The sequence below is a fragment of the Lissotriton helveticus genome, chromosome 8 (genome assembly GCF_964261635.1).
Source record: "Lissotriton helveticus chromosome 8, aLisHel1.1, whole genome shotgun sequence".
Taxonomy (NCBI): domain Eukaryota; kingdom Metazoa; phylum Chordata; class Amphibia; order Caudata; family Salamandridae; genus Lissotriton; species Lissotriton helveticus.
In genome coordinates this window covers 833,144,796-833,288,974 of record NC_136069.1, presented here as the reverse complement: position 1 = coordinate 833,288,974, position 144,179 = coordinate 833,144,796, and positions in this window count along the sequence as shown.

Sequence of the window (144,179 nt, the reverse complement as noted above, 5' to 3'; positions counted from 1 at the left end):
GGTTCCAATCCTCTGTCCACAGTTCTGTGTGAGAACAGAAACCCTGCGACAGGGGCACCCCTGAGCCTTGCTGGAGCTTCATCACACTTGCGATACAACTCCAGCAATGCGCCACCTTTACGGCACAGATACGTCACGCATCTGTGCTGTTTTTGCCCCATGATGCGCCGCATTGTAAATGCAGCACACCATAGGTGACGGAACAGCGGCACAGAATGACTAACACATCCCTGGTGATGCGCCAGTCATCATAAATCTATCCCTATGCTTCTTATCTTGTTAGAGATGAACCGCCATATGTATCATCAAAGTTTTTTGCATTTCCTAAATAGCGAACTTTAAGGAATAAATAGCGATTCTTTACCATTCCTAGTTTGCGATGAGCTATTTGCTAATTACAAATTACCCATTCATTTCCATGCAGCAGGAGGCCCATAGGAATGAAGGTGCAATTTGCGATTAGCAATTACCTCATCGCAAATTACGAATTTTTCCGAGGGTGCAGGGGTGTCTCAAGAACACCCTGCTGCACCCCTGAAAAAGAAATTTGGGGGCATATGGCGCACATAAATTTTGAAAACATTCCTTTACCTCAAAAACGATTTTCAACTCATAATTTGAAAACACTGCACATGGGGAAATGACTTAAAATGTCCTTAAGACACATAAAAGCGTTTTTTGATTGCCTTTGCAGCATGTTTCAGTCACCTTTAACATGCCTATGTAACGCAAACATTCAAAATCTAAATTTTCCATGCACAGGTGGGAGCATATTTACAAGCAATTTGCTCCACAGACAAACTTCTTACATTGAAATGGGAAAAATAACATCAGAGACTCTCAATTACCTTATAAAGAAGCAGACACCATTATGTCCTTGTCATCAATATTAAAACCATTGCTTTTTCTCAAAAACGATTTACAAGTCATAATTTGAAAACACTCCACAGCTCCTATGCACATAAAAACCCTGTCAGTACTAATACTTCACATTTTCTCCAATTACAATTTCTCAAAGAAACAAAATCTATTTGTAAAACACTTGAGACAAAGCAACATTTGAAAAACACAACTTTCTTCATAATTTTCTCCTTAAAGCACACTATTTTCTATCTAAATTAAAGAAATCTTTTCTCACCTTAGCAAATACTTTGAGTTTCAAAACAGTCTCAGAAACACACCAATTTGTCTTCAGCAGAGCAAAAGGTATGCACTCCAGAGTCTGCAGCTATCAAAAGCACAGAAATGCTGTAATTCTTCACACATATCTCTCATGTCACCCAATCAAAACTCTTCCCTCACTTTTTTTCAAATCAAAACCCTTCCCCCCTCTGCCCCCTCTCTGCTTTTTCTGCATAGCAACCACCTCTTGCAAGACCTCTGGTGTTTCCAAGTTCACACAACAATGTTGCAATTGAACTCTGAACTCTCAGTGCACCTGCATATCCAGTGCAATCTTTCATTTAATGATTTTTTCTTCGCCACTCAAAATGCATCTTTCAACGAACTCATCCATGCACCCTAACTTTCTGTTTTCAGCAATCAAAATCCACCAATCACTCTTACTGCTTCATTAACACAGAAACTCCTCAGTTTTTTTCATTTTACACTCTCATTTTTTCAACTGCCATTTCATTGCCACACTTCATCTGACTGCAGGAGAACCTTCTCTCGCCATGTTTTCTGTCTGGATTGTTGGACATAGTTACATCTATTGGGCTCAGAGGTACGCTGAAAACAGGAATTTACCTAACCTCAATTTACAAGATGTGGAAATTAAGTGGTTTGGCCACAGAGGATTAAAATGTCACCAATTGATACCATTGGTGAAAACCTTTATGCATTTGCCAAAACCTGACCTGTTAATTGTGCACTGTGGAGGTAATGATTTGGGCACTTTGACTGGGGTAGGTCTGGAAATGCTTTTAAAGGACACCTTTGAGCAATTGATGGCACTTTTTCCTCAGACTGCCTTGGTATATTCAAATATATGCCAAAGACAAAAATGGAGGTGGTCGAACCAATTTTGTCCACAAATTGAGAAATCGAGGAAGCATGTAAACAAATCTGTTTCAGCTTACATGAGAGACCATGGAATGGGCTCCCTGTACAACAATAACTTGCGTTACTACATGCAAGATATCTACAGAGGAGATGGAGTTCACTTCTCAGATGAGGGCAACAGAATTTTCACTCTGAATTTAAGACTGTGCATTGGTACCTACTTATAAGTACCTAAATGTACCATAAACCCAAAAGCTCTTCTCAGAGCTACCCTACATCTGATCACTCACAATTATTATTTTACTCTAACTTTTTTCACTAATTTTCAAGAAAGTACGCTCCCCAGAACGCTTCCCGGTTCGCGAACCAGGCGCACTCCATGCAAAAAAACTAAAAAAACGATATATTTTTTTTTTGCCCTGCGAGACCCTTTTAAAGCCTCCACATCAAACCTAGGGGGTCAGGGAGGATCTACTATGCCCCCTTATGGTCATTTGCCCCTTCGCTTTGGCCTCCTCTTGTCTCTCGATCCTACCGAGAGACAAGATGGCGGCCGCTACGGACTGTTTGGAATGTTTACAGACGCAGAAGAACCAATCAGCTTCGCAAAGCTCCGTAACGCGAAAAGTACGCGAAGCGGAGCGCTGTTACAGATATATATCTTTTTTTGAACGTTAATTTCTCAAAATCCACTGGAGCACATATATTGAGACCTAGCAAAGGCACATCGGGCTACCAGTCCCTACAATTTTGCCAAGTTTCGTGCAAATCCATTCAGCCGTTCGATTATTATTATTTTTTTTTTTTTGCCCCGCGGGGCCCTTTTAAAACCTCCACATCAAACCTAGGGGGTCAGCGAGAATCTACTATGCCCCCTTATGGTCATTTGCCCCTTCGCTTTGGCATCCTCTTGTCTCTCGATCCTACCGAGAGACAAGATGGCGGCCGCTACGGACTGTTTGGAATGTTTACAGACGCCGGAGAACCAATCAGCTTCGCTTCACAAAGCTCCGTTGCGCGAAAAGTACGCGAACTGGAGCGCTGCCCGGTCCGCTGTTACAGATATATATCTTTTTTTAAACGTTAATTTCTCAAAATCCACTGGAGCACATATATTGAGACCTACAAAAGGCACATCGGGCTACCAGTCCCTACAATTTTGCCAAGTTTCGTGCAAATCCATTCAGCCGTTCGGGCTAAAAGTGAGGCCAACCGCCCTATGGAAAACTCAATGTTAAAAACACGTTTTGGGACCCCCCTTTTTTCTCGACCCCCCCTGGACGAACCCCCCCCAATTTTCAGGGGCTGCTCAGAAACAAAATGTGCCATTTTCCTGAAAATTTCAGCCAATTCCGTCCACAAACGCCAAAGTTATTAGACATAGAATTTTCAAAAATCCCATAGAGAAAAAATCCTAACTATATATACCTACTGGCGACCGCCAGTAGGTAATATATATATATATATATATATATATGCGTGTGTGTGATTTGAGAAGCTGAGTGTTGTGACTAGGTGTATGCGTGTGTGTGCACATGTGTGTAAATGCATGAGGGTTAGTGAATGTGTATGTGTATGTCTGTGGCCCACCTCCATGCTAAAATACCGTCCTCCACTGGGTTCTGTTTTGGCTGATTGGGTATCATTCTATTGTTTCATAATTCTTCTTAACACTCCGGAGCAAGTAGAACTTGGATAGAAAACAACTTTATATAAATTTATGTGCTGAAGTACTGGTGAAGCTTTAAGCCAATATATTCCCGAAGTTGTCCAATTGTTTCCAGATACAAAATGAATGGAAATAGGGAAAGAGTAGTGCCCTTGAGGGACACTCACAGCAAGCAACCTGTGTCAATTGTTTTGTGAATTTCCCCAGTTGTAATAGTTGCGATCAGCCCTTAATGAAGGGTCTGAACCAGTTTAAAACCAAGCCTCTGAGGCCTAGTCATAATTCTAATACTTTCATGAGTAAATCATGATCAGCTGAAGATTGCCGACAAGTCCATAAGAACCAGAAGGCAGACCTTGCAAAATGTTAAAAAGTGTTCTTCTGAAAAGGAGGGAAATTAATTGACTGCCTGAGCTGGTAGGACACACAAGGCCAGATTTGCGAAAGTGTCACGTAATGCAGAGCAGCAGCCAAAAAGGCTGCGCTGTGTGACAGGGAGAGAGCAGGAGAGCACCGTATCTACAGAGATACAGCACTCCTCCCCTTTCCTTGGAGCTGGTGCCGAATTTTGCTGCCGAGATGCATGCACACACCTTTGACCCATAGTGCTAAGGTGTTTGCATAGGTCAAGCATAGGTTTTGTGCTGGGAGGGTTACCTTTCAGTACAAAATAGAAATGCCTAGACCAGTTTTTAAAAATGTCCTACCATGTATGTGTGCTGTACAGTGCAGCACACATGCAAAGTCGGAAAAGAAAGGAGAATATAAAATATTTCTCCTTTTAACGCCTCCCTTCACATAGAGTTAATTTTTGGCACACAACATAGGGCCAGATGTAGGTAATTCTATTTTGCCACTTCTTAAATACCGAATCATACCGATTCGGTATTTAAGAAGTGGTAAAATAGAGGGGGGGGTGGGGATGTAGGTAATACAGACTTGGTAAATACCGAATCGTTAAGATTCGGTATTTACCGATTCTGTAAATACCGATTCGGTAATGCCCATTGATTCCTATGGGCATTGAAGTCCATAGGAATCAATGGGCATTAACGATTCGGTATTTACACAATTGGTAAATACCGATTTCAGCAAGGGTGCAGGGGGTGTCACTTTGACACCCTCTAGCACCCCAAATACAGGCATGTGTGCCATGTGGCACACAGACATACCCTAAGGGCATGTCTGTCTGTCACATGGCATAGGTGTGTATGCACACATGTGCATGCACACCTGGATTCGGTATTTTACCACCCAATTGGATTGGGTGGTAAAATACCGATTCTGGAAGGCCTTTGGGACTCAGAAGAGTCCCACCTACATCTGGAAATCACCGAATCGGTAAAAATATCGATTCGGTATTTTACAGATCCGGTAAATTTACCGATTCGGTAAATTTACTGAATCTGTAAAATGATGCCCCTACATCTCAATCACCAAATACCTGTCGGTAACGGCCGAATTCGGCCGTTACCGACCGGTATTTGGGCTCCCACATCTGGCCCTTGTAGGGGTCCTCAATTAGCCGCGATGCGCCCCCAGTCGCAGCGCGGTAATAATGACCTCCAGGACACGCTCTTGGTCTCCGCGTGGTCCGGACTAGTTCCGTGACCACGCCTTTCTTTATTTATAGAATACGCGACAGTGATACGTCACGATCGCGCTAGCGCACGGCTACGTGCGCAAACACTAGACCGCGTACATGCGGTCTTCAAACATTACACTCCTTTCAACCTTTATTAAATGAAAGAAAAATCAAAAGAAGAGGGAGGGGGAAAAACAACCAACAGTACTCTGTCTCAAAGTCACTCGGTTAATCACGGACAAGTGATATATCAAATGGCCGGCAGGCCTGTTACCAGTCTGATGAGCAGGTGCCACAGTCCTAGCCCACGGCAAAGTCCGCTAGCTGCGAAGATGGCGCGGGATTTCTTCTTAACCCATAGCCAGCGGCCTCTCCTCGGAACAGGACCCTTCGAGGGGTGTCTTGTCGGGCTGGGGTTGACGACAGTCCGTCACCGGAGGGGTGAGGGCTATCTGCACTTGACATTCCGGAATCCTGAGAGTTCGCCACAGCTCTTCCATCGGGGCTTTGTTGCTCTTTACCTGGGGAGTCGATGCCGGACGCCATGGGGCTTGAGGATGTTCTGTCGTGGTCTTGATCTTGTTGTCCTCCTGACGGGGTGGCTGCTCGCTTGAAGAATGATACGTTGCGTGTGACGCTTTTGCCGTCGCGCTGGGCCGTTCCCATCATGCCCGCCCGGCGCGTGACTGTCCATGGACGGGGCTCAAACAGGAGCCTGAATTTGCTCCCGGGGAACCGATCCTTCACGTAGACCCAGTCTCTTTCTGCAATGGGTGATGGTCTGGCCCGGCGTCTAAAACTGGCATACTCATTCGATCGTTTTCTGTTCCGCAGTGTCTGCTGGGGGTCCGCCTCATGAGGGGTCCAAGTGCGGTGATGAGGAATGGTGTCTCTGACGATCCTGCCCATTGCGGATGGTCCCGGGGCAGCAGTAGTTGTGCGGTGAGGTGTTAGCCTGTATTCTCTCAGGAATGTGTACAGAGCCCTCTCGACTGGTGTTTCTTCTGCCTGAGCGATTCTAATGACTTTGTTGAGGGTCCTCATGAATCGCTCCACTTCACCATTGGCTTGGGGCCATCTGGGGGTGATCTTCCTGTGTTGAATCCCCCATTCCTGGAGGTAGTCGGCGAGTTCTTGGCTTTGGAACGGTGGCCCGTTGTCCGTCTTCATTTGTTCAAAGATGCCATGAGTGGCGATTATCTTCTCCAGTTTGGCTGTCACTTCCTTGGCGGTCAACGATGTTATTATCTCTACTTCGGGATATTTTGTCAAATCGTCGATGACGACGAGCATGTGACGGCCGTCGGGAAGGTGTCCGAAATCGGCGCTTACTCGTTCCCATGGTCTCGTAGGATCATCCTCAGTGATTACGGGGTTTGGAGGCTCAGGTGGACCTGCCGCTTGACACCAGTGGCATTCTTTTACCAGCTGTTCGACTTTATCATCCATCTCTGGGAACCAGACCTTCGCTCTGAGCCTGCTCTTCGTTTTCACGATCCCTTGGTGGCCGCGATGCGCCAGCTCGACGGCCTGTTGTGTTAGACTAGCCGGCATCACAATGCGGGGTCCTCGGAGAAGGCAGCCTTGCGCGTCCACCGATAGTTCATCCTTCACTCTGAGGATCGCCTCTAGAGCCCTTTTTGCCTTGGGGGTTCTCTGACCCAGTGAATTCTGGAGTGACTTCCAGTCGCTGTGTCGTGAGGCGTCTATTGCCAGCTGGAGGACATCGTCACTGCGGGTCGCTTCCACGATCAGGTCGATGCCCATGGGCAGGGGTCGTGAGCGCTCCAGGATGATCTTTACGTACTCCTCCGTTTCTTCCGCATCTTCCCGTTCCTGCGTGGTTGCCGCGCGGGGATGCCGGGAGAGCTAGTCGCCCGGATTACTTGCTCCAGGCTTGAATTCCAGTTTGTAGTCATATTCTTGGAGCTGCAAGATCCACTTTTCGATTCTGGGGGGGGTTTGGAGACTGACCCCCGGAATAGAGGAAGCAGGGGCTTATGATCGGTGGATACGGTGAAGGGATGTCCATAGACGTACTTATGGACGTGTCTGCATGCCCAGTGGATTGCGATGGCCTCCCTTTCAATTTGAGAATAGCGTTGTTCAGTCTCTGTTAGGGAGCGGCTCGCGTAGGCTATTGGCACCCAGTCTTCTCCATTTTGGCTTTGTGTCAGTACTGCCCCGAGTCCATACGGGCTGGCGTCAACCGCGATGTTGGTAGCTTTGGTGGGGTCGAAGTATGACAAGGTGGTGTTAGCAGACAGGGCGGCTTTAGTGTTCTGAAATGCCAGCTCTTGCCAGCTCTTGCTCTTTTTCCCAATGCCATGGGGTGGTAGATTTTGTGAGTTCCCTTAGTGGTCCCTTAGTGGTCTCGTGAGATTGGAGAGATCTGGGATGAACCGCCCGCAGGAGTTCACCATCCCGAGGAAGCTTCGCACTTCTGACGTGTTGGTCGGGGCGGGTGCTGCTTGCACGTCTCTCACATTTTCAGGGTCCGGCGCTACTCCCTTGTCGGAGAAAGTGTATCCGAAGAAGCTGATCGTGTTCTGTAGGAATTGGCACTTTTCTCTGTGTAGCGTAAGGCCTGAGTCTTTAATCCTCTTCAGCACGCTCCTGAGCCTCCGGTGATGTTCTTCCACGGAGTCGGCGTGTATCAGCAGGTCGTCGCTGACATTGAGGACTCCAGTGATTCCACTCAGCACCTCTCGAATGGTATTTTGGAATACTTCTGCTGCGCTTGATATCCCAAAGTTGAGCCTCCGATAGCGCCGGAGTCCGACATGAGTGGAGAAGGTGGTGATGTACCTGGAATCCGGGTGCAGGGGCAGTTGGTGATATCCTGACCTCAGATCCATTTTGGAGAACCACTTCGCTCCATTTAATTCTCCCAGGATGTCGTCTATCGTGGGCGTCAGATGTCTTTCTCTTTTGACTGCGGCGTTGGGCAGGCGCATGTCGACGCAGATGCGTACTTGCCCTGGTTGCTTTGGTTTTCGCGCCACCACAATTGGCGATACCCAGGGGGTGGGCCCGCTGACTTTCTCGATGATTCCTTGGTTCTCGAGGTTCTCCAGTTCTTGTTCCACTTTTTTTCTCAGGTGGAATGCTATCCGTCGATGACGCAGAGCCACCGGCTGAATGGACCGATCGATGTGTAAGGATACTTCTTTCCCTCGGAGGCATCCAATGCCCTTAAACACATCTTCGAACTCCTCAATGATCGTCTCGAGTTCTTCCTCCAGTACTGCCATTGCGAAGGATATTAAATGAAGTTCTTCGGCTGTTTGGCCACTGAGTAGCATCCCACTGCCTTCTTTGGTGACGTAGATGGTGGATGGTGCTCTCTTGTCCTGGTGTTGTACATCCGCTTGGAAGCACCCAATTAGCGGTATGGGCGTCTTCTGGACGTATGCAAAAACTCTGATTTTGGCAGGCTTCAGACTCGGCTTGTCTCGCAGTTGGGCTTAAACGTTTGCCGCCATAAGTTCGATGGATGCACCTGTGTCAATGGTTGCTCTCACTTCTTGGTTAAGTATCCTTATCCTGCACTTCGGAAGTCGTCGCTTCTTTTTTCAGCGGCTGGTCTATGGCGAACACATAGTGTACCGGGTAGCTGTGTGCGTCGTCATCCATGTCTTCGCTCTCGGGGTCTTCCCGTATGGTGTGAGCGGCTTCGGGTTTGGGCTTGGACGACCTGCACAAAATGATTCATTCGCCCGCATGACCCGCACTTCCTTCCTCGAGCTGGGCAGTCCTGCGCTCTGTGTGGCGCGCCACCGCAGTATCCACAGTCTTTGCGGCGTTCTAACGGCCTACCTCTCCCCGCCGGGCGTTGTTTGGGCCGCACCACGTTGACGTGTTCCGCCACGTGCACCTGTTCAGTTTTGATTTGTCTGTGGAGTGCTGCTTCCATATGAGACGCCCTTGCCTGGGACAGTTCTCTTGAGCGGCCCAGCTTTAGGATCTCCACTAGTGGTTTGCCATCTTCTTGGAGGATCTTCACCCTCAGGTCTGAGGAGTAACAGGCCTGGATGAGTTGTCCGCGAATTTCTTCTTGCTCGTCGCGGAATTCGCACGTGCTCGCTAGGTCTTTCAGGCGGCCGTGGAAGGCGTCGAGGAATTCATCCGCTTCCTGTCGCGCTTGCTGGAAAATGAACCGCTCGTAGTCCTTACTTTGCATCGGCTCAAAATGGGCGTTGAGCGCGTTGAGGAGCGTGACATACGTGTGAGGAGTAGCTTCCGTCAGGGTTTTGTAGATTCGATAAATGTCCTTCCCACCAAGATGTAGGAGGAGCGCCCTGCGTCTCTCTCTGGCTGTGCCTGCGCCTTCGAAATAGAATTGTAATCTTTCCACCCAGTCCTTCCATCTTGGGGCGAGGGCAGCAGGCGCGCCGTCGACGGAGAAGGGTTCAATTGGCGGTATGGACGCCATGTTGAGGGGAGGTGATGTCACTCACTGTCTCAGGCACACAGGGCAGGTGGCCCCTCCCAACACAGGATTTCATATTTTGGAGAACTTGATCACCAAAGAAAAATCCAGCCTCCTAGGTGGTGCAGAGAGCACGTGGCACCGTAGTGCAATATTCTCTTTCATGGCCCAGGAGCTGCGAGGCTGTGAATAAAGCTAATCTCCCCTCTGACCTTTCCAGCAGCTGGGAATGCAAGCGTGCGCCGGTAGCCCCCTTGCTCTGGGCACTTCACTCCACGTGGTGTTGCTAGCGTGGCCCAGCCAGGCACGGGACTTCGCCGGTCATTGGAGGGGCGGGGCAGGCAGTGCTTCAGGGCACGCTGTGGGCTCTTCAGGCCTCGTCGCCATTGTAGGGGTCCTCAATTAGCCGCGATGCGCCCCCAGTCGCAGCGCGGTAATAATGACCTCCAGGACACACTCTTGGTCTCCGACTAGTTCCGTGACCACGCCTTTCTTTATTTATAGAGTACGCGACCGTGATACGTCACGATCGCGCTAGCGCACGGCTACGTGCGCAAACACTAGACCGCGTACATGCGGTCTTCAAACATTACAGCCCTATGTCTGCTATTGTTAATAGACAGAGGGTTTTCCATCAAAAGCATAGGTGGCTTCATGGGAATGCAAATGTACCACCAGTGAAATGCCTCCTTTACACTAAGTAATGCAAAGCCATGCTCTGCTGCTTTGTGTTACTTTTCAGCTACTTTCCAGCGCAAAGCAAGTTTTGAGCTGGAAAGTAAAAAGGAAAAAAAAATTGTACTGGTTTTGCGTCCCAGTGCAAAATATTTGTAAATCTTCTACACTGTACTTCAATCATTAAAGTAATAGATAAAGAGAACATTAGCGCCCTGAACGGAAAGATTGCACTTCAATGTTGCAAGGCAAAAGTAATGAACCTAGTCTCAGAAAATTACTATTACCAACTGAGCAGGTTTTCACAATTAAAGTAATTAATGTAAATAAAGAAACCTGTGAAATAAATGAACTGTGATGCATTAAATTACAACCGCCTTAAAGCAGTGTGTGAAGAGACTGGAGCAACATGTGAGAGTGTGAACAGCACCTGTGAATTGAGAATGAGGAGCCTTACAGAACAAGAAAGAGGTTAATCAGTTATTTTCACTAGTAGGATACACCAACCTTCTTTTGTCTTTTCACAAGAGAAATATTTAAACAGCATGTTCGTATGTACACATATAAGGAATACCCTTTGTGATGTACTGCAAAAACAATGAAACTTGTCCTGCGATTTCTTGAACCACATACAATGTTTGTGCAATTTCACAAAATTCAAGTATTTTGCATTGCATAAAGGTTTAATTTTTCCCCATTTTATTGGTGCAGAATCTCACATAATTTTCTCCGACCAGACACCGATTTGCAGAATTGCTGGAACAGTTAGCCTGCTTCTGAGTACATTTTCTTCTCGAACTAGTCTCTTGCCAATATCTAGGATGCCTTTAAAATGTGAGGCATTCCTTACCAATTAATGTTCACACATTATCCCAACATTTTGGGAGATAAATGTGATTTCACCAAATTTCCGTGCAAATTACATGTGCTCTGGAAGAAAATTGCAATTTCATCCGCCCCTAAAGATATTCAATACTGGCTGGGCAATTACTTCAAAGTCTCAATGCTTGAAATTTGTTTCAATTTAACTGTAAAATGACTGAACCGTGAGTAGATGGTGAACTGTACCTACCACCTGCATTGTCGGAAGACGGGTGCAACCTGTGAGTCTGCAAAGCACACCTGTGAAATATTAATAAGGGCTGCTTCTGTGCAGAAGAGAAGTCAATTGTTCGTCAGGTTGTTAAGTTTCTTTTATAATTTCACCCCAGTAATATATAGGCAGCATGCATGCACACTCAAATGGAAGTATTTCACGTCTCATAAATGGTTAAAAAAAATTAAACACATATCTGTAGTTTTTCAAAAGTAACCTTGCAAGTATTTGGCTACTGAAATGACTGCGGTGTGAGTAAGTCGATCAGCAATGTAACTATGAATTCAGCTCCCATAATGCATTGCAGGAGGATAGGTGCAACGTGTGAGAGTGAAAGCCAAACCCATGGAATGTGCAAATGCTTAGATTCTTCCTGATCTCTGCTTTTCAGAAATGTGAGAAAGATGCGGCTCAAGTAGCAAAGTTATAGCCGCCAGAGCTGCCGCTACCCTGCCATATTTTCTCCATCAGATGCAACATTTCTTGATTGAGTGAGTGGAGTATCAAGTGTGTCAAGTGTTTTGTGACATTAATCATGCACTGCAACAGCCCTTACTGGCAGTAGCATAATTCCTTCCTCTACACCGCCCACTTGGAGAGAAGTGATGATAGGAAGCTACTGGTACTACTACCACTGATTTGCCTGCCCACCTTACCAGGACATGTTAGTCAAGTCTTTAGCATGATATAGACAGTGTTGAGAACGTGACCTCCATGCCCTTAGCACTTGCAGGGGTTCACTCCAGTAAAGTTATGGTATCAGTTCTTGCATATCTGAAAGTTATGTTTTGTGCCTTGGGCCTTATGGATTTGGCAGGCTGTACCCAGGCACGGCCCGTGCAGGGCGTTATACCGGGGTGGTGACAAATTTCGTTACCAGCGCTGCATCGCCAAATGTGATGCAGCGCGGGCAACAAAATTCGTTTTTTTTTCCGGTACTTACCTGTAATGGTCCATATCCCGCATTTTACAACCCCCCACCCTGACCCTCCCCCGCCTGACGTCACTGCCCCGGTATAATGCCCTGCACGGGCCGTGCCTGGCTGTACCTATGAGCACTTAGGGCCTGATTATGAGTTTGGCGTACAAGAGCGGGACCGCCACATCCATGCCCCTGCAAGTCTGGCAGGCCTCAGACCGCCAGACTCGTAATCAGGCTGTGAGTGCTTACCTGCAGCCAATCTGTCACCAAACCTCTGCTATAGGGGTCACTCTCAGTTTTTGCTTGCCTATAACATTTATTTTTACTGGTGAAGCAAGGTATAATTAAAATTAGCAACAAATCCTGAGGATGTGGAGTCTGAAGCTAAAATTTAAGATTGTGCTTCTTTCTTGCACACTCAGAAGCTTGTTGGTATCAGCACGCCACTGCCATTTCGCCTCTTGTTTTGGAGGAGTAAATGCAGATGCACAATGTGGAGCGCACCTGGCAAGCTCAGTCATATGGGGTCAGAAACTCACTTGAGTAAAGGACAGCCATCTACTGTGAAATTATCACCTATTAACTGTGACAAAGAGGGTGTTATGCATCATTTTCATTGTCTTTTTAACTCCAAATCTTCTTCACAATCTGAATATTCCTCCATAGAACCACTTTTAGGTATCTATCTGGTTAATAACTTCGATGACGTAGTAAGAGGGGAAACAAGGGGGCATATTATCAAGGGGGTTTATCTCCACTTTTTTGGCTTTAAAAGCCAAGAAAGCGGAGATAAAATTATCTCCCTATTACCAAGCTGTCGCTAACACCAGTTAGCGACAGCTAATAGGAGATAGCGACCATCTTGGGCCCCGCTTTGCATGTCAGTGATATTTATCACTAATGACATGCAAAGTGGGCGTGCCAAGATGTTAGCGACTGGAAACAGTCGCTAACATCGCTATCTCCTATTACCAACTTTTGGAGATATTCGCGCTAAGCGCGAATATCTCCAAAAGCTAACACCTGCCCTGAGCAGTTCTTAGCCATGTTAACCAATGGGAGGTGGATAACATGGCTAAGAGCATTTGCTCAATAATGCATGAATATCGCTGGCTTTTCAGCGATATTCATGCATTGCGGCCGTTTTTTATCGCATTTGCGATAAACCTTGCTAATAGCAAGGTTTATCTGCGATAAAAATCGCCGATGTGCGGCGATAATTTTTGTCTCTAAACAAGTTAGAGACAAAAATTATCTCTATTGGTTGGTAATATGCCCCAATGTTTTTCCCGGTGCTCCTACATTCTAGAGGAATTCCAGACTGCTTTGACGGGACTCTCTAAGACACTGTCAGTGCAGCACTGACTCTACTAGTTTGGGAGGATGGTGGGGAGCGGGTGTCCAATTTGGGACTGGGAGGAGAGATCATGCATTTTGTGGCTCCCCATCACTTACCCGCACCTGCATATCAGTTATAAAGAGGGGAAAATGACTTGCCGAGCCATACATAGCAAAGTTGTAGGTGGATAACCTTGAATAACAGGTATGTTTTTCACCTCAGGTTCTGAGGGTCATCCTTATCATCTCTCTTGTTGTCTATTTCATGTCACTCAGAACTCCTCAGTGAAAAACAACACCACTGTTCAGTTCTAACCATCTACAATTCTTCTGCTAGCCATTGTCAGTGAAATGAGATGTGTGCCATTCTTGCTTCACCACTGCCTCCTCTTAAGTTGTGATAAGTTCTGGTGTGGGCTAATCGGAATAGTGTATTTAAACACACCGTGCAATGTAATGTATATTTGGTAAAATCATTAGCATGTGACACCACTCACACCACGCCTCATAGTTCAATTATTCATTATTTTTGGGATTTTGTCTTGTATGCCATATAGTGTGGTGCTCTTATTGGACTGATCTTCTGACCTTTCTTCCAGAGCAATAATTATTATGTTTGAGCAGTTTGCCTATGCTATGTGCAAGAGACATCTGAATGCCAGCAAATAAAGCTGTAAATATTTCTCAGCGTCCAATTATTTCAATTGTTTTCTTATCATCTACATTATGAAGCACTTTTCTCTGTGTAAATATTTTCTGTGTGAGTTGTGGCCACGAATTGCACTTTATATACTGGATAAAATACCCCCTGTTGTATATTGCAAGGAAGTTACAAGTCATCGCGAAGGCCCGTGACCACATAGAGGAACGAGGCTGAAATGACTTACAACATCTACTTTACCTTATTGCAGCAGGTATTATATTTTATTCTATGTGATATGAAGGACATAGTATGATAAACACGTCGGAGAGCTGCTCCTAATGTATTGACAAAAGAGATTAGCTTCAGTTTAACCCCTTGGTCATGGCAGTAATTCCGCCGTGGTGCTGGGGGGGAGGGGCCGCGCGGCGCCGCCATGCTCATGACGGAACCCCTCCGTCACGAGCCACGGGCGCGCTGTGCTTATGACGGAGTGGTTCCGTCATGGCCCCGCCCGCTCAATAGAATGCGCCGCGCAGGCGTGAAATTGATGCCGCGCAGGCGTGGCTGACGGGCCGTGACGGAACCACTCCGTCCCCAGCACAGCGCGTCCGTGACTGGTGAACGGAGTGGTTCTGTCACCAGCACGCAAGGTGTTAATGGAAGTCAGAGTAAAAAATGCTGTAGCTCAGATGTATAGAAACATGAAGAGAGGTTTTATATCTTTCCTTTAATGATCTGTAGTTTATACATACCAATCATGTTGGCATCAATATCTAATTCCTGTTGATTACAATTCAGTTTAGAAAAACAGATCAAAAGTATCAGAAAAACAGTTGTCCTTGTTTAAACAGAAGCTGTCATTCTTCTCTGTGACCGGTTTTTCACCTTGGATGCTGCCTCTGGCAGGACACATTATGACCTCAAAACGAAGCTGTAATAAGTTATTACAGTTGAGCAGCTATGTCATTTCATTTTTACAGGTGACTAGAGACAAGGCAACTGTAGTAAAGTAGGGATGGCCTTTAATAACGGGATTGCAGGCTCCTATGTATTATTTATGAATATGTGCCTAGAGAAATCTCTCAGGGACCACCCTCCACTAAAGCACCATATGTGACTGTACTCCTGAACACTACGGCTTCCTTCAAAGGCATAAAACAGCAATACAAAAAACAGACACACTACTCCGCTAAGGAGATACGTGTTCGCAATTAGATAAAACATACTTTGAATAAATGTTTAGTAACTATTACTGAAACCCTCTTCAATGGGGAATTAAAAATAATTAAACAAATGGAAAACATTAAAAAATAATATTAAACGAAGAGGGCTACACTTTATTGATAAAGCATCTAAAATAATGAGAACAAAACAGGAAGCGATTACAAATGGTAAAACATATGCTAAACCTAGAAATGCTTGTGAGGCTACGCTTTCCTTATATATACCACACACATACACACAGAAGCACACACACACTGGCGCTTAAGGAGTGTGAATTTCCAAGTTACGTGAAAAATATAATCTAGGTAATTTGTTGGGTTCAAACATTGTTTTTGCAAGGCATACAAACGAGCAACCAAGTCACACATCAAATTCACTTCGCGTTCCTATAAAAAGTTCATTAGAGCTATTAACAGCTCTGACAGCACATAAGACTGGATAGAGTTATGGCTTTATCAATGGCATCCCGTCCTTGAAATGACACATTGCTATTTTTAATTTAGGAAGACTGTCCTGTGTATAATTTGAAATGAATCATCGCTAGGTACTTTGGTGCACGTGCATGCTTCTCTTGCTAAAAAAAATATTAACATATCCATTAACTCCTTAGAAAAAAGAGAGGCTTCATAGCAGAAATGCAGTGTGCGTGCCAAAGCAAAGCTAAAGAATACATTTCAACCTAAGTCACAAAAGAAACAAATACAAAAACTACAGTACATTGTTTCGTGTGCAAAATACTGTAATAAATACGTATTTCATAGTGTAGACGGGGGCAAACGAAACACAACCAAACGGCTTCCCTCAAAAAAGTCTCAGAGACGTGTTTCAATAGTAAGAAGCCATCCTCTTCCCTTCATAAACTCAGGGCCTTATTTATGAGGCCGTGCGTCACTTTTACGCCGCCGGTGGTTCACTTTTTGTGCTGCACTAGCGGCATAAAAAATGTGCCTTGTTGCACCATATTTACAAAGTGACCAATCTAGTTAGATGCGTCATTTTGCAAACCCCTGCGCCACATTATACCTGCGCCAGGTATAATGTATGCAGGGGCGTTCTGATGCAAGAAAGGGACATAGAAGTGACGCAGTGAAATCTATAAGATTTCACTGCGCCACTTCTAGGACGCAAATGCGTCAATATCTTACGCCTGCCTCACAGCAGACGTAAGATTGATGCAGGCCCTTTCCCATGGGGCTTGCCCCATGTGAAAGGCCACATTGCTAGAGTTGCGTCACTTTTGTGACACACTCCAGCAATGTGTCAATTTTGCGCCATACAGATACATCAGAAATACTGACGTATCTGTAACTCCTGGCAACATCATGCGTCATACAGTAAATATGACGCATCAATCATGTTGTTTTAACAAAGGAAAGGGACAAGTAGGGCTATTTTTGGAAGGGTCCAGCGTACGTGCCCGGGAACGTAATAACAAAGAAGGGTACGCAGTTCCCTGGGGAAGGGGATATGTACTCCAAGACAACAAACTAAACTAATGGGACACAGGTAACAACCTAAGAAGGAACCAGTGAAAAGGGGGATGGGGATCCTCCCTTTCGGGACTTAAAACCCTCCCACACCCAGCAAGCTAGGTGTCATGCTTCATCATATGGGTTTTTGCTCCTCGTCAAGCTGGCGGTGCAATGCCTGACGAGCACCCAGATGGGGCTCTTTGTCGGAGATCTTTTGTCCCTGCCAGTTGGTGCATGCGTGGGTGAGGGCCTAGTGTGAGAGGGTGTAGATGTGTGTGCGTGATAGTGGTGTAGATTTAAAACCAAAGGTTAGGTAATCCACAATGATTTTTAATGGCGTGGCTATCTACCTTATTAAAAGCAATAAAACAGGAGTTCCAGTTTGGATTTAGTAAAACAATAAAAGTGAGGCACAACAAGGGTTGCAACAGAATGAATAGGTTTCACAAACTAAATATTTCTACCAATGAGCGAGGAACAATGATGGTAATGATCCTCACCCTAATGTAAATTGAGTGTAGCTTCAACAGTCTCCTCCAGTCATGGATTCTGTGGTATAACGGTAGTAGCCTGGTAGGAGAAGTAATAAAGGTAACCAGGTGGGGTTGCAATACCATAACCCAAGGGAGTTTACCTCTCCTTATTGCTTTTAATAAGGTAGATAACCACGCCATTAAAAATCATTGTGGATTATCTAACCTTTGGTTTTAAATCTACACCACTATCACGCACACACATCTACACCCTCTCACACTAGGCCCTCACACACGCATGCACCGACTGGCAGGGACAAAAGATCTCTGACAAACAGCCTCATCTGGGTGCCCGTCAGGCATTGCACCGCCAGCTTGACGAGGAGCAAAAACCCATATGATGAAGCATGACACCTAGCTTGCTGGGTGTGTGAGGGTTTTAAGTCCCGAAAGGGAGGATCCCCATCCCCCTTTTCACCGGTTCCTTCCTGGGTTGTTACCTGTGTCCCATTAGTTTAGTCTGTTGTCTTGGAGTACATATCCCCTTCCCCAGGGAACTGCAAACCCTTCTTTGTTAATGCATCAATCATGTCGCAAGGAGGGCGCACTGAGAAGTGACGCATCGCTGCTTCACACAGCGATGCGTCACTTCTCATAAATGAGGCCCTCAATGTCAGCTCCAATGTGGCTAGATTCGTGATTGCTGGAAGCCACACCTCGGCCTTCACTTTCCGTTTAATTTTTATCATTCAGTTTAATGCGAATTCCAAATAAGACTATTTTTTTTTCACCCGGAGCAAAATGTTTACTAAAGGCCTGGTTATTCAGAAGTACATTGAGTAAGATCATAGTTATTTCTTGAAATACCTTCCCATAATAAGATTGTTTCCACTGCTTCATCCCATCCATTTCTCATTTAATAGAATCTTCTCTACCTATGACAACACTTTTAACAGGGGGCGTAGCTAAGCAAGTGAGATTCGGGGAGGGGATTTGGGGGTTTGGGAGGAAATCTCAAATGTCCTCACAAAAAAGCAGACGGCTTCAGGGTGGAGGAGTGAGAAGACCAAGGTTTGGGGTGAACTGTTTCCATGAGAAGCATTAGGTGGGCCTCTGTCCAGAGTGGCACAGTAGGTGAAAAATGATGCGTTAGAATGCTACCCGAGCGACTCCCAGTGAGTAGACTATTTGCAAACATTTACTCCATCACCTTTTGGGTGTTTTATTGCAAGTATTATGCCTATAAACCTAAGACCGGTGCAGATTTCCATGTCAGTAGTACATTTCTACACTTTCAAGGAGTACTTCTATGGGTGCAGATTTACTACTTGTAAGAAACTGGACTATTAGAAAAATGGGTTCAGTAAAGAAGGCATGCAATCTGGTCTGAGCCTGCAAAAAGTGAAACTGTCAAACACTACTTTTTTGGTAAAACGATCACCATGTATATTTACCATGCCTATCCAGAAAGCGACGAGAACAGCCATCATAGAGATAGCAGACCCGACTCTCAGCCACCAGACCCAACTACTAAACCAAAAATGCATTTGAAGAGTGTCAACCCCTCCTCGGACAAAACCCCAATAAACCTATTCTTTGCCAGTCTCACCATTATCTGATAGATCTCCCTGGGAACACATGACTACCGTCACGTATAACACAAGGGCGTGGTGTCCCTGCCCTGGGATCAGTCAGTTCAAATGAATCTTCACTGCAAGCATCCTGATTTGTCTTTACTACAAGACGACTTGATGGTAGAGTTGTCAAATCAGTGAATGTGGGCAGGGCTCCATGTTTCTATTCTTCACCTTTTATAAATAATTTTATTAAGTGACTTATGCCCCCATCTTCTAAGCCTGAGTCACAAATAGAGAAGGGCAACAAGGTAAATTAATATTGGCGAGCTGATCCAGAGACAAGCCATGGGTCCGGTTTGGCTCTAAGAGTCTGTGCACAAGGAGAACCATGAAAACATTTGGCATTTATATTGTGCAACAAACATAATGTAAAAATATGATACCATTTCTTCTAATTTCAAAAAAGTGTATTTCTTTAACATGCAGAAACATTTTACCTTAGTACATCAGATTATATCGCCGCATAGAAAGACATTTATTAAAAAGGATGGTTTTGAGAAACATTCATAACCCGACCCCCAATGGCAATGGCATTAGTGAACTAAGAGGCAAATAAGAAGTCATGTAAACCTTAAACAGGGCCTAGATTCCTATTATGAATGAACAAACATTATAGCATATTAAATCAAGCATAAGAGGCACTTTTACAGCTCATATCCTAAATGAAAAACGTTAAAGGTGCACTCATCTGTAATAATAAACAAAAACAGTTCTGTCAAATATATTTTTTCCAAGGATCACATAATTTGGACAAGCAGAGAAGCAAGTATTGATTCCGGGTTATCTGGTTCCACATTTTGAAATTTAGCCACCAGATTGTTATCTCTGCCTCTCCCTCTCTTATTTACATTAAGGGTTATTCTTTCATTCTTGGCTCTCGACAAGAAATCCCGACACAGAGATAGCAGACCAGTCTCAGGGCCCTCATAGCCAAATACCAAGCCAAGAATTCATTTTTGGTAGGGTGACAAACTCTGAACACCCCCTGAAGCTACGGCCCTGATTAGGGCTGACTGGCTGTAGCAGACACTGGTCGTATCCCGGCGGGCTGCCAGGGAGGGGGCTGGTTTAAGACTCCTGGGGTGCCGTTTTTGGTTTTGTTAGCCGGGGCAGGGTTGCAGCACAGCTGCAAAATCGGCTCCTAGCAACAAAAGCGGCACAAAGCTTTCCGCTAGCAAACCATCCAGCCAAGCTGTTTACCAGGGCCAGTTTCAGTCCCTGTCCCTGATTTTTAATGACTTAGCATGCTGTATCTATGCTGTAGTTTGTAGAGCAGGTATGATGGTATTGTCCATAGTCAGTATCCTCCAGCCAATGACATACATGGGTCAAGTACTTACTTTGTAAAACATGTAAGTACTGATATTCTAAGATTTTCTTAGGAGCAACAACAAAGTGCTGCCGAATGCTAGGGTTGTTGATTGGCAAGGCTGCCTACTCTTGGTTTTTCGTCATGCCTCTTTTTTCATTCAACCTTCCTATTTATCTCACTCTTGCAGATTCTTTTTTATATGGCACTCTTATCCTAGCTGTCTCTTCTCATTCTTGCTCTCTTCACTGAAACATGGAAATCTGAAAACAGGCTAGCTATGTCCAAACTCGGAGAGGTAACAGAGCACAGGAGTCTTTGGAGGTGTGTGCAGTAATTTTTAAATCATTGCCCAGAGCGAGTTACTCTGAGCGACACTGTTGAAAGGACCATAGAAAATAACTATTCTGCCTCTGCAATGGAGATTGAAGTGAGGGAGAACATCCAATTATTGAAAATGCTAGCATCCACCTCCAATGAACCCTGTGGCTCAGTTTTGAGGGAGGTATCCCCAAAATAAACACAGGCATGTTGATAGTAGTATGGGCACAATACCTAATATAAAGGAGGGTGGTTCAGAGGCAAGAACATGTGAGTAATCCCAAAAGACCTTAGCATACCCCCTGAGCTACCAGTTTCTTTTACTAATGAACCTTTCCTTCCTGTAAGACAATGAAAACCCTCTCAAACGAATACTAATGTTTAGCACAACCCATAATTTAGTAACCCTTGGGAATATTGAAATTTGGATGATGGTTGGGTGTTTTAAATCAACATTCATCCATCCACCCAAATGTACACTATTCATGCTAATATAAACAAAACAACTGTCTCACTAGTGTGCAGCTTCCTCCCTGTAATGAACTCCCAACCTAGACTGAAAATGAATTGAATTGAATAACTTTACTTGGCTGAAAATACAACCATAATTGCATACATACATACACATAAAATATGTACAAATGATCAGTGGTAAGATACGTCCACAGTTGACAATCATTAAAAGGTTGAAACACACAATCAAATCCAGATTAATCACAATCATCACAATTTAAACAAAATGCATAGTATCCCATGATCGTGCAGCAGCGCAGAGAAATTGGCTTACATTGATACAAGTCTCTTTGTCTGAGAGTTGCTGAAGAAAATGATAGGCTGGATTGCAATGTCTTAAATTCCTTAGTTTTATAAATGGAACCAGAAAACATTTAGCATATAGTTCATAAAAGGTGCAAAAAAAGAGAGAATGAACCATTGATTGTTTATCACCATTATTGCATGGCATTGCTCTCATATCTAAACTTGTCTGGTACCCTATGGGAAAACAGAGTAGATACTTTAACGTATCAGCTCTAAACCAAAATAAAAGAGAGCGCTCCCATTTCCTTCTTGGTTTCCACAGATAACTGTCTGGATTAGCCCTGTGTTTATAATCAAATAATTTGCAATGGTTGTTTTCTGGGAATCATCCCAAACCCTCTTTTCATACACTTAGTCTAGCAGCAGTACAGACACCTGTTGTTTATCAATAGCAATACATGAAGCCGTGTCAGAAAATGTGCAAGAAAGTTCAATCCGATCAAACAAATCTTTAACATACACCAACCAAGGAAATGACAAGCCCTTATCACATGACAGAGAGTCAGTAATTATAGCCCTTGTTAAAAATGCTTCCTCAGTACGCCAAATAGAAAGCCACAATAAATGGGGTCTAGTCTGAATAAAATCATTCAAGTAAATCAACCCCAAATAACTGTGACAGATAAAATGTGAGGAGGATATTGGAACAGACAAAATTCTCCTACAAAAGGTTTTTTACTCCCTCTGTATGGCCAAGCAGTCGGCGATTTTTTCAAACATCTGCCCCCTAGGAAGCTGTCGTCGAACATTGTGCAGCATAAATTTGTAGCAGCGGGGCCAACAACCACCCACTAGAGGGAGGCTGAAGACTAACAAGCACACCCATTGACCTAGACAAATTTGCCCTGCTTTGTGAAATATGCGATACACAAGAACCCGTCGAGCTAAAAGTGACACCTAAATAAGAAAAGGCTTTTGTACTAAAATGTTTGAGCCAACTACAATTCTGGGAACCTGGGATTTCTTTGGTACATACGTCATTATAAATTACTTGGCCATATAACTCACAAAAGGGTGAACTAACATATTTAGGGCCTTTGGTGTATGGTCCATCAGATACGTGTCTCTCGCATACAACACTGAATTTATATCAGTAATAAAACCCAAAACTGTAAATAAAAGTCCTATGACAATTATATTTGATTTTGCATTACCAATGATTCATTTTATTTCTAAAAATTACCCTGACACCTAAATTCAAGGGTGTTTTTTTCACTTTCAAAGGCATGTTGGTGAAAAATGTAAAAAAAAAAAACATCCTTAGGTGAGAATTACAAATCAAGCAATAAACTACAGTATGAGCTTAAGAAACTAAAAGCTATGTGTTTTGTACCACCTGAGTGTGTGGATGAACTCTACACAACAATTACAGGTTCTGAATACTTTATATTAAACAATGAAAACATTGGCTCCACTACTACATTATTTTGAGGACACTTGGATTGGCCATCTAAGCAGGCTGGGTCACAGGAGGAAGCCAAGGTTTCCCATTGACTGATGGAACTGTTTCTCAATCTGCTTAGAGGGAGGGCAAAAATAAACAATGCCATAGAAGGATGACACAATTCATTTCACAAATCTATGGTAAAATCTCACTGTAAACGTTATCAATTCCGGGAAAATTTTTAAAAAGAGCAAAGTTTCCAGGAAATGAGAATGGTGCATTCATTGTCAGGTAGTCTGAATCCTCGTAATTCTAAAAAAGTAAAGAAATCTCTGAGAGACTATTAGCAAAAATCCATCAATTTTCATTGATGGCGCTTCAGACTACCTAGAGGATACTGCACCCATCTTACACTTCTAACATTTACTAATAACTTCTAAAATAACTCGCCTATTTTACCAACATTTATTAATTCAATCAGCATTTAAAAAATGTTTTTTAACAAATGAAAATACTTCTTTTCTTACCTGTAGTTGTCTTCTTTCTTTGACTTTTGGTGATATTTCATGAAACCTGTCTCCAACAACCTTGAGTAATCTAGTAATCCAAGGAGTGAAACCCAAATCCAGGGAAAAGTCCTACACTCAAATCTTTTTAATTAAAAAAATATATATCACCTATCTTCCATTAATTAGTAAGCCACAACCTTTTGCATTGATAAAATCCCAAAAAGAAATTCCTGCAAAAAAACAGTGATTAAAAAATTGCAAAAAAAAACATCTGATGACCAAATTGAGATTCCCCAAAAATCCTCTAGCTGTAATCAATCAACGACTCCCAATTTTCTCCATCCACGACATGGTGTTTGTCTTCAAGAGTTAGTAGACAATCAAAACCACTAAAGAAAAAAGATTAAAATGCACCTTTTTTCTATATAGATTTTAAAAGAGTTACAACTACCTTTTTCCCAACATTTTTGGAAACCTAATATGAAAAAAAATCAATCATTCTAATCTCTGATGTGTGTATACCAAAACAATCTGCTCAGGCACTGCTGTAGAAATTACAATGTCCTTTTCAGATAGTCTTTCAATGGTGGTCCGACTGCCTTTGAAAGGCTGTCAGAAACGGAGTTTAGGGGCCCCTAGAAGAGACCCCCATCCCTCTACGGCTTCCACTATAATACCTCCCAAGCATCCATACTTCGCGTGCCAGGCATAACATTGTGACGGGCACCCGGTGTATGGATGTTTGTAAACATCCATTATTCCAATGCCGCATGTGCTGCGGCCCTTTTCCGGCAGCAGCACAGGTCGCAATAGAAAAATTGATGTTTCCAACCGCCTCATGGGCGGTCACATCCTAATTTGTTGGCTGGAACCGCTGACTACTAGTTGGGCGGTTTCTATTCTGATACGATGTCAGGTGGACGCTCATCCATCCGACATCGTAATGAGTGGCTTTGTGTAATAAAGAAGTTAATAAATGTATAGTATAATTATGTTTAAACATTAATACTCTTATATCCCTTGCATCCCATCCCTAAAGATTTGTGTAGTAGTTTAAAAAACATTTTGAAAAAATAATTCAACTATTAAATATGCTATAAATTAATGTTTAAACATTAATACTTAGGCATTAAAATGAATGACTGAGTATTAATACAATTCTCCACCCAATACCCATTTATCCCTTACAACCCATCCCTAAAATTATGAGTAATTTAAAAAAACATTAAAAAATATAACTATAGTAATAAATATTTAAACATTAATCCGCAGGTGTGAAAATTTATACTTGAGTGTTAATAAAGTACTCCATCCAATACTGTAGATCCCTTGCATCACGTCACTTAAAGGTTTGAGTAGTAATTTAAAAAATATTTTGAAAAAATAATTATAACACTAAATATCCTGGGAATTTATGTTTAAACATTAAAACTCAGGTATTAAAAATAATACCTGCATATTAATACACTTCCCCACCCAATGCCCACCTATCCCTTGCATCCTGTCCTTAACGGTTTGTGTAGCAGTTTGAAAAATAATGAAAATACTACATTTCCTATGAGTTAATGCCTAAATATGAACACTCTGGTATTAAAATTAATACATGGGTACTAATACTCTTACCCACCCAATACCCCTATATCTCTTGCATCCTGTTACTAAAACAGTATTTTGTAAATTTAAAAAAATGAAAATACTTTATTATACTTTTCATGATTGAAAAATTATATAAAAACAGTATGGTAAAATATACCACTTTACATATACTTACCTATATACTTACCCAATAATACATACACCAATAATGCATGGTAAAGACATTCATAGGAAACACCTATTCTTGTAATGCAGGGTAAAGGAATGCATGGTATTGCCATGTGTAGTAGAGGTATATGAATGGTTATGCCATGTGTGGTAATGATATTTGCATGCTAATGACTTTGTGGTAAATGTATTGCATGGTAAGGACTGTGTAGTAATGGATGGTTCCCTCCTGAGAGAGTCTCTGCTTAGGGCCCGATTCTGATCTCATTCGGAAAGCATTCCTACTGAATCGGTCCAGGAATGCTTTTTGGACTACTCCAATCGGGGGAGTCCGACTGAGTGATTTGGATGCATCTGGATGCTTTCGGATAAGATTTGTTCGGACTCCCATTGACTTCAATGGGAGCATGTGTTGGGAACGAGAACACTGGCTCCAATTTAGGAAAGGGGTGGCTGAGGAAAATCATGCACCCTGTGGCGGGCACCCCATGGTGCCAGCCACATTGTGCATGGTTGGAAAGGGGGGGTCCCTCGGGTGCCACCACAGGCCTGATTTGGAGGGCCCCGGGTGAAAGAAGACAAGCTACAGGCCCTCAAAGACAAATTTCAGCAGCGGATTTGTTCCGGAGAAACCAAATCGGTATGGCTGCGCGAATCGGTCATCACACCCACTCCTTTGGAAAGCGAGTCCATTGAGCTGTAAGATTCGGTTCCGAAAGACACGACCTGGCCGAATGCCTTTCTGAACTGATTCGGACAGCCCTACCAATTTCCAGGCATCGTACTCATTAGTTGGGAAGTGTGTACGATTCGGTCAGAAACAAGGGCTCCGGATCAGAATCGGCAAACACTGATCTGATTCGAAGCCTTTACGAACGACATCGGAATCGACCCCTTGGTGTCTGTTATCTATGAGTTAAGTAGTACTCTAACGATTTTATAGTAAAGAAGAAAGCACACCCACATTGACAACAACGTGGAACAATGTGCATAGCTGACACTGCAGAACAGAGGATACAACTGGCTCCGCACAGCACAGAACCATGCCCAGGTGCGCGCAAATAGCAGTCACTCACCCATGTTGGCTGTACGTACGACGGTCCTGGCCACTCCCCTTACGAATTGAGTGGGTGACAACAAAGCTACATGTCAAAGCTCCAACCTGCTGTAGGCAGTGACATGTCTGCATCCGATGTACACAGCACAATGTAATTTCGTAGGGCCCAGGACCCTCATGCATACTACGAGACCACAGGGACAAACGCAGAAATCATGTTGAACTGGCTACGGGCAAATGTGCCCGGCCCCTTTATTGGCAGGGCCACATGTACAGTGACGCCTGTGCTGGATGTGTGTGGGGTGAGTGTAAGCCATTCCGCACGGAATATCTGGTGCTGGCAACCCCTTTAACATTGGACACCAGTGCAACGGAAACAGAAAACACATGCAATACAGAGTCAATTGCTGAGCAGTATGGAGTGAGCCAGAGAAAGTCCAGTAGTGTCCGTGAGTTGCAGTGCACTGGGATTCAGACACTGGAGATGAGCGTGCTCATGTGAAGAAAAAGTCTCAGATTACGTCCCTTCGATAAATTACTGATGCAGTTGCAGTGGTGTGTGTGAGACCTGCATCATCTTGCCCGTAAACATCTCAGGGCCCCCACACTGTTTGAGGTGACATACCTGCGCAACCGTTCCACAGCACAAAACACAATCAGCAACAGACAATGGCCTGCAGTGCACTGAGTCACAGGCACCTGGAGTGCTGAGCAGGGTATCAGGCCAATGATGGCATCCATGACAGATCTGAGCAACTCCGTAAGTCTGTCAGGACCACCGTTTTGACTCTGGCAGATTGCACTTGGAGGTGATCCTTGTGGTGGTGGCGTGCTCCTGCGGTGATGTGACGTCCTGGCTGGCCTGGAGTATCTTTGATGTGTAAGCCCTGGTGGGACGCATTTTGGCCCAGAGGCTGCTTACAGCGCAAAACCAAAGGGAAATGGTGTTGATTACCCCAAGGCATACGCCTCAGGTGCCATCCAATGTTCCCAGAGAAGGGGTCCCGGACCAGACCAGTATGGAGTTAGTGGCCCCATATGCACAGCGGCTGGCACAGGCACCCAGCCACGGGACGGTGACTTGTGGTGCAGTCAGATGGGCCATGCGACCTGAGCGGGTCACCCTCAAAATCCGAGGTGTATGTTTTGGAGCGTTTCGGGGGACAGTGGAAGGTGTCCTCCAGGCCAAGACGCTGAAAGGTTTGAGTTTATCAGGAAGCAGCAAATGGAGGAGTGGAATGCAACAGCCTCATGACCACCACCAATTCGGTATCAGCTACAAGAGGATGAAAACTGCCCCCTAGTCCATAGGCTTAGACATCACCGCAGTTCGACCAGAGAGTGTCCATGAATGTCGGGGAACAGACTTAGTGGCACCTGAGCTGAGTGGGGATGCGATGATGCCGGTACACTGATATGAACTCCGCTATTGCTGAATCATGACTCTGTGACCTACTGGACCATAGTGTAGGCCGGAGGCAGCGGTCAGCAGTGACCCAAAGCCACGTGATGTTGACTCGCGATGCAAAGAGTTAGTGACACCAGGGCAGTTGTCGGTAGTGTACGAACACCTCCATAATGATGATCCTCCTCTCTCCGCCAAGATGCAAGGCATCATCCACTTACGCCTCTCCTTGTGTCCATTGGAGTATTATCTGCCTTTGCATGCTCGAAGTTCAGTTCATAATCTGTGGCCTATTCGAGGGCAGACTATGCCTTGAGCAGTGTAGGCCAGAGGGAGTGGTCATCACGGGCCATTCACCGAGTGTCGCCGGCATAGGTTGGTGACCCATCGGCCTGTGTAGTTCAGGTTCAGTGGCACCACGTGTTCGGTCACCTCCATGACCATGACCCTGCTTTAGTCCGAACTGAGCCGAATTTTCCTCTCACTCCTCTCCGTGTGACCACTGGTGTGGACTCTGCCATTATTGAATCGCGACTAGGTGCTGGATGTGAGACCTACTGGTACGCAGGGTAGTCCTGGTCCCTCATCCACGTGTTGCTGGCTGAAGTTGAACAGGGTTTGTGGCAGCACGTGTCACCGGCTGGCGTTGAACAGGATTTTCTGGCAGCACGTGTCGCATGATGCGCATATGGAACTATGGCTCACTGATCGAAGGGGGTCTGGTGCTGTGGCCGCTGGCCCAGATATGGGGTCACTGCCATTCATTTGCTAGGACAAGATTTCACATATGGAACCCACTGGGCCGCAGAGGATGCCGGTAGAATATGTAAGCGAAAAGGGAGTAATGTGGGCCAATGTCGGGGGGACAGCGGTGGTCTGAAAGGCTGTCCGGGTCTCGGGTCGCGGGCCGTGGGCCTCGGGGTTGGAGGTTACACTGGCACATGGTGGGCCCTCTTTGACACATGCCGGTGTCTGCTGCTGATCAGTGTGGCCTGGCTGCGCAGGGTCAACCTGACGGGTTTGTGCTCCAGCTGGCCGGGGTACGACAGGCGCACAGGATCTCAGGGTACTCCGCTAATGAGGACAGCATTGGCCTCATGGTGGGGTGGGAGGCGCCGCCCTGGCAGGGATTTTGTGCTTTCTGGAAGAGGACCACGCCCAGGGCTACGTGCTTTTTATTCACACCCCTCCGCTGGCCTGGCGTACACCGGACGATCCCTCTCTGCTCACGCTTACGGGGTGCGTAACAGGCAACATTTCCGCAAGGACACCCACTGGCTGGGGTGACATGGTTGCGTCCACTGTCCACTGCACTCTTTACACCAGAGGTGTAGTTACCGTGGGTAGGTGTGTGTTCTGCATACTGCGGTCTCTCAAGCACTTCGCCGCAACTCTTGGCATTGTGTACTTACCCAATCATGGTTCTACTGCATCCTTCACACATCCCTGCTTGCCTCCTCTCCCCACATTCGTCTATTGTGTGGCTGAGTTGCCATGACGTTGATTGGTCATGTTCATGGCTTGCCCAGGTTACCATTGTAAGTTGTTCAATCCTGTCTGGTGGGTGGGCATGTTGTTGTGCATGTTGGTTGTGAACTTGTGACGTGTCCATTGCCAGATTTGTGGATTGCATGGTTGTGGAGTAGAGGTGAGTGGGGTGTTAATTGGGATCTTGCCAAGGAGCTTTGCATTTCCCTGGGTGCCATCCGGGCACGCTGTTTGCTGATGGACTGTCGGAAGGCAAAGGGATGATGCACACTGGATATGTATTTGGATGCGACATTGATGAAGTTCCCATGGTGTTCTGATGTTGCCAGCACATAGATGTGTGACGTGTGATTCCTGTTGTGCTGATTGTGTGCTGTGTCACCAGGAGGCACTGGCGGGACATGTGTGCAGTCGATTGCCCCCAACACATGCGTGCATCCGGCTATGGCGTATGTTCCTTGCTTGGTCTCCAGTGGTTCATGCGCATTGTATTTTCCGTATGGTGCCAGGGTGATGGTGATGTCCATGACAGGTGTGAGGGACTTGGATGTGGCTGACTGTGAGACTCCACCGACTCTGGCGGGTGTTGGTTGGAGTGTGCCAGGGGCCAACAGGTGCAGCATGGCCTGCAGCTTGGTGTGGGGTGGGATGTTGGTTGTCCGCTGTGTTGGAGCCGTTGGCCTGTTGGGCGATGATGGCCAGGATGCGAAGGATGGTTGTCCCTTTCAGTCTATGGTGGACAGTGACATTGTCAGGAGTTGTGCCTGTGAGGCAGGTGCGTTTCCTGGGGGGCCTCTATCTTTGTCTGCGCTGCCTCTGTTGTGGTCCAGGGGGTGTGTGCCGGGTGGGTGTTGTGGCCCTCTTGGGTGTCCGAGTTGCATGATCAGTAGCCCCATGGCTTTTCTATGTCTTCAGGCGTGGCTCTAGGCTTGGCTCCCTCTTGTGGTGCAGGCTGTGATCCGACTTTACACCAGGTCAGAGCAGGTATTAATCTCCTGCTGCTAACGTGCCTTATTGTGTGTTTTGTGTTCTTATTGCCGATCTCACTGGTCGTTGTGAATGTTGAGGTGTGGTGATAGAGCGTGGGCTAACCTGCTCATTTTACCTTTACTCACCTGGGCCTAAATAAAACATACACACTTTGAACGGGTAAACCTACGCTAATCAGAATTTAATTAACCATTTAGGACCTATATCATTGGCTTACCAATCCTAGTCACTGGTACCTAGAATCCTAAGGGATCAAGGGTGTTAGCATAATAGGTAGTAAATAAACATTTGCACTCATAAAATAACCACAAACTCAGGAAAGATTTAAACGCTTTATCTATGTAAATTCTTAAATGTCAGAGTCCATACCAATTCAATAAATGCTTGTTCAATTAGGAAGAATATAATCAAAGCAGGATGATGTAAAAATATTATGAGACCTTCTTTAAGCATTGGAACATAGGAAGGGTAAGAAAGGGAAACAGCACAATGACATACCCACATTAATTTATAGTTACCGAGAAAGGTGTGAAGAGCATCCCTGGCCACGGGCTGGGATAAAGGACAGGACTCCCGATAGTTCAAGTGCCAACAGAACAGGACAGGTGTAGATCAGAATCAGGATAAGTACGGACCAAATTGGATCAGGACTGGACCACCGCAGGTCAGGACCGGCACCCACAGCTAAAGTGCAACGCCAGCGTCGCAGCCCGCTAAGCAGCTAACAGTCGGACCCTGATTGGGTTATCGAATCTTCTCCCACAGAAGCCCGATTGGGTTATCGAATCTTCTTACAGAGTGCTCCACCAGCACCTCTGCTCTCGATCGCCTATTGAGTGCGTTGGGTCTGTGACAGGTCAGCTATTCGGACAAGTCGGACAATCTAACTAACTAAGCCTACCTTAGATATACAATTTTCTAGGGCAGTGTACCACCCCCCCCAATGTTGCAAGTTCATGTATTCCCTCAATTTGATTGGTCAAAAGATGAGGAGAGGTCATCACACCATACCAGTTATGAGGTCACTTGATTCAATAATGCAAATTATCTTTCCTGCCCATAACTTTATTTTCCAATGCATTTTATTCCACCCAACAATGGTTGTTTCAATAACAACTACATTGTATTTAAAATGTTTACTTTTGCTTCCTCTCGAGAGGTCGAAGGGTGACTTTCCCAGGCGCATCTTCAGGCCAGACAGTCACTGGCACAAGTTCAATGCCATGGCTTGAGGACTCGGGGGAAATCAGTACATGCGCGTTGAGAGGCTCAAGATGGAGTTCAGCAATGACACATAAGGCTCAAATACGAGCTGGTAGCAAAGTCAAAAAGAAACCGTTTTAGAACAAAGAATAAATGAATGCACTTTATACCACTTATCTCTACTCTATTCCCATTACTTTATTTTAACAACAGCGTTAGGAATTAAGCAGAACAAACTATTTAGTAAAAGCAGCAATGCAAGCGTTAGTACATGAAAACATAGAGCAGCCATCTATAGTTCTAGTGCGCAGAAGCAAAGATTTCCCACCAAAGCAGAGAATACGTCATGTCATGTGAGTGTGACAGACGCATGTGCAGAAAAGTTCCCGCATTGCTGCGGCCATTTTAATGAATTCGAGTTACTGTTAGTAAAAGCACATATGTAAGCCTCCCCTAGATACTAGAAATGTCGTGTGGTGCATTGTTAGTAAGACAAAACATGTTGATTAAAGTATTATATATTATTTCGAGAGGGTTGAATCCAAGCAAGTCTCTTTACGAGTGAAACCTTGCTCCATCGGTGGTGTTGTCGCGGCTTTGGTCATGGGAACGCCTACTCTTACTATGAATCTCATTAGCGATTGTTGCTATGGTCCTCTGTGGCGATGTTTTTTGCGGCTGCTATCGTTGGAAAACTGGTGCTGTGGGCTGTTAGCACCTGCTTGTGAATGGTGGGGTAAATTTATCACAACTTTGGCTGTGATAAAGTGCCCTTAATTCGGCTATAGCTCTTTGTCAATATGCCCCAAAGTTTTTAGCTTTGGACTTAGGGCCTGATTATGACTTCGCGGTCTGAGCACCTCACTACCATTGCGGCGGTCGGGAGCATGCCGCTACGCCAGCAGCATCCCAACTGTCAACTTTACAATCTCAGAGCACAAGAAGGGACAAGGAAACTAAGCCTGAGAGCATAGAAAATAACAAAGTGCAGTGGGACTGGAAAACACGGGTGAAGAATGAATCAGCAGCCAGAATCCTCAAAAGTGCATGGGCTGCCAGGCAATGCAGAATTTCTGGGCCTTACTTATTATTCCCTGAAAGTGGTCATTTGTGTTCTACACTTTCACTCTATAGAAGCTCTGCCCCTGAGCGCTTCGGCTGCCACTGACACAGATGCTACCTACGCCATGATCTCCTCGTATACAATTACTGAGTTTCCCAATGTCTGTGCTGCTGACTCTGGCTCAACGCAGGTAGATTCCCATCTTCTCAGGGAAGTGTGATAGGCAGACGGCCGAACTCCAAACTCAAAGCAGCCCTGGAAATGTTGTCAGACCAGCCTCCCGGGTTTGCAAGTGTGAAGCACTGCTGCTTTTGTTACTGGAGGCCTATATTGCAGCACCATTGTAAAACTGGCCCCCAGTAACAAAACCTGCCCCCTCGTCTGCAAAACGGCCCTCCACCCTTCCAACATCACAGGGAAACGCCCGATTCCTTCTAAGGCCAGTCCGGCCTTGTAGGCAGACTGTCACCTCAGGGATCTCCAACAGGGAGGATTTCTGTCTTTGCATCATTCAGACACAGCCGTCATTCCTTCGTCCAGTGTTTTACGTGTTTCCGGCAAGTAGTACCCATTTTAGAGAGCCTGGCGAACGTAGAGCTGTCTTTCACTACCTGATAAACTTTGTGGGGCATATTATCAAGGGGGTTTATCTCCGCTTTTTTGGCTTTAAAAGCCAAGAAAGCGGAGATAAAATTATCTCCCTATTACCTAGCTGTCGCTAACACCAGTTAGCGATAGCTAGTAAGAGATAACGACCTTCTTGGGCCCCACTTTGCATGTCAGTGATATTTATCACTAATGACATTCAAAGTGGGCATGCCAAGATGTTAGCGACTGGAAACAGTCGCTAACATCGCTATCTCCTATTACCAAGCTAAGCGAGAATATCTCCAAAAGCTAACACCTGCCCTGAGCAGTTCTTAGCCATGTTATCCAAAGGGAGGTGGATAACATGGCTAAAAGCATTAGCTCGGTAATGCATGAATATCGCTGACTTTTCAGCGATATTCATGCATTGCGGCCGTTTTTTATCGCATTTGCGATAAACCTTGGTAACCTGCGTTAAAAATCGCCGCAACTCAGCGGTAACATTTTGTCTCTAACCAAACTATAGCGATAATTATCGCTATTGCTTGGTAATATGCACCCGTGTTTTATGTTGTGTTTACCGCGGATGTTTAGTTACAGTAACAGTAAAAAGATATCCCCATTACGAGATTGTATTTTAATGCTTGGACCATAAAATGAATTAATTTAGTGCATTTTCACCAGCACAGATTCAAACAACGAATAGCAGCTTCAAATCAGTTTTTCGCTCAATAATTCTCTAACACGATGCTGCGCGCAAGACAAGCACAAATGTTTGATAGAATGTGATGCGATACCCATAAATTCACAATCCCAGAAAAAAAAGCGAACTGACCCTTTAGACTTCATTTCATGCTGTTGTTATAATTAGAAACTGCACAGCCCATCATGGGGTGGTTTACGCCGAGTGCATTGCAAGGGCATTCGGTTGTTGAGACATTGTCATTGACGGGTGCCCTTATTTTTCATTAACACTTACAAAGAGAGGGAAGCAATTAAAAAAAAACATGAGCGCCGTGGTTTCATATTCATAAGGTATAATTTTTCTACACCGCTGCTTTACTTAATTGCAGTTATGCTTGCATTTTTAATGTAATTCACAGTAACGTATTTTAAATTCAGATCGTGGTCTATTTTCAACCGAGAGAAAAAAACACTGTTTCCACATGTTCACCGATGTACTTTCTGGAATGCCTTTTTATGATTTTCACGATGAAAATCTCATTACGTATTTCGAGTAAGTGGGTTTAGAATTCCTTTATGTGGTGATGAGTGCGATTTAAATAAATCAATGAATGGATTCTCTATGTTTCTATTCATTCATCTGTCCATCCATTCGTTCATTCATTCGTTCATTCATCCATTCATCCATTCATTCATTCATTCATTCACCAATGTAATTAATACAAAACCCTTATTTCTTTACATTAAATATACGAAAATGAAACACTCTATAATGGCAACCCATTCCCCATATCCTTTTTAAATCAATACAATTTTTTGTGACTGTATAGATGAATGAACTACTTTGGCTGCCGCACACCCTACAGATGGAATTCCCTCAACATGCTTCCAATCTTTTTGTCTTTACAGGATCGGAAGCAAAGTGAGATGAAGACATTTGGGAGGTTCACACAACGTTGTCAAATGAGAGAAATTGCAAGAGAAACAACCTTCTAAAGGAGAAGTAGACGCCGGCGCAGCAACCAAATACATATTAATCTCACATTTTCCAATAATTTGTGATTAATAACTAAATCCACCCTCGACCAAGAAGTGACACCACTTTTACTGTAACTGTGATTGAGAGGCATGAAGAGTTTGGCTTTTAGAACACTTCTGGATCGGAGGAAACTCTGCTAAGAAAAAGATCTGAAGAGCTGTAAGGAGGAGTACTGCTCCTTTGCTGTGTGTTGCTTTGTTGGGCTGGCCTGCAGTTGCTGCTTTTGCTTTGGAGAGGAAAAGGACCGGACTTTGCTGTATATCCTGCTTGTAAAGATTCTCCAGGGGCTTGTGTGTGCTTGGGGGCTTGTGTGTGCTTGCCTCCTGGTAAGAAGTATCAGGGCCATCAAAAACTTCGCCTGCAGCACCCCTGAACTCCACTGCTGGGAGTATTGATCTGCCAAGTGGTGCCAATTTGCAGTCTGGGCCCTTGGAGGTGGTTCCTGCTGCAAAAAGCTACAAAAGACTTGAAAATCTGTGCTTTACCCTTCCAGTGCCTGTTTTTCTGATGCAGCACTGCTGTGCAAGAAACGTTTCCACACCCCAATGCTGTGGGGCCGAAGAAATTGACGAAGCATCTGCCTGAGTCTGAAGAAACTGCCGCAGCCTGAGTTCATCACACTGTGTCTCCGAAGTCCCAGCACTGACTCTGACGTAGCCCATGCTATGTGGCTGAAAGAATCAACACATCGTGGGACTAAGGATGAAGAAATCGATACAGCGCCTGTTTGCCGCTGCCGCATCGACCTCAAGCGTGTCCGGAGTTTCATGCATCACACCTGTGTGCAAATTTTCCACCTCATCACCACAGACCAGAACTGTCTTGGATTTCGATGCATCACTTCCCCTTACAGTCTGGATTTGACACAACACATCTTCTACATGCAACAGAGCTGACTCATCACCTCCTCAGGGACTCAGGAATCGACGCATCACTGTTTTTTCTGACACTTCCCTCCTCTGCGACTGTTTTTCCTTGTAGATTTTTTATGCATCTAAGGTACTTTGTGTAAAATCACTGGATCCGTAGAGTCCTAAAACAGAATTGCTTCAAACCTTTAAAAAGTCACATTTTAAGATCTGTCTGTTGTATTGTTGTCGTTTTGGTCGTTTGGCTTAGATAAAGATATTTTATTTTTCTAAGCTAGTGTGGTGGCTGCTTTCCCTGTGTTATTGTTTGTGTTATGTACAAATACTTCAACAATGCCTTTGAGATAGGCCTGACTTGTTGTGCCACCTGCCAAGGGGTGAGCAGGGGTTATCTTTGGTGTGTAACTCCCTTATCCTGACTGGAACGAAGGGTCCCTACTTGGACAGTGGGACGACGGAAACAAATAAAAATAAAAAAAGAACTTACCTGCCGTCCTTCAGGTTCGCTCTTTTCTGCCCCTTTCTTCTCCACTCCAGACAAGCAAAGGCTTCCAGACTGCCCTGCGGCCAATCCTGAAGCTGCTCTCATGTATGAGAGCAGCTTTAAGATTGGCCTTAGCGCCAATGATTTGTGCTCCCAGACAGACTGGGAGCCTGTGCCTGCTCTCTCCAACCCAGCAATGCAGCTGGGGTTGGAGAGAGTTTCACTGCACCGCACAGGTGGACTTACTGGTTGGGGGTGCACTGCCTTAACCACTCATTGAAGAGAACATAAAATGTGGCTGCTTCCAGTTGTGGTGATCATTTGGGCCCTGTAACTGTCACATTCTTGGGAATGAATAAGCAGGCGGGCCCCCATGGCAACACCATGGAGCATCACATGACCTTGCAGTGCTGTACGCATACCATGGCTGGTGGGAGGTGAGGGCACTGAACAGATGGTGGGGAAACCCACAAGGGCTGAATTACTGGAGACTATTCAGGGTTCTCATCTGGGCCTAGAAAACAAGACCGAAGCTGTGACCCTCAAGGTTAATCTCCAATGTACTCACCTCTGCCAGGTTTATGATAAAGTCCGGCTTGCGGAGGGTTCCATTAAGGAGTTCCAGTCGGAGGTGATCAACTTGAAGAAGCAGATCACTGCAGTCACGTCCCGCTCCAGGTCCCTAGAGGCGAGAGTGGAGGATGTGGAGAGATGCTCCAGAAACAACAATATGTGTTTTTTGGATTTCAGAAGCAGGCAGAGGGTGCCCACCTTGAGCAGTTTGTGGAGGCGTGGATCAGGGTCACTTTGAAGCCTGGTGGACTACCCCTTATGTTTACCATCAAGAGGGTGCATCATGCCCTGGTGGCTCCATCACGAGCTGGAGCTCCCTCAAGAGCCATCATTGTTCAATTCTTGAATTCTAAGGACCAGGACAGCATTCTTAGGGCAGCCAGAAGCATTGACACAGCCAAATATAAAAAATCTCAGGATCTCCATTTATGCAGACTATACTGACAAGGTTCAAGGTGCCCGCAAGACATTCCTGGAAGTCACAACTAAATTCCACTTAATCGGCCTTCGCTGTATGTTACTGTACCCGGCTCAATTGAGAGTGCTGTCAGTGGGAAAATCACACTTTTTTTTGATACACCTGAAGATGTCTTGAACTGGCTGGAGGTGTGGTACAAGGCACCTCGGGGCAGCAATGGCTCCTGGAGAGCAGAAATACATAGGGGTACATCACAGAGGAGTTCGCATCAGAGAGCAGAAAGGGGATCACAAACTGATTCTCATCAATCCCCCTAGAGGACTGATCCTGCCAAGGTGGAAATACAAGAGGATGGCACTCCTTTCCGGAGTGGCGGCCTGGGATGGGAAAGGATTCCTTACAGCAAGAGGAGGACACGCTGCACACTTCCTCTGGCTACGGAAGCGTAATGTCTTGAGGATTGGGACCCTCACATGTAGATTGCTTAATATATTGGTTGTTCATTTACGGGAGGTGTCCTCCACTTAATTGGCTATATGCTGCTGTTGTAGTAAGTGAGGAGGATGGTGAATTGATGAGGGTTATTGAATTATCCCTGCAGATGCTGTGGATGTGTAGCTTGTTGAGCATTCTGTGGCGGATGCCATTATTATAAGCTCAACTCATTTTTCAGGGATTGAATTGCTGGGTGGCCTTTCCACATTTATGGTAGGTGATAGTTGGGAGAATGGGGTTAGACTGTAGGTCCTGAAAACAAGAGTACATTTGGATTTGCAGTGTAAAGTGATGTTGTTGCACTGTGTGTCTGGGGTGGGGGAGGTTAAGTAGATCCCTCGGTTAGGGGGCAACAGTTTATTGTTGCTACCATGTGTGTTTTACGACAGTGCAAATGGCGACTAGCGTGGCAGCCCTGGAGCTGGGTATCATGGAGGGCAAGAGGTCCACAGGACTCTTTTGGAGTAGGGCCGGCACATTTCCTTTATTACACCAAGCTAGAGAGTGTGGCAAAGGATCTGTGGACATCCTTCCCAGTGGCTCCTCACCCATCGGGAGTCCTTGAGGGTCTCATTTTTGGGGGGGAGGGGCGACATTTAATTACCCATTTCTACAGAGCCCTTAGAAGTGATATGCAACCACAACAGTACTCTGCGCAGAGAGCCTTGGAGAAAGATCTGGGCACACACATCTGTGATCTGGACTGGGAATCTGCGTTGCATCTTGTTTGCACTGTGTCCTGTAATAATGGGTTTAACTTCTGCATTTCTATTTTTTGCATCGTACCCACGTTACTCCATATGGCCTTAAAAAATAGATCCTGTGAGGGGCGCTGATTGTGTGCTTTGTGGGGTGGTCTTGGCCACTGTCTAACACTTAGCCTAGGAGTGTGCCCAAGTTCGAATGTACTGGGCACATGTTGTGCCCCTCATAGGAATGGCCACAGGAATTAATGTTCCGCTGACACCGGTGGCCTGTCTCCTGGGCGCAAGATCCCCTACCAGCTAGCCCAGCTGGTCTTGTTGCTGGCAAAAAGACGGGTAGCCATTGGCTGGATGAGGGCCCCATTGCTGACACATTGGTTGAGGGAGTTGCTGGAGTAGGGTTGTCGCAGAAGAACAGCACATAATGATGAGGGGGCATCTAAGGCTATAATGGAATAGACCCAACTGCCGGGTATGTTCCACGATGATGATCATCATTCCACTGAGGTTGGGTCTGAGATGGAGGATTATAAAAAAGCTGAGTAACTTTATTTATTATTTCCTCGACAACCAAGTGGGCATTGATGTTTTACTGTATGATATTCTGCTCAATGTTTTAGTTTATGTATTACTGTCTTAAAACGACCTGAGACCAAGGGACAATTCCATATAGGCATTTTATGTCTTATTAAATCATATATTCCCTTAGTGTATATCACATGATGGATCCTGTCTAATATTGTCATAACGTACTATGGGGCACATGCATCAAAGAAAATAAATTGCAATGCCTTAATAGCGATTATTAAGGAATCGCTATTAATGACTCGCAATTCCTTATGCATGTAATGGCAAATAAAATTGCAATGCCTACACGTTCCCTAATAGTGAATTGCAAATTGCAATTTGCTTTTAGGGAATACCTTTCCATTAATTACTATGGACCTAGAGGTCTATAGGGATGAATGGGATTGCATGCGCAGTTTGTGAATACCAAATAGGTAATCGCAAAAGGCCACCCTGATGCACCCCCAAAACTGGCATGTGTGTACATGTGGCACACACACATGCCCCATGCCCCATGGGCATGTGTGTGGCCACATGGCGCTTTGGAAAATGCCCTTTTGTGCATTTTTCATTTAGGAAAAGCTTGTTGCATCCCAAATAGGGAATCGCAATTTGAGATTCCCTAAAGGCATTCGCAATTTCGGTAATCGCAATTAATTGCAATGAACTATTTTGCAAATGCTATGCCTTTGATGCATCTGAAAAGGCATTTTACCGGTTGCAAATGGGCCCATTCATTTGCGACCGGTAAAATGCTTGATGCATGTGGCCCTATATGTTTTGTTGGTTTTTTTCAAAATCAATAAAATGCAGTTAAAAAAAGTACAAGTGTATATATATCTGAGACATCATCACAAAGTATACCCAACATCAATACAGGTGTTTGTATCATGAACACACAGGCTCAGAGGAAAGGTTCAGGCAAAAAAGGGCACACATTTGTTGAACCACAAACGAGCTCAAACCAGAACAATGAAGCCATGCATTACAGCAAATAAGGTCCAGGCAGTCTAATGAGTGCATGCAGCAATGCAAATGAGATTACACATGGATGCACCTGACGTACTACCCGCCAGCTACACTAAAAGTATTAGATTACTTTGTGGAAAGAACAGAGTAAACATCAGTTCCACAAAGCCTAGCAAAATGATATTTTCAAAGGGAACAACATCACCGCAGAAACAAATGGTACATAAGGGTCACTTCACTTGAAGCAGTTAAATGGTACCAATAGTTGTACGTTTTCTTCTCCTCTTTTCTGCGGTGGAAACCCAATGAAGGAAAGTCACCTGTATCCGTGGCATAAACAATGTGCTAACGTAACCCAAGCAAATTGGCCTCTAAAGCCCCAGATGTGTTACATAAAGAATCATAATATGGTTGCATTGTGAGCCCTGGGCCACTTCACCTGCTGCCCCATCGACAACTAAACTGAGGAACCGAGGAGCGTACATAAATTTTTAGGGAAAAAATGTTAAAACAAAATTTTCCAGACTTAAGTCTAACATACGATGGGAAAAAATCCCATGGGCCTCATTTATGAGGCCGTGCGTGTGTTTTGCGCTTCCGATGCGTCACTTTTTGTGACGCATCGGCGGCGTAAAACATGCGTCGTCTTGCGCACTATTTACAAAGTGACGCATCTAAGCAGATGCGTCACTTTGTAAACCCCTGCGCTACATTTTACCTGCGTCAGGTATAATGTATGCAAAGGGGGCGTTCACACGCAAAAAGCCTCGTAATAGTGACGCAGTGAAATCTATGTGATTTCACTGCGTCACTTTTAGGACGCGGTTGTGTCAAAATCTTGCGCCTGCCTCACAGCAGGCGCAAGACTGACGCAAGCCCTTTCACATGGGGCTTTCCCCATGTGAAAGGACGCATTGCTGGAGTAGCGTCACTTTTGTGACACACCCCAGCAATGCGTGACTTTTGCGCTTACAGATACGTCAGAAATACTGACGTATCTGTAACTCCTTGCGACATGATGCGTCATATTATAAATATGACGCATAAATCATGTTGCAGGGAGAGCGCAGTGAAAAGTGACGCATCGCTGTTTACACGCAGCGATGCGTCACTTTTCATAAATAAGGCCCCATGAGTCTCTTGTTCAACTGTGAGTGGTTTCTCACAGCGGCTCTGACTAGATATAATCGCAAAGAGACAAACTATGAAAAGTATGCCTAACAGTCCAGGCCACCCTGTCAGTGATAGGTATTAAGTTGTAGATAGGACTATTAAATATTGCTCTCAAAAGATGTACTTATAGCATCAGGAATTGGTCACTGTTAGCGCATTGTGCAAAGGTTATCTCTTACATGCAGAACTGTGAGCTTATGTGCCCTATTCCTTCAGTTCAGGTTTATCCTATCACAGACGTCAACAATTGAATGATGTAACAGGTCACTTAATTGTTTTGGAGGTCACATACTAAATGCAAGAAGTAGTGAAGTACTCAGCGTTCCTTCAGCACTGTATGGGAATCAAGAGAGTGTGACCGTTCTGCCAAATTGTAAAACAGAAAGAAATATGGATTTAAAGTAAGGGACCGAAAACAGAAGTTCATCAGACCTATTTCTGCAAAATCGCCGTTTTCAATACAAAATGGGTACTTTTGCAGAGCACAAAAATAAAGTTTTACGCGGCAGAGTAAATAAGACTTTGGGCAACTTTTCATGAACCTCTTGATTAATCTGTCCCTCTATGTTTCTTTCTCCCTTCCTTCCATTTATAGGAGTGCATCCCTTGAAATGAAGCAAACCGTGGAGGCTCCTCTGCTAAGGTGGAAGAGCGTTCCCCACTGCTTTTTGCAGTGAAACAAAGGGCAAATAAAATCATTGATTTTCTCCTACGTATGCAGCTTTGCTGTGAGGGGGCGGGGCAGGGAAAGAATGGTAGGCAGCACCCTCCTAAGTGCGTGATGACTGCTTGGCCAGCCCTCTCAGGCCGCAGGGCTCGAGTCGGGGTACCACGCAGGTGGACGGCGTCCACTCACTTATTTTACTGGGTGGACGCCGTCCCCCCTGCCCCAAAGCTGGACTTTCAGTGATGGCATTACTTACCGGCACGGCCGCTCTTATGTTGTCCGTGCGTTTCTTTCACTCAGCGCCGGCTGAACACCCATACCTGCAGCAGCGCTGTAACTGCTGCTGGAGGTGAATGCACAGCATAGAGTTAACGTTTTACTAGCAGCAATAGGAAGGCACATTGCACTTACTTATGACTTGCAGTATCTTCGCTTTCTGAGAATAAACAACTATCCGGATTTTATACTTTTTTTCTATCGTGCGTGATCTGATTTACTTTAAAAACGAGGACTCCGACGTGATTTGTGGTCGACCTTTCGTGACGTCACTTTCTGTTGTGACGTCACTTCCTGTCTTTGAGCGTCCCCCCACTTCTTTTTGTAGGACTTGTGCCCTGTCAGGCCGCCAAAAGTCTTGCGCACTTTGCATGTTCTACATGCAGACTGCATCACAGCCTACAGTGGAGACCATGCCCAGACCTCCAGTCAGCGTCTGAGCGCTGAAACACGGCGCTCAGACCACTCACAACGCTGCTAAGGCAGCATTGTGATTGGCTGACTGGGAGCCTTGGTGTGCTTCCTGTGGCCGAGCAAGGGAGGACTATGGAGGAGAGAAGCAGCGAGGAAGCAGCGGGAAAGTAAGATTGTTTTGTGTTTTGTATATCCTCTTCCCCCGCGTACTCCTCTGCTGCCCCCAGCCCCCTACCTCTGATCCATGTTCGATTACCTGGGGCACCTGAAAGTGTCGACTGGATGTAGTGTGACGCAGCGAACAGCTAGCTAATCACCCTCCATCTTGAAGATGGTAGTAGATCATTATCCATAAAGGCGCAGTAGGCCATTATATGATATGACATTTTATTGTGCTGTCATGCTACAGTGAGATGTTAATATGAATCTGTTTCCTCTTTTGTGAGAACGCTGACATATGGCCGGTAGGTCAAATAAATACATCTACAACGTGCGTTTCAGCAATATGTTACATGTCACACCAAGAAAAATACCAACTATCATAGTGGCCAAAATTCGTAGGGCCTTATTTATGAAGGCCTTGCGCCACCGGTGCGTCACTTTTTCCCATGTTAAAAGTGACGCACCGGCAGCGCAAGTCCTTCATAAATAAGGCCCCTAATGTCGATGTCAACTACATAGATTGAACAATGTATTTTACGCAGTGGGAGTAGTGCACGTCTGGGTATCTACTGTGCTGCGATATAGTCCAATAGAAATGTTATGTTTATTGCTTATTTATATTGCTTAAAAATATATTAGAAGTTTATATTTTATGGATGTACAACATAAATTTACAATGTTAATTTGTTCTAATTTGTGACACTATGTATTTTTCATGTATAAAAAGTAAATTGCACTAACATGAATAGTACCATAATAAAATCACTTTTCTCAATAACTTTTTTATTTTTTCCTCCTAAGGGTTCAATGTGCATCACCAATTTCATGGATAGCGTTGAAGAGCCTTTTCTTGCACCCTCAAGGTTTTTTGAAAAGTGATTTTGCATCGTTATTTTATGGCTGGCTCTGGGATCTGTTAAATTGTTTATATGATTCCCGGGTACATGTCTAAAAGGCAATCTGGAAATGTAGAAGCAGATAAAATGTAATAGCTATCAATATTGAAAGATGAAGACAGAATGATGTACTTGAAACGAGATCTTACAAATAGGAAGCATTCCAACACCCATTCCCTGCATGAGAAAAAAACACTGTAAAGCACGTTCACCAAAACCTCAACTGAACCAGATTTTTGAAAAATAACAACCGATATTTACACAAAAACAACGAATTTGCCACCTTACATTTTTGCCACTGCTAGTTACATGTTTGAAACCTTGATTACGGCAGAATATTATTCTTTTTTACAGCTTTTGACAATATTAACACACTCTCATTCTTAAAGAGAGAAAAAAAACACAATGTATTCTGTCATAAGGACTTCTCCTTTGCTTGTATTTTCAGCTTCTTTTATTTATGAAATACATTTATGACCTTGACTTTTCATGCTTCCTTGCAAAGATTGGAATATTGTTCCTTTGCAAAAATGTTACTTTCGGCTGCCTTCTATCAACTAGGAACCTCATTTATGAGAACTGACTCATCGCTGCAGTATGGCAAAGATGCGTCAGAAAACCTTGCACCGCGGTATGTCACTTTAAACTGCCATGGATGCCTCGTTTTTACGGTACAAAGCACCATGGCGTAGGGTCCCCTACTGCGTTGAAAGTAATGACGCATTCGTGGGACGCTACCACAGAGAAAACTCAAAGGGACACTAGGCTGCTTTGCAATGCGTAAAGCATTGCAAATCCCTTTAGCATCACTTTGGAGTGCATCATGCATCACAAATCCCTTAAAAAGTGACACATTTAAAAATTAAAAAACTTTTTCCAACAGCTCAAAATAGATCGATGGAGCAGGCAGCAGCAGCCAGAGCAACGTGCCCAACGACCCAGCACCAGCCAGGATGTCCATACACAGGGCCGGACTGGCTGCCGGGCAGTTGTGTGTGCTGCCGAGCTAGGGGCTGTGGTGGTGGCTTATTTTGTTGATGGGGACCTGCGTGCGATTTGAAATAAAAAAAGCAAAACGAATTTCGTTTTGCACACGCAGGTCCCCATCAACGAAATTAGCCCCCAGCAAGGCAGCACACACAACTTCCCGGTAGCCAGTCCATATAGACCCCCAGGGAAAGAGGCAGAGTAATTTTAGTGAAGAGGAGAATCAAATGCTGATAACAGAGGTGACAAGGTATGAACATCAACTCTTTGTCACCTCAAAATTGCCATTAAGGAAGAAAGAGGCCATTTGGCTGTCCATAGCAGACAAGATTAGCAGTGTCCGGCAAGCTAATAGGACAGTGCCAGAGTGCAAGAAGCATAGGCATGATTATAAGCGTAGGACCAAGGAAAAACTGGCCACAAACCTGATGACAGCCATGCGGGCCGGCGGAGAAGGACATGAGGACCAGGAAGAGCTGACTCCCTTGGAGGAGTAGGTGGCAGTCATCCCAGTAGAACTAGTGGCAGGAGTATCCGGACAGGACAGTGCTGTCTTCAAGAACCAGCAGGACCTACAGGGTAAGTGGTACCAAGGGGCAAAATGGGCAAAAATGTCATACTGTGCTGCGCAGCAAGGTCTGTCCCTGTGCTGCACTGCGTTGTGTGCAAGGGAAAGGTTAGCAATCTTTCTCATGTACAGTCACACATCGCATAAATGTGAGTCATACTGCCAAGATACATGTTGTACAGCTCAGTCCAACTTCGTCAAATGTGTCCCTTCCATGTGTGATGTGTAGCACTAGTCAAGGGTTACCTTTGTTTACTGGGAGTTGTAGTGGAATGTATAAAATGAGTCAGTAGAAATACAAGTCCCACAATGCAAAGCAAAAAACGAGGACAGGAACAACACATCACTCACGGATATTTGAACCCTGTCCAACCAAACGGGGACAATGCAGGTCCGCTTGCACCAGGAGGCTAGTGTGTCTTACTTGTTCCCATGCTGACAAAATCAGGAATTTAATGGAATTTGGTTGCCAGAGGATAAACTCCTCACCTGAGAGGGGGCTCAGGTGTGGCCCATGTGAAGTATCACCACATGAGGAGCCACGTGTATAGTCACTAGCATAAAACTACAATGCACAAAGGTGTCCCGAAGTACGGGTGAGAGCACACAGGTGTTGCCTGCCCTGATAGAGACCACCATAACTTCTTTCATATACACATTCATACTAAGGTGGGGACGAATGCAAATGATGCACACCAGAGGATCATAGCCCTCATTTACACAATGTTGGCATAGGGCAGTGCATGCAGCAAGGCAGCTTTCTGTGTTGCCCTATGCCAAAGTGAAAGGCCAGGCAATACAGTGCATTCCTGTCCATTCTCCCTGCACTGCCACTTTAGCATTGCACCCTTGCATGCAGGATTGTTTTTGAGCAGGAAGAGGCACCTTCCTGCGCAGAAAGAATCCTAAGCAATCTTTTCCTCTTTCTATGTGTGCTGCAGAATATAATAGAAAGATGAAACAATGAAGAGATATAAACATATTCACCTTGTTACGCCTCACCTCAGGAAGTGTATGGATTTGGCACTTCCCCAGCTTTACATGATGTTGTAAATCTAGGGCTGCAACAAAATCTAAGGTTGCTGGTATCCACACCCACTACAACGCCCATGGAATGCCTCTCAAGTGCAGAGTAAGGTGATGCAGCAATTTGCACTGGATTGCCCTACTCAAGATTTAGGAGACCATGGTATAGATTCCCCATTCTCTTGTAGACCTTTGCCACGAGCCTGATGTGGCGGTAGCGCTCCAACCTGATGGTATAATTTGTATCCTGATCTGAGGTCATTTTGTCTGGTGAATATAAAGGGAGTATGTATCAGCAAATGTTGACCTTGTACATGATGTCAGCAATAATAGGCTCACATTTTCTGAACATCACATGTGGCATGTCCACCCAAAACCACATTTTGAGAGAGAGGAATGGCATGTTATGTTATGTTATGTTAAAGACATTTCTATCATGTGTAGCTACTCAAGAGTGTCCCTGGCACGAAGCCAAAATTAAACATAACTGAAAGAACTGTGAATTATATGAAAAGCAAAGTTTTTAGCCATTTCCTAAACCGTTTAGGAGCTTGAATACCACACAATTCCTGGGGAAGGGAGTTCCAGGCCTCCGCTGCCTTATAGGTCAGGGAGCTACTCCCCATTCTTGAGAGGCGGAAACGGGAAATCACATCCAGAACAATATTTCTTCTAACCATATACTTCTTCTAATGTCATAAGGCAAACTTACTTACGTGCTGGCAGTGTAGGCATACCAAATGGCAATCGCCACACAAAAAAACTTCTAACCACATCAGGCCAGTGACTGAGTTGGAATCATGATGTGATGTACACATGGAATTGAACACATGGTCCACATATGGACTCCCTGGTGTTGGCTATGCAGCATGCAACAGGATATATTTTGTGGTCAATTACCTATGTGAAATGAGTTATGTAAAGCAAGTACAGGTAGTGTGCTTCAGCATTAGTAAACTCATATGGCAAATATACAAGGCCACACACATTACAGCATTGACTGACTGTGCCAAAAAGTCACAACATGGAAGGAGTGTGTGTACTACCTCTTGTTAAACAGACCTGTTGGACAGTTCACCAATAATGACTCAGGGAAATACCAGGAGCACATAACGTATGGTATACAGTTACAACAATGCCATGGTGACCTTTACATATCCTAGTGTCTATCCACACACATCAGCAAGGCTGTATTCCTTGATGCACATTAGCAAAAAGCATTTCCATGTAACAAGTGTGTATATGGATGTTGCAGAACTCATCTTTACAAGCACTGTGTGCTGTATCTAGCAGGTAATCTACCACAATCAGTCAAGCATGACAGGGTTAGTGCTAACCAGTAGGAGTAACGCGATGAGTAGGTGAGCAGTTTAATTGGCTGTATGCTGACAACACACTGCAGACCTGCATGTGGTCATTTCCACATTGCATCAAATTGAAAATCTCCCTGCAAAAGTATGATTTCTTCCCCCAGAATAGGGCATTTGGTATCTGAGGCCATGAGTTAGGCATTAAGCTGCATTTCCATGTGTAGATTGGTGACATGTGCCGCATGTACTCCTACCTAATCTGTCAGGACTGATATAGGATTCCTTACATCCTGTCAGGACCTGTCAGCCCATATGTCTATACCTTGCCATGTAGACCACTATACTAGCAAGGCGCATCAGACATGCAATCTGAATATGAACCGTCCAACCTCATGGTTAAATAGTCTCTCTTACATCCTTACATTCCCCCATGACATCTTTGAAACTGTTCCTCTGTCACCTCATCTCATATATTAATATTATGGAGTACTCTGAGGAATGGTCAGGTACCCCTGAGGCTGGATTATAGTTGCAATGCCTCAGGATAATTGTGACCTAAATGGTGCAACAAAGTAAATGAGTCATAATGACAATGCTTACACCCTCACAGTACCACACGTTGATATACCATCTGCCCACTGTGATTACTCCAATGAATGATTGGGAATAACTTTGCCTCCTCACAACTACATATACAGCATCTATCATAGGAAGGGATGTTTGTTTGTGATGCCTATATTGCTAACATGGTCATACAAGTTTCTCAGAATGTGAAGTTTGTCTAAACACATAGCTACTGGTACATGTATTGATCACAAAACATTTTAGCTGTTGAACAGCATGAATGTCTGATCTTGCCTATGTTCTTACACACTGTACTCATTTTGGTATCAATGAAAAACTTATTTTGCATGTATGAACATAGTATGATGCTAAACACAGTAGAAGTAGTATTTTGGGATATATGTTCACTGTACATAGTATTCCATGACCCTGTAATGTTGACAGTTGTTAATGCTGTCCGAGATATGTGTTACACTTCACCCCTGCTGGTCTCATGCTCAAATATGGACATAGGCAAGCAGACCATGTCCAGACAAGCGCAGCCTATCTCATGCCACTTTGCTTTAACATTCTTTTGACCAATATTATTTCTCATTTGCGCCCTGGTATGGGTGTAAAACAATTGAACTTATGACCATCTGTAGATAACGTGGCTGGTGATGGCATATGTGCCATAAGCATCCAACCCATAGCCAAATATCACCATAGCAGATCATCAAACTTGTGGGCCAGCATACATTGCCCCTCCATACACATCAACATTCATCCTTATCCATTGCACATGTCACTGTGTGCTACTTCATTTGTGAATTAACATGTACTGTAAATTGGTTACAGGTGAATAATGCTACTCCATACATATCACAATGTTACAAATATCATAGATCACAAACAATCCTTACAGAGCTGTAAACACATTCTATTGACACTCACTGGTAGCACAGGGATATCTGAAGTACACCACTTCGCCCCGGGTGTATGATGCAGGGCCGCGTACCAGACAAAAACATGTTACATTGCTTTGTGAATATTGAACAGATACACTGTGTATATATGAATCACAATACATTGACATCACAAATATCTGGTATGTTTAGTACATTGGACATGTAGTATGTGGCAAAGTAGATATGGACTAATAATTAACACACATACGCCATATGAAAGTGTTAAGGACAATATCTGACTAATCATGTCACTGGTGCACAGAGTGCAGAGTAGGCACAAAACAGTCTTTCATGCCTTTGATGGGTAAATCAACATCTAATCTGGGAAGGGCATTATCTGGAAGTAAGTACATTGGCTGGAGCATTCTCAACTATGTATGTGTGCTGAACACTGTAGAATACATCAGATGCTCAACATAATAGGTACGGTTTTATAACATTGCGCCCTACATGTCCCTTGTGCAGGGTATTTCAACATTAAACATTTCTGCTCTGTACAGGCTCAGAAGTGAATTTAGTTTATGTTTACAAATAGAAGCATGTGAAATTATTTGGTGTGACCCAAAAACCAGGTCCAGCCAGTGGCATGATAAAATGTGAGTGGGGCCACACTGCAACGTACATGAAGGGTAACCCCCACACTTAGGACCGAGTCATGAGTTCACATGCCAGCGACTCACACTTCCTGCATAGTGCCAGAGGGGGCCCCCTGGACCTCTGGGCTTCCCTTTCACTGCAGCGTCTGTAGGGGCTATTGTTATGCCACTGTGAACAGACCCCTGGAGCAGGATGTTAAAATGTGACAGATTTAGTTTGTATTACAGCAAATCACCCATCAAAATATCTGCCCCTTTCAGTTGAGAAATAGATTACATAGCTGTTAGATATGCAGAAAACAACAAACAGATGATAAATATGTATTTACCAACTTGGCCACCAGCGTCTATGCCGAGGTGATCTAGTAAATCGTCTTCACGGCTCACCTCATCCGCCCATCCGTGTTTTAGCTGGTGTATGATATAGTCTACACCAAAGACCCTTTCTCATACAGCAGCTTGAGCTCCTTCGTGGGGTAGTCTTAGCTGACCCTACACCCGTTGCTATCCTATTTGCACACAATGTGCCAGCAGCCAAAGCAGGCCCCCAAACTCTCCCTCTGACAAGTTCTTTGAGCTCCACTTCCCCGACATAGCCCTACCTGCACTATCGACCCTTACCACTATGTAAAATACCCCTAAACCATACCCCTACTCATAAATATACAAATTCCCCAAATGACTATCAGTCTTTAGCACCTGCGTTGTGGTAGTATTAGAGTTAGGAGTACTTCTCCTGTAAATACTGGTCCTGAAGAATTGCCGGTTGACCCGCTAGGGGCTTTAGGCAAGAAACATGTTGACCACATGACAACAGACCCTGTAAGATCATTACATCTAGACAGGGCCCACTTATTTTTATTAGGTCATTACACACCAAAAAAAATTGTTTCTATAAGGCAGTACTTAACCTATTTTAACTCACAAACTCACACTCATAAGACTACCTTGACCACTTACCCTCACTCACCATACGGCTGTCTCTTAAAAGAACTCCGACACAAAGCCCCTTCATGGGAGCCCATCAGGCATTGCAGCGACGGCCTGACGAGGAGCACAGCCTAAATGATGAAGCATGACATGTGTATGAGGGCAATCCATAAGACACCTGTTCATTCCCTAACCCTCCCCTTAGGAATTGCACTATTCTTTGACTCATAAAACACATGTGTGCCACATGCACAATGCACCTGGGTAAAAGTGTTAACAAAATCAGCTTGACTATAATTTTAGCATCACAAGTCCTGCTTGAGTAGGCCAGACAAGTGTGATGAATCGCAAGTACCACTATGAATGGCAATTCACTGCATCACATCGCTCTGCACCAGAGAAGGGTTCCTTGAACTTTAAATGTGGGTAGTAATTCACACTTGATGGTCATATGTGCATTCACTGACATTTGACACCACACAAGCATGCAATGCGTCACTGAGTTCTACCTTGACAAGTGTGATATTACATGTAGTTAGACCTTTATTTACTTTGAGTTTCTTTGCGTCCTGTGAACAGCAACACACACAGATGGAGCACTAGAACTCACAGCATTATTTGGATTACACTAAGACACACCATCACCGTCACATCCATTCCCGCATATACCATTTACATCATTGCTTCGTCAGGCATGGTACTAGCATTGGACCTAGGTAACCAATCTAGCACCTGCACAGGTCAATAGTCAACATTTTTAAGTTTTATGTTAGTTACCTTACTAATCTTGCTATGTGCTTGCAAACATTGTTGTAGCATAGGCAAACTATCTGTGCTGCACTGTGTGGCCATGCCCATTATATGCCCCACTGTTTACACTCAGAGGAGATCATGTTAACTTTAGTGTGATTGACATATGTAAGACGGAAAAATACATCATGAGGCAAACTCAGTCATTGCACACTGTTTGGCAATAAGCTCACTTTCAGATTGTATGACAGAGTGTCTGTAGCTGAATACAGAGTAGCTGCACACACAGTCTCTGCATATGCATAATATTACACGCTACAGACTTGCTGTTGTGCATGTCCTGCACAGGCACACATGGTCCACCTCATGGTGTTATCATGCACACATATATCAGAAACATGATGAAGATCCGGGGTGAGTGTGTCACACAGTAACAGAGCTTTTGAATAGGTGAGTGAGCCATTAGTCACCAGCGAAGACCATAGTACTTGTGATGTTTAGTTTACAAGATGCTGCCATTCATACGTGATCTGTATCTTAATTCTGTCAACGTTAACGTTAGTAGCACTACATAGACTCTGAATGCAGGCCTTTGTGTGTGACTCCTGGTCCAAGGATACTGCATTCCCTGACATAGACATATGTAATGGCACATGCCCAACGTACTTTTCAAGTTTGTGTGGATAGTATATTTGTGATCTGCTCAACTATGCAGTTGTCCACCCAGGTCAGAGGTACTCAACTATTACGATGCTAACGTAAGTTCATGTCAAAATCACTCCATTTCACCATGTGCATTGAGTTGTGTGTATGCACATGCACATTCATTTTTGCCTTTTGATTCAAGTGATATCACACTCTTGACATCTCAGTTTCCTTCACATGTTCAGATGTTTGCATATGACCTATCAAATTTTTATAGTGCTTAATTTACACACTGCACAATGTCATCTGATCATGTTGCATCTTTAAAAGACCTTTGTTCTTCATTGCATTGCTGTACATGGCAAAATTGTATTATATAGACTGTACCATGGTGAGGTATATGTGACATTGTAGGCTGGAAATAGTTCCCATGAGCTTTGTGTTGTGGTAAGCCACACTTGCATGTATGTGTTTTTTAGATTTGGGGGTCTCTACTTGGCACAGGTAGGTACTTGTGACAAATTGGGACCCTTGCCTCTAGTCAGGGTAAGGGGGTACACTCCTAAAATAACCCCTGCTCACCCTTTTTGTAGCTTGGCACGAGCAGACAGGCTTATCTCAGAGGCAGTGTGTAAAGCATTTGTGACTACATACAGTAACCCAGTGACAACAGTACAAATGGAGAAAAAAAACAAGGTTTATATCAAAAATAAGTATTCTTTATGTTGACTTAACACAAGACCACAAACGACAAAAGTCAACAACACTATACTTAAAAATTGTCGTTTTAGCTTAGTTCAGTTCAGTTCTTAAGATGCAACACTTTGCGTCAATGTACCTTACAATGTGTTGCGCTTTCACAACAGGCAATGTTGCAGCGACTGAAATGCGTCAAAGTTCCGGTGCAAAGAAATAAAGACATGAAGATCTTCCTGATGCGGCACGCTTCTCCGATGATGCGTGAAGTCTCGCATCGATGCGTCAGCTGCAGCAGCGACACCCTTGTTCAGCGATGCGACGGCAACCGCCTCGGCTGCGACACTCTTCTCCAACTTTGCAAAAAGCTGCTGCACATGGAGACAACTACAGCGGAAACATCCACAATGCCACGGTAGCAGCTCTGACGGCGGTGCGCTTCTCCGGGGATGCTAGGCGCTTTTCTCGATGCGGTGCAATACAACAGCTACAGCGCCGACATTCAAGATGTGACGGCATTCATGATGCGAAGGCAGCAGCAGCGACGGCAACACGCTTCCTCTTTGTTGCGAGCCCTTCTCTCGATGCGGTGCAATACGACCGCTATAGCGCTGAAATTCATCACCACCCCCTTTTCTGAATCGTTTTTGGCCACTATAGGTGTGGCAGGGTATACTCAGACATGAGTCCCTTTCTCACTGCTCCATCAGGATTCAAGCAAGCCGGGCTGAAGAGGCTGAAATGCCAGAAACCGGTCCCCGGTAGCTTGTCTCCTTTCTGGTGAAGAATTGGCTTGGTAGTTTGGTCTGCCCTGTTCCCATGATGCACTGGGCCAGGGACAGACTAATTTGCATATAGCCAGGTTCTGAGCTGGGATGGGGCAGTGAGATAAATAACGGTGATGGATCAAGCCCTGATCTTTGGACTGGGTAAGAGTGGTCTGCTTAATTCAGACACTCTGTTCATCACCACCCCCTTTTCTGAATCGTTTTTGGCCACTATAGGTGTGGCAGGGTATACTCAGACATGAGTCCCTTTCTCACTGCTCCATCAGGATTCAAGCAAGCCGGGCCGAAGAGGCTGAAATGCCAGAAACCGGTCCCCGGTAGCTTGTCTCCTTTCTGGTGAAGAATTGGCTTGGTAGTTTGGTCTGCCCTGTTCCCATGATGCACTGGGCCAGGGACAGACTAATTTGCATATAGCCAGGTTCTGAGCTGGGATGGGGCAGTGAGATAAATAACGGTGATGGATCAAGCCCTGATCTTTGGACTGGGTAAGAGTGGTCTGCTTAATTCAGACACTCTGTTCATCACCACCCCCTTTTCTGAATCGTTTTTGGCCACTATAGGTGTGGCAGGGTATACTCAGACATGAGTCCCTTTCTCACTGCTCCATCAGGATTCAAGCAAGCCGGGCCGAAGAGGCTGAAATGCCAGAAACCGGTCCCCGGTAGCTTGTCTCCTTTCTGGTGAAGAATTGGCTTGGTAGTTTGGTCTGCCCTGTTCCCATGATGCACTGGGCCAGGGACAGACTAATATGCATATAGCCAGGTTCTGAGCTGGAATGGGGCAGTGAGATAAATAACGGTGATGGATCAAGCCCTGATCTTTGGACTGGGTAAGAGTGGTCTGCTTAATTCAGACACTCTGTTCCTCACCACCCCCTTTTCTGAATCGTTTTTGGCCACTATAGGTGTGGCAGGGTATACTCAGACATGAGTCCCTTTCTCACTGCTCCATCAGGATTCAAGCAAGCCGGGCCGAAGAGGCTGAAATGCCAGAAACCGGTCCCCGGTAGCTTGTCTCCTTTCTGGTGAAGAATTGGCTTGGTAGTTTGGTCTGCCCTGTTCCCATGATGCACTGGGCCAGGGACAGACTAATTTGCATATAGCCAGGTTCTGAGCTGGGATAGTGAGATAAATAATGGTGATGGATCAAGCCCTGATCTTTGGACTGGGTAAGAGTGGTCTGCTTAATTCAGACACTCTGTTCATCACCACCCCCTTTTCTGAATCGTTTTTGGCCACTATAGGTGTGGCAGGGTATACTCAGACATGAGTCCCTTTCTCACTGCTCCATCAGGATTCAAGCAAGCCGGGCCGAAGAGGCTGAAATGCCAGAAACCGGTCCCCGGTAGCTTGTCTCCTTTCTGGTGAAGAATTGGCTTGGTAGTTTGGTCTGCCCTGTTCCCATGATGCACTGGGCCAGGGACAGACTAATTTGCATATAGCCAGGTTCTGAGCTGGGATGGGGCAGTGAGATAAATAACGGTGATGGATCAAGCCCTGATCTTTGGACTGGGTAAGAGTGGTCTGCTTAATTCAGACACTCTGTTCATCACCACCCCCTTTTCTGAATCGACATTCAAGATGTGACGGCAGCAACGGTGACACTCTTCTTCCTCGTTGCAAGACACTTCTCTCGATGCGGTGCAGTACAACAGCTACAGTGCCGACATTCATGATGCGAAGGCAGCAGCAGCGACGGCAACACGCTTCCTCTTTGTTGCGAGCCCTTCTCTCGATGCGGTGCAATACGACCGCTATAGCGCTGAAATTCAAGATGTAACAGCAGCAGCAGCTTCTTCCTCGTTGAGTTGCGCTTCCAGCTCCTTGCGACACGCAGTTCCTCTGAAGGCCCCAAAACAGCAGCAGGCACTTCCAAAGAACTCTGGGGAGCTGGGGGTTGAAGTCTCTTGTCACTGAGACTTCAGCAGGAGGCAAGCACTATTCCAAGTCCTTGGAGATCCTTCACAAGTTGAAAATAAAGTTCACAAAGTTCTTTCTCCTTTCTTTGGCAGTCAGGCAACCACTGCAGGCCTATCCCCCAAGCAGCACTTCAGCTTAGGGAAAGTCTCTCCTCAATTTCTTCAGGTTCCTCTCCTCAGCAAAGGTTTCTTCTTGTAGTCCAAAAGTATTCTAATTTCTTGGGATCAGGGTCCCAATATTTATACCCCAAAATCCTTTGTCCTCTGAGGGCAGAGGGGTCTTTGCCTAGTCCAAACCAGTTCTGGAGCCCTCTGTTTACATGACTCCTTCTTTCCTTTCACAGTGCAGGGCAGAAACATCAGACGCCCCACAGGAGGTGGAGCCAGCATTGTGGAGGAAAGGCACAGCCCTGGAGCACTTTGTTGACATGATTCCTTCTCTCTTTTCACAGTGCAGGACAGGGACATCAGACGCACCACAGATGGTGGAGCCAGCACTGTGGGGGGCAGGCACAGTCCTATTCAGGTCCCAGGTGCAACCCCTCCCTCCCATCTAGATGCAGATCTCTCTATTCACCACTGGGCTGACTCATTCTGTCTCCTGGAATCCCCCAGCCCTGTCACTCAAACTCCAGACAAAGAATACACAACCTAGCAGAGGCAGGCTTGGGTAGTTAGACAAGAAAATACTAAACTCGAAATTCTACCATGTTCCCCGAGTCAGTTAGGATTATAAGATATAATAATCTAACTGCCCATTCTGGCCTAAGGAGAACAGGTAGCCTTGCAATAGTGAAAAACGAAAATGGCTGCAATTCACTATTAGGACATGCCACACACACCAGGGCATGTCTTGCCTTATTCTTACAATGCACCCTGCCCTTGGGCCTACCATAGGAGTGTCTGATATGAAGAAAAGGGTAGGTTTAGGGACTGGCAAGTGGGTGCACTTGCCCAGTCAACAGGGCAGTACCAAACTGCACACAGGCTCTGCAATGGCAGGCCTTAGACACATTTTACAAGGCTGCTTCTGTGGGTGGCACAACCAGTGCTGCAAGCCCACTAGCAGTATTTGGTTTACAAGCCCTGGGCACACTCAGTGCACTGTACTAGGGTCTGACAAGTAAACCAAATTAGCCAATCATGGAGTCATTAATCCATACATCAATTTACAATAGGGAGAGCATATGCTCATTACCACTTATTAGCAGTGTTAAAGTGCCCAGAGTCGTAAAACCAACAAAAACAGGTCAGACAAAATACAGGAGGAAGGCAAAAAAGTTCAGGGGTGACCCTTCAAAAAGGGCCAAGTCCAACTCAAACCTCTTCCAGCCAAAACGCAGGGTATACCAATCACTACCTTGATGGCCTTCCCTGCTTTGGGCAATAGAACATGGACCTGGCCCGCAACAACAGGGGCATATTTAAGTTTGACGCCAATCTGAACCTATTTCAATTTCTCTGTCCATACTCTCAGGGCCCACCAAGCTAACCCATGGGGAACACTTCTCCTCATCTGTGGACACCGCCTGTGCAGCATCTAACCTTAACTTGCTCACAGGTGTGTCCCAACAGACAGACAGTAAGTCACAGTGACCACTGACAATAGTCAAGGGTGAGACCCAGGCCTTATGCCTCTCAGGGCTCACAAACCTCTGTGGTGTCAGAGAGCGGAGAGCAGTAGCCCTGGGTGCTTGGTACCCTTTGTCCACTCTCACTCTTGTCAGGTCAGGTATGACATCCTGGCACTGACCCACTAGCCCTAGGCTATACGCGGCGGCTGGACCAGAGACTGGGGTGGGCTCTCCCACACCCGGTCCTCCTCCTTGGGGCTCTGTACCATCCCACCTGGAGCGGTACCCCCTTCTGGAATTGTCAGGGTGCCTGTAGCAGGTGTCCTGCACAATTCCCCAACCAGTTCAGGGGTTCTATCCTGCAACTGGGCTTCCAGGTCAAGGGGGACACCCTGAACCAGGCCCTCCAACCAAGGGTCTAAACCCTCAGGCTGCACCGGGGTCAGAGGCGAGGTCTCCCTCCCTCTCCACCTCCTTCCAGAGCACTGCACCCTCCCAACTGGAATGGTACCCCTAGAAGTTACTTCGGTCAGGACACTGATTACAGTTGCTCCTTCCTCCAAGTCAGACAACACCTGAACCTGGCTTCACAACCCAGGGACCAAATCATGCGGTTGAACACTTGCCTGGCAACCCAGGACTTCCTTGGGAGCACATATACTCCCCTCGAGGGTGACACATAACTCAGGTTTCGTTTGACTGTCTGCCTGGGGCAGATCTCGCAAACCCTGTCCATCTGGCAGTGCGCGAAGATCCCCAAGGACAGAAGTGGTGTCACCATGGTCATTCACTGGTGGCCCAGCCCTTCTGGCTGGCCCCTGACCCACTGGTTCTTCCACTGGGGACTCTTTCCCCCTCTCAACCCTTAGTCTGGACTTCTGTACCATCCACTTAGGAGCGGCACGGCCAGACACCAGAACTAATGGATGCCTCCATACAGACACTCCCAGTTCACCAGACACTAGGGGATCACCCTCAACGGGCGACCTATCAGGACAGCCTAGGCTTCCTACCTGGTGTTCCCATTAAAGACCCATCCAGGCTCTGAGACTGGGTTTCGGGCACCTGGGGGCACGCAGCCCCACACTTACTCCTTCTCCACTGAGACAGGAAGTGAGCCCCTACGCCCCTCCCATTACAACGGGACCTAGCTGGGATACTCTGCACCACTTACATCACTCTGGGTTAGAAGATACCTGAGCCACTCCCAACAGAGTCATTCCCCAATGCCTCTCCAGCACCTCTGGAATCCACCAAAATGTCTGCCTCCAATGTGAGCTCCCTGGGTCAGAGAACTCACTCTCCAACAGGTGTTGGCATATCTATGGAAAACAGGGACTTACAATATGCTCTCCCACAATTGGATCCCACAGCCCCCTACAAGGGTTAACCAAACTATCCTTCATCTCACCATCCAGTGCCTCGCACACGTACTCCACACCACTCTCCTGAGATTGGCAAGACAGAATCTGACTTTCTCTGTCATTCAACCCACACTCTTCTGGGCGGTAGTCACACTCACATACCAGGACTTCAACCTTGGGGGAACCCCTCTCCCTGCACCTCTCATCTAGTGTCAGTAGAATGTCCCTCCCACCACTAGGACCATGAACCCCTGCAGCAGTTTCCACATTCTCCTCAGAGACACTGTGCACCACTGGAGCTACCTCATGTCCTTGAACCTCCTGGTGTATGTTAACCCCTCCTTCAAGTCAGGTGCCACATCTCTTGGTGTATGTACTGCTCCTTCAGCACTAGAACATTAAATTGTGCTGCCACCATCTGAGCTGGACTCCACCTCCAATTCAGCAAAGCTCAATCTCTGAGCTACACACATTTCTTGTTGCTGGTCTGAGACACTCATAGCCTCAAGCCTCTTGAGCTCTAAATCAAGCTACCTCATTATCAACTTATGCTCCATTTGCATTTTCTTTTCCTCTAGGGCCAATTTCCTATGCTCTAACTTCAGTTGTCCACTCAACTTGAGCTTGGCCAGCTCCATTTAATGCATCCTACATCTCTCTATGTCCTCCCAATAAATATCAACAGATGATATGGATGCTGCTTTACTCATGGTGGTTAAACTTGGCAGTTCTTGGCAAAAATAGAAAATCCCAAAAAGAAATCTACCAAAAAGTATGTGATTGCATTTTGGTCTGCACTTACTAGTAGTGTTCACCAATCACTGTACATGAGTCACAAATGCAAGTCCAGAATCCTCACCGTTGAGCACCATTGTTAGATTTGGGCGTTTCTAGTTAGCACAGGTAGGTACTTGTGACAAATAGGGACCCTTGCCCCTAGTCAGGGTAAGGGGATACACTCCTAAAATAACCCCTGCTCACCACCTTGGTAGCTTGGCACGAGCACAGACTTATTTCAGAGGCAGTGTGTTAAGCATTTGTGACCACATACAGTAACCCAGTTAAAAACACTACAAATGGACACCACACAACGTTTATTTAAAAAATAAGTATTCTTTATATAGACTTAACACAAGACTACAAATGACAAAAATCCACAATACTATACATAAAAAGTGTAGTATTAGCTTGGTTCTGTTCAGTTCTTAAGATGCAACACTTTGGGTCAATGTACCTTACACTGCGTTGCGCTTCCACAACAAGCAATGTTGCAGCAATGGAAATGCAGCAAAGTTCCGGTGCAAAGAAATAAAGATGTGAAGATCTTCCAGATGTGGCACGCTTCTCCAATGATGCTCTAAGTCTCGATTCGATGCGTCAGCTGCAGCGGCGACACCCTTGTTCAGCGATGCGATGGCAACAGCCTCTGCTGTTACACTCTTCTCCGACATTGCGAGAAGCTTCTGCACAATGCGACAACTACAGCGGTGACATCTACGATGCGATGGCAATAGCTCCGACGGCGGCACGCTTCTTCTTCGTTGCGAGACACTTCTCTCGATGCGGTGCAATACGACAGCTACTGCGCCGACATTCAAGATGCGATGGCAGAAGCAGCGAAGGCGACATGCTTATTCCTCGTTGAGTCTCGTTTCTAGCTTCTTGTGACACGCAGTACCTTTGAAGGCCCCAAAACAACAACAGGCACTTCCAAAGAAGTCTGGGGAGCTGGGGGTTGAAGTCTGTTGTCCCTGAGACTTCAGCAGGAGGCAAGCTCTATTCCAAGCCCTTGGAGATCCTTCACAAGTTGAAAATAAAGTTCACAAAGTTCTTTCTCCTTTCTTTGGCAGTCAGGCAACCACTGCATGCCAATCCCGAAAAGAGGCACTTCAGCTTAGGGATAGTCTCTCCTCAGTTTCTTCAGGTTCCTCTCCTCAGCAAAGGTTTCTTCTTGTAGTCCAAAAGTGATCTAATTTCTTGGGATCAGGGTCCCAAAATTTATACCCCAAAATCTTTTGTCCTCCAAGGGCAGAGGGGCATTTGCCTAGTCCAAACCAAATCTGGAGCACTCTGTTTACATGACTCCTTCTTTCCTTTCCCAGTGCAGGGCAGAAACATCAGACGCCCCACAGGAGGTGGAGCCAGCATTGTGGAGGAAAGACACAGCCCTGGAGCACTATGTTGACATGATTCCTTCTCTCCTTTCACAGTGCAGGGCAGAGACATCAGACACATCAGACACACCACAGGGGGTGGAGCCAGCACTGTGGTGGGCAGGCACAGTCCTATTCATGTCCCAGGTGCAACTCCTCCCTCCAATCTAGATGCAGATCCCTCTATTCACCACTGGGCTGACTCATTCTGTCTCCTGGAATCCCCCAGCCCTGTCACTCAAACTCCAGACAAGAAATACACAACCTAGCAGAGGCAGGCTTGGGTAATTAGACAAGAAAATACCTACTTTCTTAAAGTGGTATTTTCAAACACAGAATGTTAAAACCAACTTCACTAAAATATGCATTTTATCATTCTGAGTTCAGGCATACTACACTCGAATTTCTACCATGTTCCCTGAGTCAGTTAGGATTATAAAATGTAATAATCTAACTGCCCATTCTGGCCTATGGAGAACAGGTAGCCTTGCAATATTGAAAAACGAAAATAGCTGTAATTCACTATTAGGACATGCCACACACACCAGGGCATGTCCTACCTTATTCCTACAATGCACCCTACCCTTGGGCCTACGGTAGGGGTGTCTGATATGAAGAAAAGGGAAGGTTTAGGGACTGGCAAGTGGGTGCACTTGCCCAGTCAACATGGCAGTACCAGACTGCACACAGGCCTTAGACACATTTTACAAGGCTGCTTCTGTGGGTGGCACAACCAGTTCTGCAAGCCCACTAGCAGTATTTGCTTTACAAGCCCTGGGTACACTCAGTGCACTGTACTGGGGTCTGACAAGTAAACCAGATCAGCCAATCATGGAGTCACTAATCCCTACATCAATTTACAATAGGGAGAGCATATGAACTTTCGCACTGATCAGCAGTGGTAAAGTGCCCAGAGATATAAAGCCAAAAAAAACGGGTCAGACAAAATACAGGAGGAAGGCAAAAAGTTCAATGTGCAATGTGAGGTTAATCTCAGGTATGGTAGTTTGCGGTCTGTATTCCCAACTTCACTAAATGCAATCTGTTGTACAATTTGCTGTTACACAACACAGCAAGTCTGCTGGCTGTGCAGTTCTTCACTGATCAAGTGCAAGAGGAGAGTAATGGTCAATTTGGATCTTGAAATGTGGCATGGCTAGCCGGTCCCTTCTAGTGCACTGCTTCCGATAGCAGTTCCGCATATATGTGCAATGATAGATGTGAGAAATGGAACAATGTTGGTCAACAGGTGTGATAACATTATCGTTTAATTTAGCGGCCTACTTCTAGTTGACGAGATGTGGGTGAGTTGATGTTTACTGAGACTGTGGCATACACACCAACACGAAGGATGGATGCAAGCTTTTAGTTCCATGTTTAACCATCCTATTATGTTTGGATATTTTGTTGGTCAAAGTACATGTAAATCAAGTGAAGAAATGTTGGATAATGTGGGTGTGTTGCCTATTTCCAGCCACTATATTTTGTATTTCTCTTCCATCCTCATCATCATCCTCCATTGGGTCCTGCTCATCAGGGTCCATGTTCCACAAGACATGTGTCCGTACACAGATGTTGTGGAGAATTGCACATACTAGTATGGTCTTGCAGACCATAGGGGGCGAATATAGCAATCTCCCCCATGACATGTCCAAACATCTCAACCGGGATATCAGCACACCAAAGCTTCTCTTGGCATTTTTACGGATCTTGGTCAGTGCCTGATTGTAGTGTTGCTCGGTCCCAGTCTGGCGATGAGCTATTGGGGTCATGACTCATGGCTGCAGACCATATCCTTGGTCAGCAGAAAACAAAACAAAAATTACAATTGTCAATGCATATACTCTCGGATGTAAAGGTACAATCATGTCCATGTGCCGTATATGTACTGATTTACTCAAACAAATGTCTCACAGTAATTCACAAAATGTGTTACTTGTAGAGTTGGCCACAGGTTTGCATGTATCTCTTCCAGTTTTCTGTCTATTGTCTCATCTCTAGCAAGACCTGATACATTGTCCATTGCTACATTCTGACTGTCATGTTTCTCATGTTGCCTACTGTGATGGGTATTTAGAGATGTACCTGTTCAGTAAATGTGTGCGTGCACTCACTACATGTGTGAAATGACATTTATTGATCAGCCATTGTTTATTTGATTCTCAATAGGTAGAGTGTGACATTGCTGCCATGTGTGACATCCACACATACATATGTCCATGTTGAGGCACAGATTAAGTTTGTGGGCTATCTGACATTGGCACAGCCATTTCCAACGTCACTTCCTCTAACATGTGAGTTTGGTGCATACACTTGGTGCAGTTCAAACATGTCACAGCAAGGCCTGACCCAACGGGACCACACCCATATCTGTAATTCCAACACTAGAGGGGTCTCATAAACGTTTATAACTCCCTCTCAAACATTTTAGTCCAAGTGTTGTGGTGTGTCTCAATTAGAATAAGCTACCATCATAGACCCACCCATAAACTGAAAATAGGTGTGGAAAAGAGAGAAAGCACCTCACAGTCGTAACACCCAGTGGGCCCCTGGCCGGTACTCACCAGCAAGCCCACTTATCATCATTGGTTACTTTCTCTCCAAAGAAAACAAATGTGTGTTCTATCATAAAGAAATATCAAGCCCATGAAATCAAGAAAAAACGGATAAAGAAACCTAAATGTGAATGTACTATCTATGCATGCTATTATAGTATAGTATTCCTAAATAGCAATTTCTGAGAACTCGCTATTTAGGAATCGCAATTCCTTATGCATGTAGAAATCGCAAAATAAAATGACAAACATTACCTAATAGCGATTTGCAGATTGCAAATTGCTATTAGGTAATGTCACTCCATTTATTCCTATGGGCCTATAGGCCCATAGGAACGAATGGGAATGCATTCACAAATTGCAATTACCAAATTGGTAATCTCAAATTGCGAATGCAATTTCAAGGGTGCCAGGTTGCGTAAGGCCCCTCCGATGCACCCCCCAAAAAAGGTAAGTATGCACATGTGTGGCACACACATGCCCTAAGGGCATGTGTGCGCTGCACACCACTTTGAAAATGCACTTTTGCGCATTTTTCAAAGCATGTGCAAATTACCATCAACTTCAAGTTGATGGTAATTAGTGTTTCCTAAATGCACAGTTTGCATTTAGGAAACGCTTGATGCATCGCAATTAGGGAATCACAAATTGCGATTCCTTAAATGCATTTGCAATTTAGGTAATCGCAAAAAATTGCGATTACCTAATTTGCAATTTCAAAGCCTGTGATGCTTCAGAAAAGGCCTTTTTCCAGTCGCAATTGGCTTGTTTGCGTCATGAAAAAAGCTTGATGCATCTGGCCCTATGTGCGCTGCAACCGAGGCAAGATAGCCGCGGACCGGTCTCAGGAGTAGGTCGCACTAACCTCTCTCTCCCAATGGCCAAGAAAATGAGTGCATATTACGTGGATGATGCCAGGATTTGGATGGTTGAAAAACGCTGTCTTTAAAGCGCTGGCATTACTGCAGAAAAAGTCTTTCCGTAAAGCATTGTATTGTATGAGTGCTGGCTTAAAGGACAAGGTGAAATACATACACTGCAAGACAGTCGGAGTAAGCAAATCCAGAATGCCCCCACACGGACAGAAACTTAAAGTGGCTAAGGACGTTAAGGTCGCCTCAAATGGTATTGTGGTTGATGAAGAGTTAACAAAACCACCCGAGACATATGCCGTGACGAGGAAACAGGCAGCGGCGGCCAAGTCATCGGGCATAATCGTGGAATCAACCACCAAAGGCAAAACAACTAAGGAAAAGGATGCAGAGCTGAGAGCCGAATTACGGGCAGAAAGGAAAGCAGCAGCCGCGAAGGGGAAAATCACGAAATCCACCCCAAAAGAGACAGCAAAAGACACGGACAAAGCGCAAAAGGGGGACCAGCATGAGGCAGCCAACGCTGGTGGAAGTACTCACAGGGGCGGTAGGAAGCATCCTTGCTGGAAACGCTGTCGATCGTGGGGTTTGTGGCGATAACCCGGTACAGCTTCAGGAGGATGGAAATATAGCTGAAAGCTCAGCGGGCCTCGTGGTTCATGGCGACAGCAACGCGGAGCAGCTCGGTAGAGCTGCAACATCACCATCGCTGTCAGAGGTGCGCACGCAAGGATTGCCGATCAGGGCAGGAACGGATGCGCCGTCACCGGAGCTGCAAGCGCTGCCTGTTCCTCCAGCTTCATCGGGAGCAGAATCATCACCGAAGCATACTACTCAAGTGGATGGAGAGAAGGCAGTAATGTCACTGCGCGGCAAGGTAAGCAGCGCTGCGGGCATCGTTGGGACTGATTGCATTCCAAAATTATCCGCACAGATAGATGACATTGCAGGGGGTGCCACGGAGGGGCAGGCAGCTACTGGAGTCTCATTGGGTGATATCACAGACAGCCGTACCACACAGTACGAGGCCTCGCAACCACCCCCTGCACTAGTAGACAGTAGAGCTCTGCCCACTGAGGTTGTACCACAGGAGGGTGACCAGAAAAAGGGGTTAGAGACTCAGGGGGTACAGGCTTCCTCTGAAAATGGGCTGCTTGTACCAGGAACACCAAATGAAGATTGTTTCTTCTCAGTAAATGATGAAACAGGGTCATCATCCGGGACATCAACTCAGAGTGATGGGTCTGGAGGAAGTTCAGCGGAGAGTTACACCTCGGATAACAAATCAGATCCAGAGCAACTAATATCAGAGAATACGATACAACGAGTCTCCTCAGCCCAGGGGACTAAGCACTATCAGAGTAGTCGCCATAGATATCGTAGGAGAACTCCTATTAGCCCTGCACAAGAGGAAACGACAAAAAAACTTGTATGGGACTACTCTGCCACTTCCAGCCTTTATCACGAGGAGGAGCATGGTCAGGCCCAGGGGGGGCAGCAGAAGAGCGCACAGCAATCACACAATGTACAAAATCAAGCTCCCACAATGGATCTTCTTTATGCTACGCTTAAGCAGATGCAGGGGGAGGCCAGATCAGAGAGCAAAAGATCTAAGCAGGCCAACAAAAAGATTCAAAATTCATTAAGTAAGATGAATAAGCTGTATGCTGAAATGGCGGGAAGGGTCACGGAAATGGAGGAGAGGACAGGAAAAAGGGAAGATGAAGTCACAAGATGGCAGGAGTTTAGAGTGGCCCAGGAAAAATCGAATGAGGACATACAATGGAAACTCGAGGATTTTGAAAATAGGCAGAGGCGCAATAACATCCGGCTCTTAGGCATTCCGGAGGGGGTAGAAGGGCAAGACCCCCGGTCCTTTGTAGTCTCACTATTCAAGGGGGCATTCCCAGAGATTGAAAAGTGGAACTGGGATGTAGAGGTGCAAAGGGCGCATAGGTACCCCCTAAAACAGAAGACGTCATACGGCGCTGCAAAAAGAGACTTCCCCAGAGCAATCTTGGTGTTCCTGGGAAATTTCCTTGCTAGACAGGATATTATGGACAGCGCCAAACCTCAGGACCATTGAACCTTCAAAGGAACCACCTTCTTTGCACGTCCAGACTTCTGCCACGTCACAGTGGAAAGGAGGCGGAGGTTAAGGCAGATGATTGATCCTTTTCAAAAGCTGGGATGTGAGGCATATCTTCTATTCCCTGCAAGACTTAAGATTTTATTGGATGGGCAGACAAGGATGATTTTTTCGGAGGTCAAGGCACAGGCTTTCCTGGAAGAACTGAAGGAGAAAAGAAGCAGCGGAGGAAGTCGGCTGGCTGTACAAGCCCCATGATGGAACTGGAGAAGTCATGCTGCAAAGCCAGAATCGTGCTATGCCGTGGTAGGACAGGATACTGTTTTTTTTACTTTAGACTTATGATTTTAGACACTATTCGTTGGGGGGGGGATTTGCCTGCTTTTTTCTCTGATTTTTCTTGTTTTCTGTCTTTTTTAAGAGGCTAGTAATGCACCGTTTATAATGTAACATAATGTAGGGGAGATTTAGCAGGGAGAGAGAGGGACGCACCACTCAAGGGCCAGGAAGCAGTCACGCATAGGTCAGGACTGACCTATTTGCCTGTAAAGGGGTGGGGGGAAGGGGAGGGGGAGGGCGGGATACAGGACTCAGGGTAAACGGAGGTCAGGGCAGGATCATGGACAGGGATATGGATATTGGAGCACTTCAGGGCACTTTTCGATTAGTAGAAGTAAGCAGAAGGAGGCATGGAATATCAGGGATCTCAAAACATTGTATAAATGGGTACTAATAATAAAATAATGTCAGTAAATGTCTGCGGGCTCAACGATAGGACAAAGAGGCAGAAGGTGGCATTGTTGTTAAAGAATACACGCTCAGATTTTATATTTCTGCAGGAGACACACATAGAGGGAACCAAGCCCTTCTTATTGGAGAAACTAGGGTTCCGGGTGCTAGCCTATTCAAGACAGGGCGCTAAGAAGAGGGGGGTGGCCATCCTGACCAGGCTGTATGACACTCAGACAAGGAAAAGACTAGAGGATCAATGGGGGAGATGGGTACTGATTGAATGCAAGATTGGGGGGGAATGGGTCACACTAGGTTCGATATATGGCTCAACTGAGGATGATCCAGAACTGTTTGATTTTTTGGACATAGAACTGGCCACATGGGTGCAGAAGGTCATACTGGCAGGAGACTTTAATATTAATGGGGCAACAGGGATAGGTATGGATGTTAATGGACAATATCAAGGTAGGAAAAAGAGGGTCTGTAAGGCAATATTGAAAATGGCTACGAATAACGCATTAGTGCAGGGGTCTCCAAACCGGTCCGGGAGGGCCGGATCCATGCCAGATTTTTTGGATATCCCCATTGAGATACTTGTAGTTATTTTAAAAATCTGGCATGGATCCGGCCCTCCAGGACCGGTTTGGAGACCCCTGCATTAGTGGATGTATGGGGGAAACTAAAACCAAATGACCGGGGGTTTACCTATTTTTCAGCACCACATAAAAAATGTGTTAGATTAGACTATTTTTTCACCTCGGGCTCAATCTTACCCAATCTACAGATCGAAAGGCTCCCACGTATTCTGTCGGACCACAACCCTTTAATCATGATAATTAAAGACGGGGGGCTTAGGAGGCAGGCAAGGACCTGGACGTTTGAAAGGGAGCTCCTTGCAGATAAAAATTATGTCAATCACATGAACACCTGGATAAGGGGGTTCTGGGATATCAACATGGGGAGCACCACGGCTGGGAATGCATGGGATACCTTTAAGGCGGGTATTCGCGGTGAGACCCTCAGCTTCAGTCTGGCCAAGCAAAAAAAGGAGAGGGCGGTCTTAGAGCAACTAAACGCGGCCGTGATGAATGCAGAGCAGAGGCTGGTAGAGAGCACCATAGATGGGGGCTTTAATGACCAACTAGTTCTAGAAGTTATGCTGGCTAAAGCAGCGGCGGAGGAAAAAATAGCTATGAAGGCGGCCAAACTCTTTACTTCGGAAAGAGAGAAATGTTATGAATATAGCGAAAGGGTGGGCCATACACTTGCAGCGAGAACAAGACAAAGGATAGCTGGGGGGGAAATCAAAGAGATAAAAGATGACAAAGGCAATATGATTTCAGGAACAAACGAAGTTATGGAGGTTTTTAGGCAGTTTTACTCTAAACTATATAAAGAAGAGCTGGACAATACGGCAGAGGGAATGCAAAGGTATTTACGGGATATACCTATGAGGGAACTAACAGAAGAAGACCAAGATCTGTTGGACGGCCTTTTGGAGGGAGAGGAAATCAAGGAGGTCATGTCGAGTTTACCAACTGGTAAGGCTGCTGGGCCAGACCAGATTCCAGGAGAATTTTATAAAATATTTTTTGAGGCAATAAAATTGGATTTAATCAGGACAATTATTGAGGAGCAGAGAGGGTCTTCGATATCACCCAGTTGGGCGGGGGCAGATATTATAATATTACTTAAAAAAGGGAAACCACCATCTGAGCCAGGGTCATACCGCCCAATAACTTTAATAAATGCAGACGTCAAAATATTTTCAAAAGCATTGGCTACAAGACTATCCAGCGTTATAGATGGTCTGGTGAACAGGAATCAACACGGGTTTATCCCACACAGGGGCACCACACAGCATATTAGAAAGGTAATCACTCTATTTGATGCACAGGGGGATCTACAAGGGTGTGCAGGGGGACCAATGGCAATATTATTGCTTGACGCCGAAAAGGCCTTTGATCGGGTGTCATGGGAGTTTCTGTGGGCAATACTGAGTAAGGCAGGGTGTGGGGAAAGCTTTGTGAGAGCCATCCAGTCATTATATATGGACCCAACTGCGTGCATAAGGGTGAACGCGGACCGCTCTGCTCCCATCAAAATTTCACGAGGCACTAGGCAGGGCTGTCCGTGTTCACCGTTATTATTCGCCCTGTATATAGACCCACTGATTCACAAACTAAAACAAAATAATCAGATACAGCCTTTGACAACTAAGGTAGGGCTATGTAAAGTCTTCGCATATGCCGACGACGTGGCATTGATCACGCCCGCACCAACGGAGGCCATCCGGGCAATAGAGGTAGAAGTAGAGCAATTTTGACGGGTAGCAGGGTATGCTCTTAATAAGGCCAAAACGCAAATTATAAAAAATGCACAAGCAGTGTGCATGGATTCAAGGGTTGTATCTGAGGGGGTATACTTAGGGGTGACAATCACAGCTGACCTTGATAGGTTGGTAGAAATAAATATAAGCCCGGTGATAAAGAAATCAAAAGGGGATCTTGACAGAGTGAATAATCTGCATATGTCTATAGTAGGGAGAGTGAATTTCATTAAAATGAATCTCTTGCCAAAATTTTTGTATTTATTCAGATCAATCCCTCTCTTTTTTAATTCTTCATGGTTTGCCACAATAGAGCAAATGTTCAATCGCTTTATTTGGTCACAAGGCAAAACGAGAAGAGCATTGAGATATATGTCACTGCCAAGGGATGGGGCGATGGGCAATGCCGGACCTAAAGTTATATTACTGGGCAGCGGCACAACAGATGACAAGTTTATTTGGAGGGGCAGAAATGGAAGTAGTAGAACACACTGGGTCCACAGAAATCTATGGATTGGTTTTAGGAGGGGAAACGGAGAATGCCTTCTTGAAGTTTACGGAACCGAGCTACTTTAAAAAAATAAGATTTAAAACTGTGGATGCCGCTTATCGGATCTGGATTGCATTTAAAAAGAGTTTTGGCATGGGAAGATTCAACTCACATACTAGACTAATCCAAAACCCCACATTACCACAGGAAATTTTTGCGGATAAAACATTTCTGGAGTGGGGTAGACTAGGTATAAATTAAGCTGGGAGACTTGATAGGGCCGGCAGGAATGCGCCAATTTTCAGAACTACAAGTGGTATGCGGTATTAATCCAAAGAGCTTTTTTAAGTATCTGCAGGCAAGAGGTTTTCTATCTAGTAAAACAGGAGGTGCCCGAGGGTTTGAGATCAATTCAATACTGAAGATTATTGAGGAGGGACATGGATGTACAATTAAGAAACTATACGAGGAACTTATTCTGAATAGAGAGGACGATCTAGAGAAATTTGTACTAAAATGGAAGTCCAGATTAGGGGTACCCGAGGGGTTGTTCGAAAAGTCACTGCGGCTAGGACAGGAGATTCTCCGCTCTTCAGCGCTACAAGCTCAGCATTTTAAAACATTGTATATGCTGTATTACACATCGGCTAGAATTGCACAATGGGGGGGCACACAGGGGATAACATGCCCACGCTGCGATAGTATAGAAAGGGACATAGTCCATATGTTTGCTACGTGCCCTAATCTGTGTAAATGTAAATGTATACTTGTAAAGCGCACTGTTACTCCATCTCGGAGTGTCCTGGCGCTGTATACCGCTGGGGAACCCGTCCTGGCTTTCCCTGTGAGATGGTACCTCCTGGGCACCCCCAAGGTGAAGCCAGGCATCCCCAGCGCTGATGGGGCCGTTGCGGAGATTAAGCAAGCTATTGCCCAGAGTTGCAGAGTGGGACCCATAGTTAGCTTAGGCACCTAAGCGAGAATTATCGAGTCCGCGAACATTGACCCAAGACCCTGCCACGACGTGAATTGAACCCTGGTCCCGGGCCGACCTCTGCTTCAGGGTCTGCCGCTTCTAACCAGTGAGCCACACTTCTCCACTGTGTCCCTTGCTAAGAGCCATCGAGGCATTCCTGGACAGGTCGTTGAAGTTAGAAATCAAGATAACACCAGAGCTGATAATGTTAGGGGTTTCAAATGGGGTATCTCAGCCTAATCATGAATACTTCTTGTTTATAGCCATGGCAGTTCTTTGCTTATGTATGGCTACCGCATGGAGGGATAGAGATCCTCCTACTCTGCAGCAATGGATAGCTAGGATGTTAAATAGCTACAACTTAGAAAAAGCGATATACGCAAGAAAGGGGAAAAAGGGCAGGGCACTAGGGTTACGAATATGGTATCCAATCACAGATTGGAAGGAGGGGATCGAGCACACAAGGCACCGGCAACAGACCAATCTTCCCCCAACATAATTAATTAATTAATAATTAATCTATGTTTTTACTTGGGACTTTGGTACTTTAAGTACCTGGGTATTTGCTTTTAATGTTTCATTTCTTTATTTTTTCTTTTTTCCTTATTTTTATTTCTCTTCATCCTGATAGCAAGGTGTAATGGAATTTATATGACTGACCCTGTTCCATGGTTCTAAGGTTGTGTTAAAAATGTCCTGTGTGTGGTACTAAAAAATTGTTGTAAAAACTATTAATAAAAAAGTAAAAAAAAAAAAAAGGAAATGCTTGATGCATCGCAATTAGGGAATCACAAATTGCGATTCCTTAAATGCATTTGCAATTTAGGTCATCGCAAAAAATTGCGATGACCTAATTTGCAATTTCAAAGCCTGTGATGCATCAGAAAAGGCCTTTTTCTGGTCGCAATTGGCTTGTTTGCGTCATGAAAAAAGCTTGATGCATCTGGCCCTATGTGCGCTGCAACCAAGGCTATGTGCGCCAGTAAAGAGAGTTTTTCCCTTGGCGGACAGACTTAAGTTACACTACCTCTGTAGTTGTCTAGGTCACCCAAACTAAACCACTAAGGGGCATATGCATCAAAATTCGGTATTCCATGTCGTTAATAGCGAAAAATAAGGAATCGCTATTAAGGACATGCAAACCGCGATGCATCAATGAATCCGGTATTAATTACCGAATCGGTAAAAATCGGTATTAAATAGCGAAAGTACGTTAGCGAGACTAGCAAATACCGAATTAGCAAATACCGAATCGGTATTAGTGAATCCGGTATTTGTGAAATCAGTAATAGCGTAAACGGTAAAAATATGCGATGCATCGGAAGCAGCCCGATGACATCACAACCAGGAAGTAGGACAGCCCATGCTCCATTCAGTGCCCGAGGAGCCCAGAGGAGGAGGCAGAGCACAGGAGCTGAGGAGCCAGACTGAACCAGCAGCAACCAGGACTAGGCAAGCAGGTCAAGATGGAGAAGGAGGCCCCCCAGCAGGGAAAGGACACACACAGAAAGAGAAAGCGCAAGTTCTCAGATAAGGAACTCGAAATCCTGATTGAGTGTGTGACCAGCAACAATGACAATCTTTTTTGGGAAGTTGTCGCTGAAGGTGCCTGAGGCTGAAAAAAGAAAGATGTGGCTGCGCATCAAGGACAAGGTCAATGCCTGCGGAGCATCGACGATTTAAAAAACCACTGGTATGACCTGCGTAAAAGGGCCAATGAGAGGATTGCGCAGAGGGTCAAGGATGCTGCAGGCACAGGTGGGGGCACATCCAATGTGACACCTAACACAGCCCTGGAGGACCTAGTGGAGTCTACCATAGAACCGGAAGCTGTTGTGGGGGTCACACATCTGGACACCTCTGGTGCTGCGGAAGGAGGACAAGGTAAGATGCATGGCAGCGTAGCAATGCAGCGTGTAGTCAATCCCTGCCCACTCCCCCATGCCAGACCCAGTGCACATGTAGCCGTGCCTTAAACACATACCCTCACCACAGTGCTGCACCATGGGAGTTGTAGTCCATACATGAATGAGTGCATGTCTGATCCCAGAGGTGAATGAAATGAATACAGCAGCAAAGGGCCAAAGGTCTGTCCACAAAAGAGCTTTATTTAGAGACAACAATGCTATATCCACATACAATACATATATATTAACTATGCACTGTTTCACACACAGATGCATCCCCCATGGATTCTGATGACAGTGGCCGCCTCGTCATCTCTGAGACACCAGTGTTGACCGATGCGGAGTGCTCACAGGGACATGAAGCCATGTCCTCCCCTTCACCACCACCGCGGACAACACCTCCACCATCCATGCGGACAAAGACACCACCACCACCTCCACCATCCACGTGGACAAAGACACCACCACCACCACCAGTGCGGACAAAGACACCACCACCAGTGCGGACAACTCCGCAGAGCCGCAGGGCAGATGTTCCCTCCCTGGTCGAGATGGAGTCGGAGCAGAGTTCAGCACCCCAAAATGTCCCACGCCAGGCTGTCGTCACTCCAACCACGCAAACAGCAGCACGTCAGCGTGTCAGACAGAGGGCTGTGCCCCTGGGTAGGGCAGCAGCAAGACCAGTGGATCCGTCCGAAGGGTACGGAGTTGTTGAGACCCGGATGCTGCGTGTCCAGCGCCTGCAGGGGAGACACATGGGTGATATAAAACTCTCCATGACAAAACTGTGCAACAAATTAGGCAACATGAATGACGCTGTGCGTGAGCACACCACTGCCGTAGCTGCGGGCAACAATGAGATCAAGCTTTGCCTGCAGGAACTGACCCGTACCCTAGTCACAGGCCAACAAAGTGAGCGCCGGCGTCACAAGCAGATCATGCTCGCTGTGAATTCCACCAACAAGGCCATCAATAAGCTGTGCAACAGCACAGATGTGCTGTCCCGCAGGTCCGTGTCCCTGCAAGTAGACCTAGGGCATTATTGTGGGGATGTGGCAAGGGCCATTGAGAGGGTGACCACTGCAGTGGAGCAACTGCAGCCTGGGTCAGCCAGTGTCAGCACTGTGGGAGTGGATGAGGGGAGTGAGGCAGCCTCCAGTGTGAGCAGCGTCTCCCTGCCGGAGACCAGCAGGAGGAGGCGCAGTGTGCGCAGCGCAACAGCCACTAACACCCATCGTGAAGAAGCGGAGAAGTCACAGGACAAGAGACTGGGGGTACGCGGCAAACGCAAGTAGACATGTGGCAAAGTCACACTATCCATGGTGACGTAACCATGGGCCAACTATAGTGCCACAAGCATCACCCGTGTTGAGAAGGGACAATTTAAGTTTAATTCTACTACAGCTGCATCATGTTTGAGTTACATATTTCTGCACCAGTCAGTTGTTCATGTCCATTAAACTCTTCCAAATCAAATCCTGTTGTCAAGGCACTCTCTTACCTGTCTCAGAAATGATGCCGTGTGATGTATGTCCGCCTCCGTTGCCCTTCAGCTGTGTTGGGCAAATGCGCCTGTTGGTGTTGGGGGGGGGGTTGCTGTGCACGTAGTTCATCCTCTCCGTCCACCTCTATGGGTATCCCCCTGCGGGTGGCGATGTTGTGCAGGATGGCACAGACAGCTACGATCTGGCAGCAGGTCACTGGGTCGTATTGCAAGGCACCTCCAGTCTTGTGCAGTATTCGGAAGCGACTCTTGAGGATGCCGAATGTACGTTCAACCACATTCCTTGTGCTGATGTGTGCTCTGTTGTAGCGCTGCTCTTGCGGTGTAGCTGGGTTGAGGTAGGGAGTGAGTAGGTATTCACGCAATGCGTAAGCGCTGTCACCTGCAGGATGGGGAGAGAAAGGTCATCAGCATGAATGCAATGATACATGTGGGGATGGAGTGAACGATGATGCATCAATCTGTACCTAGTAGGTGTCCCTCTCCAAATTCACCGTTGATCAGGCGCCTGTGGAGGCCACAATGACGGAATATGTAAGCGTCGTGTGTGCTCCCAGGGAATTGGGCTACAAGGTCCGTAATGATGTACTTAGCATTGCACACAACCTGCACATTAATAGAATGATATGACTTCCGGTTGCGGTATATGTATTCGGTGGCTGATGGAGGACAGATGGGGACATGCGTGCAGTCAACACACCCTATCACATGGGGGAATTGTGCCACCTGGTAGAATTCCCGCTTGGTGCGGGTCAGCTGCTGGGGGGTTGTGGGGAAGGTGATGTGGCGATTCATGAATGTCAGCATGGCCTCTAGGAACCAGTGGAAGAAGCGTGATAATGCGCTTTGCGACAAGCCTCCAGTCTCAGCTATTACCCCCTGGAAGCTTCCAGACGCCAGCAGGTGCAGGCAGCATAGGACCTGGACATGGGCTGGTATGGCGTTGGTCCTACGGGTCTCGTGCTGCAGTAATGGTTCCAGATCTGCTATTAGGCGCATGATCATGGCACGGTTGAGTCTGTACTTATCGTACACCTGTTCCTCGGTCTGCCCCAGCAAAGTGATGCGCACCCTGAAGACCCTGTCCTGGATCATCCTCCTGCACTGAGCCTGGGCGTTGATCCTCCTCCTCCTAGCAAGCATGTAGAGGGCAGCCATTTTGGATGACTTGTGGGGTTTCCCAGGGCATTTGTGAAGGGTTACTGATTGTCAGCACCTGCTGAGAATTTCTTTTTTTTTTTTTCCTATCCTTCAAATAACTTTACCTCCTGATTGAGATTCCCCTTATTTTGCTCATGCTAAATAGCGATTTTTGTGTTTTTCGGTATTAGCGATTATTCATGCATTCCATTGCGATTCTTTAATAGCGATTCGGTATTTCCGAGGTCAGCTTTGGTGTTCGTTATTTCCGATTGTCTGATTTGCGATTCGGTAATTTACCGCGGGGATATTGTTAGCGATTCTTTATTTTTTACCGATTTTGGGTTGATGCATTGCATTTTCAGGTTTAGCGTTCGGTAACGGCCTGTTTTACCGATTCGGTATTTTAACGGGAGGTATATTGCTTGATGCATCTGCCAGTAGGTCCTTATACACTATAATGCACCCACACAATAATGGTATAGCTCACTGTTTATTTTTATTAAAAAAGATTTTACTCTCATAGATATTACACTTTTTTTTAAAAACAACACATTGCGCGCCTGCATTAAAAACACATTACAATTTCATTAACACAATTGTAGTACACATAATGATTAAAAACACAATAACTCACAGTCGATTTACATCAACATTCGTTGGCTATAAAGAAAAAAATCACATGAGGGGAGAGGCATACAAAGACATTCATTATTTGTCATTAAATGTTGCACATCTGAGGACCTAACATTCACAAAATCTGAACCTGGACTCGCTTTATTTTTTGTCTACAGGGTAGATTTGGTCTCTTGATTGTGCAGAGGTGGCGTCAACGCGTTTCGATGGCTTTTATTAATACTCGACCATCTTTATCAAGACTAAATAATCAGTCTCTCCTGCTTCTGGGCACTGGTTGGTTGCCACTGACAAGATTTATCCTGCAGATAAACATATTTCCATAAATATCTTACATAGGTATCAGCTTAATTGTATATAGACATGCTATATACTATTGCTACATTAATAAAGATACATTATTCGTAAACAGGAGACTAAATTCCTCCTCATACTTATATCCAAACTATACAATCCCACCCTAGTCCTTTTACCACAATTCGCTAAGAGGCACTAGATGAAGTTACTCTATGGCATTGTTTATCTTACACATTCCCTGTGCCCAATTTCCACACACTACCTGTTTTCCACTACTTCTGTCACTAGTCCTCTATATGGATGCACATCCTATCGCCTCTAACGTTGGTGTTTACCCATGAAAACTCAATTATATCAACGCCTTCTTAGTGCAAACGCCTTCTTAGTGCAAGACACATTGTCTCTGTCTAGGGATAGTTCTGCTGATTCACCCTAGCTCCTTATCTGTTCCCCTGCATTTCGATAGTTGTATGTTTATAATGTCATGCAGTAAAAGATGAGCTACCTATGCGTTTCTGGGGTTTGTTAAACACTGATGTCATTTACCTGATTGCATAGCAATTGATCCTACTTTCAGGTGTTCTCTAGTGTCTAATGTTCAGACCTTCATAATAGTATGTTCATTCTGAAACATGGATACATACTTTCGTTATCCTATGTGGTTATTAGTTGCCTAGTTCTCACTTAATGTTGACACTATCTCTAGCCTTTACCTTATTTTTGATGTTGTTTCTCATGGGGTCCGCCCTTTCTACTCCCTTTAAATCACACCTTATTTCCTATGGGAGAAAAAGGGGACAGGCTCACCCTCATTGTTATTTTATACACTGATTTTTTTAACTTGTATCATTTTGCAACGTTATTGGCCCTTACCCGCTTTTTTTGTTTTTTATTTGGGACACGATCCCCTGGTGATTCTTTTTTTTTTTATTTTACGGGCGGGCTCTAGTTCGTTAGTTCTCTTGGTTCCCCCTAAACACAGCTTTTGCCTGGATCCTCGTCTTCTAAAATTGAAAAAAAAAAACAACAACCGATGCATTCAGTTTTGACTAATTGGTCCTTGCAGTAATGTGCGCCAGTAACCAGACATCGCGTGTGGGTGCAGCACCAAAGTATCACTCCAAACATTTACCTAAAAAAGTGAAAAGATGGTGCATTTCCTCACATACAGATCCACATGAACGGTGTTAAGGCAGGTTTGAAACCATCCCAGATAGCAATTTGAAACCTTGGCAGCTATGTTGCTGCATTTCTTTTCTTAATAGAGCTCGGCTTGATTGTGTGTATTTGGTAAAGTTTTCATGTTTGCAGCTCATGATGGGCGCTGTGATTAACATGAAAACGTTAACAAATTCTCTCTTTGAGCAGGAAAAATAAAATTCTAATAACTTAGTTATTATAATTTAATTTTTCGCAGTTTCAGGGCTGGGTTAGGGTAGGGCCACATCAGGCATTAGACTAAGGCATTTTAATGCTAGTGTCTGCATCACATTAAAATGCATTAGTCACGCATTCAAGCACCCCTCTGACACTGCTGCAATTGAGGCGCTCTGCCAATGAGGAAGCACCAGCATGCTAAAATTGTCTAACATATATGAGCATGCAACTACGCCTTCAAATTTGAAATGCTATGTGTCGGAGAAGAATATTCATGAACAGCGCTGAGCAGGCAGGCCAGAGTTTAAGAGATCAATTAGCCATGCCCCAACCAGCCTTCCTGTGAGTCTACTCTGGGGGTACCAGCCATCATGTGGGTGATCCATGGGGTAGGACTTGCCTGTTGTTTTCCCACAATTACACCACCCTTTTTGTGACCAGAAGCACACACATGTTTGAAGATTGGACACACTCGCAGGCCGTAGCTTTGTTTTTCCGTGCTGCACCCGCCAGCAGAGAAGTCACATTAGCTGAGTCTCTTGCCCTGGATGTTATAGTATAACAGCCTGCTGGGCCCATTCCGTTCTTAGCAACCGTGTCAGCCTGGACAAAGATTGTTGACAAAACAGTCAACCTATTGGTCTTGTCACTTGATCCCGTGACTTGATTGTCATCAGAGCAACACACAAGTGTTTAAGTGCGATCTGCAGAGGTAAGGTTTTTAAAAACAAGTTTATAATCCATATTTTCAAATATTCTGTTTGTATGATCTGGGTGTAAAGCAATAATCACTTATATATTTCAAAACACTTTGTTTTGGAAATAATCTGCTTTGCCACACTTTTCGAGGCATCGTCATTTAACTAGTGTTACTGTCAATTACCCTCGCTTTCCCTCCCAAAAAGAAAAAAAAATTCTCGGAAAATGTATTTTGTGAGATTCAGGTCGTTACCCAACCCTTACCTCAGCTACCACCTTCTCCCCAAAGATGGGGCGCCGCAGTCTTTCTGGCTTGTCACACGGTAGATGCTGCTGAGGGCACATTATTTCAAAAAGCACCACACATGCTGTGGTCGAAGTGGGCATGATCGGCAGGGCATGGTGTGCCCCTACTTCTTTAAGTTACTAGATTCTGTTCCCCTTCTTTTTTATTTTTAACACGCATCTCATGATGGCAAAAATAGCCAAGGCCCACAGATATGGCTCAGCGTTCATGGCAGTTAGAGGCGGGACGGGTAGAGAAGGAAAAGGACTCTGTCTCTTCCTTCTTGCCCAGAGATGACAAGAACAGTGGTCACTTCTACTCTGCCGCTTCCAAAAGCACTCATTGATATCTGAATATTGAGAGTATTGGGTTAAGGTAACCATGTTATTCCTGCTTACATTTCACATGCTTAACTTACATTCCCTATGAATGTTTGATTTTTCCATGATGTTGTTACTTTTTAGGTCTCGGACTAGCGAAGGCTGCGCTTGCGCAGTCTCGCTCCGAGACTTTATGTCTACAGTATGGGGGCTTGAACCCGCCCCTCTTCTCCATTGGCTGGCTTCCTTAACGGAGGCCAGCCATTGGAGGAGAGGGGCATCACTCCGTTGAAGACAGGATTCGGGGGTGTTTTTTATTTTCTTTCTGTTTTCTTTCTCTCCTCTTCCCATTGGCTGGAATTTTACATTTCAGCCAATGTGAAGAGGAGAGAAAGAAAACCACGCCCCTGAATCCGAAAATGACGCTGCTTTCTCCTAGGCATGTCTGCCTCGCCTCGGAGAAACATGGTGGTGTTCGACTGCCCTCCTGATGGCTTGTTTTATTAGGCAGCATATTACTCTCATCTAATGCATAATTTAAATTGAGATGCATCCAGGTGTTTATAGCGGGGCACACTTGGGTTGTAGCTAAAGGCAGTGCAAATGTCTCTCAATGGGGCAGTATGGTGTTCAGTGGGTTAACCTTAAAGGCCTGTCAACCACAATCCATACTGAAGTTCACCTCCAGTCTTGCGGGCAGGCCTATGAAGCAGCACACCCTAGTGTGACAGTGACTCTGTCAATGAGGTCACAGGACCCTTGAGCAGGGTGGCTCAAGGGCTGTGCAATCGCACCTGGTGCTGACTTTGGGTGGGATGTCAAGCTTGCAAGTATATTATGTTTCTAAAAACACTTGCTGCCTCCTTCCTTGCCTCCAGCAATTTTAGGCAACAATAAAAATGTCATGATAACTCCGGTGATTAATGTTCTTCCTAGAGACAGATGGAATTTTGTCCAGTGGAAGTTTTGACTCATGCTGCAAAGAACATGTACCATCCAGATCACAAAGTGCACATAATGTAAATAGGTCAGTGGGTTACAGCTTTTGCAGTGAGATCCTTTTGTTACTTGCAGTTTATAAGTCAAAATCCTAATATAGAACAGTGAGCTATTAACTGTCATCTAAGAGCTGGATGTCTTTTTTCCCAGTCTGATTATCCTAATGTTGCAAAAAAGGTTCCTTTGAATAGAAATCAATTCTGGTTCTCAATGAGAACCCCCAATCATGATATTACGTTCTAAATTCAGAGTTTGTGTTTCTCCAGACCAATCTCTATTAAACTATACTGTCTACTAGTATGGATGTCACTTTGTAGTCCTTTGACTTATGTAAGCGTGGGCGTAAAATCCATTTTGTTCAAGGAATTTGCAGATTTATGGCAATTTTGCAGTCCGCAAATCCCGCGAATTTGCCCAAAAATCCGTAAATTCGCAAGCTGGCGGATTTTTTTGCTTGGTCACGCTTGAAAAATACAATATCGCGCGCTTGGCGTTGACTTACCGTGATTCTGTGTTCGCCGAGTTGTTTTTCTCCCGGTTTGCATGTGCTGCACCATTTTGGATCTTGCTGCGTGATCGCGGGAGAGTTTTTCGACCGCGATTACGTCATCGCGGCCCACCATCCTGCACAGCGAGAGTTTGACAACGCAAGTCATAAGGGCCTGCGATCACGCTTCGTGGGAGTAAACAATGCCGAACACGTAGATGCGGCCCGCAGCTGACTTCTGGCGGAAGATTTGAAACGCTTGTTTTCCCAAAATTGCAAAAATTGCAATTCTGCACAAGAAATCCATAAACCTTCTGAAAATGATGATTTTGATCAGAATAACTCCTCAGATTGACATTTGGCTACACTTTTTGATGCAAGGAGTCCATTTTGGGGGGGGTGGAGGAAGGAAGTGCCCCAGAGTCTCCAACTTCCTGTTCCTGTCCAGCAGGCTCCTCCCAGTGCTTTGTCCATGTCCTGGTCACTTTTGATTTGGATCTGGAGCTGGAAGGATTACTTTTTGTGGCTGCTGCTGGATATTTGTATTTGAGGACTTTTTGGACTTTGGAGTTTGGCTCACTTTTGGACTTGAGATTTTACAAGTAAGTTGGTGTTGTTTGTTTGGGGCATGGCAGTTGCTGCAACTACAGTTTTAAAACTTTTTTCAAAGCTTAAAAAAAAATATTGTGGGTAGCCACAGTATCCAGTAGGCCCAGGGTTAGTCATGGGTGCATGATACAACTGTTTCTGTGATTTTTTTAAACTTAGTTCTCATTTATGTCATGGAATTTTAGCTCACTGTTAAATGTTGATTTTTTTTTTAATTTTGGGGTGCCTGTAAAGCCTCACTAGCCAGGAGGCCCAGGGTTAGTGAGTGGTGCATGGACCAAGTCTTTCTGTGGGGTCTCTTGAATTTAGACATCATTGAGGGCATGGATGGCATTGGATTGTGGTGATTTTTATGTGTTTTTCGACTTTTTGGGGTGTTGTTGGGGCCTGGCCATGTGGGTGGGGGCCATTTTGAGGCCTGGTCCAGGCAGGGCATGGCCATGTGGTGGGGGTCAAGGGGCCATATTGAAGCCAGGCAGTGTGCTCAGGCCTGCACCCAGTTTGCCTTGCTTTCAACCATTATGCCCAGTGGTACTCAGTGGTGCATGGACCTAGTCTTTCTGTGGGGTGTCTTGAATTTAAACATCATTGAGGGCATGGATGGCATTGGATTGTGTTGATTTGTGTGTGTTTTTGACTTTTTGGGGTGTTGTTGGGGTCTGGCCATGTGGGTGGGGGCCATTTTGAGGGCTGGTTCGGGCAGGGCCTGGCAATGTGGCTGGGGGACAAGGGGCCATTTTAAAGCCAGGCAGTGTGCATTGAGCCATAGGCCTGCACCCAGCCTGCCCTGCTTTCACCCATTATGCCCAGGGGTAGTGACTGGTGCATGGACCAATGCTTTGTGTGGGGCCTCTTGAATTTAAACATCATTGAGGGCATGGATGACATTGGATTGTGTTGATTTTTGTGTGTTTTTCGACTTCTTGGGGTGTAGTTATTGGGGCCTGGCGATGTGGGTGGGGGCCATTTTGAGGCCTGGTCCAGGCAGGGCCTGGCCATGTGGCTGGGGGACAAAGGGCCATTTTGAACCCAGGCAGTGTGCTTTGAGCCATAGGCCTGCACCCAGCCAGCCCTGCTTTCACCCATTATGCCCAGGGTTAGTGAGTGGTGCATGGACCAAGGCTTTGTGTGGGGCCTCTTGAATTTAGACATCATTGAGGGCATGGATGGCATTGGATTGTGGTGATTTGTATGTGTTTTTCGACTTTTTGGGGTGTTGTTGGGGCCTGGCCATGTGGGTGGGGGCTATTTTGAGGCCTGGTCCAGGCAGGGCATGGCCATGTGGTTGGGGTCAAGGGCTCATATTGAAGCCAGGCAGTGTGCTCAGGCCTGCACCCAGTTTGCCTTGCTTTCAACCATTATGCCCAGGGGTACTCAGTGGTGCATGGAAATAGTCTTTCTGTGGGGTGTCTTGAATTTAAACATCATTGAGGGCATGGATGGCATTGGATTGTGTTGATTTGTGTGTGTTTTTGACTTTTTGGGGTGTTGTTGGGGTCTGGCCATGTGGGTGGGGGCCATTTTGAGGGCTGGTCCAGGCAGGGCCTGGCCATGTGGCTGGGGGACAAGGGGGCATTTTGAAGCCAGGCAGTGTGCTTTGAGCCATAGGCCTGCACCCAGCCTGCCCTGCTTTCACCCATTATGCCCAGGGGTAGTGACTGGTGCATGGACCAATGCTTTGTGTGGGGCCTCTTGAATTTAAACATCATTGAGGGCATGGATGACATTGGATTGTGTTGATTTTTGTGTGTTTTTCAACATTTTTGGGGTGTTGTTGGGGCCTGGCCATGTGGGTGGGGGCCATTTTGAGGCCTGGTCCAGGCAGGGCATGGCCATGTGGCTGGGGGACAAGGGGCCATTTTGAAGCCAGGCAGTGTGCTTTGAGCCATAGGCCTGCACCCAGCCTGCCCTGCTTTCACCCATTATGCCCAGGGGTAGTGAGTGGTGCATGGACCAAGGCTTTGTGTGGGGCCTCTTGAATTTAAACATCATTGAGGGCATGGATGGCATTGGATTGTGTTGATTTTTGTGCATTTTCGACTTTTTGGGGTGTTGTTGGGGCCTGGCCATGTGGGTGGGGGCCATTTTGAGGCCTGGTCCAGGGCCTGGCCATGTGGCTGGGGGACAAGGGGCCATTTTGAAACCAGGCAGTGTGCTTTGAGCCATAGGCCTGCACCCAGCCTGCCCTGCTTTCACCCATTATGCCCAGGGGTAGTGAGTGGTGCATGGACCAAGGCTTTGTGTGGGGCCTCTTGAATTTAAACGTCATTGAGGGCATGGATGGCAATGGATTGTGTGGATTTTTGTGTGTTTTTTGACTTTTTGGGGTGTTTAACTGATGTTCCTCTGGCTTCCTTTGCTTTTAGGTGCACAAGAGAACCACCAGTGCCAGGAAGAAGTCCTTCAGCGGTGTGTGCAGCACAACGTCACGTGTGGCCACAGACAACTCTGCAACTCGTGCAACTGCGGCCTGCTGTTCTGACATCTGAGGAAGATGGGCCCAAAGAAAGGTGGCCGTAGCTCCTCTACAAAGAAAGTTGCCACTGCCAGTAAGAAGGAGCAGAAGAAGCAAGTGGTGCCACTTACCAAGGAGACTGGTGTGCCCATAGACACTTTTTTCGGGGAAAAAAAACAACGCCTGCAGCTGCGGGGTCCACCGGGGACCAAGCTGGGAGCAGCACCTCTGCTTCATTGGGCTCAGTGCCACCACACCAAGTTAGGTCCAAGTCCATGAATGCTGCAGAGGCAGCCACTTTGGTTGTTCAATCACCATCGACCAGTGATGTTGGCTCATTGCAAGAAAGTAGCATACAATTAATGCAGGGTGTAACTCAGCTGACGAGTGTTCAACAACCACAGCCGCAACGACAACCACAGGTGCAACTAGTACAAGCGCAAGTACATGCGCAAGGAGAGGCGCAAGTACATGCGCAAGGAGAGGCGCAAGTACATGCGCAAAGAGAGGCGCATGGAGAGGCGCAACTAGAGGCGCATGGAGTGGCACAACTGCCCACAATGCTTGTTCATCCAGAAGTAGGGGCACATCAGGAAATCGAGATTCAAGCGGAGGTATCATCCGAGGAAGCCACTCCTCCTGAGGATGATCCATTGTCTTCCGATCCCAACAAGAAAAAGGTTAAGGAGGGCTACTACAAGTTCTTCTTCAAGCACACTTCCTTCTGATGATCTTGATCTCGATTGGAACCCACAAATGCAGTCTGAGGTGGGAGGCACGCCATGAGCCGACAAAAAGGTAGCTAAGCCTAAAAGGAAGGTTCCCGCAAGGCTTCCACTTATGGGTGATGACGACGAACAAGAAGTGACGTCTTCTGCTGCTGATGAACAGTCTGACGACGACCCAGTCATCACAGTCGTCACTCCAGCCCCAGCGGGCATGCAGCAGACAGACATTTTGACCCTATCCCGAATGGCTGCTGAGCGGGATGTGGGTTGCGTGGCACTTTTACCACCACCAACGCAGTGAACTACAACACCAACACAACCTACAGCTTCCATATTTTCTCATCAGAAGGGCCGGCAGGGACCTCCATCCAGCTCGACCTCCATTACCTCAAGTAGTGGTGCTGTAAGTGAACAACAGAGTCGAATTCAGCCACGCCCATCCTCCACTTCATCTAGCATTGAAACTGAAAGTAGCACCTCCACCACCAGCAGACATCTCCATTCCCCAGTTTGGGACTTTTTTAGTGTTAGCCAAAAGGCGGGAAATATGGTCGTTTGTTTGATTTGTAAAATATCAGTTAGTCGGTGTTAGCTTGATACCAACTATGGTACCGGAGGCCAGAGAGGTCATCTCAAAAAACACCACACTATCGAGTGGGAGGTGCACCTAAGGAAGATCCAGGAAGACAAAAGAAAAACAAATCCAAATGTGTCCATTGATATTGCATTTGATGATGATGAGGGGCTGATCGTGCAGGGGGGAAGTGAAGAAGCGACAGACATTTTTTCTGGTACACCCAGTACCCATGGCAGCAGCACTGCAGTGGTAGCGCCCACACCCTCTACCCCTGCAACATGTATGAGGCACACTAAGAGTCTGGGAGAGACACCAATGCCAAAAAGCACATCAATGACCCTAACTGGTTTGAAGAAGTGTGCATCATCATCATCACGTAAAACTGTCCAGACCACCATTAGCAGAATGTTTTGGTTGGATGCGCCATTTGAACGCAACCACCCGTATAATGCAAAGCTGGCTAAAATGCTAGCGCTGGACCTTCTCCCTTTTTCTTTCGTGGAAGGGGTGGGTTTTCTAGAATTTGTGGCAACAGTCTGCCCAAAATGGAAGGTTCCTAGCCGGTCCTATTTTGCAAGGGTTGCTGTTCCAGCACTACATCAAGATGTGCTGGAGGTGATTGGCGCAGCTATTCAGAGGAGTGCTGTTCACACTATCCACCTGACAACAGACATGTGGACCGGTTGCCAAGCCCTTGATTACATGTGCATCACTGCACACTGGGTCTTCTTTGCAGGGGTTAAAGACAAGTTAAAAGCAGGTGTTGACACAGACACAGTTTTTCAAGCTACTCGGAAACAAGCAACAGTAGCCATGTTTGCCATGGAGAAAACTCATACTGCACCTAACCTTTTGGAGGAGTTTTATAGAAAGGTCTATGAATGGCTGCATCCAAGAAATCGTATAGTTGGTTATGTTTCCACGGAAAATGGCAGTAATATAGTTTTTTTTTGTAAACTTTGTTTATTGGGTTTTTAACACAAAAAAACAATACAAGGGGTGGTATTGTGGTACAAAGCAGAAACATCTGGGTCATACAGCATAGGTAGATCATGGCAAGTCAGCGGCACTACACAGGGAGGAAAAAAAGAACAGTCATCAGGGTAAATACATTGGATGTCATTCAGGGATAGCGTTACCTTGCCATTATACAGTATAGGAGCGCCATGCATCAGCTCATCGCAAGGGTGCTTAGAAAACAATATCTGATCTTTTATGCATAGAAATGGTAAACATCATTAAGTCGTGCTAGTCAGAAGTTCATACAGTCACATATGCAGCTAATGTTTATAATCTTCAGCCAAACGGTGATAGTGCCGCTTGTCAGTTCAGATATCTCCCATCCGGCCATCACCTCCAGTCCGAGCCCCGCTCCCATCCGGTTCCTTGTCTCCATCTCCCTGAACTAGCAAATATGTAACTAGTGGGCCCCAAATGTCAGCAGGCCTGCTAGGAATCGGAAGTGTTTCAGCAAAAATTGCGTGTTGTTCCTGACAACGAGTCATGTCTGCAAGCCAGTCTTTGAACTTTGGAGCCCTGCCACATCCCCATCTACATGCAACGCGCCGTTTTGCGAGAAGCAGAGCAATATCTAAGAATTTCCTGCAGGTCTTAGGAATATGGAATGAGTGCCCCATGAGCATTAGTAAAGGATCAAGATTTATGGACCCCCCAACCATTGATTCAAGGGCACCATGCACCTGTTGCCAGTAGGCATGAACAGGAGGGCACTCCCAGGCGAGATGCAGAAACCCAGCACATTCCGCACGGCAGCGCTCACATCTATCATCACTGGATAAACTGAACTTGTATTTTTTGACCGGCGTGTAGTACAACCGTTGTAGGAACTTGAAGTGGATCATCTTGAGCCTACTGCTGACCGATATCCGAGCCGTAAGGTTACAGCAGTATAGCCACTGTTCATCAGGGACCTCTGTTGCCAGGTCAGCAGTCCACTGCCTGCGGGCCGCGGCCTTCGGTCCCGGGATGCACGTCCTGATGTGGCGGTACATGCCCGACACCAGATGCGAACCGTCCTGTCAGCATAACATGAAGTGTAGTGGAGGCAGGACTTCAGGCTCAGTGGGAAAGCCAGGCAGAATCTCCTTCATCCCCTGGCGCAACCGTATATAGTAGAACCTATCGATTGGAGTAGGGTCATAAGAGGTAAAAAACAAGTCCGCAGATTTGACCTGGCCATTGGAGAAGAGATCGCCCCAACAGTTGACTCGCAGGCGCCGACAAAGCAACCAAAAGCCATGTTCCTGTAGGAGTTCAAGCTTAGGGTGGTATGCCAGTGGCAACCTAGGAGAATACGGTAATTCGCTGTCCAGCCTCCTCACCACGCAGCGCCAGGCATCCATAGTGCATGTGACAGAAGTATGAGGCGTTTCAATGGACGTCATTGGACAGTGTAGGAGCCCATTGAGGGGGAGGGGGTTCGCAATCCAGTCCTCGACCGCCAATTGAGGCATGAACGGAGTAGCGACCATCCAGTGATACGCGTAATGTGCTTGAGCACATAAATAATAAGCCTCGAAATCGGGTATATCGAAGCCCCCCTTATCGTATGGTTGAATCAGCATTGACCATCGCAGCCGTGGGTGCTTACCTCCCCAGAACAGACAGCATAGCTCCGACTTTAAAGTTTTAAAGAAAAACGCACCAGGGTAGTAAGGGATATTGAGAAAAAGATACAGAAATCGGGGCAGCACCACCATTTTGATAAGCGATGCCCTCCCCGCCATGGAGAGGGGGAGGGAGATCCAACGATCTACCGAAGTGGTAAGTTTCGTAATTGCTACACCGTAGTTCAGCCGCAATGTTTCGTCTTTATCACGTGAGATTTGGATACCAAGGTATCACAAGTCTGTGCGACACCATTCTAAAGGGAAGTCGAGTGGAAAGTCAGTAACTGCAGCCGTAAGAGGGTAGAATTGCGACTTAGCCCAGTTTATGCACACTCCAGACATTCTACTGAAGACAACAAATTCCCTAAGCAAGGGATTTAAGTTTCGTGACGGATCTTTGACAAAGAGTGTCATGTCGTCCGCATATAACGACACGTCAATCTGACGCTGGAAGCAGCGAACCGCACCCTGTTGATGCAATTGACGGAGCCTGCAAGCCAGAGGCTCAATGGCTATCGCAAATAAGAGAGGGGACAACGGACATCCCTGTCGGGTGCCCCTTGTGATGGCAATGGAGGGAGATAGGCGACCATTAACCAGGATTTTCGCAGTTGGTTCCTTATACAGCAACTGGACCCAGGAGATAAATAATTTAGGGAATCCCATACGTGCCCGGACAGTGAACAAGTAGGGCCATTCGACAGAATCGAAGGCCTTAGTGGCATCCAGAAGAACCGCTGCGACTGGAAGATCAGGGTGTACTGTGTGGAGTAGTGAAAACAATGTGCGTAAGCTATGAGAGATGGAGCGACCAGGGACAAACCCAGCCTCATCGGGCAACACGATTCGGGTCATCAAAAGGGATAGTCTGGTGGCCAGCACCTTCGCCGGTATTTTAACATCGCAATTCAAGAGTGAAAGCGGGCGATAGGAGACGCAAGCGCTGGGATCCTTGCCAGGTTTCAGTAGTGAGGTAATAACGACTTCACGCATTGAGCAGGGAAGGATCCCCTCAGCCAGAGATTCCACAAAGACCTCGCGGAGGACAGGGGCCATAATGTCTATATATGCTTTATAAAACTCGGCTGGAATCCCGTCTAGGCCAGGTGTTTTTCCATTTTTGAGGGACATAATAGCATCCCTAATTTCGTCCAATTCAAAAGGGGTGGCCAGGAAGGCCCTATCTCCATCACTGAGCCAGCAGAGAGCAATATCGCCGAGGAAGTCATTATACGATACGCCAGCGGACGCGGCAGTGGTATACAGCGCGTGATAATGAGACATGAAAGCAGTCAATATGTCATCCGAGTCTCGGACTGTTTGTCCCTGTCCTCCCACCACCTCTAGAATGGCATTATGATTGTGCGGGGTGTGTGTCAACACTGCCAGGGCCTTGCCAGGCCTGTCTCCTTCACAGTATCTTCTCGCCTGCCAGTGTTTCCTTTTAAACTTGGCCTCCCTGTTCACTTCCTCCTCGTATCATGTCAGTTTATCTCTAAACTCTGTGTGAGTTTCAGTGTTGTCCCCCGCTACCATCCAAACCTCCAGGTCCTTCAGCTTGCTATCGAGTGTGCAAGTTGTGTTTTGAATGTCACGCGAAATGCAGTACCCCCTGATCGTAACCTTGAATGCCTCCCAAATGTGTTCGACCGAGTCTACAGACCCCTTGTTTCGAGGGAAAAAAGCAGCAATCTCCTCACCAAGTTCAGTGTAAAACACGGTGTCCAACAGGGCAGTTGGCTGCAGCCTCCAGTGTGGTCTAGGGTTGTCCCATCCGAGTACCCCTAGGTGTACCAGGAGCGGGCTATGGTCAGAGTATGTCCTCAGGAGGTGCATCGCCCGAAGCACCCCCGCACTAATCTCTCTAGACATAAGAAAGTAGTCCAGTCGCGCCCATGTACCTGTCAGTGATGTAAAATGTGTGCCCTCCTTAAGGGAAGAGTGTAAGTAGCACCAGCTATCCACCAAATAGCTCTCCGAGATCACCCCCAACAGAGCCTCTCTGGACCTAGGCTTGTAATGCGTCACTCCGTCTGCCCTATCCAGGTGGGGCGCCAGCGCTAAGTTAAAATCGCACCCCATATAACGTGTCGGGACCCTACATCCAGAATTTTACCCCACAATGTAGTAAAAAAGATTGGCATATCCACATTAGGTGCGTAACAATTTGCTAACGTGATGGTGTCGCGGCCTAGGCGTCCCCACATCAGGGCAAAGCTGCCCTCCGAATCCGACAGTTCACCACACACTTGAAATGGCACATTTCATCTAATCAGGATAGCAAACCCTCTCGCATATGTGGAATAAGAGGAAAAAACACGGGCGCCTGCCCATTTGCTTGCGAAATTAGTACGTGTTTGCGGTGATAGGTGTGTTTCCTGCAACATGGCAACCTGAACGTGGTGGCGGCCCAAATATGCAATCATATTCCGACATTTCTTGGCATTATTAAGACCCCTTATATTCCATGACATACAACTCAATTGTGCAGCAGACCCTGACCCCGCCATAATCTAAATAACATCATAGAGTTGTAACATGCCATAGTAATCTCTGTAGTGACCTCTCTTATCAGGCAATGCAGATTACCACAGATTACAAACAGCCGCCTTCCCACCCTATAAAACATAGTACCCACCTGAACAGTACCCATCCCCCCTCCCACCACTGCATCCCAATCATGCCAGCAGCCACCCATTCCCGCCCTGCCCCTCCCGCCTACTTCCCGCAACTTCCACAACTTTTTCCCATGACAGCCACTTTTCCCTCCGTTAGCCTCCTGTTCTGTACTACCCTAGGTGGAGGCCACGGCAGAGATAGTGGTCCCTGGAGTACGTTACCACTAGACGAGTTCAGTAGTCCCTCTCTGCAGTATGGTGCCCGATCATCGGACACAATGTTCTCAGGCCCCAGCCAATCTGGATGGGGCCCAAGTGGTTTACTCTGTAGGTGGCGTTCCGTTTCAGCTATCTTCATCCACCACCGGTGGGTCGTCCTCGTGGTCTGCATTGCTGCCCCGATCATCCCTCTGTGCTTTCCGGACCGCTTTCAAGTAGTCTTCTGCCTTTTGCGGATTCGTGAAAAAGCGTTGTTTCCCTTGATGTGTCACCCGCAGCCTCGCCGGGTATAGCAGTGCATAGTCTATCTGGGCGTCATGCAGTTTTTTTTTTATATTCAGAAATTTGCGTCCCTCCTCCTGCACTAGGGGAGTGAAATCAGGATAGATAGAAAAGGTGATTCCATTGTAATTCAGGTTCTGCTTGGTTCGGGCTGCTCTCAGTGCAATGTCCCTATCACGATAGTTCAGCAGGCGAGCTATGATAGGCCTTGGCAGTGTTCCGGGCTTAGGGACAGGGGCCAGTGATCTATGCGCCCTCTCGACGATAAATTGAGGTGAGAAGCCTTCCTCACCCACAGATGCTCTGAGGAGTTTCTCCACATATAGCTCCATCCTGCCAGTGTCTGTGGACTCCGGAATGCCCGTAACGCGGATGTTGTTGCGTCTACTTCGGGCTTCCAAATGCTCGTTTTTGGCCGCAATAACCCACAATAGGTTATCCATGCGGGCTAGTTGAGATGTATGTGAGGCAGTGATGTCATCATTGTCCGATATCCGTTGTTCTGTCGTTGTTATCCGCTCCTCATGCTGGTCTACTTTATGCACAAGGGCGTCCATCCTGGAGGACATCCTGTCCATTTTCTCCACCAAAGTGGGGAAGCCTTGTCGCATCTCCTGTAGTAGATGGTGCATGTCTAGCTCTTTAGAAGGTGAGGTTGCGCCAGTAACATCCGTTCCACTAGGCCCCGGTTCAGCCGGTACCGTCTTCGGCCCTTTCTTAGCATTTTCAAAGTTTATTTTCGTTTGGCGATTTTCTGGACGCACCATTGTGCTTTTACGCCTCTCGCTGCCCGCCACCTTGGGGTCCAATGATACTATGATGTGTCCTTTCCGGTCGAATGTGGAATCCCAATACCTGCTAGTACTTCCTGAAGCAGAGTGCCTCCCCAGGTCCGAGTCTCGTACCCCCTCGTGCAAGGGGACCATCAACAATTTGAAAGCTACACAGTGTTTCGCTCAGCCAGGGCGTAGGTACCGAGGGAGTCACATATATCAAGGATGTCCCACTGGCCTCTACCATTAGTAATTTTAGGCCATGCACTAGTGTCTCAGGCACACTGCGCTAGAGCTCCAAACCTCAATGTCCCACAGTACTCCGTGGCCACTCACCAATGTAGCATTCACCTCTCTCTTGTCACAAAGCTCCAACGGGTCTGGCAAGCGCAGTAAAGAAAAGAAAATGTCGGCCAATAGTCGAAGGGAGCAGCCACAGCAAGTAGCAGAAACGGTATATCGTCAAATCGCAGAAGTGCGCTCAAGACAGAGCAAACGAGTCAAAGTTCACTTAACGGGTCATCAGATATATTTGTATATTAATATCCTGACTATATGCAGTCAGTGTTCACAACTATCCGCACCTATAGTCGGTGTTCGCACCCTGGCGCCAGCATTTAGTGCTATGGTCCAGTGAGGCCCTAGTAACGACGCTTAGCCCCAAGTAGCGTAGCGCACTTCAGCCTCTCCCCATGCTATGCATGTACAGTCATACATGTGGTATCCGTGGGCCGTTCACAGTTCAGGCCCCTGCAGTACGCCTCAGGGCGCAGTAGAGGAATGTCCAGATGCACAAGTGGTGGAGCTCAACGGTAAAGATCACGGGCATCAATGGGCCCTTTGCAGCGCTGCAACACGTCCCCTCCCACAGCGCTCCGCTGTACCTGACTGTAAGTGTAGGGCCGTTCGAGCTGCTGGGTGCGCCGCGCCCGGAGGCAGAGGCAATCCGTCACGTCAATTTGAGGGCTTTGCGGCGCTCCCGTAAAATATCAGCACCGAGTATTTCACCCAGTGCGCACCGTAGGCCAGATCTTCCACGCTTCCTCGCTGGCAGCAGAAAAGCCAGAGGTAGCGGTTCTCTGCTTGTCCTCACTGTTGGGTCAGTGCAGTGGGCAACGAGGGGGGCCTCCACCGCCTCGTTCGGTCACAACGGGTTGGTTTCCTCTGCAGGTTCCATGGAGCAGGGCCCGCCGCCTCGTGGCAAGCCGCAGACTTTCCTGCCTGCGTCAGTCCGCCTTCAGCGTCTCGCCGGGTCCAGCAGTTCTCCCGGGGGAGAGTAAGGTCGTCTCGTTCACGGGATTAACTGCTCAGACCGCCACCAAATTTGGACCGAGTCCGGAACACCACTGGTCACACAAGAAAATCAGCTTTTGGGAACGATTACCATCCAGTAAGGTAGGATAAGTGTAGGATATTTTCTCCAGGGAACAGGAGCCTCGCTGTTAGGCGGCCATTCTGTGTGCGCGCCCTCTAGCGCCCCCTGGCAGTAATATAGTTAAAGCCATGCATGATGGTAACTACTTCAGAGTGCCGTGGTTGGCGCACAGTATTAACATCGTGGTGCCAGATTTCTTGAAAAAATAAAACACAGTCAGCAAGTTACTGACCACCTGCCGAAGAATCTGCACACATTTCAGCAATTCTTTTAAGGCCCGGAAGCAGCTGAGGAGCATTCACCATGAATGTAGACTGCCAGTCAAAGGACTCATCCAGGAGGTGGCAACACAGTGGAACTCAACCTTTTACATGCTTGAGCGTATGTCTGAGCAGTGGGGGCTAATAAATGACTATGTCTATAAACTATGAAAGACATGAGGCTAGAGTTGGAGGAATGGAAGCTAGTTGCAAGCTTGACAGACATGCTTCTTCCTTTTGAGGTCTTCACGTGTGAAGTCAGCAGGGAGGACTGTTCTTTGGGCAAAGCTATTCCATTGTTGCGCATGCTAGAACACCAACTGAAGGCGGTGTCTTCAACGTTCCGAGATGATGCTGAAAAGCAAGACGCATATCAGTTGGCGGAGAGGTTATTAAGCCGCCTAGTTGACAATGAAAGGCTTAAAAACATACATACAGAACACCATTACATTTGTGCCACTATTCTGGATCCACCGTAAAAAAAAAGGCAGTGGCCAGCAAAGCATTCATTCCTTTTGATGCAGCAGATGTTTCAAAGTACAAACATTGGCTAGCCGTGTCAGCCACTCGGTTCGAAAAAGAGCGGCAGAAAATTGAAGGAGCTGGCAGAAGTACAACTGAATCAGCAGGCCATCCGGTGTCAAGTTCCACTTCTGAATCTGTGGCCGAAGGGAGTAACTTTCCCTCACAGCCGTTAACGACACCAGCAACCATATCATCATCCTCACCTGCACCAGGCCCAACCATGATATTGTCAGAAGCGGATTGGCTAACTCATCAAGGGTTTGCTCGTTCCAGTGATGCAAAGGCCACAGATGGTACGCAAAGTGGAGCAACCCTGGAGAACCTTGAGTCGATGGTGCAGGCCTATCCATTTCCCTCAAGGCAGATGGCTGGATTACTCAGAACAAAGAAACATTGTCTTCGTACTCGTAGACAAGTCCCCTCAAGTGGTACTGGAATTACTGACTACATGCTTGCTGATTGCTGACAGTTACTACTGAAATTGGCAGAATAGGCTGCCCTGTGTTTCCGCACTTTCAGAAGAAGATGCGGACAAAAAGTGGAACAGGTAATGAATAATGAGAAGAAGATGGCATGCAGTGGAGATCAATGGCTGTCTGGCTTTGATGAAAGCAATTGCTGTTTGTTTGTTGTGCATGAAATGAATCATATGTCTTCTGTTAATATTTAATCTTTTACACATTAAATGTAACTCAAGTCTACTTTGCTTTGTTTTACCTTGTTTAATTCAAATTGTACTTCAACTGCAGGGGCCACTACGTTGCATTTTCCAATATGCAAAATGTCCTTGGACTTACTGTTTCCCAATATACCATGATGATTGATTAAATATTATATTTTTTTTCTTTACAGTCACTCACTGGGATGGATGGATCCTCAGCGTCGGTTTAGGGAAGAACTATGGCCAATTTGTGAGTGTCAAACAGGTAAACCAGTCTACAACAACTACTACAGCAGAACTACATGTCTGTCTAGTCGTGGTATGGAGTGGTCGAGGCAGTGTAGTGTTGTTATGCCAGGCAGATTGCAGAGTACAGTAGTTCATGTAAAATTGGGGCTATGTGGCTTGCTATATACAATTAGATATGCTTTGTCTGTCTGTGTCAAAGAGCCTAGGTATGCTACATCAGGTTGCTTCACTCAGTGGTGCCTGCTTTGACCGTCTGCATGGCCCTGCCGCAAGCATGGGCCAAAAATCTGTTACGCTCAGGAGTTTGCGAACGTTCGGCAATTTCGCGAGAATCTCGGATTGTGAATTTGCCGTTGATAAACAGTAAATCTCACGAGCGGAACTGATTTTTGTCCCATGCTTGCAGCAGGGCCATGCAGATGGTCAAGGCAGGCACCACTGAGTGAAGCAGCCTGGTGTAGCATACATAGGCTCTTTGACCGAGACAGACAAAGCATATCTAGGGTTTAGGGTTCAGTGTGGTTTACTGGGGTTTTTGGGTTTAATTAATAATTTGTTAGGGTTCCCGGAGTCTAGGGCTCAGGGCCCGATGCAGGTTCGTTCATAATGATGTTGGCAAGATTTTAGGGGGGTTTGCCGTTTTTTCAGAATTGGCCGAATTGTGGCCTTTTTTGGTGTTTTGCGGGCGGGGGGTGTTTGGGTGATCTAGTCGTACACCTTACAGTGGATCGATTTTGTTCTGCCGTGCTGAGATTCTTGGGAATCACTGGAACAAGTGTCCTGGTAAGTTTCAAGAGGAATCGAAGTAGTGAAAGTGCTGAAAACAGCACTTTTTTGTCAAGGCACGATTTGAGATTTCCCATGTTTTATGGACAGCAGTATTGCATGTTTTTTGGGGGCTCCTTGGGGGGTTCTAGATGTTTGGGGGTGGGTTAAGGGGTTTGGGAGCACTGCTGGTAAGATCTAATTTTGATTGCAAGTGGTATGAAGAAAATCCATGGTGGAAAAGGGGGGTTTGGGCCTAGTTGCAGACAGCATTTTGGCACAATTTAAATTGCAGGCTAGCAGTATTGCATGTGTTTGGGGGGCTGCTTGGGGGTTCTAGATGTTTGGGGTGGGTTGAGGGTTCTAGGGGCACTGCTGGGAAGGTCTAATTTTGATTGCAAGTGATTTGAAGAAAATCCATGGTGGAAAAGGGGGGTTAGGGCCTAGCTGCAGAGCGCATTTGGAGCGATTTTCAGGTAGGCCTCTAGATTTTCTAAGTGTGGCATTTTCCATTTTTGCTTTTGGCCTGTTTGGGGGTGCTCTACTTTTTTGGGGGTGGGTTGAGGGGTCTGTGGGCACTGCTAGGAAGGTCTAATATTGGATACAAGTGGTTTGGAGAAAATCCATGGTGAAAAAGTTTTTATTTTTTAGCTCACTTGCGTGTTTTTGGGGGACTGTTTGGGGGGGTTCTACATTTTTGGGGGTGGGTTGGGGGGTCTGGGAGCACTGCTGCGAAGGTCTAATTTTGATTGCAAGTGGTTTGAAGAAAATCCATGGTGGAAAAGGGGGGTTAGGGCCTAGCTGCAGAGCATGTTTGGAGCGATTTTCAGGTATGCCTCTGTAGATTTTCTAAGTGTGGCATTTTCCAATTTTGCTTTTGGCCTGTTTGGGGGTGTTCTACTTTTTTGGGGGTGGGTTGAGGGGTCTGGGGGCACTGCTGGGAAGGTCTAATATTGGATGCAAGTGGTTTGGAGAAAATCCATGGTGAAAAAGTTTTTCTTTTTTAGCTCACTTTCGTGTTTTTGGGGGCTGTTTGGGGGGGTTCTAGGTTTTTGGGGGTGGGTTTGGGGGGTCTGGGAGTACTGCTGGGAAGGTCTAATTTTGATTGCAAGTGGTTTGAAGAAAATCCATTGTGGAAAAGCGGGGTTAGGGCCTAGCTGCAGAGCGCGTTTGGCACGTTATAAAGGTAGGCCTCGCTGAGGATTGCACTCTTGTGTGTTTTTGGGGGGCTGTTTGGGGGGGTTCTAGGTTTCTGGGGGTGGGTTGAGGGGTCTGGGAGCACAGCTGGGAAGGTCTAATTTTGATTGCTAGTGGTTTATAGAAAATCCATGGTCGAAAAGGGAGGTTAGGGTGTAGCTGCAGAGCTCGTTTGGAACGACTTTCAGGTAGGCCTCTATAGATTTTCTAAGTGTGGCATTTTCCATTTTTGGTTTTGACCTGTTTGGGGGTGTTCTACTTCTTTGGGGGTGGGTTGAGGGGTCTGGGGGCACTGCTGGGAAGGTCTAATATTGGATGCAAGTGGTTGGAGAAAATCCATGGTGAAAAAGGTTTTCTTTTTTAGCTCACTTTCGTGTTTTTGGGGGCTGTTTGGGGGGGTTCTAGGTTTTTGGGGGTGGGTTTGGGGGGTCTGGGAGTACTGCTGGGAAGGTCTAATTTTGATTGCAAGTGGTTTGAAGAAAATCCATTGTGGAAAAGCGGGGTTAGGGCCTAGCTGCAGAGCGCGTTTGGCGCGTTATAAAGGTAGGCCTCGCTGAGGATTGCACTCTTGTGTGTTTTTGGGGGGCTGTTTGGGGGGGTTCTAGGTTTCTGGGGGTGGGTTGAGGGGTCTGGGAGCACAGCTGGGAAGGTCTAATTTTGATTGCTAGTGGTTTGAAGAAAATCCATGGTGAAAAAGGGAGGTTAGGGTGTAGCTGCAGAGCTCATTTGGAACGATTTTCAGGTAGGCCTCTAGATTTTCTAAGTGTGGCATTTTCCATTTTTGGTTTTGACCTGTTTGGGGGTGTTCTACTTGGGGTCTGGGGGCACTGCTGGGAAGGTCTAATATTGGATGCAAGTGGTTTGGAGAAAATCCATGGTGAAAAAGTTTTTCTTTTTTAGCTCACTTTCGTGTTTTTGGGGGCTGTTTGGGGGGGTTCTAGGTTTTTGGGGGTGGGTTTGGGGGGTCTGGGAGTACTGCTGGGAAGGTCTAATTTTGATTGCAAGTGGTTTGAAGAAAATCCATTGTGGAAAAGCGGGGTTAGGGCCTAGCTGCAGAGCGCGTTTGGCACGTTATAAAGGTAGGCCTCGCTGAGGATTGCACTCTTGTGTGTTTTTGGGGGGCTGTTTGGGGGGGTTCTAGGTTTCTGGGGGTGGGTTGAGGGGTCTGGGAGCACAGCTGGGAAGGTCTAATTTTGATTGCTAGTGGTTTATAGAAAATCCATGGTCGAAAAGGGAGGTTAGGGTGTAGCTGCAGAGCTCGTTTGGAACGACTTTCAGGTAGGCCTCTATAGATTTTCTAAGTGTGGCATTTTCCATTTTTGGTTTTGACCTGTTTGGGGGTGTTCTACTTCTTTGGGGGTGGGTTGAGGGGTCTGGGGGCACTGCTGGGAAGGTCTAATATTGGATGCAAGTGGTTGGAGAAAATCCATGGTGAAAAAGGTTTTCTTTTTTAGCTCACTTTCGTGTTTTTGGGGGCTGTTTGGGGGGGTTCTAGGTTTTTGGGGGTGGGTTTGGGGGGTCTGGGAGTACTGCTGGGAAGGTCTAATTTTGATTGCAAGTGGTTTGAAGAAAATCCATTGTGGAAAAGCGGGGTTAGGGCCTAGCTGCAGAGCGCGTTTGGCGCGTTATAAAGGTAGGCCTCGCTGAGGATTGCACTCTTGTGTGTTTTTGGGGGGCTGTTTGGGGGGGTTCTAGGTTTCTGGGGGTGGGTTGAGGGGTCTGGGAGCACAGCTGGGAAGGTCTAATTTTGATTGCTAGTGGTTTGAAGAAAATCCATGGTGAAAAAGGGAGGTTAGGGTGTAGCTGCAGAGCTCATTTGGAACGATTTTCAGGTAGGCCTCTAGATTTTCTAAGTGTGGCATTTTCCATTTTTGGTTTTGACCTGTTTGGGGGTGTTCTACTTGGGGTCTGGGGGCACTGCTGGGAAGGTCTAATATTGGATGCAAGTGGTTTGGAGAAAATCCATGGTGAAAAAGTTTTTCTTTTTTAGCTCACTTTCGTGTTTTTGGGGGCTGTTTGGGGGGGTTCTAGGTTTTTGGGGGTGGGTTTGGGGGGTCTGGGAGTACTGCTGGGAAGGTCTAATTTTGATTGCAAGTGGTTTGAAGAAAATCCATTGTGGAAAAGCGGGGTTAGGGCCTAGCTGCAGAGCGCGTTTGGCACGTTATAAAGGTAGGCCTCGCTGAGGATTGCACTCTTGTGTGTTTTTGGGGGGCTGTTTGGGGGGGTTCTAGGTTTCTGGGGGTGGGTTGAGGGGTCTGGGAGCACAGCTGGGAAGGTCTAATTTTGATTGCTAGTGGTTTATAGAAAATCCATGGTCGAAAAGGGAGGTTAGGGTGTAGCTGCAGAGCTCGTTTGGAACGACTTTCAGGTAGGCCTCTATAGATTTTCTAAGTGTTGCATTTTCCATTTTTGGTTTTGACCTGTTTGGGGGTGTTCTACTTCTTTGGGGGTGGGTTGAGGGGTCTGGGGGCACTGCTGGGAAGGTCTAATATTGGATGCAAGTGGTTGGAGAAAATCCATGGTGAAAAAGGTTTTCTTTTTTAGCTCACTTTCGTGTTTTTGGGGGCTGTTTGGGGGGGTTCTAGGTTTTTGGGGGTGGGTTTGGGGGGTCTGGGAGTACTGCTGGGAAGGTCTAATTTTGATTGCAAGTGGTTTGAAGAAAATCCATTGTGGAAAAGCGGGGTTAGGGCCTAGCTGCAGAGCGCGTTTGGCGCGTTATAAAGGTAGGCCTCGCTGAGGATTGCACTCTTGTGTGTTTTTGGGGGGCTGTTTGGGGGGGTTCTAGGTTTCTGGGGGTGGGTTGAGGGGTCTGGGAGCACAGCTGGGAAGGTCTAATTTTGATTGCTAGTGGTTTGAAGAAAATCCATGGTGAAAAAGGGAGGTTAGGGTGTAGCTGCAGAGCTCATTTGGAACGATTTTCAGGTAGGCCTCTAGATTTTCTAAGTGTGGCATTTTCCATTTTTGGTTTTGACCTGTTTGGGGGTGTTCTACTTGGGGTCTGGGGGCACTGCTGGGAAGGTCTAATATTGGATGCAAGTGGTTTGGAGAAAATCCATTGTAAAAAGTTTTTCTTTTTTAGCTCACTTGCGTATTTTTGGGGGGATGTTTGGGGGTTCTAGGTTTTTGGGGGTGGGTTGGGGGGCCTGGGAGCACTGCTGGGAAGGTCTAATTTTGATTGCAAGTGGTTTGAAGAAAATCCATTGTGGAAAAGGGGGGTTGGGGCCTAGCTGCAGAGCGCGTTTGGAGCGATTTTCAGGTAGGCTTCTGTAGATTTTCTAAGTGTGGCATTTTCCATTTTTGCTTTTGGCCTGTTTGGGGGTGGGTTGAGGGGTCTGGGGGCACTGCAGGGAAGGTCTAATTTTGTTCTAAAATTGCAGTCTACACTTTACACCTAACTGGAGGGGAAAGATCCGCAAATTTCGCCCACACTTATTTATCCTTGAGAAGGAGACACAGAGTATGCACTTTCGAAATGATGCTTGTATGTAATTTGTAATACTGTCGACTTTGAAACTGAAAGTGTTATTTTGCACTACACAGTGTTGGATTCCGTCCACTCTGCCCAAACACTGCAGGAACGAAGCACGAACCAATCCACTTCCCCAACTCCTGTACCACTCACAAGATGTAACTATGAGTAAGCACATGAGCCAGAAAAGGGGGTGGAAGATTATTTAGGAGACACCAAGTCCGCTTCCACCCTTGCTAGAGAAATATGGTCACAGCTCCCTCTTCCACGCTTCTGCACCTACATAAACAAAAGCACACTTCAGAAATACAACCAACAGAGCCAAAACAAAGAAAGTATCGTAAATCTGTGATGGTAATCACTCCTACCATTCAACAATGCAGGGTTAGCTTCGGGAAATTTTTTGGGTAGCATACAACCAATGACCACACTCCAAAACAAGATAACTCCTCTTGTATACGGAGTATCACGAAGCATGTTAATTTGTCCAAAAGGTGTCTCCTTCGTGATCAGGGGAAAAAAGAATGCCTTAACGTCAGGCCAATACAAAAAAAAAACCTGCGATTGCTCGTGGTATTAAAAGATCAGGACCAAAACAACAGGGGCCAGGGAGACTCGTAACCCCAATGTTTGTAAGCTCAAAAGCGGACTCGCGGAATGACCTGAAACGTAATTTCCGCACAAAACGACAGGAATAGGCAAACGAAAGACGGGAAAGGAAACGACCCGAACGTTCGTTTCCTCAGCGTCTTTTCGAACACTGAAATGTCTTCGAAATGAGCTTCACTAAAAAGCTTTGCCAAAACGGAAGACGGGGTGGGGAAGGGGGAACTAAACTCAGCATAGACAAGTTGAGAAGGAAAGGGCAGAATAAAGGACCCACTGATACTTTTGGAAAGAACGGGAGACTGATAATTGGGAAACACAGTATTCAGGGAAGGAACAAATCCTATAAGGGGACTAGAGTTACTCACGAGCCCGTGAGCAACCAAAAAGCACGGAAAAAACAGCCATCTCAGGAACCAACACCAGGAAACAGGAACCCACACACTATTGATATCAAGCACTGACAGGTAGGACTAACCTTTATCCCTGTCCTGTCCGGTCACCTGATGCTCATACATAGCCACAAACATAGGACTACACTCAGATCCTAACAGTACCCCCCCCAACAATCCTCCCCACCGGGCGGGGTTTCAAAGGATGCCGTCTATGGAACAACCGGACCAAACGAGGGGCATGCACCCCCCAAGCCGGTTCCCACGTCCTATCCTCAGGGGCATAACCCTTCCAGTCCACCAGATAATAAAGACGGCCCCTCCTATGTCTAGAATCGAGAATAGCCTGGACCTCAAATTCCTCCTGTCCGTTGACCTCCAAAGGAGGGGGAGGGGGCAAAACCTGGGCAGAGGCTACATAGGGTTTCAACAAGGACGTGTGGAACACAGGATGGACCCTGTACTCCTCTGGCAGCTGGAGCTTAATAGCCACCGGATTGATGACCTGGACAACCGGAAAGGACCCACAGACCTAGGCTGCAATTTGCTGGACCCCTGCATCCTCAAATTGCGAGAAGCCAACCAAACTTGATCCCCCACCCGATAACAGGGGGCAGGGGCCCGATGTCTGTCTGCCTGTCGCTTCATAGCAGCCTTAGCTTCTTGCAACTGCTCCCTTGCCACACTCCAGATGTCACTCAACCTCCTACATACATCATCTATTGCTGGCAGGTGCCCAGTGGGTTGGATAGCTAACGCTCTAGGATGGTACCCCAACGAACAATAAAAAGGAGTCATACCCAATGCGGAGTGTAGGCTATTGTTATAGGCGAATTCCGCTATAGGAAGAGCAGTCACCCAATCACACGACAAGGACAAAACAAGGCACCGCAGGTACTGTTCCATGGTCTGGTTGGTGCGCTCAGTTTGCCCATCATTTTGCGGATGGTACGCGGACGACAACTGTATCTCCATTTTGAGCACCAAACAAAGCTCCATCCAGAAATGGGACACAAATTGAGCCCCCCTGTCTGATATGATAGCCGAAGGCAGGCCATGTATCCTCACCACTGAGGTCATAAACACCAAAGACATCTCCTTCGCCGTAGGGATCTTGGATAGCGGGATGAAATGCGCCATCTTAGTAAATAAATCCACCACCACAAGGATGGCGGAAAAACCAGACACAGATGGAAGGTCAGTCACAAAATCCATACTGATGGTATGCCAAGGAGAAGGAGGGACCTCTAGGGGTTGCAAAAGACCAGAGGGCCTACTATGAGAGGGCTTACTAGTGGCACAAACAGGGCACGCAGACACATAACTCTGGATGTCCCTTGCTAAATACTCCCACCAAAACCACCTCAAGCATAACTCCCTGGTCTTCTGAATCCCAGGATGTGCTACCAATACAGAAGAATAACACCACTGCAAGACCATCTCTCTCAAGACCGGGGGAACAAACAACCGTTTCTCATGATACAACAACCCGTCCTGGGTCACAACTTGGGGCAACGCTAGCCAAGGAGCCAAATCCATCTGACGCAACCGCTCCTTCACCAATAAAGGGAAATCAGCAGCCGTAGTGACTCCGATGATCCTCTCACCATCAATCATAGGCCTGTTGTCCTGGAAGGGACTTGAATCACCAAGATCTACATGAATCCGGGAAAGAGCATCAGACTTGATCTGCTGTGCTGCGGGTCTATAGGTTATCACAAAGTCATATTCATTAAAGAATAGGACCCACCGCATTTGACGCGGAGTCAAAGCACGAGCAGACCTAAAAAACTCCAGATTCTTATGATCAGTATAGATCGTGATGGTATGACGAGCGCCCCACAAATAATGGCGCCATTCCTCAAAAGACAACTTCACTGCCAACAATTCCCTCTCCGCTACAGTGTAGTTACGTTCGGCCGGCAACAAGGTCTTGGAGAAAAAAGCGATGGGGTGCATTTGACCCGTCTCCTCTTCTCGTTCAGATAACACGCCACCCACCGCACACAATGAAGCATCCGTTTCCACAAAGTACGGCAGGGAAAGATCAGGATGCACCAACACAGGTGCTGATGCAAATTTCCTGAGCAATAGTTGGAAAGCATCCTGCGCCTCAATAGACCAGACAAAGGGAACCCCTTTTCTCAACAATCGGGTCATGGGCGCCACTATATCGGAAAAATGGGAAATAAAATGCCGATAAAAATTGGCGAACCCTAAAAGCACCTGAATGTGCTTCACAGCAGATGGTATAGGCCAGGTTACAATAGCCTGTATCTTTTTCGGGTCCATCCGAATACCTCCTTCCGAGATAATGAATCCCAAAAACTCCATTTCAGAAGTGCTAAACTGACACTTTTCTAATTTGGCATACAGATGGTGTTCTTGTAATTTCTGTAGCACTTGTGTCACATGTTCCTGATGAACAAAAGTGGACTCAGAAAAAATGAGAATGTCAACCAGATAGACGATGACTGTTCTATCCAGGTACTCACTAAGGACCTCATTGATGAAGAACTGAAATGCCGCGGGCGCATTACACAGGCCAAACGGCATAACACAGTACTCGAATAATCCGTATTTGGTCTTAAAAGCCGTCTTCCACTCATCCCTGGGGCGAACACGTATAAGATGGTAAGCGCCCCGCAAATCCAATTTGGTAAACACCGTGGCTTTGCGGAGCTGGTCCAACAACACGGGGATGAGTGGAAGAGGGTACTTGTTCTTCACCATAGCCTTATTTAAGGCCCTATAGTCCACACAGGCCCTCAACGAACCCTCCTTCTTTGGAATAAAGAAAATTGCCGATGACACAGGCGAGGAGGAGGGACGGATGAAACCCAACTTTAACATCTCATCCAGGTATACCTTAAGATGTAACTCCTCAGGTTCTGACAGCGCATAAATGCGGCTGCATGGCAAAGGAACACCAGGCACCAACTCGATTTTACAGTCAAAAGACCGATGCGGAGGAAGACTCTGAGCTTGACCCTTGTCAAAAACATCCTTGTAAGCAGAATACCGCAGAGGAACAGAGTCCACTGCGGTTACTGCACAAGATAATGGAAGTCTCTGTTCGCTAGCTTCCCTGTAACAATTTGTAAAACAATGCGTGGAATCCAATGTCACCAAACGCTGCACCCAATCGATTTTAGGGTTGTGTTCCTGCAACCAAGGAACCCCCAACACCAAACCAAAGGAAGGAGCATCAATTAAATCAAAAACCACCACCTCAGAATGTCAGTTTTCAAACAGTAACCGTAAAGGAACAGTCTGACGGGTAATAGAACCCGAAGTCGATTCCGTCCCATCAATGGCTCTCACTGGTTCCGGTTGTTCCTTATAGCGACAAGGAATAGATAACTTATCTGCCATAGCGATATCTATAACATTTCCAGTAGCCCCGGAATCTAGCAGAACAGACACAGACACTCGATTATCCGCAGAAAGCAAGAGACAGGCGGAAATAATTAAATGCCTGGGCACCTGATCTATCACCCCCAAGACATCATATTGTCCCCTTGATTTCTCCTTCATGGGTGAATGTCCAGCCGCCTGGACAAACGCTACCTTCTTGCCATACCCAACACCAGAAGGCTTCACAGGGCATTCCCTGGCAAAATGGCCTCCCTGACCACAATACAAACAGAGCTTTAAATCTCTTCTCCTCTTCTTTTCTTCCTCGGTCAAAGGCCCTCTTATCCCTCCTATCTCCATAGGTTCAGGCGCTGTTCTATTCTCCACCACGGGTTTAACTTCAGTTCTAACATAACTTCCCCGGGATGTCTGGAAACGATTACGTTCCCCACGCCTCTCCGATAGTCGATGATTCAATTTGACTACTAAGTCAATAAAGGCAGCACAATCCTCTGGTGGATCCACCACCTGAGATACCACATCCTTAAGGTCCTCACATAAACCCTGGTAAAACAAGGAGGTCCGTTTATCCATTGGCCAATGAGTCTCGGACACCAACCTATTGAACGTGGCAATATACGATAGCAAATCCTGCCTGCCCTGCCGGAGTTTCAGAAGCTCAGCATCGCTAGCCTGCATGAAAGCATGCTTAGCGAACAATCCCGCATCAACTCCTTAAAAGCAGAATAATCATACAGTACACGATCATCACTATCAATCAAGGGAATAGCCCACTGAGCAGCTGTGCCAGCCAAGTACGATATAGTAATGGCCACTTTGGCAGAATCATCCGGAAAGGCGCTTGGTTTACACATAAAATGTAACTGGCACTGATTCATAAACATCCCAAACTTTTCGCTGTCACCAGTGAACCTTTCCGGGGGAGCCAGGGGCACAGCAACAGGAGTGGTAACAGTCACTGCAATAGGAGTACCACCCCCACTAGTACTCGGTCCCGTCCCACCTCCATATTGAAACGTTGCAGGCTGCAACACAGTTCCCTGTCCCCTATGTTGTGCCTGTTCCCTAGCTCTCACAGCCCCTAGTTCTTGTTTCAGACCCACATTCTCCTGTCTTAGATCCTGCACCTGAGCCTGTAAGGCCGCTAGAGCCCCCATCACATCCTGCATAGTAGGAATGCTAGCTGCCCCACCTGTCTGATCCCTCAAATCCTCCTCCATGTTCGTCCAGGCAGTGTAACAATTCGTGGGCTTGATATTCTGTTGGATTCCGTCCACTCAGCCCAAACACTGCAGGAACGAAGCACGAACCAATCCACTTCGCCAACTCCTGTACCACTCACAAGATGTAACTATGAGTAAGCACATGAGCCAGAAAAGGGGGTGGAAGATTTTTTAGGAGACACCAAGTCCGCTTCCACCCTTGCTATAGAAATATGGTCACAGCTCCCTCTTCCACGCTTCTGCACCTACATAAACAAAGGCACACTTCAGAAATACAACCAACAGAGCCACAACAAAGAAAGTATCGTAAAGCTGTGATGGTAATCACTCCTACCGTTCAACAATGCAGGGTTAGCTTCGGGAAATCTTCGGGTGGCATACAACCAATGACCACACTCCAAAACAAGATAACTCCTCTTGTATACGGAGTATCACGAAGCATGTTAATTTGTCCAAAAGGTGTCTCCTTCGTGATCAGGGGAAAAACGAATGCCTTAACGTCAGGCCAATACAAAAAAAAACCTGGGATTGCTCGTTATATTAAAAGATCAGGACCAAAACAACAGGGGCCAGGGAGACTCGTAACCCCAATGTTTGTAAGCTCAAAAGCGGACTCGCGGAATGACCTGAAACGTCATTTCCGCACAAAACGACAGGAATAGGCAAACGAAAGACACGAAAGGAAACGACCCGAACGTTCGTTTCCTCAGCGTCTTTCCGAACACTGAAATGTCTTCGAAATGAGCTTCACTAAAAAGCTTTGCCAAAACGGAGGACGGGGTGGGGAAGGGGGAACTAAACTCAGCATAGACAAGTTGAGAAGGAAAGGGCAGAATAAAGGACCCACTGATGCTTTTAGAAAGAACAGGAGACTGATAATTGGGAAACACAGTATTCAGTGAAGGAAAAAATCCTATAAGGGGACAAGAGTTACTCACGAGCCCGGGAGCAACCAAAAAGCAAGGAAAAAACAGCCATCTCAAGAACCAACACCAGGAAACAGGAACCCACACACTATCGATATCAAGCACTGACATCAAGGTAGGACTAACCTTTATCCATGTCCTGGCCGGTCACCTGATGCTCATACATAGCCACAAACATAGGACTACACTCAGATCCTAACACACAGCGTACCTTATATTTTTTTCTCCAAGGTGTTTTAATATGACTTCCTGTTTTTCCATCAACAATTACAGGCTGGCTTTTACCCTGTGCAATGGGAAAAAGGATGAACTCAGGCTTACCATTAGCGAGCCGCAATTCAGCATCCGCCAGGCAGGCAGTGGACAAGGTGTCTTCTGGTCCCCAACATTGATCGAAGGAGCGTCAGATGGAATGGAGGAGTACCGCGAAAAAGAGGAATGGCTGGCTGCATGCAACTTCCCAAATTCAACAGGACAACTACTACAACATACAGTTACAGTATCCATCTTCATTTCTACTTATCTTTTAAGTAATTTTATTACTGTGAACTTCTATGAGTGTGACTATGTGCATTTGTTTGCTCTCTGATTCAATTCATTCCTCCAGCCATTGTATACTTTTTTCTTTGCTATTTTTTAAACTAATTTAATGTACTAAGTGATTCTTCTCTCTGAGGGCAGATAGGCAAGTGAAATTGCGTAATTACTGCAGCCCTGTACTGTCACATTGTTTCTTCATAGTTAGTACATTGCAGAAAGTACTACTTACTTTTCAGTAACCTATCCATTTAGCAAACAACTTCATGCATGCAGTAGTGCATGCACTTCCTTTATGTCCCTTAAAAGATTTATGGATAGCTTCGTATCCAAAGATGTGTTCATCTTGATTTGTTGTTTGTCCATGCTGTGCTTTTTTTTTTCCTCTCTTCACAAAACTTTCCCCACAAACCCCATTCCCATCCAAGTTTCAAACCCTAAACCTCTTCCCCCAGGCTGTGTGGTTTTCATTGAGGTGTGAGTAAATTACAACAATAATTCCACACACTTGCTGGGGAGGATAAGGTGCAAGCAACCTCCTCAAATCAATTTTAAGGCAGCTAGATCAATCCTAGGATATTGTAATTCTGGTTAAAAAAACGAGTATTTTAAAATAAATTCTGAATTTCATGCCCACCATCGATTGGATCCATTGTCAACTTCATCCTCCTACATGTCAAGAAGACTTGTTACGCTGCTGTGTCACTGTTCTTGTTGGAGCCATAATTATCCATGCAATTCTTTTTTCCCCATAATTATCTTCAGCATTGCTTAGGCTACTGTTCCTTCTAATACTCCTCTCAGGCCACTCAATGTCAAATTTTTTTACTTTGTTTTTCATATGCTGCTACTGCTAGTGTGGTACCACTCCTACTAACACCACAACAACGGAATTTCTGCCCGGGGTGGTGTAGTCGCCATTTGCCATGCAGCCAGCGCTGTTCCTAGCTCTATTCTCAAACACGAATCACAGGTAAGATAAGCATTTTGAGGAGGTAGAATAATGGGCTAGAACTCGGAGTAGAGACTGACAGTAGTACTAGTAAAGTACTAGTAGGCCAATTGAATTCACTAACTCTGTTAGTGGCACTTTTGAAAATTTTTGGACGTTTTAGATTATTCATGCTGGTAAGTTTGAGGAAACCAAACGTGCCGTAACCCCCGCCCACCACCCAACAAAATAACATCAACGCGTACACTATGTTGAAGTATATAAAATAAATAATTGTATTTACCCTAACAAAAATAAACTAGTCCCACCCCTCCCTAACCCAAACAATTGTCCAATTCAAATAGTCCTCTGAAAAGTCCCAAATAATCCCCAACTCCCGATTCCTACCCCCCAACAGTCTTTAAAAAAGGGGCAAGGGACAATCACTTCCTCCGGCGGTGTACTGTAGACAGGTGGTCCCGCAGCTCTTTGCGGAGGTCCCGCAGCTCTTTGCGGAGGTCCCGCATCTGGCGTTGTTGTTTTTCAGCCAAGCACTCCAGGAAGTCCACTCTTTTTCTGAGGCGGCGCACACGTGTCATCCAGGCTCTGGGGGGGGGGAGGCAGCAGTTTTTGCTACTGTGCGGCAGCGGCGGGAAGCTGTCGGGCCACGGCGCCGTTTAGCTGGAGGCTGCTGGCTGGTGGACCCGGGGGCACTGGAGGAGGATGCAGTAGTTGCCGCCTCCTCGTTCTGCTACCGAGCCCACAGCCGCCGATATTCAGCGCAAATGGCCTCCAGCTTACGGGCCCTGGCTTGGACAGCAATCTCCTTCTGGGTGAGCTTTTGTTGCGGAGCATCTATATGAAGAAAGAAAGAAAAATACTGTAGCCAATAGTCTTTAACATTAACTCAAAATAATTCATCAGAACGTTGTCTCACAGTCAGTAACACTAGCAACTTGCAAGCACAGTATAACATTTTGGCATGTATCTTTCCGCCGTCTTTGTAGGCCTGTGACATTAGTGGGAGTTTCAGTAATTCTACTACCAGCACTATGGACTCACTACTACATAGTCAGAGAGTCAGAGACTACACCAGTCTTCTTCTTTTTTTCTCTTGTTTTGCAAAATAAATTACTTGTACGTGAACTTGTGGTAGCCTAGCCGGCAGCATAATGCCAGCTCACTCAGCTTGCACTGAAGAAAAACAGACACAAGCCATGATGACGCAGACTCGCATTACTTTAAGCAGTACATGCAGGTGGTGATAGGGAAGCTCTTACTTTTCTATAGGGGTGGCACTGGCCATACTCGGTTACATCAAGGGCTACTGCTCAATGTAATTTATATTTCGCACTGACCCCCTGGGCCTTGACTACTACAAAAGGAAAATGAAGATTATTCATTTCTGATCCTATATCCTGCCAATCACATGATCTTTGCTTATATGATGGATGGCTTTAGGTGCTTTTTTTTGATAGATTGAATGAACAACAGCGATAGTCCACCCATGACACAGCTGAAAGAAAATTATTAACATAGGGAGTGAGTGTGGTACCCATAATTGCGGAAGGGTCTTTACTTGATATAATGTCAACTATACAATACATTGACAATATATGCTGTACTTGCAAAGTAAACTACTGTACTGTTAGTCAAGGGAATATTTCTGAACAATCACAACTTCTAGTGTTTGGATTTCTTCAGCTTTGCTATTCTGGCACGGACATGCTGTTCAAAGTAACACTCTTCATCCACTGAGCGTCTGCTCTACTACATACACCTCTGCTATCTATGAGGAAGAAGAAGATACCATCCAGGCTCCCAAAGTAAATGTCTATCATTCTTCTTAATGTCTCAACTGTACCAAGTTTACTTTTTCTCAACAACCAACTAACACCCTTTTCATTTTATTTGGTAAACCACCGTCTTGACTTGCATTTAAGTTTGACCCAAATGATATATTGCAATGCACACCACACATGCATTTTCTCTGATTCGCCCACACAGGCAGTCATCTTTTCTTTCTCCTCCAACCATCCTTGTTTCAAGCAGCCATGCATGTGATTCCTTCCTATCAGCCACCTTTGCCTGCATTCAAAACACGTATCGTTCTTTACAGTCATGAATGTTACGACTCGCTCGTACTTCCTTTTGCCCTTCTTTCCCTTTTCGTTCTTCACATCCCTCAAGTTCATCTGATATGACTTGGCTTCACGATAAAAGTTTCCCAGCTGAGTCGAAGTCATAGAGGGGGCCATTGCTTACCCGAGAACTACCGCCGCTAATGCTATGGCTAAGTCAAGGTTGACTGTCTTCTCTGTGATTGGCAAAAATGTAGTTCTAAATTAGTAACTGTTCTTAACAGTACAGTGTACTTGTACTAGTGTACTGTCTACTGTACAGTACATCATACACTCCTTTGCGAGCCTGCTCAAAAATGTCAATAGGCAAGGAGTATAATAACTTACCAGCGTCCGCCGCCGCTGAGCCTCCCCCCCCCAACTCCTCCTGGTGGCACTTGTTGTGGCGCCGCCGCAACACCTGGAGTAGACCCCTCCGCATTGCTGGCCCCGGCACTGGTGTTAGGTGCTGCATCCGATGTTGTGACGTCTAGAAAAAACATGTCATATTTTCAGATGCCAAACACCACCCAATATGTCGTCTCGTAATGAAAGAAAATGTTAATGCATAACCAATTTTTAATTATTGGAAATGAAAAAAAGTGACGGTTTTGGGGAGGGTGATAACCTTTTATATGGTTATCCATTAAATGCTACACTTTTTGGCACAACTGATGAATGCTTGCTTTTTAACGTGCACCTTTTTTATAATTACAAACAGAAGATTCCATTGCCCTTCTTCCAACAGGACAATTCACCACCTACTCCTCATCACCAGCAGTACTTTAAGTACTTTAAAGAAGGTGGGGGCTCCCGCACAGTTATTCTAATAATTTGATGTGTTAAGTTATTTTTATTCAAGGGAATGTTGTTTAAACTTTAACGTCATCTATCTCATCACCAGTGCTCGCTCGTAATACTGCGCTATTAAAAATGAAGAAATAGTTTTTTTATTTCTTATTTGAAAATAAAACTTTAAAACTAACAAACACTGTGTGGTTTTTGTTCATGAGTGAGTGAGCGGAAGGGTTTGAACTTTGAACTACTGCACTGTGCAGGCATGTTTCCATGACTCTGATAGGTCGGGACTCGGTGGTAGTCTTCTTCTGATCTTCTGGGTCGTAACATAATCATTGGTCAGACACACTAGATAGTCGGTCTGGGGATTGGGGGGTTCAACTTCTGTTTGGACTGAGGTATGTGGAAAGTCGAACTGCACCTATCATCAACAATGTCCTATTTCTCTTGTACATACTTCTGTATGTGCAGAATAGTCCCTGAAACACTAGCGGAATGGTATGTGCTCCTATCAAATCAAAAAAGCCAACTACTAGCTTATTCTTGTTGGACACATTGACATTTTGTTGTTGGAAATTGTCAAAGCACTTACATTAAGAAGACTGGAATAGACAGCAAGGGCAACCCAGAGGACTGCACTCAGTGCCTGGATCAGAGTTTTGCTTAACACCGTTTGCCGACTGGGCAAGCTTAGCTACCTACACAGACCGACTCATAACAATAGTAAATAATAGTAGTAGCACAGAGAGTGATGGTAGAGGCAGGATAAGAATGTAGAAACAGTCTACAAGAAGATCAAATACTATTTTGTAAAAAATAGAATTAGGAAACAATTTTGAATGACTAGGATCTGTAAAAGTTAGGGAAGTATAATTATTAATATTAACAACAGACCAACTTACTGGGGCCAGCAGAAGAGCCTGCAGAGGACCGTTCCTGCCCACCGTGTTCCACCGGAGTTTCAGTCTTCTTGCCCCTGGGAGGTGCTGATGATCATGAAATAAACACAAACATGGATGATTGTTTTTTGGAAATATTTGATTCCTTTGACCACAATCTAAAATTATCTTGGGGAAAAAAATTACCAAAAATTGCACTACATGCATTGGTTGACCTATCTGATCTGGTCAACTAGGATAGATAGTACAGTATTGCAGGATTCGCAGACCATCTACTTTGAAAGTTATGTAAATCACTAACTAAACCAACAACAAAAAGGTTCTACTACGACTGCCAGCACTCAACAGCACGCGACGTGACAGACACAGTCCGTCATCATGATTGCAGACCACTAAAAAAATGTCCAACTACTGAATAACAAGTCATAATATACTCAACCTATCAATCCACCACTATCTCTTCTTACTGGCAGCAGGAGTACAAAAGAAGGACTAGACTTGAGTCTCTAGTCTCTCTAGCATTACGCAGTTCTGCTCTCAAATAAGCACAAAGTTTCAAACAAGTAAGCATAGTAGCAACGCCACTGAGCAGGCAAGCACCTGCAATCACAGAAGCTATTTAAATGTTAATTTACCTGCAATGTAATCGAATCGGCAGCATTCTTGCTCTTCGGGAAAAACATATATTAGCAATATAACACAGAGCAGAAGAAAACAAAGTAGTTATTAAATAGCTACTCAGCAAGGCCAGGGATCTCCACACCTAGCAGATGGAGCAAGTCCTGCTCGTGGTCAAGGAGGTCCGACCACCTGTGCGTCGCTTGATGGTAGGTGCGCCGGACCCTCGACTCCCTCCCCATGGCCCGGCATACCTTAGCCCACAGCTGGCGACGATCCTGGAGGCCATACCCTGACGCGAGCCTGCCCCCTGCTGCCACGGTCTTGGTGAGGTGGTGCTGCACATAAAAGATCAGTGCAGCCACCTCCACCGGGCTGAAAATCTCCCTGGCCGTCACATCCTCCCCTCTTAAGCGTCCGCAGGGGAGCCGGCTACGGGGTGCATGACCCTTCCCCTTCAGATCTTTGCTGGCTCCCTTTGCCATGGTCCTGGACAGGAAAGTAAAATAAAAAAAAGGAAAGAATAGGGAAAAAGTTAAGAAAAGAAAAAAGAGTTAAAAAAAGTAGTTTTAAAGTAACCAAAAGTAGAAAAAAACACAAAATATAGATGTAGAAAAAGAGAGGGATAGAAATGAGTAAAAAAGATTTTAAAAAACTTCAAACAAAGAAAGGATGGCAGAGATTCAAGCTGGATACAAAAAGCATGCCCAGGACCATAGAAATGAATGAAAAACAAGATGGGCACGACCATTGAGGACCGCGTGGGTAAGTTCACGCAATATTTCTCCCGCAAACACGCAAAAACTGACGCGAACACGTAATTGAGACCCACACGTAGGAATTGCAAAACGCGAGCATGCAACTGGGGCCCGAACCGGAAATATGCAACGCAAACACATGAAACAAGATGGCCGCGCCCATGTACGACCGCATGGGTAAGGTCGCGGTTATTGCGGTGAAAAAAAGCCCGCAAACACGCACAGCGCTCCGCGAACACGCAAAAAAAATAAAATCCGCAAATTCGCACCAATTCGCGGATTTTGCAGAACGCGAATTCACTTTCGCACAAATTCGCATACCGCGAATTTGCGCATTTCGCCCATACTTAGTCTTATGTAACATTTCCTATACAGAGATTTACACACATATTATTGATTGTCTCAGTGTAATGAGTGTGATGTAAAGTGCTCTGACACTCTACACTGGTATCAGTGGTGCAGTAAATCAAGTTAAATTCATCTGAGCGAGAGTGGGGTTATGGAGACTTGAAGGGCACGGTTAAAGGGTGGTAGTGAAGGAACCAGTGGCGGAGGGAGTCATTGGGGGGCACCAACAAACATTGTCGCACAGGGCTCCACCAGTGCTGAAGCCAGCCCTGCCCTCGATGCCAAGCCGCCTCACCCATTGGTCCCTCCGTTGGCCTTGTTTTAGCAGTAGTAGCAGTAACTCAACAGGGATCGGCAATGCAGGATTTGCACGCAAACCAAACTAAGTTCACAAACTTCACGGTTTCTCTGCTTCATGCACAAGCATTTTTAACATGTGCTGCCTGCTTTGGGGCCACTGGAATTATGCAGCAATGGGGGACAAAAGTATGCAGCAATGTTGACGAAATTATGCTGCAAAAATAAGGCTGCAGCATAATGCCGTATTTTTTCTGATACTTAATTTTTGGACATTTTTACACATGTTAACAGTCTCTGCCAAGATTTTGTCTTATTAGTACCAATGTAACATACAAATCCAGCAGTGAGAAAGGTGATCAGTCAACCTTTGCAAAGGGGTGTCCACTTAGCAGACACACTTTTTTTGTAACTTTTGATCTATTTTAGCTACAAACAATGTGTTAGTTAAAATCGTAAAATTATGCAGCAGATGATGCATTATGCGGCAAATATTGCAGAACCAGAATTATATAGAAAACATTTGCAAACAAGGATTCTGTGCCATTCATGCTTGAACTGCTCTTTTGGATAAAGGGAGAAGAAGTGCTGATGACAGAAACTCCATGACTCGGAGACAAATGGTTTACTTCCACTTTTAAGCGTATTTAGGACATTCTGTGATTGGAAACATATCCCACTTTGCAAATGTATTCTAATGTCAATAACTCATATTAAACCTTAACTAAACATGTATGCAAAGGTTGAATTAAAAAACTTAAGCTGTAACTGGGTAGTGAAATGTGAAACAAATACTAAAAAATAGAATGATTTGCTCTTTCTGGCCACTATTGCTTAATGTCACACCTAGCAATGTGAAACCTTGGCAGCACGGAATCACCCTGCAGCCCAGCTTTATTAAGAAAAGAAAATGCAGCAAGTCTTCAAACATGGCATGTGCTTTCAGAGTCACCTGAAAGCACACCTCGTGTATGTAGGCTTGCTGCATTTCTTTTCTTAATAGAGTGAAGCTGCGGGGTGATTGGGTGTCTTTGTTAAAGTTTTCATGTTATTTGCAGTGCCTGTCATGAGCTGTAATTAACATGAAAACGTAAAAAAAGGCACACAATCACCCGCATCCCAGCTCTACTAAGAAAATAAATGTAGCAAGTCCACAGCGTGCGCTTGTGAAGCTTGTGAGCTGGGAAGCCACGGCAAAGCGCCAACCTCTTTACAGGCCATTCGCTCACTGCCATACTTGACACACATGTTCACACCACAAGGTGCGGCCACAGCACATTAAAACACTCACATCAACAGACAATGTAGAGACAATGTACACCCCAGCAGAGAAAGACAGAAAAGACAAACATTACTTCAAAACGAACTATTCCTTATGTACACACACATACTGGTTGGATTTTGCATGAGGGTGAGTGAAGGTTCAGAGCATAAAATTGCATTAAGAAGAGATTTTACCAAAAGGAAATGCACTGTTAATAATTGAAAAGTAAAAACCTAAACCAATGAATCGCAGCTCGTGAGCCATAAAGTCACGGCAAGGCACCAACCTCTTTACAGACCAATCACACACCTTTCATATGTGACACACAGGAAAATTCACTTGACCAGCCACGGGCCCAGTACATTACAACATTCACATCAACAGACAGTGCAACTCAAGGGCCCATCACTTTCAGACGCCCTCCTGACTGACACTGCAATCATACCGGCTGGTGGTTGACATAGTGTGTGCAGTGGCATTTTGGCTAGCAGAGTATGTAATGACCAGCAGCAAGTCACTACTCACAAACTGTCAGCCAAATGCCAGCCCATGCACACTGCCAGTCAAGCGCAAGTCTACACACATGCCAGCCAAAAATCAGTCCACCCACACCGCCAGCCAAACGCCAGTCTACTCACACAGCCAGCCAGAACACCAGTCCACCCATACCGCCCCCATCCACACCACCAGCCAAGCACCAGCCCCCGCACACACCAACCAAGTGCCAGTCAATGCACACCGCCAGTCCATTCACAACGTGCCAGTCTTTGCACAACGCCAGCCAAGCGCCAGTTCATGCACACCACCAGCCAAGCGCCAGTCCATGCACGCCATCATCAAATTTTGTTTTAACAAGAAAGAATACAAAAACCAATTCGAACTAGATACAAAACTATAACTACAATCAAAACAGTGGTAACTAAAAACATCACTCTAACCGTGAAACTAAACAACAAATATAAAACCATACAGACCAGGCAGCATACTGTTAGACTCACTGTAGCTCCCAAAAACTCTTTTGAGTGTGAAACAATCTGAAATATGTGGGCACACACAACCCGATTAGAAGAACAATCAGCATAGTGCATACGACTCTCCTTCTGCATACTTCTTCGCAAACGGACTTTACGTCTCTTACAGGGATTGTTTCTTTTGGGGCATGGGAGGAATTAAGATGGGAAAGTGGTTATCTTTCAATCTAGCCACATCCTCCGCCACTCCAACTCTAGGAATAATGTCCTGTTCCACTACAACATTACACAAGGCTGCTTATCACAGACTTCTGAAACTGAACAAAAGTAATCTTTGACGCTGGAGAACACTCCTTGAACACAACAAAAGCATTAAAAGTTGCTACATTGAAGAGATAGATGGGCAACTTGTTATACCAAGTGTAAGCCTTACGAACAACAGTGTAAGCTTCCAACTTCTGATCTACTCTATCTACACCACCCATGTGCTTATTGTAGTCTACAATGCTCAGAGGTTTGAACACTTCAGCAAACTGACCCCAATTAGTCACAGGTGAAGTACTGTCATCATGGATGGTAGTAAGCATGTACACATCCCTCCTGTCCACAAATTTCACAGCTTGCAGTTCATCACTACGCAAAGCACTGAACTGTCCCCCTGAAGCTTTTTTCAAACAAGCCCTTTTTCGGTCTTTTTGGGGCGTTGGAGGAATTAACATGGGAAAGTGGTGATCTTTCAATCTAGCCACATCCTCCACCACTCCAACTCTAGGAATAATGGCCTGTTCCACTACAACATTACACAAGGCTGCTTATCACAGACTTCTGAAACTGAACAAAAGTCATCTTTGACGCTGGAGAACACTCCTTGAACACAACAAAAGCATTAAAAGTTGCTACATTGAAAAGATGGATGGGCAACTTTTTATACCAAGTGTAAGCCTTACGAACAACAGTGTAAGCTTCCAACCTCTGATCTACTCTATCTACACCACCCAAGTACTTATTGTAGTCTACAATGCACACAGGTTTGAACACTTCAGCAAACTGACCCCAAACAGTCACAGGTGAAGTACTGTCATCATGGATGGTAGTAAGCATGTACACATCCCTACTGTCCACAAATTTCACAGCTAGCAGTTCATCACTACGCAAAGCACTGAACTGTCCCCCTGAAGCTTTTTTCAAACAAGCTCTTTTTCGGTAACCTTTACGGTTAGAGTGGATTATGCCACAAGCAAGAGTGTCCACTTTGAACAATTCCTTAAACAATTGCACAGCAGTGTAGAAGTCATCTAGGCACAAATGGTCACATTTGTTAAACAGTCCTCTAGCAAGTTCCCACACAATTTTCTCTGAAACTCCTAAAGTGGACAGCCCATAATGGGGGGGCAATGGTGGAATACTTACCAGTATACACCCATAAATTATATACATATCCTGTCCTACTCTCAGACAACATATACATCTTAATTCCATAATGTGCCCTCTTTCTAAGAATGTACTGCCTAAAAACCAAACAGCCCTTGAACAGGACCGAAAACTCATTTTCCCTGGAGTATAGATTTCTGAAAATTGATCTACAAAGTATAGTGCTAGAGGCACTCCTTTCGTTCTTACACCACATGACGACCTTTGACTACCATCATTTTAATTGACTTTCGGTGTTTCATTATGCCCTAGCCTGAACGTATGTCCTGCATATGCTTTGTTTTCTGAAGATTCCGTTTGTGTAATCTGGTAGTCTTCAAGTGGAAGCTGTCAAGGGGTAGAACAGTTTATCAAGAACAGAACAAGGGGGGAGAGAGGTTTTGGAATGTACTTTTTGTTCTCAAAGTGCAGTGTTATGAGCAGTGGTGCACAAATGTTCATTATGTTGTACATTGAGAAATAAAGTATGTGATGCTATAGGGAGTGGTACACAAATGTGCATTGTGTTGCGCATTGGGATGTATTGCTATTGGCTTTAACATGGCCACATGTCATCCTGAAATCTGACTGTGTCTTGCTTGAGCTTTGTTGCGCACAAAGGCAGGCAGCCAAAGTGACCAAGTTGTTTGGGTTATTCACGTTCACGGTTGTTTTGTTTTTTGGAGAAGAGATTATTGAATTTGCTCTTGAAAGCTTTCCTAAGCTTCATTCAGATAAAGGCTTTGTAAGAACATGGGCGCAAGACACTTTAGTGAGGCTTATAGAATATTGAAAACTGAGCTCCACCTCCCAATAGTCTATTCTGTTTCCCGTTTTTTATTCTCAATGTGGTGTATGAGGAGGGAGTTTTTGGAGCCATCCGCGTAGTGACTAAATATAGTACACGGTCTGCTCAGATTCACTAATACTTTTAAAATGATCTACGGTAACTAATTTTTAACTGTATTTTTTTTTAAAAGAAAAGAGAGTATTTCCTCTTGTTTTAAAAAAAAAATGTATTACCCATTGTGGCTTTTAGCAATGTTCTTAATTTTCCTCCCTGTGCATAAGTATTGACCATACGCACTTGCACTTTATTCTCACTGTTTGCTTTATGGCGACTGGATGCAAAATTGTACTAATGTTGTTAATTCCTGTGATAATGATATATGTTTTTTAACCTTTGTGATGCTTTTATGGTCAATGTACCGAAATAAAGCTTTTCAAACGAAACGATAAAGGCTGAAACATGTGAGAATGTAGAGGGAGCGTGGGAACTCCATTTGCCCTGGAATGCTTGCATGGAAGGTGGCCAATTCCAGCAAGTTTCCTTGGCACGGAAGGAAAGACTCATGAACCTTCTAGCGCGTTTTGAGACTATAAAGCTGAGAGTTGTTGACTTAGAAACTGGGATTGTTTAAGCCTGAACAATGGACGCGTCTTTAGTGCAGGCATTTGGTTACTGAGTCTCCTAGCTTCAGATGTAAGTCCCCCAGTGTAGTGTAGTTCCTATATTCCTAATAGGCTCTGCGCATTGCAATAATATATCCTATAGAATTGGCGTAGGACTTAGGTCCACTAGGTCTCTATCGAATATATTAGACTTAATTGTGAGTGCCAGCTAGCTCAGAAGTCACTAGAAACTTTCTCGAATAAACAAGAAGGGATTCGTTTCTGACAACCGCATAAACATGACAACTTTGTTTCACCAAGATAAAACATATCTTCAGAGTCGTGGAAACAATAGATAGATATTTCACTCAGTAAATCGTGCATGCCTCGTTTCATCAGAGGTGCAGAAAAATAGAGAGACAGGCGCTTTCAATAAAAAGTATTTATTGAACAGTCTTCTTTCTCATGCAGAAGAAATGAACTGCTACAATCGTAATACTGGCTGTAAAGTATAATACATACAGCAAGAAGAGTATTATAAAATAATACTGTAAAAGCTTGGTATGGTTTCTAAGCCATAAAATACATACATAAATAACAATGACTAAAAGTACTCAACTGGTGCTTCTGAAATACGCCTACCCCCGTGTACCTAACCTAAGTCTAGTATGAGGGAAGAAGTAATGCCTAGATGCATCAAACAGAATTGCATTCGCAAACGGTGCGAATCGCAATTTTCGGCCGTTTGCGAATGCAATTCACTTATTTGGAATGCATTTCGCAATTTTAGGAATCGCAACCATGTTGCGATTTCTAAAATTGCGATTGCATTTAAGAAATCGCAATTTGAGATTTCTTAAATGCAATACATGATTATTTTTAAATTGCGAATTCTCAATTTGGAAGGGGTAAAATAGCATGAAGTTGAACTTCATGCTAATTTACCTTAAACTTTCAAATATGCACAAATTGTATTTTTTAAACTTTTAATTTACACACACACATGCCCTTGGGGCATGTGTGTGTGTAAATTGCATTTAAAGTTACATTTCAGGGGTGCAGGGAGGGGTTCTTTGGAACCCCCCCTGCACCCTTGAAATTGAATTCACATTATGCGAATCGCAATTTGAAATTCGCAAAATGTGAATGCCTTCCCATTCATTCCTATGGGCCTTTTGGCCCATAGGAATCAATAAGAAGGCTTTTCCTTAATTGCGATTCGCAAATTGTGAATCGCAATTAAGGAAAAATACCGAATCTCACATTTTTAATGCATTGCAGTTTGCGATTTCTAAATTGCGATTCCTTAATTTTTGCAATTTAGAAATCGCAAACGGGAACAATGATGCATCTACCCATAAGTGAGGTGCAGCATAGGTTTAGTTTTCTTTTCCAAGAATCTATCCAAGATTTCTCTTAGGGTCTAATCATCTCCGTACCTTGGTTTAGAATGAAGGAGGTCTGGTATCTCTGTCTCGGGACTCGATTTCCTAACACTCCGCAAGGGGAGCTTGGAAACACTGGAGCTGGATTTCTCGGCAAGAGAAAAGACAGTGTCTCTCTCAGTGCGTCAGCTGGAGGGTCGGCTTTCTTCGGCACTTGCTGTAGCGAGCTGCGTCGGGCAAGTAGATAGTCGAACTGCTCCAAACCACCGCGTGTTTGCTAGGGCAAGTGTGGGCATATTTATACCATGAAGTTGCAGAGTTTAATGTAAATTTGGACATAATAACGTCATCAAAGAATCGCAGTTCTTTGAAAACTGCATTAGGTATTGGACAAATCAATATTCAAGCAAGGGGAAGTCCCTGACTGCTGAAGCCGAGTTTTCCAAGAAATCATTGTGGATTTTCGGAACTAGTGGAAGTGTTCATGCCTGTATTTGGACTGCAAGGGCTATGTCTAAATATGGTTATGATTTCTATGCCTATATAAGGACAAGGTGATTTATACCTATATAAGGGCATGAATCGGGAAAATTACACTAGGGTCCTAAAATGCTATAAACACCCACTCCACTTTATTATGTTCGACATTACTACGTTTTAAACATATCTAAAGCATGTGTTTACAATCCCGCCCAAAATACACAAAATGTATTTTAAAAATGGTTGTACACGAAAATGAGTATTTGTGCTGTATGCATTTGTAAAGGCAATAGTTTCATTCAAAGCATATAGCATGACATTGGAAATGCTACTCGAATGAATCACGAAATTACATTTATGAAATGGCTCTTAATACAGAAGAAAGGTAGAGACCATTCCATGACAGAATATATAAACTGTTTTGGTTGTGTACAAGGTCAAATAGTGTCTCTAGGAAGTATTCAAAGAATTCTTGTTCTCTATGAATAGTTCTACTTTAAGCAGATTACTTTGTGCCAAAAAAGTTCAATTTTGGAAAAAGTCAAATCAAATCGTAGAAAAATAGAGTTCCAAAAGTTAGAAGTTTTGTTTTGAAAAGCGAAGGTCGAATTCAGAGTTCATAGAAAGCTGTGTGCGAATTTCAAAAGTTATTCTCGTTGTCAGGAGAAAACATTAAATCTTCTAAGCTGGCAAAAATATTGTCTACCACAGTAGGTGAAAGTTGGACTACTTCATTAAGTAGATCAATCGTACACAGATGAGAAACATCGCCGTCAGTGTCAGCCACATTAGCAATGTTCGCAGTAGATGGTACCTGTGTGCCTGTTGGTCCACATATCTCACCGTCAGCTGGATGTGCTGGTGAGACCTCAATGAATGCCGTCATCAGGATTGGTAGCCGCTGGGGACAACACAATGCACGAGCCGTTACCGAACCAAGCAAAGCATGAACATCCGTTGGCTGTGCTGATGGGAGTGTTAGACTGATATCCAACATGCATTCCTCTCAAGAAAGCAGGCATTGTAGAACAGGTAAGATGCAATCTTGCCAGATTGGTCCGAATGATAGGAACCGCATGGTATTCAGATCTCTCAAACGAGCGAAGCCAAGAATCTGTATCATGCGCTCACGACACTGCATTGCCAGAAGAGTGTTCTCCATGGTAATCTGGGTATCGCTGGTGATACGACTTGCCATATCGGAGCAGAAGGAACAAGAATAGTATTCCTGCTATGAGTCCCAAAATGAACGGCAGGCCGCCGAACACAAAGTGCATAAAGTTTGGAAAAATGCCTAGGACTGCTTCAAAGGGTGCTAACCGTCCTAAATACATGTACAATACCACTGGTATCAGATATGTTCTAGATACGACCTAACATTTCTGCGAAATGTTTGGGGCAGTTCGTTGATAATAGGGCATGTATCTCTACAGAGAACCTTGCAACTTGCAGATCATACGTCTCTTTGGACGAGGTCACTGGCAGTTTTTTGTAAAAGAGTGGCTTTCACTCTGCTTAAAGTATCAATTCGTATAGAAGAGATGTTCAGTGAAGGCCATAGCAGCAACTCCCCGTCTGTCTTAGTTTTAGGAAACAATACTTGCATACAACAAGTAATTGTAAATGTCGGAATTTGTAAAGCGCACAGCTACCTCCACCGGAGGTGTCCCGGCGCTGTCCGTATACCGCTTAGGAACCCTTCCTGCTTAGGAACCATTCCTCGCTTTCCTGGGAAATGTCCACTCCTGGGCACCCCCCAGGTGCAGCCAGGCATCCCAGCACTTTTGGGGCCGTTGTGAAGACTAAGCAAGCTATTGCCCAGAGTTGCAGCGTGGGACCCATGATCAGAACAGGCACTGAGGCGAGAATATCCAGTCAGGGGAATTCATGAGCCGGAGACCCGCCGAGGCGGGAATCGAACCCTGGTCCCTGGCCAGAGTTCTGCATCAAGGTCTGCCTGCTCTAACCATTGAGCCACACTTCTCCACTAGTGACCCTGGCTGACACTCTAACAAGATAGGCTATTCCTGGCATCATTCCACAACAGCTGTGATCATTCAACATTATGTAGCTCACATTGGAAAGCTGCTCAAAAATTGGATCTATCACTGCTGCCGGAGAACCTTGCAGGTGGCAGGATAAGATGGTTGAAGTATCATCGCAGGTTCCATGTAAATTAATACCTTGATATAAAAGTGTACCGCTTAGTGCGCTTTTGCAATTTTTACCACTAAGAAATACCTCCTTTCCCTCGCTCCAACATTTGTGTGTGTATGGTAAATCCCAGGTCGACTTTATGTATTGTTTACCCAACCTTTCATACAGGGCTGCTGGTATGTGTTTCAAGCAATACTTAAACTGGAAAATCGGAACTGGCAACGTAATGGTGCCATGTATTATCCATTCTACGGCTGGTTTCTCACAAATGGTTAATGGTAATCTTTCAATTTCTCCTGTGCTCAGCACCGTATAGTCTGCTCCCCTCTGTGCCAAAGAGATTTGTTTATCTGTAAGGGTAAATCCAGTAAACAATGACGTGGTGTTGATTAGACGCCAGGGCACATAGCCTGAAAGACGATTTCGTAACGTCCAGCCTAGCTGCATTATAGAACGCAATTAAAACTGTCCATGTTGTAACATGAGCAAGTCCTGTTCCATTATGTCTGTGGCAGAGGATACAATACTGTCCAAAGAATAAATTCTGGATGACAGAGTTGTTAACCCATTGTCAACTACAGAGAGAGCTTTCTCTAAATTAATATGATCAATTTCTCTTATTCGTTCTTCAGTTTCCATTTGCGTGATTTTCCATGCTTCATTATAAGCAGCATATATACCGGTGTATATGAAACATTTATGACGTAGTTTACGAGGTCCTTGTAAGAAGTCTCTTAAATCAATGCCATCTTTAAGTAAAGATAAGTGTTGTTTTATATCTGGAGGTTCGGATTTTTGTAGCCACTCAAGGCACAGTTGTCTTACACTGTATGTTGTTATTATCCCTGGATGTTGTCTCTGTACATATCTTGGATCTGGCCTAGTTACTATAAACCCTTGTGTCTTGTTCAGGAATCTATCTTGACAGTTATTCGTGTCTGTGGGCCAGATTAACCATTTTTTCCAATCAGGATTAGTTCTGTTGTAAAATATATTTTACATCTACCTCCACATCTGTAGTGCCATTTTAATCAGGTGTGGACTTAGGTATGGACGGTTTGTTTAAATCTTTTATCTTAGCCAGGCCAAGACAAGATGTCTGTTGAACAGTGTCATTTAAACATATTATTTCTTCTGGGATGATGCAGGCTTTGAATAAGGCTTCTAAACCCTGCACCTGCCAGTCTTTTGTGCCCCAGACAGTTATTGTCTCAATGTTGTCTTTCTAAAAGTCGAAACCTAATGTAGACAATTGATCATAAAAGGCCGCAGAACAAATTTGCTTAGTATTAGTCAACATATTTTTCATTCCTGTCTTATTAACATTTTTTTTATATTTCTTTTATTAACCATGAAACAATGAAACAAACATAACAATTGCATTGGGAATACATTGGCATTATCACTGCAGTGCTCGGAGCAGAGGTCGTCTCGCAAACAGGATATAAAACAGAATAGTAAAAACTTGGAATCAAGGGGAATCCAGAGTGTCCAAATCAGTTCGCCTGGCTGGGGGAACACAAATATCCCCCCGGTACACATTCCACGGCGCCCATATTTTTATCCATTGCTCAGGGCAGCCCCTCGCAACATACACAGCACGCTCTCTGAACATAACACCAGTCCAAGTCTTGGTCCCACTTGGCGCGTTGCGGCGATTGAGTGGCTCCCCATAGTTGTGCTATATTGCGCTTGGCAATCATACAGGCCAGCGTAACCCATTGCTTTAAATATTGATTAAGATCCGTGGGTTCCCAAACATTTAAGAGACAATAGGTTTGAACTCTATCGCAGTACCACAGTATGTGTAGAAACGTCGCAATATCTCCACAGCCTTTCTTGCATTCCCCTTTTGTACTCCATCCCATCCTCACCAGCCCCGGACCAGTAACATAAGACCTATGTAGAATCTTCAATTGCACCAGACGCAACCTCATCTGTATCGCTACCACCTTGGGGGAAGACACAGCCTCAACCCAGTCCTCATCATCCAACTCTAATCCATCGGCTACCCACGCCTCCCTGATAGACCTCAATGGGTCTTTCATGTGATTGATCAACTTTCAGTAAATCAAGGAGATGGTTTTTTCCAGTAGATGCCCATCCAATACACGATCTTCAAGGGGGAAGGCCTCGGGGAGGGTGTCTCCCGGTAAGACATGAGATAGAAGGGCATGCCTGACCTGCAGATAGCGGAAGTGCTCTTTGTTATCTAGGTGGTGACTCTGCTGAAGTGCCTCGAAGGTCAGTACTTCCCCCCTCCCCCAGACATCCTTTATCTGACCAATTCCAATCAACTCCCACTTGTCAAAGCCTTTGGTGGTCCACAGATTGCACAATTTGGCGGAGCTAAAGAGAGGGGTCGCGAGAGTCAATCTCCCTTCCCATCCCAGATTTTTATTAACCGAATGCAAAACCCTTACTGCATGTGAGGTGGTACCCGCAAGAGAAAACCGCCCCGGCCGATTATACAGGGCCCGAAGGAAGTCTCCCCCGGGGGACTGACTACGATCCATAGCATATCCAGGGTCTCCCGGCAGGCCATAGACTATCTGATTAATAGCTGCCAACTGGGAGGCCCAATAATATTTCCTCAAATCGGGGAGCCCAATACCACCATCATACCAGGCCAAGGTGAGTTTGGTATAGGCAATGCGGGGTTACCATCCCAGAGGAGCAGCCTCTGGAGCACCTCAACCTCCTTGAAGTACTTGGCAGGCACTGTGTCCATAGCATTTTGGAGAACGTATAAAAATCGCGGAAGAGCCAACATTTTAAAGAGCACCGCCCTGCCCAGAAGTGACAAACGCAACGCCCTCCAACGCTCAACATCAGCTCGCAGTCTATCCAACGGCGGTAGCAAATTCTCAACATACCTTGTCTTGGCGTCCAAAGCAATTTAGATTCCCAGATATACAAAACCCTTAGTAGCAATTTGGAGAGGGCAGTTCTGCGGGACCACCGGCGGATCCCCGGATAGTACCAACAATACGGACTTAGCCCAATTAATAGCAAAGCCTGAGAACTCACCAAACACTCTGAGAATGTCAAGAAAAACATCTAGCGAGGACCTAGGTGAGGTGAGATAGAGAAGCACATCATCAGCATAAAGAGAGATCTTATCCTCCCAATCAGGGGACCACCGCAGCCCACGCACCGTCCTGCCCCATCTAATCCAAGCCGCCAAGGGCTCCAGTGCCAACGCAAACAGAAGGGGCGACAGTGGACATCCCTGTCGCATCCCCCTCTCCAATTCAAAGTCACCGGATTGACAATTATTCACAACCACGCGAGCCAAAGGGGCAGTATAAAGCAAACGCACTGATCCGATAAACTCGGGCCCGAAGCCCAGCTTCTCCAACACAGCAAAGAGATATGACCATTCAATCCGGTCGAAGGCCATGGTGGCATCAAGAGACACCAACACGGCGGGTTGTAGCAAGTCACGGGCCTTACCCAAAACGCCATGCAAACGTCGAAGATTAAGTGCAGTGTTACGGCGCGGCATGAAGCCCGACTGATCCGGGTGCACCTTGACCAACCTGATCGCCAGCAGCTTGGCCAATATCCTGGGCTCTGCATTGAGCAAGGAGATAGGTCTATAGGAAGAGGGGGAGGCACGGGGCTTACCTGGCTTGTGAATCACAACAATATTAGCAATACGCTGATCATAGGGGAGGATTCCGACCTCCTTACTTTTAACAAACATGGCTCTAAGATGCGGCGCAATTTTATGAGCATTCATTTTATAGAGCTCAATGGGAATACCATTGGGGGCCTGTCGCCTTCCCTGAGTTGATGCTCCTAATAGCTCCCCCAATTTCGTCATCCGTAATACCGGAATCCATATATTTCTGGTCATCATCGGACAACTTAGGCATAATAATATCTCTAATCATCTCAGCATGTTCAGAGCCGTTATGTATATCCGATGAAGAATAGACATTTTTATAGTAACAACCGAAGGAGTCCGCGATCAACTGAGGGTCTGTTAGAGGCTCAGGACCATCACTGTCAAGCTCAGGGACTAACCGAGAAGCGCGATCTTCTCGCTCCAGCCACGCTATAAGCTTACCAGCCCTATCACCATGTCCATAGATCCTACTCTAGACCTCATTATGTTGCGTTACAGCCGACTCCCTAGACAGCCTGTGATATTCATCTTGTTTGAGGCGTAGCTGCTGCCGATTCTCAGCAGTCGCATCACCGGTAACTCGTTCTTCCAAGCGGACAATCTCAGCCTCAGCCGCATTGATTTCCGCCAAACGTCTCCTTTTCTTACCCGCGATAAGGGATAACGCCTCTCCACGCAAGACCACTTTATAGGCCTCCCACAACGTCTGGGCCAAATCCACCGTCCCCTGATTATGCTGAAAATAGCGTTCGGAAGCCCCACACAGTTCTTTCTTAATAACTGGGTCTCGAAGATGCCAGGCATTGATGGGTGCAATTCTACCTACCATAGGCTGTCCCATCTCCACTCAAACCCAAACTGGGCAATGATCAGAGATACCCCTACCCAGATGACGTGCCTCCCTGACTGTGTCGGCCATAGCAGCGGGCAATAGGATGTAATCAAGCCGTGACATAGAACCGTGTGCCGCCAAGAGATGCGTATAACTTCTAAGTACAGGATTCAAGAGGTGCCAAACATCAACCAGACCCAAAGAGTCCAAGAACTCGGAAAGCCACTGACGCACCGGAGGAAGCGATCTCGGCGGGACACGGTCCAAGCTGCCATCCAGAACAGTATTAAAGTCACCACCCAGGACCAGGAGACCAAGTGGGAGTGAGAGGATTGGCGAGAGGATTGGCGAGATCCTTAAAAGTGTCAGATTGGAGGGCCAGGGGAACATAAACAGAAAGGAAAGTAACGGCTTTACCCCCGATCCTCCCGGACACTCCCACATATCTGCCCCGCTGGTCCGACCATGTAGCCTGCACCTCAAACGGAAAAGCCTTCTTCACCAAGATCCCAACTCCCCTAGAGCCTGTCGTAAACCCTGCATGTGCGATCAATTTATAACCCCCTCTATGAAGGGCCATACAGCGATTGCCCACAAGATGAGTCTCCTGCAAAAGTACCACATCCGGCGAGTGACGCCTGATAAACTGACTGACCATGCCCCTTTTAATTTTGTCCCCCAGACCATTCACGTTGCAACTCAGCACCCGAATCCCCGATCCCTGATTGGAGCAAGACATTCACCCCACTCCCCCACGCACACTCACATCCGTCAACACTCAATGCAATTCAGAATGAAACCGAAACCAAAAAACAGCAAACAACCCCCCTCCCTCACTCAGAAGTCTTCCCCCCTCCCTGCACCCCTGCATCAGGACAATGCCCCAACCCCAACTCGCAGTGTGCCTGTTGCCCCGCCCAACAATGGTTACTAAAAGTAGGAAGAGGAGGCGCCTGCAGCGCAGCCCCTAACCTATCCCCCCAAAAGAATCATCCCAAAGAACAAACTTTTTAGTCCAAATCAGTACAGTTACACGATAATAAAAGGCCATATCTCCCCCCCACGATCAAAAACCAAGCAAGCGCTCAAGACAGGAGTCTCTCATTCTGGGCCCTGCTGACCATCCTCAGTGTCTTGTCGCTGTTCTCCAGTGTCATCAGGTCTCACAGTGTCTAACCAGTCTGATGCCATCTCCGCATTATCAAAAAACCAAGTTCGCTCATTCCCTTCGACTCGTAGCTTAGCAGGATATAGCATAGAGTACTTAATCCCTTTGTCTCTCAACCTCCGCATGACTTGGAGGAAACTCTGATGCATCCTCTGTACAGCTTGCGTAAAGTCCGGAAAGAAGGACACGGTAACATTCTCATACCGTAGCGGGCCGTCCGTTCGCGAGGCCTGTAGAATGGCATCACGATCCCTAAAGTTCAGAACCCTCGCGATCATGGGCCTAGCTGGTGCCCCCACCCTCGGTGGCCCGCCCGGCACTCTATGCGCCCTTTCCACCGTGAAAAACTTGCTGAGTCCCTTAGGCTTCAGGTGGTTAAGGATCAGGTCTTCAACGAAGAGATCAGGCGTGCGCATTTCCGCATTTTCGGGTACACCCAAAATGCGAACGTTGTTGCGCCGATTACGACCCTCATAATCATCAAGCAGCCGTCGGGTCTCCTCCCGTGCCGCTTGTAAGGCCCGGACCTCTCTCTGGAGCTCAGCGGTGTCATTTACCAGGATCGATGTTTTGATGTCGAGGGATTTCACTTTTTCGCTAGTTTTAGCATGGTCTGTGCGCAGAAGGTTAACGTCATTCTTAACCAAGTCCAATTTGGTATCAAGCGCATCCATTCTAGTCACCATAGATGTCTCAATTCTGGTGACGACCTCCATTATGTCTTGCAAGGAAGGCTCGGAGCCGACACTCGGGGAGGTGGTCCCGGTTGCGGGAAGTTGTCTCTGGTCGCTAGGAGATCCCTTAGGGAGCGTATATCTGTCCAGTTTATTGGACTGGACCGATCTCTGGACTCTGCCACCCCTGGTGGAGGGTTTCTCAGAGTCCAATCTCACCGCCATGGAGGGTGATCAAAGTGGACTCAGGCAAACCAGTCAATTGTCATACTAGTTCACACCTCCGACAATACTTCACACCTCTCCAACGCTCCAAGAACCGAACCAAGGGAGGCTGATTCGTGCAGGGAAAGCCACTTAGAAGCACCCAACAGTTAGAGATGGGCCCTAGGGATGGTTCCAGGAGGGAGCACCACTTCCGGTAGACACTGCCGCTGTTGTCGCATTAGGTCCATGCCACATCTGACACCAGAGTCCGCTGCCCAGGCGACGGAGAGGCCCAAAACTTTGGACGACGATTTGAGGGGGTAGAAGTGCGCCTTTCGAGCCGCAATTTCACCAGGGCGCAGCGATACTATTCCCCCCATCGAACACGGTCCTCGGGTCTCAGGATATGTGGCTGAATAGACGAACGGAGGAACGGGTCTTACGGAGCTGCACGATCACGCGGCCATCTTGGTCCCGTGCTAGGCTCCTCCCAACCTTATTAACATTTTTAAAGTAAAATGTTTCTGGATTCGAGACATTAAAACCTGAGAAGTATGGACATTTTTCATAGAATGTTTTTAAGCTACCCTTCGGTGGTGTTGGACAATTTTCCCATTGATTACAAGTAAAAACCTTTCTAGGGTTTGCAGATTTGTGCAAATAATGATGACCATAATGATTAAAACAATACATGTGTTCATATTCTGATGAACCTTCTAAATATTCATGTTTTGTAAATTTTGCTGACATTTCTAAGTCTGCCATTCTATTATTAACAGTATCAAAGTCCCAATCATCAGAAAATGTGCTGGGTGAAACAAAGTCACTCAAGGAAACCTGAAATTGCTGTGGAATCTTCAACAGCTCTACAGGACCATAACTGTCATAATCAGTTCTGTCCCATGCTATACCACCAGGTATAGGAACGGTTGTGATGTTTACTGATGACAAGTCTCTTTGTTCACAACGAGATGATTTGTGTGGTTTCAGCTGCAAGTTGATGTTCTTACTTGCTGTGTCCATTTTACTACATTTCCCATCTATCAGCGTTCCCAAACTTAATACAAGGATTAGCCAAGGTAGGAGAAAAGTACACCTAACACAATCCAAAATTCAACCCATGGTGATACCAGATATGTATTTTCAAGCTGGTGAAAAAGGTCTGTTACTTGTTCCTTGAAAGTTTTATTTGCTGGCGATGTTTCGGGCTCACTGGGATCCTCAGAAAACGTATCAAAGTTGATGAAATAGCCAGAGGCAGTTCTGTCAATTGTTGGTATTCCTTCTGGATTACTTGAAATCGCTGGAGCTGCTTGGTCCCTTGTCATATTAGTATAGTCAGAGGCTATATCATTGTAGACAGGTGTGTCTTGACGTACTGTTATTTGGGTCTCAAGAGGCACAAGTTCCATGGCTTTATTACATAGTTCTTCTTTTAGCACTGCAGATTCTTCAAAGGTGATGAGTCTCTCAGTTTGAACCTCTTGGATAGTAGCAAGATTTGGTCGTCTGCTACATCGTTGGAGTCCACTGGGTCTACTACTTATTATCGGCCACATGATGTGGTTTTTTACCAGGTCAAATGACACAAACTAGTTCTCCTTTCTTCCAGCAAGGGGTGGCAGTAACACTGTTCTTGATCCGTGGATTGCTAAGACAGGTACTGGTTTTCTGTAAGAAGGCCCAAATTACTTATTATCGGCGATCTCTTCTCTGACTAGATCCCCAATCTTTGGAATCCAGACAGTTCTTGCTGGGACAGGTGGTTTTTCTTCAGTGGTCGTTGACTTCTGTATTGTGTTGCTTAGACTTCTTCTTGTTTCATTTAAGTCCTCTAAAACAGCCAAACGGTCTTTGATATCAAAGGGTTTTTGTTCTACCACTGAAGTATGACGATCGAGGTCTTCGACAATCATTCTAGTACCAAAAAGGATTTCATATGGAGTGATTCCACCCAGAAAATTTCTTGGCAGATTGTTAAGACTACATTGGACACTTATTAGATGTTTGACCCACCCATCACCCGAGCCTAATACCCTAGCTGTTATAGATTGCTTTATGTCCCGTTTTTTTCTTTCCACTACCAAATTTCCCTCAGGGTGGAATGGACTTGAGTACCGCAATGCAATGCCCAGACTGGGCATGGACTCTTGTAAGCCTGAGAGCTAAACGCAGGACCCTGGTCAGAATGTAGCGTGCCGATTGCATATGTGCCGCTAATGACTCGCAAATCTTTTCTAACAGTTCGGGCATCAGCCGAGCGCTGAGGCCACATCCAAATGAATTTTGAACACGAATCCACTGAGACCATGATATATTTATAGTTGCCATCCCTCTGTAAGGGACCGCAGTGGTCCAGGTAAACGCAAGCTAATGGTTTATCTGAAATAAGAAGGGGCATCTGCGCGGGATGTTTCACTGTTGAAACCTTTATTTTTTGGCAGATTTCACATTCTAGAACATAGTTTCTAGTTTGTTTCCTCATGCGTGGCCACCAATATCTCTTTTTTTAATAATGACACTGTGGCGGAAACACCTGCATGTGCAGAGGCGAGCCCTTCATGTGCTGCTAAGATTAGTCCTAATCTATGTTCCATGTTTGGAATTACTCTATCCCCCACTCCAGGGATTCAAGCAAAAGGAACATTATTTGCATCAGTTATATATGAGTACTTGAGTGGAAAACCTTTCGGTAATGTTTTACCACTGACTCTGTTGGAAGCGGTGACAGCTTGCATTATTTTGCTGTTTATTTTTGTTTTCAAACAAGTGATTGCAGCTACAGAAGCCATTTGCACAGCTGCCTTCGCGGCTTCATCTGCCAGTGAATTCCCTTCAACGTGAACGCCATCACGCTGATTACTCAGTGTATGGATCACGTGAGTCTTTTGTAGTTCTTTCTGTAGTAGAACTACTTGTTCCCAAAGCAACTTATGCTTAATTGTGCCTCTTTTTGCATCTTTGAAGCCGTTTTGAACCAAGTTCTGCAAGTATTCTTTGTAAGATTGAACACAGTAATACGAATCACACACTATGAGTGTGGGGTATTCGCGATCAGTATTTTCAAGCACCATCTTGAATGCCTGTCGTTCAGCTCGCTGAGCTGTACAGTCTCTTAAAGATTGTGTTTTTATGACCATAGGTCTGAATTTACAATCGCGCCAGTGACCTTTAACAATCGCGCATGCAGTACTATAGGCTTGTTTACCCCCAATTGCGGGCTGTGCTGATCCGTCTGTATAAATTATACATTCGTAATGTTCTAGAGGCAGAATCTCAGTATGCAGAGGACATTCTTGTTCGTATTGTAGAAATTCTTGAGTTTTCAATTAAGGGTCAAACACGTATTCAACGTCTGTTGCAGCAAGAGAATTAACCCATTGTATCCACCTTGGATGTAAAGCTTTTGCACACAGGCATAACGACCATTATGCGTTTTCTCTGTGCGAGGGCTCTCCCTTTTGCTACTGCAGTTTGAACCGCTGTCAGAATTTTTTTCTGTTGAAGTGAATTTCATTTCAGCTTGTGTGTGCAAATGTGGTTTGTAAGCAATTGGTACTTTTTCCCCCTCATTAAAGGTTAAGTACGTGAATCCACATCTCCCTGGGATGATTCGGATTACACGTGTCTGTAAATGTGTTGTTGCTAACATGTCTGTTTGTACTGAACACAACATTTCTGTGTGTTTTTGAGTCCAATTAGTTGTTTTAAAATCAGGTTTGATTAGTTCGTAGAGAGGTTTAACCCTTTCTGTGTAATTTAGAATGTAAGTTCTTCCCAAATTCAGGAAACCTAGAATTGACTGTAAGTTTTTCAGCGTTTTTGGAGGTTAGAGCAGCGCACACTTTTCTAAAAAGTTGGCTGCCAGGCTTTTGTCTTCACTTGAAAGTTCGTATCCTAAGAATAGGACGCTGAGGTGGGCAATTCGTGATTTCTTAAAATTGAATTTATACCCTTCAGATGCGAAGCCAAGTATTATGGTGTTCACCCTGTTCAAGTGCCTGTCCAAGTCATCGTCTATTAGAAAATGTCATAGACATAAGATAATGCCTCATCATCATACGTTTGTAGTAACTCTGTTACTCTGGTTGAAAATAACCCTGGATTATTCCCGAATCCCTGGGGGAGATGACAGAAGTGACGCTGTGTCCCCATAATTGAGAAAGCGGTCAAGTACCTGCTTTCCGGTGCAATGTTTTGAAATAAGAAACCATTAGAAGTCTCTAATGTCGTTTTATATTTTTTGCGCACGATGTTATTCATCAGTGCTGCACTGTGTGCATTTTGTACTGCAAAAGTTTAGCAACAAGAGTTTAAATGTCTGTAGTCCAAAACTAGACGATATGTATTGTCTGGTTTGGAGACAAGAAATAAAGGATTGTTCATTGACGAGATGCATGTTTCAATCACCCCTTGGTATTCAAGTTGATCTAAGATCTCCCTGACCTGTTTTTTAGCTTCTTGCTTAACTGGATACTGCCTTTGAGCAGTCGGTTGATTTTTTAACTGGATCTTATGTTGAGGAGAATCCTCATCCCATCCACATGATTTTTATATAATAATGGAACCTGGGCTACAGCCCATTTTCTGGCATAGGTGTATTTTTTGTGAACATGAATATGATTGAGAAGGCTGGCATAATTATTTCTTCGCCAGCTGGGCACTTCCTGACAAATTCAGGTGGCCAGTCTTATTCAGCCAGAAGAATGTCATAACCCTTAGAGAGTTTCTCCCAAAAGAGTGCTCTTACTTTCCTAGTTATGTCCCCCTCTATTCGGAGCGTTACTTCATATAACTTATGGGGTACACTAACCCTAGTATTGCCAGTTTTAACTTGGATGTATTCATTCAAGTTCACTGTCTCCAGATGATCCTTCAGGATCTTGCGAGCTATGGTAACTTCTGCTGCACTGTTCAGCATTATCTGAGCCCACTCCCCTTTCTTGAGTTGTGTCCTCAAGATCCTCGGCATGTCTGCTTTTTAGACCTGCTTCCTTCTTTTTGGTGAATTGAGCTTTCTTATTTTTCTGAACATGTTGATCGTCTTTGGACTTCACACGTTCTTCCTTGTGTTCTGATCGTCCTCTTCTTTCCGATTTCTGTGAGGATGGCTGAAAGGTACGAGAGGAATGTGTATCAGTATCTTGATATTTATCAGGTTTTCTCAAATTATCCCTGTTTCTGAGGTTATACCTCTTTTCAGAGGGCTCCTTTTGAGGAGACCTACCTCTGGATTGAGAACGCTTCTCTTTAGGAAGTGTCTGTTTAGTGTTTTCCCACTTCTTTTTAGGAGTAGTGAGAGTGTTTTTAATAAAAATCATTTCAGAATTTTCTGTTAGTTGGGGGTTTACTGGTTTCTCACCCAAACTATCTCTACCTAGTTCTTCATAGGATTTTTCTATTATTCTGGCTAGTTCATACGGTAGCTCAGTTACATCAAGTTCCTTTAGTTTTTGGCGGATCGCCACGGATGTTGCTTCACATTTAATATTAGCTAATATTATAGCTGAGACCTGTTTGAAATCTTTCAGTAGTTTCATACCCAGATTTAAGCAGGCTCTGCCCCGTATTTATTTTGAATCTGTTTCAGAACGTCTGGTATTACCACCATAGACGGAACACTGTGTGTTTTTGTGTAGATTGCAGCAAAGACTGTACCCCAAGTGTCACAGTCCTCCAGGTGTGGTGCGATCCCGATCGGTAAACAGATTGTTAGAATTCTGTGTTTCTCATGAGGTGTACTATCATAAAATACTGCCTTTATTTGAGTAATCTCCACCGGTTGCGTTGTTGTCGCCGTTAAACGACATTGTTTAATGAAAGTTTGCAGAGCAAGTTTCAAGGAAACAAAGATAAGATGCACAATATTTTGGAACACTGTATCCTTCAACGTTGAACTAACCAAAAACTAATACATAGGATTTTTCGTCTTACTCAGTTATGGCGGACTTCATCCTTTTACCCACTCCAGACGCCTATTGGAGTATTTTTACGGGAAAAAAGGGTCCCTGTGAAAAGCACGACTGAGTTACTCTAGTATCTAGCAATAAATGAGTGCCTTACCAAACGTTGGGTGCCATGTAGTGTAGTTCTTATATTCCCAATAGGCTCTGCGCATTGGAATAATATATGTTATAGAATTGACGTAGGACTTAGGTCGACTAGGTCTCTATCGAATATATTAGACTTAATTGTGAGTGTCAGCTAGCTCAGAAGTCACTTGAAACTTTCTCGAATAAAGAAGAAGGGATTAGTTTCTGACAACCGCATAAACATGACAACTTTGTTTCCCCAAGATAAAACGTATCTTCAGAGTTGTGGAAACAATAGATAGATATTTTACCTAGTCAATTGTGCATGCTTCGTTTCATCAGAGGTGCAGAGAAATAGAAATAATACGTACAGCAAGAAGAGTATTATAAAATATTACTGTAAAAGCATGGTATGGTTTCTAAGCCATAAAATACATACATAAATAACAATGACTAAAAGAACTCAACTGGTGCTTCTAAAATACACCTACCCCAATGTACCTAACCTAAGTCTAGTACGAGGGAAGAAGTAAGTGAGGTGTAGCATAGGTTTAGTATTCTTTGCCAAGATTTCTCTATGGGTCTAATCTGCTCCGTACCTTGGTTTAGAATGAAGGAGGTCTGGTATCTCTGTCTCAGGACTCGATTTCCTAACACCCCGCAAGGGGAGCTTGGAAACACTGGAGCTGGATTTCTTGGCAAGAGAAAAGACTGCGTCTCTCTCAGTGCGTCAGCTGGAGGGTCGGCTTCCATCGGCACTTGCTGTAGCAAGCTACGTCTGGCAAGTAGATAGTCGAACTGCTCCAAACCACCGCGTGTTTGCTAGGGCAAGTGTGGGCATATTTATACCTTGAAGGTGCAGAGTTTGACATAAATTTGGACAAAATAACATCATCAAAGAATCGCAGTTCTTTGAAAACTCCATGAGTTCTTGGACAAATCAATATTCAAGCAAGGGGAAGTCCCTGACTGCTGAAGCCGAGTTTCCCAAGAAATCGTTGTGGATTTTAGGAACTAGTGGAAGTGTTCATGCCTGTATTTGGACTGCAAGGGCTATGTCTAAATATGGTTATTATTTCTACGTCTATATAAGGACAAGGTGATTTATACCTATATAAGGGCATGAATCGGGAAAATTACACTAGGGTCCTAAAATGCTATACAACACCAGTCTGGAGTGGGTCAGGATGAAGATTGCACCCGCTTAAGTGTTTGATTTTTTATTAGTGCCATTGTGATGCGAGGCCACTGGCTATGATCATTTGAGGTGTTTTCTTTATGATGTGTGAGGGAGTCAAAGTGCATGTCCAAAGTAATCATTTGATGTATTTAGTGTATATATCTTTCTAATTTCTTGCAGAATGCCCATTATTATCTGCTTGTTCATTTTATTATTATTATTATTCATGCATTTAACTGTTTCATTTGCCAAGTGTGTTACTATTGCTTGCATATAAATATATATCTCTACATACATTTGAATGTTGTTAATTTGATATCTGGTAAAGCCTTTCCATTAGAGAGCATTGCATAAATAAAACTGCCTGCCTTATTCTGAAAAAAGAGTCTTTGATGTGTTTCATTTTATAAAGTGAAACCCCTTTCTAGTTGGTGTTGTGTTATATGTCTATTGCTTCATCGTGTTTGAGCCACTGTGTGAGAGGTGCTACTTTGGGAGGGTGAAGCAAGACATTTTGGCGTCACTTGAAGGATTAAAAAAAATTAAAAGGGGAAAAGAAATGCTTTGTAAAATGTCAATTTTTTCAGTTGCAGTTTCCAGATGCCAACTGAGTTGTTTGGGTGGGAAGCTGCCTCTACAGCATGGTTAACAAATGAGGGGCAAACACAGATATTTAATTGTGTACAAGATTTTTCTCTTAAAGAGTAAAAACATCTTGCTATTTCAGAGAGAAAAAGTGGTATCATTTTGAATGCATAGCTCAGCATGTATCAAAAATGTGGGCAGTTAGAAAAAAAACCTAATGAGCTGCAAAGGGAGTCAGTTAAAGCCAGGGAAAATTCAGCTATTTTAACATGTGAGAATAAATCACTGGAAAGTAAGTTGGAACTCTGTCAAGCACTGTTTATTTAGCCAGGCTGTTTAGATAGCCAGAGTGGTTCATTCATGAAAAATGTGGATGCAGAGAAGTTTACGACACTCCCAGGAGGTTTGAATTAATTCTTTTGAAGATGTTCCTCAGCCAGAAATGAATAGTATTTTGGTTGAATTAGAAGCTTCTGAAGTAATGTTAACTCGAGAAAATAAAGCACAGTTTCATGCACACAGCTTTGATTGTAACATACAGGAGTATTTTGGAAACTACAGAAAAGATAAACAAACCAGCCTGTTAGAAATAGCAATCGTTGGTTGCGGTTATGAATCAGACTAGTCAGTGAAAGACAAACCTTGCTTTAAATGGAGAGACATTATAAAAAAGGCAATTTTACAACATGAGTCTGAATGGGAAGAGGAGCAGCAATGTGCTTTTGAATCTGCAAAAGAGATTAAGCACTGTGTTTCAGACGTGTGGCCAATGTAGAAAGGAGACATTGAGTTACATGTGACAGGTCAGGGGCAGTGTGCCACTTTGAGTATGTGGGAAAAACAAGCAAAGAAGAGGGTGCTCTTAGACGTTTGGACTGAAACATTATCAAATACTGGAGAATGTTTTGCTTCCTTAAAAACCAGATGCTTTTGATTTGTGCTCTGATAGACACATGGCAGACACAGTTGTTTTTAAGCTGTGCCTTGATAGACACAGGGCAGACATAGTTCTGTGTGTGTTTTTGTGCTCAAATAGACACAGGGCAGACACAGTTGCTTGTGATTTGTGCTCTGATAGACACAGGGCAGACACAGTTGTTTTTGAGTTGTGCTCTGATAGATAAAGGACAGACAAAGTTGCTTTTGAGTTGTGCTCTGATAGACACAGGGCAAACACAGTTGCTTTTGGCTTGTGCTGTGACAGACAGAGGGAAGATACAGGTGCTTTTGTGTTTTTGCACGCTGACACACACTGACTAGATGACAATAAGGCATACTGTGATGTTTAGATTTTAAATTTCTTTAATGCAATGGCTGATGAATTCCCCTTAGTTATACCGAACAGGTAATGCACACAAAGCAAATGTGATCAAGTGGTTCGTACAGACAGAAACTGCAGTTTTCCATGAACAGTTGGTGTAGAAAGCCCAGAGGTGGTGTTTGAGATGCCTGAGACACAGGATTACCCAGTGAAGTGGAACAGGGTTATATGGTCAATTATGCTTAGGGCTTCCGGTTTTATGGTATTTATTTTTTCTACATTTCCGTCTGTATTTATCCATATTTATTTTTTGCTAATTTTGTCTGTATTTATCCATTTCTATTTTGTGTTTTCTGTGTAAATGAAGCTGCCATGGGTATTTTTCCACATTTATTTGACTGATAAATGTACATTCGCATTTGAATGTCCAAAAGGTTTCAGCTGTATACAGTGCAATAGCCTTATATGAAAACACTTGCATTGCAGATTAGCATAAATAACTGTAGATCTGCACTTAATTAAGCTTAATTAGGACATGTGTTGTCTTTTTTCATCTCCCCTACCTCTAAATCTGTACATCTACTGACCTGGCACTCATGATTGAAGGTAGAAAAAACATCCAAAGAAGACATATTTTCCGTATTTTTCTGTATTAAAAAATAAATACAGACCGGAAAAAAAAGTTTTCTGTTTGTATTCATCTGTAAAAATCAGTAAAAACGGAAAACTGGGAGCCCTAATTATGCTGCAAAGTGCAGCTACTGTGTATCATGTAGATGCTCATTGACAGCTACATTCACTAGAAAAACACTTTAATTCCCTTATAGAGGAAAAGGCTACACCTAGGATAGAAAGAAACTACTAACAGGTGGGCAGAAAATGAAAGGATGCATTTCCTCCTAGACTTACTTAAAACTGTGGGGGCAGATTTATGTTAACTGGCGCATCCCCAGGGATGCGCCAGTTAATGTGCGCCACAGTGCGCCACAGCTCCGCCACCCATGGTGCAAGGCCGGGAAGATGCGTGACGCATCTTTCGGCGTGCGGGCGGCGCATTGCTGGAGTCATGTCGCAAGTGCGACATGACTCCTGCAATGCACAGGGGCCACCCCTACAATGCATGGTGCATCACCCTTACGCCTGCTTCAAGCAGGCGTAAGGAATTGACGTAGAAAGTGACTGAGTGAAATCTCATAGATTTCACTCAGCCACTTTTAGGAGGCGTTCCTGCGCAGGAACGCCCCCCCCCCCGTGCGCAGGAATGCCTCCTTATGGCGCAGGGCTTTCCAACGTGACGCATCTCCTAGATGCGTCACGTTGTAAATAGGGCGCATTGTTTGCGCCGCCGTTGCGTCACATTAAGTGACGCAATTGCGGCGCAAAGAGGCGCAAGGGCATCATAAATCTGCCCCGTGATTCCTATTTGTCAGTATGCACAGCGCAGACCAGTCCCATAGAAGGGGAAGGTCCAGTTGGAGAAAGGAAAATTACCAGAGCAGATAGGGCAGATGGATTGCCTCGGGTTCATGCTAAAGGATCAAGGGTGTACTTATTCTCCACAGAAGGCGCTTGATGCTCTCCACTGGCTCCCCATAAAGAAACGTGTTCTGTTTAAATGCCTGCTTATGTGCCACCGGATTGTCTGGTTGAGGGCTCCCGCCTATCTTCGGGACCTAGTCTGCAGATTCGAGCCGCCCAGGGCCTTGCGCTCGGGAGGTACGGGGCTGCTGACGGTTCCGCGGATAAAGAGATCCAGAATGGGAGGGCGGTCGTTTACATTACTGGCCGCACAAAACTGGAACAAACTCCCGCTGGCTCTAAGGCTGGAGAGCAGAGAGGCAATATTTCGGTCTCTGCTGAAGACCCACTTGTACACACTGTGAGGCTCTGGTGAGGGGGTTTCCTAGTGAGTTTTTTGTTTGCCACTTCTCCATTAGCGCGGGGACACGCCGTGATGGCGTTACTGAGCGCTCTACAAAACCCTTTATTATTATTATTATTATTATTAAGCAGTGTGTGAAGAGATAGGAAGGGGACTGCCCCAGCCCTTCTTACGGAGCAAGGGAAAGGAGATTTTCACTCCAATACCAAGAATTCAAAGGCCATAGTGTGGGTAGAATTCTCAGATAATTGCCCAGAGCCAGTGGAGAACCGCGCAGACACGAACAATAATATTGTGCCATCAGACCCAAGACAGAAAAATTAGAACGTGCACTTTTTTGAAAAATATGTTTGCAAGAAGAGTGATGCTTTGTTTCTTTTCCAGATCATACTGTGACGTGTTGGTGTATCTGATGTCCCTGTCCTCTGTGTGGGTGCCTTTGTCTAAGTGGGCCTGTGATGGTGTGAGTCCCCCGCCACAACCCTAAAGTGATCACTGGACGATACAGACTGACATCTTTGCTGACATCCTTTTGGCTAAATATTGGGCCTTATTTATGAAGGCCTTGCGCCATCGGTGCGTTACTTTTAAAATGGGAAAAAGTGACGCACCGGTGGCGCAAGGCCTTCATAAATAAGGCCCATTGTTTTTAGATACCGTGAACTGATAATGTTGAAAGTGAAGAAAAATGTTAAAATATATCATTTCAAAGCAAGAAGGCTGTGTGTCTTTCACACGAATGACATTTTTAAGTACATCCAGAAAATTACAGAAGATGCTGTTCAGTTTAAAGATGATGATGTTGTAGTTCCTTTTTTTTTTAAAGCAAAATATATAAGTTTCGCTGCTTCAATAATAGAAGTTCCAGAATTAGCAATTCATAACACTGGGACCATCAATAAGTTAACATATCTGGTTCCATTTGTGCATTCATTTTGTGAATTCATCATACATTTATTCTTGACGCTGAGTTATTATCAGATATGCATGAGCTTTTTTAAAATGAAGTATTATGTTACATGCTTTTATAATGTCGCTGTTTTAATGTGTGCTTCATTTATATTTGTGCAGTCACTTAAGAAGTTCATTTTTTGATATATGTATGTTATGATAGTCAAAGGTCATGCGGTGGAATGCAGTGCTAGAGGCACTCCTTTGGTTTGCCACCACGTGATGACCTATGACTACCATCATTTTAATTGACTTTCGGTGTTTTACTTTACCTTAGCATGAATGTACGTCCTACATATGTCTTGTTTTTCTTGAAGATTCCTTTAGTGTTATCTCGTAGTCTTAAAGTGGGAGCTTTCACAGAGTAGAACAGCTTGCCAAGTACAGAATTTGTGGGATGTGCATTTGAAAGCATGAGATAGAGAGGTGTGGAATGTATGTTTTGGTCTTGAAGTGCAGTGTTATGAGCACTGGTGCCCAAATGTGCATTATGTTGTACATTGAGAGATGAAGCATGTGATGTTATAGGCAGTGGTGCATAAATGTGCATTGTGTTGTACATTGGGAAGTATTATGAAGTTCTTACTGTTGGCTTTAAAATGGCCTCATGTCATCTTTAATTCCGACTCTGTTTTGTTAGAGATTTGTTGCTCGCAAAGGCAGGCCCCCAGAGTGCTCAAGTTGTTTGGGTTATTCACTTTCAAGGTTGTTTTGTTTTTCAGAGAAGAGATTGTTGAATGTACCCTCGAAGGAACATGGGAAATCCTTTTGCCCAGGAATGCTTGCATGGAAGGTGGCCAATTCCAGTAAGTTTCCTTGGCGTGGTAGGAAAGACTCTCGAACCTTCTAATGTGTTTTGAGACTATAAAGCTGAGGGTTGTTAAAACCGCGATTGTTTGAGCCTGAACGATGGACACATCTTCAGTGCAGGCATTTGGTTGCTGAGTGTCCTGGCTGCGGCTCTAAGTCCCCCAGTTTGGAGTGGGTCAGAATGAAGTTTGCACCAGGTGAAGTGTTTGATTTTTGATTAGTGCCATTGTGATGAGTTTCCAGTGGCTATGATCATTTGAGGTGCTTTCTTTGTGATGTGTGCGTGGGTCAAAGTGTACATCCAAAGTAATCATTTGATGTATTTATTGTATATATCTTTCTGATTTGTTGTAGGATGTCCATTATTATCTGCTTGTGCATTTTATTATTATTATTCATGCATTTAACTGTTGCATTTGCCAAGTGTGTTTTCATTGCTTGCATATAAATATATATATCTACATACATTTAAATGTTGTTAATTTGATATCTGGGAAAGCCTTTCTCTTAGAGAGCGTTGCATAAATAAAACCCCAAGCCTTATTCCGAAAAGAGAGTCTTTGATGTTTTTAATTTTATAAAGGGAAACAATTTGTAGGTGGTGTTGTGTTTTATGTCTCTTGCCTCATGTTGTTTGAGCCACCACGTGGGAGTGGTATTTTGGAAGGGCGAATCCAGACACAAAGTGATCAAGAACAGGTCAAATCTTAAAAAGACGGTCACAGTCAGGGTGATCACATGGTAACGTCAAAGCATTATCAACAAAATGCAGCATCCGAAGAAAAAGTAAATTCCGACCATGTCTCATAATTGCAGGAAATATGACAGTTGTCATCAATAGACCGGTAGACCAATATGAAGCCAGGGGTAGCTTCCTTATCAAGGCCATAAAAAATTCAAACCCAAAAACTTCTCCATCTCATCCAGATTTGTGGGAGTCCACCAGGTAGCTCTAGAGCGAGACCTAAGTTTGGCACTGTTGTCCCTCAAATACTGTTCAGCATTCAAATTAGTCTGCTCAACAATTCCAGCCAAAAATACATCATCCATAAACAAGTGAAAAAATTGTATAGGCAACGCAAATTCATAATTCACTCCACACCCTGCATCACCACTAAAGTCAGGTAACACCGGCTGCACTATGTTTGGATCAACCAAGAGTCCAGCACTTCCAATGGGAAGGTTTGCAGCCCCAGGCTCCAATCTAGATGTCACTTGCTGCACCATTGGCACATCAGTGTCCTCCTCTAAAACAGGCACTTAATCCGCACTGAGAGTAGCTTCATCTGCACTGAGAGTAGCTTCATCTGCACTGAGAGTAGCTTCATCATCTGATAATTCCTCATGGACAGAAAACACACTGCCAGAATCTTGCACTCCCTCCTCTACCTCAGATGCACTGTCAGTCTCATAATCATGGTCAGAGGAAGATTCAAAAAGCATACCATCAACCTGCTGTGCATTAATTCTGTGGCTAGCCATGATCCTTACTAATAAAGGTAACTTGTCAAACAAGTCACAACAACAAACACTTTGTAAAAATAAGTAATAAACAAAATGTGGCTTTATTACAAAGACCTATATACTCCAAAACTATACCCCTTTCTTGCCAGAAGCAGCTAGAATCACCACCATCTACTCTGCACAGACACCGCAAGGAGCAACAGTATTCCACAAAAAAAATATATAAAAGAAAATTACACATAAGACAATGCAAAACACATCACGAAGAATTACACGCTCAATGCACTAACTAAATATGCTGGTATTATCATAATAAAAAACAATCACATATGCAATTAATGCACCAGTCCACACACAATCCACCAGAGAAGCTGGGGGATAGGTAGGGCTAAAAGCATAAGGCCCATCTGCCCCAAGGGGGGCAGAAACAGCCAAAATATTCATTTCTTAAAAGGGGAGCGACCCTTGCCCAAAGGGTCACTCCCCAACACCAACATTTAAAAAACCATGGTGTCTAATGGCTTCTGCCCCCCTCCCTTGGGGATAGATGGGCTTGAAAACATATAGCTGATCTGCCCCCAAAGAGGGCATATACGGCCACAATTTTCACCCCGTAAAGGGGAGTGACCATTGCCCAAGGGGCGGCTCCACGCAAACAGAAGAATACCTTTAGAAAAAACAAATCAACGGTGTCTAGTGGACATTCCTGCTGTACTATTGCGCCCCATGCGCGATCGTGCAGAAGGAATACTATAAAGAGGCATTGGAGGAAAGGAAAACCCTTTCCCTTGCCCGAAGCCTCTGGTTTCATGTAATGGCGTCGGTGCACAGGGCCCATGGATGTCTTTAGATGACGTGGAGGGCGGCATGGGGCAGTGCAGCATGAAGGGTGGCCCACATGGGGAGTGCCAGCGCTTCCCCCCATGGGTGGGTGCTAGGAATGGCAGGAGCCATCCTATGCACACACCCACCATGACATCGGACGGCTCCCGGTCATCTGATGCACGGAAAGGGGTAATATGTTTAATTGGAGAAATTAATGCACTATTCTATGTAATGTGAGATTCATATTTTAGCACAATTTCATTGTGCATGAGCTGTATTTCATAAAAGCTTCAAATGTTGCTTTCTTTGATAGTATGAACTTATGAACTGAACAGTCTAAAAGCCTATGGGAACCCTTCGTAAAGTTGCCACTTGTGTTCTAACACTCAATCGCTTCTTTTTTTGTTTGTTACTTCCTGGA